The sequence below is a fragment of the Mustela lutreola genome, chromosome 5, assembly GCF_030435805.1.
Source record: "Mustela lutreola isolate mMusLut2 chromosome 5, mMusLut2.pri, whole genome shotgun sequence".
NCBI classification, from domain to species: domain Eukaryota; kingdom Metazoa; phylum Chordata; class Mammalia; order Carnivora; family Mustelidae; genus Mustela; species Mustela lutreola.
In genome coordinates, this window is record NC_081294.1 from 167,002,712 (window position 1) to 167,146,890 (window position 144,179).

At 46.6% G+C, this 144,179-nt stretch overlaps 3 protein-coding genes, 1 long non-coding RNA gene and 1 pseudogene across 7 annotated transcripts; 3 read left to right on the forward strand and 2 right to left on the reverse strand.

Annotated features, from left to right (window-relative positions):
- Nucleotides 1-17,985: 17,985 nt before the first annotated feature.
- Nucleotides 17,986-20,968, reverse strand: LOC131832732 (uncharacterized). Its single transcript, XR_009354148.1, has 2 exons — nt 20,453-20,968; nt 17,986-18,174 (listed from the first exon to the last, which is right to left on the reverse strand). It is a non-coding gene; the product is annotated as an uncharacterized LOC131832732 (long non-coding RNA).
- Nucleotides 20,969-22,844: 1,876 nt separating this feature from the next.
- SNAP47 (synaptosome associated protein 47) lies at nt 22,845-67,525 on the reverse strand. Of its 3 annotated transcripts, none has more exons than XM_059176121.1 (5): nt 67,255-67,518; nt 60,864-61,393; nt 41,901-42,391; nt 35,475-35,599; nt 22,845-24,171 (listed from the first exon to the last, which is right to left on the reverse strand). In XM_059176121.1, exons 2-5 carry the CDS (start codon nt 61,346-61,348, stop codon nt 24,025-24,027), a joined length of 1,248 nt encoding a protein of 415 aa, XP_059032104.1. In that variant the 5' UTR covers nt 61,349-61,393; nt 67,255-67,518; the 3' UTR covers nt 22,845-24,024. The 3 variants fall into 3 exon arrangements, with proteins under 3 accessions (XP_059032104.1, XP_059032103.1, XP_059032105.1); XM_059176120.1 differs by having other exon boundaries at nt 67,125-67,517; XM_059176122.1 differs by lacking the exon at nt 35,475-35,599 and having other exon boundaries at nt 23,968-24,171; nt 67,125-67,525.
- A 29-nt stretch (nt 67,526-67,554) lies between these two features.
- Nucleotides 67,555-71,969, forward strand: JMJD4 (jumonji domain containing 4). 2 transcript variants are annotated; one of them, XM_059176117.1, is made up of 6 exons: nt 67,555-67,904; nt 68,032-68,197; nt 69,945-70,070; nt 70,320-70,587; nt 71,063-71,209; nt 71,593-71,969. In XM_059176117.1, the coding sequence occupies exons 1-6, from the start codon at nt 67,640-67,642 to the stop codon at nt 71,893-71,895; spliced, it is 1,275 nt and encodes a 424-aa protein (XP_059032100.1). In that variant the 5' UTR covers nt 67,555-67,639; the 3' UTR covers nt 71,896-71,969. The 2 variants fall into 2 exon arrangements, with proteins under 2 accessions (XP_059032100.1, XP_059032101.1); XM_059176118.1 differs by having other exon boundaries at nt 70,356-70,587.
- A 50,469-nt stretch (nt 71,970-122,438) lies between these two features.
- Nucleotides 122,439-123,368, forward strand: LOC131831287 (vomeronasal type-1 receptor 1-like). Its single transcript, XM_059173431.1, has one exon. The coding sequence runs from the start codon at nt 122,439-122,441 to the stop codon at nt 123,366-123,368; it is 930 nt and encodes a 309-aa protein (XP_059029414.1).
- A 3,144-nt stretch (nt 123,369-126,512) lies between these two features.
- LOC131831288 (histo-blood group ABO system transferase-like) lies at nt 126,513-129,989 on the forward strand (annotated as a pseudogene).
- The last annotated feature ends 14,190 nt before the right edge of the window (nt 129,990-144,179 follow it).

A 144,179-nucleotide genomic window follows, 5' to 3' on the forward strand; every position in this document is an offset into this window, starting at 1 on the left:
TTTATTTGACAGAGAGAGATGACAAGCAGGCAGAGAGGCAGGCAGAGAGAGAGGAGGAAGCAGGCTCCCCGCTGAGCAGAGAGCCTGATTTGGGGCTCGATCCCAGGACCCTGGGATCATAACCTGAGCCGAAGACAGTGGCTTAACCCACTGAGCCACCCAGGCGTCCCAATATATATATATATTTTTATAGAAATATATAACCATCTAACAACAGAGTCCCAAAATTAATGTTGCTAGAACTGACAGAACTGAAGGGAGAACCAGACAAGCAATAACGAACCGGATACTTTAATAGCCCACTTTCAACAGTGGATTAAAGTGCCTAAGCTGAACCTCAGCCATGTTTAACAAGCCAGAAACAACACCGTAAGCCAACTGGACCGGACAGGTCTGTACGACACTTCACCCAACAACTGCAGAATACACATCCTCTCCAGAACTCATGGAATATTCTCCAGAATAGAGCATATGCTAGGTCAAAAAATAAACCTTATGAATTTAAAGGACTGAAATCATACAAATTGTGTCCTCTAGCCAAAATGAGATGAAACTGAAATAGGTAATAGAATAAAATCTGGAGATTCTCAAATATGAGGAGTTTAAGTAACACACTCCTCAGTAGCCAGTGGGTCAAAGAAAATATCATAAGATAAGTTAGAAAATACTTTGAGATGAATTAAAATGAAAGCCCAGTATCACAGTCTGTCAAAGCGTACGGGATGTAGCTCAAACAGCTCTTAGAAGTCAGTAGAGCTTTAAATGCCCACATGAAAAACGAGACAGTTCTCAAACCAATACCTAACCTTCCACCTTAAGCAGCAGGAACAAGCGGAAACAGACCCACAGCAAACAAAAGTAAGGGGATAATAAAGTGGAGAGCGAATCAATGAAGTAAGAAATAGAGAAAAATCGACAAAACTGAAGTTCTTTGACAAGATCAACAAAACTGACAATCTTTAGCTAGACTGATAATGGAAAAAAAGAAAGACTCACATAATAAAATCAGTAATAATTTATGTAAAATTTTTGTGAGGGAATGCTATTGACAACTGCTTGCCAGCTATTGAGAAATTGAGATGAAATGGACAGATTTGTAGAAAGGCACAAACTATCTAAAGTGACCCTAGTAGAAACAGAATGTCTGAATAGATCCATTACAAGAGATTGAATTAGTAATTTTAAGATATTCCAGAAAGAAAAACCCAGGACCAGATGATTTTTGGGGGTGAATTCTACCAAACATTTAAAGAAGTAATACTCATTCAAAACTCTTCCAAGAGTTTTCCTTATAGAAAATAAGGGAGTGCTTTCAATTCATTCCTTAAGGCTAGTAGTTCCTAGAACAGACAAAGACACCCCAGAACAGAGACCTACTGACCACTATCTCTTATGATACAGAAACAAAAGTCCTCAATAACATGCTATCACCTGAATCCAGCGACAGAATAAAAGCATTTGACACCAGGAACAAGTGGTATTTGTTGGATTAAGACGAAAGATCAATGTAATAAACTGTATTAAATAGACTAAGGACAAATTCCACATGATCATCTCAATAGGTGCAGAAAAAGCATCTGAAAAAGTCAACACCCTTTTACAATAAAATACTCACAGACTGGTAATGGGAGGGATTTCCTTGACCTGACGAGGAGAATATACAAAACCCCCATAGCTAGCATCATACTTAAGGATGGAAAACAGTGTTTTTTTTTTGTAAGATGAGGAATAAGACAAGGATATCTGGCTGCACCAGTTCTATTCTACTCAGCATTCTGCTGGAGGCTCCAGCCAGAGAAATTAGAGGAGAATAGAAATAAAAGGCATCCAGATTGGAAAGTAAGCGGTCAGATAATCTCCACTTGCAGATGACATGATCTTGTGTATAGAAAGCCCTCAGGAATTCCACGAAAAATGGTTAGAATTTCTAATTGTTGTAAGATACAACAACAATATGTAGAATCAATCAATTTCTGTATACTAGCAATTTGAAAATGCAATTAAGAAAACAATTCCATTTACAATAATACCAAAAAGGATAAGACATTGAGGGATAAATTAAACAGAAGATGTGGAAGCTTTGTACACTGAAAACTACAAAGACTTGTGGAAAAAAAATTAAAGAATTTCTAGAAAATAGAAACATGTTCAATGTACATCGGTCAAAGGTTTAAAATGTTTAGGATAGCAAGTTGATCTATAGAGTCAGTGAGGTCCCTGTGGAAATGCCAGGTGCCCTCCTTTGCAGAAATCAAGAAACTGATCCTAAAATTCACATGGAAATTCAAGGAATCCAGAACTGCTAAACCATTCTTGAGAAAAAACAAGCGAGACTTGTATTCCAGATTTCAAAGCTACTAAGTTACACCATGACAGTGTGGTGTTGGCATAAGGATATACACAGAGATCAATGGAAAACAAACTCAGTTATCTGTGGTCAAGACAGTTTAATGGGAGCAGAATAATTTCTTCAATAAATGGTGCTGGGATACTGAATATCCACCTGCAAAAGGTTAATTGGACCCCTACCTCACACCATGCTTAAAAACTAATTCATGGATCATAGGGGTGCCTGGCAGGCTCAGTTGGTAGAGTGAGTGACTCTTGATCTTGAGGTCATGAATTTGAGCCCCATATTGAATGTACAGATTATTTAAATAAATAAACTTTAAAAAAAGGACCATAAACCTAAATGTAAGGGCTAAAACTATAAAACTCTTAGAAGAAAACATAAGGGTAAATCTTCATGATTTGAGATGAGGCAATGTTTTCTTAGATTTGGTATAAATCCCATTTCATCATGGTATATAATCTTTTTCACATTTCTATTTATTATATGTTCCTTGTGCAAACTGGAGCAGCCACTTTGGAGAACAGTGTGGAGATTCCTCAAAAAGTTAAAAATAGAGCTATCCTATGACCCAGCAATTGAACTACTAGGTATTTACCCCAAAAATACAGATGTCGTGAAAATAAGGGCCCTCTGTACCCCAATGTTCATAGCAGCAATGGCCACAGTTGCCAAACTGTGGAAAGAACCAAGACGCCCTTCAAAGGACGCATGGATAAAGAAGATATGGTCCATATGTACTATGGAATACTATGCAGTCATCAAAAGAAATGAAATCTTGCCATTTGGAATGACATGGATGGAACTAGAGCGAAATAATTCATTCAAAGAAAGATAATTATCATATGAGGAATTTAAGAAACAAAACAGGTGAGCATACAGGAGGGGGAGCAAAGAGAACAGGGCAAGAAACCCTACAGACTTATCGATTGAGAAGAAGACAGGGGCTATTGGAGGGAAGCGGGTGGGTGATGGATATTAAGGGGGCAGTCGCTATAGTGAATATTACATGTTGTGCGGAAGTGATGAATCACTGGATTCTACCCATGCATGCTAACTAACTAGAATTTAAATAAAATTTTGAAAAAGAAAAAAATGTTCCTTGTGTCACGATTTTGATTGATTTCCAAAGTTCTGAAAGAGTGAGTTTGGACAGCTTTTGAAGCTGTTGACTGGGAGAGTGAACTTTCAGGGCAATGTGATACTAAAGGGGTGGGTGATGGAGGGGTTCCACGCCGTTTCGGGACCCGCTGCCCAGAGCCACACACATGGGTTTATAAAGGTGAGAGCTTGCCAAGGACCAAGGGGACATGGGACTTTCCTTGATTAGTAGTTTGCAGCTTCTTGCACATTCATAATCCTTTTATCCTGAGCCCGGCCCCCTCCCCAGCCTACTCCCGGACCTGACTCTGACATGCTCCAGGCAACATGAGCGCCATCTCAGCTCGAGTCCCAGCCTCACCATCCCCCTCCTCACCGCACTTTCTGAAGGGGTCTCTTGTCTGTGCTATCCACACCTGGGCTATGCCACCCCTGAGGGGCTCTGGGCAGACCTTTCAGCCCCGGGCCACTCTGGGTCTCCCTCCTACACCCCAGCCTTACCTCTGAGTTCCCATCCTGGTCTGCCCTAGGATGCCCCCATAGAGGGTCCCTGCCTTGCTCCTGGCATAGCCCGCACAGCACGACCAGCCTGGGGATGGAGTGGGCAGGTGGCTTGCCACTGACCCACAAAGGGAAAAGTCCAACCATGGTGCCCCATCGGAACCACAGCATGTCACCTAGAAAGCTTCCAGAAAGGTGACTGCAAGTAGCCTTTGTCTGCAACTGCTGCAGAATAGGGAACAATCTCCTGATAGGACTTGGGAACACTCCTCCACCTGACATGCAGCCCCTCCACTCTATCACCAGCCCCTAACAGAGAGCCTCCCTCCTGGCCGTCCACAGACTCCACGTAGTCCAGGCACAGAGCTGGAGGATCTCAAAGAGCAGCACACCCTGAGCACAGGCTCTGGGGTCGGAAGCCAGGTTCAAATCTCAGAACCTAGGGGTCTGGAAGAATCACAGCCCTTGAATTCAAAGGGAAACTTTAGCTCCTACCATAAGGAAGGAAGGCAGTGCAGCTGTCCGAGGCCCCCTGCTGTGCAAGGGTCTGTCATTAGTGACTGGGGGGTGACCACTCCCCATCGGCCATCAGGACAGGGTCCTGCTGTCAAACTTGACCACATTAATGAAGACCTATGACGGCAATGCGACAGCCTTCTCCTGTGTCTGATTTACAGAAGAAAACTTTGCACCCAGAGGGCCTGGGCCCATGTAATCAGCAAGGCACTATGGCAGAGAAAGAGGAGTCAGGAGTCTCTAGGCCTGGGAAGACAAGGACATCCAGGGCAGACTGGGGAACAGGGAGATCTAGGACAGAATTCAGGGACAAGAACATCTAGGACATGTCTGTGGACGGGAGATCTCAGACAGGCCAGGAGACTGGCATGTCTAGGGTATGTCTGGGGACAGAGAGAGCCAGGACATGTCTGTGGCAGGGAGATCTACGACAAGCCTGAGGACAGGGATATCTAGGACATTCTGGGGACACGGAAATCTAGGACAGATCATGGGGACAGGGACGTCTAGGACAGGCTGGGGGGGACAATGACATCTAGGACAGAGTGGGAGTCAGGGACATCCAGAATAGATCTCAGGGACAGGGAGATCTAGGATATGTCTGGGGACAGGGAGGTCCAAGATATGTGTGGGAACAAAGAGATCTAGGACAGACCAGGGGGCAGAGAGACCTAGGACAGATCTCAGGGACAGAGACAACCAGGACATGTCTGTGGGGAGGGAGAGCAAGGACAGGCCAGGGGAATGGAGATCTAGGACCGGGTTGAGGACAGAGACATCCAGGACATGTTTGGGGACAGGGACATCCAGGTCAGGCCTCAGTGGCAGCAAGGGCTGATGTTTGGTTGGAACTGACAGAGCAGCAGGAGAGCTTGGCACCCAGCACCCTCCGCCCTGTCATCCTTCCCATCCCTGTCCCTGTCTGAGGTCCCAGCCATGGTTTGCCTCCCACTGTGTGAATGTGGAGGCTGGCCTGAGCAGCACAGCCCTCGCGTACAAGGGCTTCCCTTTCATGGGCCAGATGGCCAAGCTGGGAAGGGCCTGGAGAGGCAGGAAAATGCCTGAGGCCGCGCGTCCACACAGCTGTGACTGTGCCTTGACTGCCAACCCTTCTTCCGTCCTAGCAAAGGGCCAAGATGGTGCCACCAGGGGGTCCAGACGTGACCTCCGCCCCTTCTCAGAGTACGCTCTCTGATCCCCAAACCACATGTGACCCCAAAACAACAGCCCCCATGGCCCAGTGATGATCTTGATAAATTCCAGAGCCACAGCATTCACCTGGGGCATGAGAGATGAACAGGCTGTGGGGGCAGTGTACACCCGCAGAGACCGCAGAGGAGCCCGTCCCGTCCCCCAGAGGCACAACTGTGTGCCAGGAGTCATTCTGTGCACTCACAAATGTGGCTCAGAAGTTCCTGCGCTCCGCACAGTGATGCCGTCCAAAGATGCCTGGAGGAAGCCTATGCCTGCAGGATAACCTCCCGTCCCACAGCCCAGGCACGTTGCGAGGGACTGACTGGGAGCATCACTGTGTTCCCTGTTAGCTCTCCTCCTACTGCCACCTGCTGTCACGATCTTTAGTTTGGCTTTCTTGCAGTTCAGTCTCAGAGCCAGTTTCTATAGACTGAGAACATGACACACTGAGCAAATCCTGTGTGTGTGTGCTTGTCTGCATGTTTCCACGTGTATGTGTGTTTCTGCATGGGTCTGTGTGCCTCTGCATACACACACACACACACATATACACACACACGAAGAACTTAACTGCATAATTCCTTCAGAGCCAGTGAGATGGAGAAGTCCTAGGGTGGCCTTCTCACTGGTCTGAGTGGGTTGGCGTGTGTCCCGGGAGGCCGTGGGACGGAGGGTATGCTTCCACGATGTGGCTGCAGAGGAGACGGGGAACACGACCTTGTTCAGGCTCAGCTCCATGGGAAAGGGGTTTGTGTGGAAACATTACATACATTACAAATGCACCTGACCCCACAGGAAGACACGACACTGACCGGCCACCCCCATGGAGACTGGTAGCCCAGGCCATGCCATGGCTCTTGGTATGTGAACTTCTGGACTCACATTCTGTCTGCAACTCACCATTTTGCCTGAAAACAAGCTCTGTTTCCTTATGTGGATGAAAAAGTAACTTGAGGGGCACCTGGTGAAGTCAGGCAGCTGACGTCCATCCACGCTGGACCTCGGCTTGGGTCTTAATCTCAGGGTCATGACTTCAAGCTGCAGGCTGGGCTCCTGGTTGGGTGTGTAGCCTACTTAGAAAGACGTAACTAGAAAAGAAAACTACTTTCTGACATGAATCCCCGTTCCCCTGTCTTGTGAATATGTTGGCTAATGTAGTTTTGGGAGTGCCAGCCCAAGTGGACAGCAGACATCCGCTCTGGAGGAGAGGCCGGACCTTGGGCCCAGGGAGAATGTGTCTGCACCATGGCTCTTCAGTTACTCCGAGCAGAGATCAAAGTTGAACCATAGACCCATCCATCAATCCAACATGCGGAGCAGTCCCTAAGAGATCTGGATTTCACATGTGTCTACTCGGCCTGGGGAAGAAGGGGCCACCTCGTGGCCCAGTCTTGGCTCCGTTTCCCTGGAAGTTCACACAGCTCATTCAGCATCTGGGCCCTTCAGCTCTCCAGGCCACATCACGTCCCATCATAACCGAACTCACCTGCCAGCCCCAGAGAATGGGTACCTCCTCTCTCCTCAGAGGATGGGGGGCAGCGGCTGCTTTCTTCCCAGGAGAAACCCTCAGGGGTCCCATAGGGGTCTGGGCCCTTGGGCCCGTCAGGGGTCAGGCACCGTGTCAGCCCTGGTGTCCCCAGCCCGTCCCACCCGTCACACGCATCACATGGGGCCGTGTACCGCTGGGGGCTGAGCCTTGCAGGGCGCTGGTGAGTACATGGTCCTCGTCCCGTGGGGTCTAGCGCAAGATGCTCCCCCAAGGGAGGGTGTGGCCGAGCTTGAGACTCGCCAGTGGGGGTCTGACCACTCACAAGGCCCACACATTGCTCCTTTAGGGCTCTGTGCAGACCCCACTTCCACTACAGGTCCTTGACTGTGGGCTGGGGGCCGGCTAGGGCCAGGTTGCTGGCCTCCCACAGGCACTGACTGCCTGGCCTGCGGCTTGCACTGCTGGGCAGCCTGTGGAGTCACGGGCGTGCTCTACGTGGAGGGGGTGCAGCTGACTTGCTGCATGGGGAGTGCTCAGAGGGCAGTCTCCAGTGCCAGCCAGGGGTGCAAGGACTGCTCCCCTGTGTGGGGAGAGCCCACAGACACCTGCACCGCGTACCACAGTTGGTTCAGGGCAGTGCGAGCGAGGATGACCCAGCTCAGGTTCTGCTCAGCTCCAGCCTGAACTGCCAGTAGCCAACAGCTGAGAGGATTGTCCGCTGCACAGTTTGGGCACACCACCCAGACGTGCCACACGCACATGCAATGCGCTGTATATAGGACGCCACATACCTGAGCCCTGAAACACACACCCGTGCCCACCCGCACTGGGAAATCCCTGCACACATGTACATGCGTGCTAATGCACACACTCATACACACATGCACATACGCACTCATATACACATACTCAAGGCCTCACACACACCTATGCACACACGCACACACACCCAAACCTGCACACACCCATAAAAACACAGTCACACAGACCCAAGTCCATGTACACACAACCATAGACATTCATGCACACACCAAGCCCATACAGCATGCACCCATTCACACAAACACCATGCACATACACCACTTGTCCTGTGATGTGTCTCCACCCAGGACTGGGAACACTGCCAGCAATGGCCCTGAGGGAGCCTGGTGAGCTGTGGGGAAGAGCACTCCCCCACACTGGTTCCTCCATTCCGGAGCCATGCCAGACTTCCCTTTCCTACCATGCTTCTGTTCCCACTGCACCCACAGACAGCTCCAGGCCTGTGTCCCTGACGGAGCCCAGCTCTGGAGTTGAGGGGAAGAGCCCAGACCTGGTCAGTGGACAGAGATCCCAGCAGTGGAGGTCAGGATCTGAGAAGGCCATGGGTCTGGTTAGAAGGTAGAACCCTACATGAGGGGCTTGGAGCGTGTAGTGGTCAGCTGATGCTCACCTGGGCTGCAGGGAGGTTGAGTGTAGACATGCTTGTCTGAAAGGCTCTCCAGTGTGGATGGGCACCTCGGAATCACTCTGTGTGTTTCCTGATCACCCTTCAGGGCTTGGAGGCTGGAAGATGAGGGTCCTTTGCTCCCCAACCCTGATGCTTCCAGCAAATCTCCCTCATAAAGGGAAACAGTTCAACACCCGTCCCCTTCCTGCCTTCCACACACGCTGGGTTCCAGCGGCTGGGGGATGTCACCGGAGATCTGCACAACCCAGTCCATCCCCAGTGTGTCGCTTCCTGGATGCCCTGTGTCCACTACGGTCCACCCGCTACTCAGCCCACAGCACTCTGTGCCTTCCCACTATGGCCGTCAGCTCACTCCTGTACCCTCCCGGGACTCTGGAGGGCAGGGTCTAGACGTGACACATGTTGAGGTGCGTGGCCCACAAAGGAGGGAGCCAGTCACTTTCTCAAGCTCAGAGCCGGTCCTGACCCCTGCAGCCCACATGCATAGCAGAACTGCATTAGCTCTGGGGCCCCAACTGCTGCTCGTCTTTATCAGACTCCGAACATAAGGAAAGAATCAAGCTGGAAAGGAGGTATCATTTCCAAATCTAAGTGGAGGGTTTTGTTTTGGAAACTTCTCCTTTGAAAACCCCAGCAAGCCAGTGCTGACAGGCATACTTTCCTCTGAACTGGAGAGTGCTTTATTTATTCAGGCCGTGCGTGCTCTGGGATGGCGTCTGGAGATAGACATCTGCTTCTGGTGAGAGCCTGCGATTCCGTCGTGCCCGGCACACAGCTAAGTCAGCCCTGCCAAAGCAAGAGACTGGTGGGGGGCGGGCACCCAGGGTGGAGCCCTCCTCCAGGGACGGCTGTCTGCCCTCACTGGCCTCTACTTTATAGGATGGGACCTGAACATGGCCACCCCATTCTCCCTGGGGCCCCACTCCAGGCTGTGAGTCTCTGTGTCCTGCTTCTGCCCTATGAGACCCAAGTGGGGAGCTGGGGCCTCCATCCAAAGTCACTCCTCTCAGGGGCACAGGCCTTGGGAGCTGGACATCAGGCAGCCACCGCCCTAAGTAACTGCCAGGCATGCCCTTGTGGGTACAGATGGTGCCCATCAGACCTCAGGAGGCCCCTCTGGAAGGGTAGGCGAGCCTGGCTGCACGTGGGCTTTGCTGATGCACTCAGACCCTGATCGGCACTTCGTGTCATCTATGGGCCTGCCTGGAGCTCACCCTGGACACTGATGTCATTTTGCTGCCTCCATCCTGTCCTTGCCCAGGTAGCGGGCAGCCCAGAGGTTGGGCTGCTCAGGACTGGGACCTCGCCAGACACCACAACCAGCATTAGCAGGAGCCTGCTGGTCTCACCCAGGCATCTGCAGGGCTGAGGGACCCTGTGGAGCACAGCAAGCTCCAGAAATACCCAGACCCCTGGGCCTCCATCTCTCCCTGCCTCTCCCCTCCCCATGCACGCCTGTGCCCACAGACAGTGGGCAAACTGACATGCGCAGTTACTGACCGAGCTCATTCCCATGCATACTGGAGGGGGCTCCAGAGCCCACAGTGACCTGCTGTCCCTGCTGGAGGGGGCGTCCAGGGTCCACAGTGACCTTCTGTCCCTGCTGGAGTGGGGTCCAGGGCCCATAGTGACCTGCTATCCCTACTGGAGGGGCGTCTAGAGCCCACAGTGACCTGCTGTCCATGCTGGAGGGGGGTCCAGTGCCCACAGTGACCTGCTGTCCATATTGGAGGGGGGTCCACGGCCCACAGTGACCTGCTGTCTGTGCTGGACGGGAGGTCCACGGTCCACAGTGACTAGCTGTCTGTGCTGGAGGGGGGTCCTGGGCCCACAGTGACCTGCTGTCTGTGCTGGAGGGGGGTCCAGGGCCCACAGTGACCTCCTTTCTGGGCTGGAGGGGGATCCTGGGCTCACGTTGACCTGCTGTCTATTCTGGCTTCTGCTGTAAACACATGACCATGGTAGAAAGCATTCCATTGAAAACATGTCAGACATTTGAACACGTGGGCACATTTCTGTGCATGGGGCTTGTGTCCACCAGCCTCCAGCTTCAGCTCCTGGCTGCCCCTCCCTGGCTGCTGCCAGTTCTGGTCTGGCTGTCAGCCTGCGCTCAGCTGCCCGGGACACAGGAGGGTGTCTTGGGGAGTCCTCTCGCCTGCCAGGCTGTTGCCCTCGAGACGGGCTTCCTCACGCTCCTTCTGTGTCCACGTGGGGAGAGGCAGGGCCCTCTCCAGGGCGGCAGCTCTGCAGGGCTCCTGGAACAGGATAGTGACCTGAGAGGTTGTAGTGGTCCAGGCTGGGGCTCTGAAGGGCAGGGACATGAGATCTTCAGGAGCTCACAGCTTTGTTGTGGAAATGGAGGTTCAGTGGTGGGAAGTGAATTCCTGCAGGCGGCAAGGAAGGGTCCCTGAGGGCGAAGGTGTGTACTCCCTGAGGTATGCGGGCAGTGGGAGCCAGACCACAGATCTGCTGAAAACGGAGGGGCAGACCCCTAGTGCCCCCAGCATCCCTGTTCTGCTGAGCACACAGCCCCTCCTGCTAACTCCGCAGTCCTGAGGGTGCTGGGATGGGTTCTGCAGACATAGCCGGGTGGGCCTGCCCTCATCACCTGAGGTCCTTTCCAGCTGGTGGTCGCGGGAGGGAGTCTGACATTCCCAGCATAGAAAGGGTTGGCTGTGAGCTGAGAAATGTGGGTAACCCACCTCAGGAACTTGGAGCAGAAAGCGGGACGTCGATAAGGAGCCAGATTCTGCCAACAACCTGGGTGTGACCCCAGGAGCCCCGGGAAGCAGTCTGGCTGCAGCCCTGTCTGATTCTGGCATCCAGGGCCATGAGAAAACACATCTGTCTCGCTTCAAGGCACCCACTTTGTGCTGCTTTGTTCTGCAGCCCCAGGAAACTAGCACAGACCCTTCCCGTTGTGGGGCCCCACACTGTGCACACGGCGAGTGGCTGGAGAATTCTGATACACACGGGAGAAAAAGCCCAGGCTGCCTGGAGCAGTTGGCTGTCCAAGAGTGCCAGCAGGTGCCAGGTGAGGTGGAGGGCGCTTGCCACGGTGGCAGAGACCTCCCTCTCCCACCTGGGGAAATCCCTGTGCTGGGGGAGGAGGGGACAGCCTGGCTTGGAGCCCCATGGAAACCAACGGAGGAGGACTCGCAGAGCCGCTCCTGATGGGGTGGGAAGGTCTCTGCCTGTCCACGCTGCAGACTTTCGTGGTTGGGAGCGACCCTGCGGGGGCTCTCGGCCACCCAGGCTTCTCTGCAGAACCCAGAGCAGAGGCCAAGCAGCCTGTGAGGGCATGGAGAACGCCGTGTTGGTGCAGGTACTACCCACTTAGATGGGAGAGACCAGGGGAGACAGGGTAGTGGGTGTCCAGACCGGCTGTGGACAGGCCCGTCCTGGCAGGAAGACCGAGCAGAGAGCAGGGCCCTGAGTCCTAGGACTTGAACCCTATCAGAGCTCGCCCTGTGGATTTCGGGGTTTCCTTTCCTCCCCTGCTCATAGACTCTACTCCTGAGAGCACTTTTAGGTTCGCAGCAGAACTGAGTGGAAGGACAGAGTTCCCACAGATGTTCTGAGCCCATAAATCATAGCTTCTCTCGCTGTCAGAATCCCACGGCAGAGGCGTGTGTTTCCTCTGACAGAAGAGCCCCTGCTGACACATGGTGGTCCCCCTGGGTCCACGGTGTAAGCAGGCCGCAGTCCCGGTGTCCAGCGCTCAATGTGTTTGGGTCCCCTGGGTTCACGGTGTAAGCAGGTCGTGGTCTTGGTGCCCAGAGCTCCATGGGGTCAGGCAAATCCATGCATGCTCCAGCAGCATCGCCCCGAGCCCCACTGGGCTCCCCCGCGTCCCCCAGCACCCACCGAGGGGTGTGTCTCCCATCTCCACAATCTCGCCTTCTCCAGAACGCTGCCTGCACTGGGGATCATAGGGCAAGTGGCCTGGTCGGACGGGTTTCTTTCCCCCAGGGGCACACAACTCTGCTTCTGCTGTGTCTTCTAGTGGTGGGGAGTTCATTTCTTTGCAGCGCTGGTGGTGGGGTGGTCTGGATGGACCACAGTTAGTTGACCCCTTCTGTCCTCTGGATAACTGTCCTTCCTCAGCTACGCCTTCTGTGAAAAGTCTCTCACGGCCTTGACGGTGTTTCCTGGAGCAGAAGACATATGTGTGATGAAGGCCCGTCCTCCCTTACATCCGCTGCAGCTGTGCCCCAGGGCCAGGTGTAAAAGGCCTTGTTGCACCCGAGGCTGTCTGGGTCCCCCCGTGGTGTCTCCTAGTTTTAGCTCCACATGGCTTACATTTGGGCCCAGACCTATTTTTGAGTTAATTTAAGTGAAGGACAGAAGGTCTCTGTCTAGACGTTTTCTTTCTTTGGCCTATGGATGGGCAGCACGAGTTGGTGTGGAGACTGCCTTGGCTTTTGGCTTTTTGCCCACGACCTGCTGGCTGTCTGTTGGGGGTGTCCACCTGGTCTGCCTCTTGTCCCAGGGAGCCCCTTGTGTCCTCCTTCACTGCTTCTAGACCGTCTTGATGGTGGTGCCTTCACAGTGAGTCTCCAACAGTCTCTGGCAGCTCTTCACACCCTGCAGGAGTTGCCTACTCTGAGTCTTTTGATCCTGAAAACACACCTTGTCCTCAACTTGTCGACAACCTCAGAATAAGCTGCTGGGATTTTAACTGGGATTGCACTAAATCTATACATCATGTTCGGAAAGGCTAACATCTTGACAGGATTGGATCTTCTCATCTGCAAACAGTTTCCTCCCCTTTCCAATCCATGTATTTCCCCCATCTTGTTGTGTTACCTAGGGCTTCCAGGATGACGCTTAAAAGAAATGGCAAAAGAGAGCACTTTGCCCACCTCATGATCCGAGTGGGAGATTTTCTGGTTTCTCATCATTAAATATGATGGTAGCTGTAGATGCTTTATACATGTTCTTTATGAGGTTGAGAAACTTTCCTTCTGTTCTTATTGTTCTGGAAGCTGGTTTTTCTTTTCTTTTCTTTTCTTTTTTTTTCTTTTTTTTTACCACGAATGGGAGTTGGAACTTGTCATGTGCTTTCTCTACATCTATTAATACAATCATATAGATTCTCTTTAGTCTGTTGATGTGACGGATTCTATTAATTGATATTTGGATGGTGACCCAGCCTTGCACACCACTTGGTCATGGCATGCAATTATTTTATGCATTGTTGGATTTGATGTGCTAATGTTTTGTTGAGGATTTTTGCATCTATGGTCACAAGACTTATTTTCTGTAGTTCCCTTGTAATGTCTTTGTCAGATTTATATTAGGGTAATGCTGGCCTCATAGAATGTGTTAGGAAGTACTCTCTCTGCTTCTATCATCTGCAAGAGACTGCAGGTAATTACTGTAACTTCTTTTTTATATGTTTGGTAGAATTCACCAGTAAACCCATCTGGGTCTGGTGCTTTCTGTCTGGAATGACTATGAAATCACTGATTCACTTTCTCCAATAGATACATGTCTATTCAAATTGTCTATCTTTTGTAATGTGAGTTTTGGCAGATTTTGTTCTTCAAGGACTTGGTCCATTTCACCTAGATTATCAAATTTGTGGGCAAACTGTTCATAATATTCCTTTATTATCATTTTAATGTCCATGAGATCTGCTCAGCTGTAGGTAAGGTGATTTTCCCCCTTTGGCTTGTTTCAAGAGTTTTTGTCTTTGGTTTTTTAAAGTTTAATTATGATATGCCTGGGTTTAGGGTTTTTCATTCTTGGTTTGCTTTTGCACTGATCTTATTTGTTGTGCTCTAAGATTCCTGAATCCAGTTTGGTGTCTGTAGTTAATGAGGGGGGACATTCTCAGTTGTCACTGCTTCCGTTCTGCTCTTCTTTCTTGCTTCTCCTGGTCTTCCCCACAAATGTATGCTTCACCTTTTGTAGCTGTCTCACAGACCTTGGAGAATCTGGGTTCCTTGTTTTCTGGTCTTGTTTTTCTTTGCTTTCATCTTGGAAATTTCTGTTGACACAGCCCCAAGCTCACAGAATCTTTCTTCAGCTGTGTCCACCATCCCAATGAGCCCGTCAAAAGCATTTCTCTTTTCTGTCATGGTGTTCCTAATCTCTAGCATTTCTATTCCTCTGCAAACTGTTCTTGGGTGCTGCCTACTGTATCCACTAGGGTCCTAAGCTGTTTTCAATTCCTGGTCTGATAATTTGAGCACAACCAGCTCGCCTGGCTCTGGTGCTGCTCTGCCTCTTCAAGCCATGTTGTGTCTTTTAGTGTGCCTTGTGATTTTCTCTTGATAGCAACACATGATGTACCAGGTGAAAGGAATCTCTGTGAATAGGCCTTTACTGATATGGTGAGGGATGAGAAGGGGTCAGTCTTCAGTTAGCTGGACCCGTCACTGGGATCTTCACCTGTGCTCGGTTTCATGCACATCTGCTGGTGGGGCAGATGGCTCAGCAAGCTGCAGGTTATTTCCCTTCCAGATCCCTTCCATGTTGGGAAGACAGGTGGGTGCTCTGGAGTATTTCACATTTTTCTGCCAGAGAGGGGGCAGGAAAATAAGGGGACACTTTCTCTAATCTTTCCTGGGAGAACCTGGTGGCTCCCCACCCCCGGAGTCTTAACTCTCTCTTGTCCACACAGAGCCTCCAGCAACCTGTTAGAGAGTTACGCACAAGGGGGGTGTCTGCTCCAGTAGTTGTAATTCTCTGGGTTCAGCTGTCTTCAGATTTGGGGGCAACCATTTACCCCATGACCTCACTTCTCAGAGGGACCAAAAGAGCGCTGCATTCTCACTTCATTCAGCTTTTGTCTGGCTAGATTTTGGGATGGGGTGGAGACTTCCCAGCTCCCAGTGTGGGTGACCAGAGCAGGAACTATGGTGATGTTTCTAACTTCCATGTTTTTCTCTTGGAGTAGGGACAGTCTGCTGCTCTTATCCTATGCCTGTCCCACCAAGTAGTCTGGAAGCAGGTGATTTGCTTTCTGGCTTCAGAAACCAGAGATGGAGAGGAATGTTGCCCCAGGGTGGCCACACTGAGTCTCCCCCTCCAGCACCAGACTGAAGGGATTCAGATAATGAAGGAGCCAGTGAAATTTAGATGAGACTAGACAAAGTTGTGTAAAGAGTTGAGACTTTTGAAGACATTGGGATGGAGTGAATATATTTTGTATGTGGCATGTGAGTTCAGAGCAATAGAGGGCAGAGTGTAATGGGCTGACTTGTTGCCCTCAAAAAGATATGTCCCAAGTCCTGGTTCCAGGACCCTGTAAATGCGACCTCACGCGGAAGAAAGGTCTCTGCAGGTGCACTTATGTCAAGGAGCTGGAGGTCCTATTGGGTTATTTTGTGGGCACGGGATCCATGACAAGCATCCTCCAGACAGACACAGAGAGGAGAAGGCAGTAACGCCAATGTGGGGGAGATGGAGAGAGTCTCAGGGCGCCAGCAGGTACAGAGGCGGGGAGGGGGTCTCCTCTGGGGCCCCTGAGGGTAGTGACGCTCTGACCACACCTTGGTTGCAGAGCCTAAATTGTTGTTCCAAGCACCCAAGTTCCTTATGGAAGCCCCAGTAACATCACATACCCAAAATTTTTTTCCAGGCTAGGTGATAGGAAGACCCCACCCAGGCTGGCAGTTCTGTGCATGGTGAGGGTTGTGTTCCTACGCTGGCTGTGTGACAAGGGAGCGTGTTCATGGTAGCAGGTCTTGGACTGTGGGCACCCTAGGGTCAGGGTGTGAATTATTTTGCCAAATGTAGAGGTCAGAGAGAGCTTGGACGAGATGCAGCGATTTCCTTTCTCATGACCTGAACACTTCTGAGGGCACACAAAGCACGTGAGGCTGCAGGTTTGGGCACCTCCTAATTTCCTGATTTGGGCTGGTCTGGAAGGATCACGGCATGGTTGCTATACATGGTGTCTTGCTCTGTTCCCCCAGCAATTTCTCCAAGCCCCTCAGTGACACCCTTTGCCTGGGCCATGTCCTGTGTGGATAGGCCAGTTACAAAGAAAGCTGGTTTAGCAGGCAGCCACTGATTCCAGAAGGAAATCAATTTCCTGTGGGATGGGGCATACGAGGGTGGGTTTGGATCTACACGCTGAGCAGCCCTGGTGCCCCATCCTGTGACCTGAGCCCCTCCCCTTCCTTTCCCTCCACACTGTCCTCCCTTCAGGGTCGCTCCTGCTGGCCAGTTGGGATTTCACGTGCAGAGTGGACGGTATCTGCCATAGGCTTCAGGGCTACTCTCGGGCCTCTCCATGAGCTCTCAGAGCAAGACCACACACAGGGGCAGACATGTCTGATTCGCGACTGAAGCATTCACTCAGCACTTAGTGTGGTGCCAGGGCCTAACCCTCTTGACCAACCCCAGCAGTGCCTCTCAGAGCCATTGCCACATTTGGAACCAGTGTCGCATCCACTGGGAAACACAGCCTGTGGTTCCAATGGCGACACCTGAGATTACATCATGAGGCTCTATGTTCCCTGCTTTTCCTTGTTAACCTGAAAAGTGTTTTTGTTATGTTGGTCACCATACAATACTTACGTAGTTTTTGATGCAGTGTTCTGTGAGTTGTTGTTTGCGTATTACACCCAGTGTTCCATGCAATATGTGTCCACCTTAGTACCCACCACCAGGCTCACCCATCCCCCACTACCCTCCCCTCCAAAACCCTCAGCTTGTTTCTCAGAGTCACAGTCTCTTATGGTTTGTCTCCCCCTCCAATTTCCTCCAATTCACTTTTCCTCTTCAACTCCCAAGGTCCTCCGTGTTATTCCTTATGCTCCTCAAACAAGCAAAACCATATGATAATTGACTCTGCTTGACTTATTTCACTCAGCATAATCTCTTCCTATCCCATCCACATTGATACAAAAGTTGAGTATTCATCCTTTCTGAAGGAGGCATAATACTTCATTGTATATATGGACTGTATCTTTTTTATCCATTCGTCCGTTGAAGGGCATCTTGGTTCTTTCTGCAGTTTTTCGCTACATCTGTATCTTTGGGGTAAACACCCAATGGTGCAATTGCAGGGTCATAGGGGAGCTCTATTTTTAATTTCTTAAGGGATCTCCACACTGTTTTCCAAAGAGGCTGCACCAACTTGCATTCCCACCAACAGTGTAAGAGGGTTCCCCTTTTCTCCACATCCTCTCCAATATTTGTTGTTTCCTGTCTTGTTGATGTTGGCTAACTGGTATAAGCTGGTATCTTAATGTGGTTTTGATTTATAAAGAACTCCTCAAACTCAACACCAAAGGAGCAGATAATCATATCAAAAAATGGGTAGAAGACATGAACAGACACTTCTCCAAAGAAGACATACAAATGGCTATCAGACACATGGAAAAATGTTCATCATTAGCCATCAAGGAAACTCAACTGAACTAGTTATTTTATCAGCAAGAATGGGTTTATTCCAGGATAAGACAGAATTGCAATTCCTGACACTAACGATTTCTCATCGGCTGGACCGAAGGGTGGTCGATTTCTGGTAGAACATGCAGTGCATACCTTTTCCTTCCGGGCCTGTAACTGATGACTTTCTGGTTGAGCGTGCTTCTCTCGGGATCTGTGATTCTGAAATGACAGCAATTCGTGCACCCCTTCTGGCCTCCCTGGCTAGCATTCGAGTCAACTTTAGGGACTCTTCCCTTCATTTTCACTTTCTTGCCTTACAGTTGCTGCCCCCACCCTCCCCAGGGCATCTGGGCACCTCTACGCAAGGATCAGCCTCACCAACTTCTGTGCCAGTGTGTGGCTAGGCCACTGTATGTGGGTGGGGCAGCCTCAAGGGCAGTAGTGTTGGCTCTGTGAGCACTTCCCGGGAGGCCTGTGAGGCCCTGACCCTCCTCCACCTACACCTGGGTTTCTGCGCCCTGCAACCAGAGGGACACAAGCCCTTTGCTCCTTCTTGGGAAGATGCACTTTTCCTAACCTCCCATGTCTGCTCCAAGCAGGTCAATTGGGGAAAGCAAGCCATCTGTCCTTGGCTCAACTTCTCTTCTTAGGGTGAGAGAAAAAGGCAGAGGTGGGGACAGGAGATGGTGAGCAACATCTCAAGGACCCTGCGGAGTCTGGTGGGAGAATGAGCCAGAGGGTTGGTGTGGAGCCACTGCCCTGGGATGGCAGGTGTGCCTGACAAGGCACCAACTGTGCTTGGAGGACATGCTTGCCCACACCTGCTGGAGCCCTGGGCGTGCAGGCCTGGCTGATGGAGTCCAGTCTGCATGCTGGTCCTGCCCACCACTCCCTGCCCCCGCAGCCTAGGGCTGCTTACCGGGCAGCATGGCCCCCCACCATGGACACGGAGCACAGCCCGTGTGGCTCTCCTGGGCTGGGAGGAGCTCCTGGGATCTGCAAAGCGATACCCTCCCTCTGCTCCTGCCTGCCTGCTTGTGCTGAGGAAACCAGGGGCCAGGACTGAGCCGCCCTTCTGGGAAGCAGGACCACCCTTGCCTCCAGCCCTGTGGCTTTTCACTTTCAAAATGAATCAGGGAAAATTACCTCCTGGACAGGCTCACTGCTGTTCCAAGTTTCCAGATGGGTGCCAGAAGTTTGAAATATTATGTGAATGTGGAAATCAGTTGCAAATGTGAAAACTGACTACAATTTGCATCTTTCAAGTTTTACTCAAACCTGTAGCTAATAATTAAACTGGCAGCAGGTGAGAATGGAGGGGGCTCCTTGCAGGTGAGGCTGGTGGTCTCACGCCAGGATTGAGCCCCAACCAACAGAGCTGCCTCCGAGAGGGAGTTTTATCAGACCCCAAACCCAAGCAAGAGCCCCCACCCTGACTGCCTGCACATAGTCAAGTTTTGGTGTGTGTGTGGTGTCTGAAAATCTCAAGGATGTTTGTTTTTTTTCTCTCCTAAAATTTCTGTGTGTGCGGATTTGGGGGCCTGTAGAGAAAACCACTGTAGAAACCAGCACCAGTCATTTCTCCCCTCACCCTCCTCCCCTCTCCCAGCTCTGCCTTTTAAGGGGATAGGACTATTGTCATCGCTACAGCCTCTGAAGCTCGGGGCAGCTGAGCACGGACCAGGAACGTGTGGGGATGTCTCGGCCCAGGCCACACTCGAGTTTGGGGCTGAAGAGGGCCATGTGTCATCCTCCAGGACAAGGCCAAGTGCAGCCTCATAAGGAACACACACCCCTGTGCAGGTGGTGGGCCTGCCATGCATCCTACAGCTTGCGTGCTGGGATGAGCTTAAAATTCAAGTAGTTCAAAGGTAACATCCGGAAAAGAAACATTTCACAACACATGGAATTAATGCCACTCAGATGTCATGGGCAGCTTTATCTGAACACAGCAAGCCCATCTGCTTACAGGTCCAGGCTGCTGTCTTGTAAACAGCCACCTCAGGTGCTGCAATAGGCATCCCACGGCTCAAAAGGTGAAGGAGTTACTTTGGGCCTTTTATAGAAGATATGTGCCCATCCCTGCCCCAAAGCACTGAGTAACTCAGGACTGTTTGCTCTTGAGAACCAGCAGTCTGTCAGCACAAGGCTGGAATAGCAGCTGCAAAGAGTCTTGCTTCTAGCCCAGTTATGCCGAGCAAAACCCAACTTAAAGCATGTTGTGTTTCAGGGTGTGCACACACCTCACAGGGTGACAACGGACCAACACAATCCCACTCATCAGTTGAAAGGCAAACAAATTTTGATGCAGGAACAAAGCACCTGGGGACCTCAACCCCACACCAGGACTGAGTGCCAATGTCAGAGTTCAAGTGCACAACAGGAAAGTAAAACAGGAAGGAGGAGATGCCAGAGGCCCCATTCCAAAGAGCCGGCTGTTGCTGACTATGGTCAGACCAGGATGGTCCTCCTCACACTCCCCAGAGAATCTACTCACCTGACCCAGAGAACTCGGCTCCAGCCAACACAGCAATTCCCAGGCTACCTGAAGATCATAGGAGAGACCCTAAGCCAGACTACTCACCTGCTTCCCCTAGTCCAGCTTCCAGGAGCTATGTTGTGGCCACTCCCAGTTATGTTCTCGACAAGACTCCAAAACATGGAGGCAGAGGCAGGCAACCCAAACCAGGGTATAGTAGGAGGAGATGGAGTGAGTGCACATAAAGAGAAGAGTGATAGGGATAAAGTTAAAGCATCTGAAGAGGGGAGCACTGAAGAGTGCAGTTAGAGCACTCTGGGTGGGAGCAGTAGAGGTGCAGTTAGAGCAGTAGAGGTGCAGTTAGAGCACTCTGGGTGGGAGCAGTAGAGGTGCAGTTAGTGCACTCTGGGTGGGAGCAGTAGAGGTGCAGTTAGTGCACTCTGGGTGGGAGCAGTAGAGGTGCAGTTAGAGCACTCTGGGTGGGAGCAGCAGAGGTGCAGTTAGAGCACTCTGGGTGGGAGCAGCAGAGGTGCAGTTAGAGCACTCTGGGTGGGAGCAGTAGAGGTGCAGTTAGAGCACTCTGGGTGGGAGCAGTAGAGGTGCAGTTAGAGCACTCTGGGTGGGAGCAGTAGAGGTGCAGTTAGAGCACTCTGGGTGGGAGCAGTAGAGGTGCAGTTAGAGCACTCTGGGTGGGAGCAGTAGAGGTGCAGTTAGAGCACTCTGGGTGGGAGCAGTAGAGGTGGAGTTAGAGCACTTGGGGTGGGAGCAATGGGGTGGAGTTAGAGCACTTGGGGTAGGAGCAGTGGGGCGTAGGGTTATAGTACTTGGGGTGAGCAGTTGGGGTGGAGAGTTAGAGCACTTGGGGCGGGAGCAGTGGGGCGTGCGGTTACAGTACTTGGGGTGAAGAGAAGTGGGGATAGAGTACTCAGGGTAAGAAGCAGTTGTGGGAACAGTGGGAGGTGGGGGGTACACCTGGGCTTGGAGTTGGGCTTGAAGTTACTGCCTGGTTTCAAAGTGTTTTGTACTTTTGTGTCTACCATGGAGACGAGCAGTCAGTGCCATAGGTAGGGTTCGGTGCTGAGGCTCCAGGCAAATCGGGTTTGGCTATGGATTTTTTGCCACTGGAAGGGTCTAAGGTGAACACATTGGGGTCAAATCAAGGTTAGTAAATACTATGAGAAGATCCTGATGGACCTTTCTTTTCAACACTCTAATTCCGCAGAGAAACAGAGTGTAGTTTCTATCACTGAGGTGTTTGTGGGAGAGAACAGCCCAGACAACAGCCCTCTAATAATGGTACGATGCCTCAGTCCCACAGATCTTCTCGCCTGGTGTCTAGGGTTGTAAGCATCCCAACAGCAGCAGACTTGCTCTGGGCAGACTCCTGTCACTGGCCAAAGTGTGTGCAGTCCCTGGGCCCCACAGGTGCTGAGCAGTGCCTGTCTTCAGGACAGGTGGACGCTGGCTGGCCTCCCAGCAGCACCCTCTAGCAATTCAGGACAGTGTCACTGATGAGCAGGTTTGTTTCCCCTCGGCTCAGGGCTCTCTCCACAGACGGATATGGAGAGAGAGAGCAGTCCTCATCCTCACTGTGCTGGGAAAGCTTGGGAGCAACCCCTCGCACCAGTGCTAGAGAGGACAGGAGCACTTCTCATTGGGAAGGTTGTGGAGTACAGAGCAAATACAGCAGCTGGAGATGAGGAATAGAATTCAGGACACAGAAAGAGGGAAGAACTGGAAGGACCCTGGGAAGGCTATTCTCTGCGACTGCTCCTTCCTGTGTCTTCATGAACAGGTCAGCCTCCAGAAGGCAAAGTGCTCCTAGATGACTCCACCAAACCTTGGAATGCGACCTTAGTGGAAACTGCCACACAACACAAAGGTGGGCCCAATGAGAGAAGGGATGGGGGATTTCAGAGTGCGCAGTGGCAAAGGCCAGGATGGGAGGAGATGCAGCCATGGGCCCAGGCTCCCTGGTCCCGTCCCCCCCGAGCTGGGAGAGGCAGGAGGGAGCCCCTGGAGCCTTCAGAGGGAACAGGGCCCTGTGACACCCTGCTGGCAGACTCCTGGTCTCCAGACCCAGGAGAGGACACAGCCTGCTGTCCTAAGGCCCCTCATTTGTGGTCACTCATTAGCAGCGCCAGAAAACCAGCTGGGACTCAGAATGCCAGGACAGGGCCTGTGGAGGAGAACCAGAGAAAAAGGCGCCTCAAAGGGTCAGCCTGACAAGGCTCAAGGGCAGCTGTGGGTGCACTGCCCTCAGGGACCCTACTCCAACGGCAGTCTGGAGGAGGCCTGTTCTGCCAGGACAGGGGAAGGGGTCACCTTCTTCTCCACTCTGCCCTGTCTTGTCCTTCTCCGAGGGGTCCTCCCAATAAGACACTCAAAGCCAAGCAAAAAGCAGCAGAAATGCACGTCTTCAAAATATATTCTAAAACTATGATTGCTCTTTTGTTTCTGGATAGAAATGGGGCATTTTAAGAAAAAAAATCAACAGTTTTTAAAATAGGTACAATATGTATTATCTTCACACTTGGCTATAGGTAAGCAGTGAAAAGAATATCCCAGTGTTCGCAGGACAACTTTGAGACATACTGGACTTCAGGTAAAAAGTCACAGTCTGACCAACAAGAAACCAGCCTCTCTGTCAGAGAAAACCAGAACCTGCGACTAGGGAGGGGCACATGCAGAGGAGCCTCAGATGGGAGGCGGGCTTGGGCCTAAACATGGTCCTGGAGAAGAAGTTCTGTGAACACAGAAGGCAGGGTCCAGGTGGGCGGACTCAGAAATCAGCACATTTCTTTCACAGATTTACACTGCCCTTTTACAGCTATCAAGAATAGAAAGAGAAGACAATTCAGCCAGTGGGGATGCTGGCCATGCAAAGCAGTCAATGAGTACTCTGTGCAGCCGGCCTTGCAGGGAAGGGCTGTCCTGCTGCTGTGACCCTCTGAAGCGCTCAGGTATGAGTGGGGAGCCTGGGCCTGCCTAGAGCCGGGCAGAAGGAGCTGTGCCCTGCAGGGAGGGGTCAGAAGGAGCTGCGGCCTGCAGGGAGCAGGGGAGAAGGGAGCCGGAGACTGCAGGAGGCAGAGGAGAAGGCAGCTGAGGTCTGTGGGCACGGGGGCAGAAGGGAGCTAGGGCCTGCAGGTTGCTGAGGGGGGGCGTGGGAAAAGGATCTGGGGCCCAGGGAAGCAGGGGAGTAAGGAGCTGGGGCCTGTGGGAGGCAGCGGGGAAAAGGAACTGGGGCCCTCAAGAAGCAGGGACTTGCAGGAGGCAGGGGAGAAGGGAGCTGGGGCCTAAGGTTGCAGGGGAAGAAGGAACTGGGGCGACCATGGTGGGTGTGGGGCTAGAGGGTGGCCTGCTGGATCCGCAGGCAGAACTCCCCTCTCCGGGGCCTCCTCCTTCCTGCATGTGCCGTGCTCTGGGTCACATCACACAAGCCCCCCACCCTGAGGCAAGCCTGTGCCTTCTGGGGCACAGCCTCTGACTACTAACGGGCCCCTGGGGTGACTCCCGTGTGCACGTGCTGAGAACAAAGTACTCAGGGCAGTGACTGTCATCAAAACCAGTCACTTCTTCGCTCCCCTGTGCTAGGTCAGTTTTTTGGCACGTCGGGTGTGCTTGTCGATGGTTAAGGTGGTCCGGTCAACGGCCGCAGTGATGCCGTCCAGGGCCTCATCCTGCCTCTCCAGCTCTGTCTCCGTGTCCAGGGCGAGACTCTTCAGCTTCCTCAGGATCTGTAAGAGTAGCGCACAGAGCAGGAGGGGCTGTCATTTCTTAAACTCTCAAAAACAGACATTATCTCTTTCCATCACTTTTACAGTACTTTGGAAATTGTGAGTTGGGGGGATGACAAACACTCTGTCCTCCTCTCCTGGGTTTGGGTCTCAGCTCTGCAGCTCACCAGCACTGACCCCCAGGGTGGCACCAACCCCCAGGGAGCTCTGGCCCCCAGAACACACTGAACCCCAGAGAGCTCTGACCCAGGATGGCACTGACCCCCAGGGAGCTCCGACCCAGGATGGCACTGACCCCCAGGGAGCTCTGACCCAGGATGGCACTGACTCACAGGGGGCACTGACCCCCCGAGAGCTCTGGCCTCCAGGATGCAGTGAGCCCCAGGGAGCTCTGACCCCTCGGGAACTCTGGCCCCCAGGATGCACTGAACCCCAGGGAGCTCTGACCCAGGATGGCACCAACCCCCAGGAAGCTCTGGCCCCCAGGACGCAGTGAGCTCCAGGGAGCTCTGACCAAGGATGGCACTGACCCCCAGGACACACTGAGCTCCAGGGAGTTCTGACCCAAGATGGCACCAACGCCCAGGGAGCTCTGACCCCTAGGGAACTCTGACCCCTAGGACACAGTGAGTCCCAGGGAGCTCTTACCCAGGATGGCACTGACCCCCAGGGAGCTCTGGCCCCCAGGACACACCAAGCCCCAGGGCAGCAGAGCTCAAAGAAAGGTGAGGAATCAGCCCTCTGGCCCTGCTCCAGGCCACAGCCCCCCTGCCTCCTGACAAAGTCCCTGGGGCACTGCTTGTTCTTCCAGTCACAGAGCAGTAGGGAGGGCTGGCCCAGAGCACGAGCATGACCCAGTCCTGGGCTTCATTACCTGTCTACACCCATGTCCGGACTGCAGAATGGGATTTAAAAGGAGAAGCCAGCCCTGTTTCTTGTTGATCTGTAGAAAACACCTCACTACACCTCCACATGGCTTGAGGGGAGGAAGCAGCTACCAAACACAGCCCTGGGGGCACTGTAAGAAGAGCGGCTAACCCTGGAAAAGCAGGCCCCTCAGCCTTCTGGGGACTCACGTCATGCTGCAGGCGTCTCAGGCACTGTTGGAACGGCCGCTTTCCTGCAAGCCCATCGAGACTACTTGCACTGTGAAATGTGGTGAGCCTGTGCTGAAAAATTTAATACCCTCAAGCTGACAACAAAAAGGAATGATTTTAAGAGGAATCATAATGACCACCTACTTGCAGTTAAGAGTTACTACCTCTTGGAAGGAGAGTTTCAGGCCCCTGGCTGCGTTAGGATGAAGGACCTACAGACTGTGGGTCCTCTCAGGAGTCCTGGGTACCATTTACCAACTCCCAAGGGATCTAGCGGGTACAGCTGCGTTCCAAGTCCGCTGCCCCATGGGGATGGGAGTCAGCAGTGAGGGCCCCAAACCTAATGCAGCCAGCAGCACGCCACACACGGATGTCATGGTCATGGCTCGGCCGGTGGCACTGCAGACTAGGAGCGGCCCAGGCCTAGGAGAGCATGTGGCACCCTGAGGGCAGGGGGATGGCGTGGCCACAGTGCCCGTGCGCTTCCATGAGGCAGCCTTGTGCCACCCACCACCACGTGGACCAGATCAGAGGCAGGGAGGTGGTCAGAGGCTAGTAAGATCAAGCCCTTCCTCAGGAGCGGGGAGGCTGGAATGAGCTCACAAATGCGAACAAGCTGTGAAAACTATGAAGTGGGGCGTGAGAAGCCCCCGCCAAGTCCTGGAAGGCTCCGCTGCACCCGTGCCATGGAGGGTCTGAGGCTGTGTGCAGTCAGGTGTTTGGACACAGGCAGGCTATACCGCACCTCTGTGTGCACACATGGCCTCATCCCTGGGAGCCCCGTTCAGGCGCAGGGACATCTCCCCGACCCAGGCAGCAGGCTCAGACGCCAGGCTCTGTGCCCTCTGGGAGCCGCTGAGTCACTGGAAAACCTGGACGTGGCTCTGGAAAGTACATTGTGGGGTCAGCCGGCTCCGAGGGATGGGCTGCATGACCTCATGTAGGAGGTCTTTTCCACCGCGTTCCTATGACCTCATGTGGCTGAGTCCCAAACGCACAGTAAACAGTCAGCTCAGCACCGTGGGAGGCAGGTCCTCAGTGCTGCTCTGCTCAAAGATCCCTCTCCATCCGCCTGCAGGTCCCCATGCACCGGGCACATGCACACCACAGCCCCGGGGAGGCTGGCCATGGACACAAACTCACACCCGGCTTAAAACCCACGAACGGCCTCTGCCCTGTGTGGGTGCCTCAGGCCGCATGTGCTGTGGACAACCTCTGTGTCCTCGTCAACCACAATGATGGTCCTTCGGGCTCAGTAGGCTCTGTGAGCTGTCAGCACTGTCCTGCTCCAGGACTCACGCTGCAATAAGGTCAGGACACAGGACTAGAGAAGAAAAGGAAACATCCTGAACCCGCTCAGATGAGCAGTGGCACAGGGGCGTGACCCTGTCCACGCAGCTCTGTCTCCTGCTTCCTTGTCCCCACCTGTCCTGAATGAGGGTGAGGGCCGCGGGGCTCTATGAACCCTCAAACGGACTGTTTCACACACTGGGCTGAGAGGGCATGCCCAAGACCCCACGCTCTGTCTGCAGCTGGCCCACAGCACGGCCCAGATGCAAAGAGCCGACACTTGCGTGTCCCCACGTGATGACACAGACGTCATAGCACCGGCACTGACAGGAATAGCACACGTCCCTTAACAAGGCAAACTGACCTTCCCAGGGATCAGCAGCCGTTCAGACAGCCCCGGGAAGGGGGCTCGAGAGCCTGGTTTGCTCCTGGAGCTGAGAGCAGCTATGGCAAAGGTCCCACGTAACCAGGTGGTGGGTATTAGAGAGGGCACGGATTGCATGGAGCACTGGGTGTGGTGCAAAAACAATGAATACTGGTTACAATGAAAAGAAATTAAAAAAAAAAAAAAAAAAAAAAGGTCCCACATAAGGAGAGCAACACCTGTGACTTTAGATTCTCCAACGCTCACATTCTTAACGGTAAAAAAGAAGCATTTCTCAAAATGCTTTAAGTATTTCTTTAAGTAATCTCTACATCCTCACACGGGGCTCGAACTTGTGACCCCAAGATTAGTCGGCTCCAATGGAGCCAGTTGGTGTCCTGCAAAAATGAGAAACACCGCTGGTGTGACCCAATCAGATAAAAAGTCATCGTCTCCACACGAAAATAACACAAATAATGCATGAGATTGGTCCTTTGCTACTTGATGAATGGTGTGCTCTCTGCACATGTCCATAGGGCTCCCTGGCTGAGGGCCCTGCTCTGGGATGGCCCCACTATCCCCCGCCCAGAGGAGAACCACCATGGCCCACAGGTGACCCACTCACGCACAGACACGCAGCAGTAACAGGTACTGCATGCACTCCCTTTGTGAGCAAGACCAATCAACTCTAACCCTTCATGGAGTCTGGGGCATCCACACAGGGCTCGTCCCCGCCGATTGGTCCAACTGCAGTGCTGTCTCACCGGGACCCCCCCTCCCCCTTCAACGGTCCAACTGCGATGCCATCTCATTGGGACCCCCAACCCTGTCAATTGGTCTGACCACAATGCCGTCTCTTGGGACCCCTTCCCCGTCCAATGGTCTGACCGCGATGACATCTCATTGGGACCCCCGACACTGTCGATCAGTCCAACCGCAACGCTGTCTCACTGGGATACCCCCTCCCTGTTCAATGGTCCAACCATGACGCCGTCTCATTGGGACCACCCCCCCCAGCAGCTGTGAATGCCTCACACTGCACCTGAAATGACCTCACAGTGCAAAACCCCAAGGGACCTACATGGCTCGTGAGTCTGCAGAGAGGACTGAGGAAGCTTCCAGCTAGGGTCCCTCTGAAGCACTGACTGGTCCAGCGCTTTTCCCTTTAAGGAAGAACATGGGTGGAAAGAATGGGGAACGCCAAGTCTGGCCAGACCGTCACGCAGCTGTGACTTCTGCGGCCCAGAATGACAAGCTGTCCAGTCATCAGTGTGTCAGGCTGCCAGACTCTGAAGTATCAGCTGGCAGGAGGCTGTGCGCTTTCTTCCTGGAGCCCCTGCCTCGCTAGAAGTGGGCCTGCAACTGGCCCTGTCTGTGGATGCATCTACCCCCACACAGCACATGCACAGAGCTGAGGGGGAAGCAGCGCAGACTCTGTCCTGGAGCAGCATCAGGAGAGAAACTGCAGAAATGCTCAGCGATCTGGAGCCTGAGGGCCGCAGACGTTCCACCAGGTCTGCGCACGGATGGGGTGCGTCCGAGACCAGAGGCGGTGGGGACATGTGCATCTAGAGAGCCTGGGCTGGAAGCGGGACAAGGTCCCCGGGACAGAGCACACACTCCTGTGGTTTCTGCTGCCCTGGCCACACATGGTGTGATGGCTTCTACCTGCCAACAGCAGACACAGCAGACGCAGAGACGTCTCCGTTGTGTGCATACAGACGGGGGAACGGCTCCTCCATCCAAGGAGGTACGCTCACTGAGGCAGATGTGCTCAACCACACGTGTGCCCCTCGGGGAGGCCGTCCCAGTGTGGGCTTCGGGGAGCCCGAGGTCCTGGAGGGCTCTGCCTTGGGTGTCCACCACGTACCTGCAGCAGGGGAGGGCACACAGCATGTTCTCACGACCCTGTAGTGTGCTTGTGGCCTCACCCAGGGTCTGAAGGAAGACGTTCTGTTCTACTTTGCGATGAGACTCCAGGATTCAGAGCACTCCTATGTTCACAAGAAGCACCTACAGTGAGTTTAGCATGAGCTAGACTGTCTGCCCTCATTTTGTTTTGCAGCTGACTCACTGGAAAACTGTGAATTTTCTTGCAGTGAGAAATTAGCAACCATTTAAGAACAGAGCTGGGATAAATCAAGCTGTCTGCACGTCCAAACAGTTCTACCAGTTGGGGCCATTAAGTGCTACAGAGAAGGCAGAGAGGGAAAAAGTGGCTTCCAGCACAGTCAGAATTCTGGAGACTGTACAGAACATTCTAGGCTACGATATGTCACATTCAGCACTCATAGACCACCCCCACGTCCCACCCGTCCCTTCGGCTGCATTCCTGCAGGCCACAAGGGCCATCTGTGGACAACAGCACAGGCTTCCTTCCAGGGAGGCCCCTGCTGCGGCCCCTCCTCCACAACCCTCCGAGCAGCTGTAGGGGAAAGCTGACGCTCCAGGTCCCCATAGCACTGCATTCCCAAAGCCAGACTCTGAGCATGCAGTTCTCAGGGATCTGTCGGCCCTCACTGCAGCTCCCAGTGGCCTCCCAAGGTCCAGACACAGCCAGCATATGGTGAACACCTCCCAGGGCTAGAGGGGGACACTGGGGACTGGCCTGCTCGTTACCAGGTCACGATGGGTCCAAATAGGATTCATCCCAGAATGTAAGAAAATAGATGAAAGTCCTAAAAACCACACATCGCACTGAAAGAAATTAAAGAAGACCGAAACAGTGAGGGGGTCCTGTGTTCCTGGATGAACAAGATGCCCAGACGCCTCCAAGTGACCTACAAAGTCAACGCAATCCACATTAGGTTTCCAGCAGCCTCTTTACCCGCCCCAGAAATGGAAAAAAGGATCCGCAAATCCATTCAGAACTGCGGGGAGCCATAACAATCCTTTTCTTTATTCGTGTGAGAGTTGAAGCAGGGAGAGCTGCAGAGGGCAAGGGAGAAGCAGCTTCCCTGCAGGGCGGGGGGCCCAATACGGACTCTATCCCAGGACCCCAGGATTGTGACCTGAGCCAAGGCAGGCGTCTGCTTCACTGACTGAGCCCCCCAGGTGCCCCGGAGGAATCCTGAAAGAGAAAAAGGAAGCTGGAAGACTCAATTCCCTCACCCATTGCCGGCGGGAATGTGAAACGCTGTGGCCGTTATGGAGAGCAGCCTTGCTGCTCATGAAGTCCACGTGGAATTATCCCAGAATGGAGCAATTCCACACTGTGCATGCTATGTGCCCCCGAGGAGCAGAGACATGACCCACAGATGCCATGTGTCATGTTTGCATGACCGCTGCAGACAGCGAGCCATCCTGCAGTATGCACTACTCCACTGTGAAAGGAAAGACAGATCAGCTTGAAAACACAGCGGGAAGTGAGGACAGCCAGGCATGGACGGTCATGTGTGAGAGAGAGAAGACCATCTGGGGCGGGGCACAGCACAGCGCTCGTATGCCATCGCTGGGTGGAAAGGCAGTAGTCACCACCCTAAAATCAGCATTCTAGAAGACAGCCAGGCGCTCGACAGTAAGACTCCCGCACAGCAGAGGTGAGCACTTCAGGAAGATGGGAAGGCGTCCGCTCCCTGGCCCTCAGAGGCCCTTGCGCTCCTCCCGCTCTGAAGATGCTTGCTGAGTCATGACAATCTCTGGAACCCTAAGGCCCCTTATCTGGCACTCCCACCCTGTTCGTCTTTCTGGGACAGTAGAGGGGACAGGATGTGGTCCGTGCCTTCACGTGGTCCAGCTTTGTCCCAGCTCAGTCAGTGAGGGCAAGGGCCCACCAGCCCAGACAGCACACAGGCCTGCCCTGGAGTGGGGGCCACAGCTGACAGAACGTGAGCCCTGAAGCAGTCCAGCCCAGGGGAGGGGTGCACAGGAAACCAAAGGGGGCCGGGGCGGGGTGGATGGGGGGGCGTGACAGCAGGCTCAAAGCTACCAGGGACCACGGTAAGGGCACAGCAGATGGGAAACCCACGACGTTGTCCTGTGAGTCAGTTTGCGTCACTGTGGACGTTTCTGCAGAAGGCAGAGACTGGCCCAGGGAGGCACGCGGCCCCCCCAGGATGTTGGGGTTGACAGGGCAGGGCTTATCCTGTGACACATGTCCTCTCGCTGAAATGTCAACTGTCACAGATGTCATAAACTACAAGGCTGCTCCTGGGTCATCCCCATGACCCAGGCTCTTCTCATGGTTTAATAGATGACACAGGACAGGACGAACACTTGTGAGTAACACCTGGACTGGTATTAAAGCCACAAATACAAACACTGACAACCTCCTCCCCTTTTTACTGTGCCCCGAGAGTAATGAAAGGAACGAACCACCTGGAAAACAGCTCACAGGACCTGTCTCCCCTGCCTGGCACAAAGGTGAGGATCGGTGGGTTTGTGGACACGAGTGGCTCTTCGCATAGCCCACTCCAGCAAGGCACCTGCATGCCCTCCCAGGGCTGGAAGGCATCAGCCCTAGCCTGCACTCTGACCCACTTACCCGCACAGCCAACCCCTCTTCCAGGGACATGTCAATCTGGAATGCCTGTCCTGCCATCGCTACAGATGGGAAGCACGGTGGCAGGCTCCATGGCTGGCGTGATACCCCGGGACTCTGCGCGGGTAGCCATCCAAAAATCCGAGCTCTGTCGTCCCTCCAGACGTTAACATGCCCAGACCATGGAAAGTGCGACACAGACAAGACATTAATTTTGGGGCGAAGAACAATGTGTTAAGCCCGATGCTCTTGGGTCAAGGCGGTATGGGAGAAAGGCTGAGAAAGGATACACGGGCACTAGGACAGGCTTGAATACTGGGTATAGACAAGGGAGAGCAGAGCTGACGTGAAAGGAATTCTACTCCTCCTACACGGGAATGAGACACTAGTTCTGCAGAATCCCAGCACACAGCCTGCACCAGCAGGAGAAGGCACAGGCAGAAGGGATGCTGGTCCTTGAGCTGCTCCTGTGCTCCCTCCCGCCATGAGCCCTACCCTGTGTCATCTGTGAACCAACCCTCAGTCTCCCTGCTGGATCCTGGGCTCTGTGGTTCCTGCTTATGGAGAATCACACGTGGATGGCAGAATGCCTGCACTGCCTAACCACAGGTAAGTCCAAAACCACGACCTGAACCCTGGGGCCCCGCGCTGCACCCCCGCCATGGGGGCTGCGACCCAATGCCCAGGGTCCCTGTGTCACCCCACCACAGAGGCTGCAACCCGAAGCCCCGGGTCCCCGTGCCACACCCCCACCATAGGGACAGCGACCTGACGCCCCGAATCCCTGTGAAGGACAGGAGCGCCTACTGTCCCCTGTCCTGTGCCGTGCTCAGTTTCTTCAGGTCTGGGGTGCGGAAAGGCAGAGGCGGGACCGGACAGAGCAGTGAGGGGAGAAAGTCTGGAAGAGAAGCTGGGGACACTGGGATGCCCTGAGGCAATAGGAGCGACATAACCAGGGGACAGACACAGATTTCGTAACAAAGCAGCAGCAACAGCTCTAGGGCAGGACAGGCCAGCACATCAGACCAGAGAGGGTTCAGGGCGCTCTGCCAAACCCATCCCAGCACATCCACTTCCTTTCCGGCCGCCGACACCGCACACCCTCCCCATGGCTGGTAGACGCTGCAATGACGGCTGTCCGGGGCTCTGTGTGGTGGGAGCTGGCACAGGCAGGGAGCACACTGGCCCCGGGGAAACCACAGCCGTTCGTGTCTCTCAGCATCCTGCTGCAGGGCAAGTCACCAGGACCCACTTCCACGTAAGGACGGTAATGGCATCCACCACAGAAACCACAGCTTGAACATGGGGGGCGCGGTTCTTGCATTTCTGTTTTCCCCAGAAATTTACCTCATTCCTACTTATGCTAGAGCTTCAAGTGCACAGCTAAGAACTCTTCTCTAAATAGGAAACATGTGTTTTACCTCCAGAAGACAGTCTCTGGGCGAGCCGGACAGTCCTGCAGGAGGAGGACGGGCAGCGGCCGATGTGAATCCCTGCTCTCCCGTGGCAGCCCTCCCCGACCCCACGACTCAGGGGTCACCACTTCCCCAGCCTGTGTTCAGTGTCCTGACTTGCGGCCTCTGCTGCGCCCAGTACAGACACCAGAAGGCTCAGGGCTGAGCCCACGGTCCCTCTCTCGTGGACATAGCAGCTTGTATTTTCATCACGACCGCTGCCGTCTCAGCTTCTAGGGCAGAGACGGCCGGTTTGACACAAGGGCCCTCTCAAACTGCACAGCCATCACCAGAATTTACAGAGAGAATCCTGACATCTCCCACACAAAGCCATGGGATGCCTTTGCACAAGGGTGGGCAAAGGGTCCTCAATCCCACCAACCTGAGGCATGTTGGCTCGCATCCACCCTCAGGAGAAGGGGAGCATTTCCTGCAGAGGATGAGGGTTTCTCAAGCCCCGAAGACATGTTCTGGGGTTAGTAAGCTGCAGAAGCTGCAGGCTGCAGCGAGAAAGCAGCGTTTTTGTGGGTCGTCACTCAGAGTGACTAAGTTAGACCGGGGAAAGAGTGACAAATCGTGCATATTTAACATAGCCCATAGCAAAGATGAGTGCTTTTTTTCCAGAAAGGAAAGGGCCAAGCTTAAAGGAGGCGATGCTGATGCAGACAGGTCAGGAAGACTTCTTTAAAAACGTGGGAAGACACACAGTCCCCCTGTGCCCTGGTGGAAGTCTGCAGCACCATGATGACAGGGCCTCCTCACGTAGAGCCCGGATTTGCAGAACCCCTGAGCAAGGAACCAGGGGCAAACCAAAATCTCAACGGAGAAACAACATAGTTTTCCCTACAAATACACCGAGAAGCAAACGGCAAGGACAGAGGGAAGCCATACCCTAAGACAGTCTTCGCTGAGTGGCCGGCACAGGCCTCAAGTGGGCTGTGAGCCAATAAACATGCAGCACATGTCCCTGAACCAGACTGGTGTCTAATGACCTGAGGCAAGCACACCATGGCGTAGGGCTTTTTAAGAGTTCTACGTCCTAGGGGCGCCTGGGTAGCCTCTGCCTTCAGCTCAGGTCATGATCTCAGGGTCCTGGGATCAAGCCCCGCATAGGGCTCTCTGCTCAGTGGGGAGCCTGCTTCCTCCTCTCTCTGCCTGCCTCTCTGCCTACTTGAGATCTGTCTGTCGAATAAATAAAATCTTTAAAAAAAAAAGAGTTTCTACGTTCTAAAGATGTGCACGGAGGATGCGTGAGTGATGAGACACAATGTCTAGGCATCTACTTCAGAATTACTTGAAAAGGAAAAAGAAAAAGCACTGAATCATCCAGCCCTAGGTTGAAGAGAACCTAAAAGTAGTTCTATCAAACATTGTTTAAATTTCTACTTGCTGGACACAAAGTGGTAAGCAGCCTCAAGAATCCACTGGCAGGCCCTTGAGAGAGATCTGGGAGAGTGAGCATGCTCCGTTTTACGTGTACCTGTGGAGCCATGCCCACACAACGACAGGCCCGCAACACACACAGCACGCACATGGACACACGCACAGTACACACATGGATAGACACATGGACACACACAGCATGCATGCGGATACACACAGCATGCACATGGACACACACATAGCGCCCACATGGATAGACACATGCATAGCGCAGACACATGCTTAACACTCATGTGGATAGACACATCCACAGCGTGCACACAGACATGCAACACACACAGCATGCATACAGACAGACACACGCACAGTACACACATGGATAGACACATGCACAGCATGCTCACACACAGACAGACCCGCAACATGCATAGTATGCACATAGACTGACATACACACATGCACAGCATGCACGCAGACAGATACACACAGACACACACAGTTCACACATGGACAGACATATACAGCATGCACATGGAGAGACATACACAGACGCATGCATGGTACACACATGGATGCATGCACGGCATGCACATGGACAGACATACACACATACAGTACACACACAGACACAGACATAGCATGCACACACGGACAGACATGCAACATGCACAGCACGCACACAGACACATGCACAGCACACACGTAGACAATTACACAGTATACACACGGAGACATACGCACAGCATGCTCAAACACGGATACACATGCACAACATGCACACAGACATACCTGCACAATACGCACATGGATGCATGTACAGTATGCACACAAACACACACATGGACAGACACAGCATATATACAGAGCACACACATGTGCACACATGTACCTCTACCACACACGGGGACGGCACACACATACACACACACACACACACAGAAAGCCACCATGTGCCTGCATATCCCACACTCACAGCCCACATGTACATGGGCATATGCACACATTCTAAAGGGGGATGCAGCCATAGGCTGACTGCATGTGCATGCCAGGAAACACAGGAGCTTCTACTGGGCACCGTTCTTGCTCTATGTTCTCCAGCTCCAGAGAGGAGAACAAAGCGGGTGGGCACACGGCAGGCCCTGTTGATGAGGGGCCAGCATCACGCAGCGGGGAGCTGTGTGCAGGCAGGAAGGAGCCCCATGCAGGGGCATGGTGACCCTGTGAGTACACAGTACCTGTCTTAGCTCCTGGGCATCCCCCTCGGAAACCAATGGCTCACTCATCTGCGGTGGAAGCAGCTGGGCCTCCTGGCTCGCCAAGCAGGGCTCGCGGTGCACAGCACGGTCCATCAGCCCAGATGCTGAAATGGAAAACCAAACGGCAATGACATCGTCCAGAGGTGTGAACCACGTGAGAACTTTCAGACCTTCCCATGGGAGGCCATCAGGGCTCTCTGGACAGACGCAGTGTTTCCAGCTCACCCACGGTCTGGCAGGGCTTAGCTCTGCTATGCTGAGCTGGGGTAGGGGCTGCCTCCATGCCCTCGGACCCCTGTCCAAGCTGCCTCCACACCCTGCGGGCACAGACTATAGTCTGGGTTTGGCTCCATAACTGCTCTTGCAGGAAAGGGCCTTCATCGGCGTGCAGACATTTCTCTTCTCTGGGGGAAGGGCTATAGGTAGGAGCCTGGAGAAACGCACACAGAACACCCTGCTGGAAACTGTGGCATCATCTTGTCCCCCACATGGTGCTGAGGCTCTCTGAGTGCAGGAAAGGGCCAGTGGGATGGGCCAAGCCACACTGGCTGTGTGGCTGCATGGATGTGGGGCTGCATCAGAGCCCTGCACATGGCCAGGCCCCACTCAGGGGCCTGCACCTGGCCAGGCTCCCCAAGGGGTGGAAGGGCAGCCTGGAGATGCGGTGATAACCAAGAAGATCTCGGAGACTGCCGTGGCGTGCAACCCGTCCTTTGTTTGAAGCGCTGACTCGAACCCCAACCCTGGCACCACAGGGCCCAGAGAAGGGCCTGCGCCTCCCCCCAGGACACAGCACAGCCACATTCATGGACAGCGATGTCGGGAGGCAGATGGCTATCCAGAGGCCAGACCAGCTCCTCTGAGCACTTCTCTGCTCCTGAGCAACGGGAGGCCCAGAGGGCCCACAGGACCCTGGCAGCAGGGAGCAGAGCTGCGTGATGAACACACCATCAGGAGGGGAAGGACCAGGCCTGAAGAGTAGGAGCCAGACTGGCCATCCCCAGCACACACAGAAATATCCCCGCTCTGCTCATTTCTCAAAGTAATCCCTGAAGACAGCCTAGCTGAGCAAAGAAAGCATGGCCTCGACCAGGAGAGACACAGGCTGGAGCGAGAAGACACAGGGTTCTCAGGGTTCTGGAGCAGAAGAGGGACTAGGCCCGATGCAGAAAGCTTGGGGACTGGAGCATGAGCAAGAGCTGTGCAGAGGCAGGACTACGGGTTCCGGCCTGCCTCTGCTGGAGGAAGCTGTGTGTAGAAACCCCCCTGCTCTGTGTGCGCCCTGGGAGAGCCTACAGAGACCCACCACACCGCAGGTGTATTCAGGAAGCCAGAAAAAACCCTTACTGTACACCATGCAATGGATGTCTGCTTGTCTACGTCCTTCTGTAAGAAAAATAAAAGCTGATCGCAACCCAGCAAACTGATCTCACAACCTGTGTTCTAAACCTCAAAGCTCTGTCCGAGTCCCGCTCCCTAACGGCTTTTAATTAGCAAGGAACTTTCTGCAGCATGCAAATCAGCACTGTTCAGCCTCATGGGATCTAAATGTCACTACCTAAAACGTTACATAATGACAAGCACTTTTCTGAAACCGTCAGAGTGAGCTGGAAGACATGATGGCAGAAATAGCAAACGCAGACGTGAACTACCAGCTATTATTAGCCTCAAGAAAAGGCCAACCCATGCCCACGATGTTAACCAGTCCTTGGTGCTAATGTGATGACAAACGCTGGTTCCACCTCCCTACTAGGCCTTGGCTCTCCCCTTCCCAGCTTTCTACTCCCCAGGCTCCTGGACTCCTGCTCCAGCCAGCCTGGCAGCCCCATCCTTGGAGGCTCACACACCATCCCCGGTCCCCATCCCTAGCTCCCCATCCACGGCCTGCTAGTGCCCTGTCCCCGGCACCCTGTCCCAAGCAAGCCCCCTGGTCCTCTGTCCCTGGCACCCTGTTCGTGGTCCACTGGCCCTCTGTCTCTGGCACCCTGTCCCCAGTCCACTGGTTCTCTGTCCCTGGCCCACTGCCACTCCGTCCCTGGCCCCCAGGGCCCTGCCCGCCCTGCTCCTCATCTGCACACATCACATACACAGTCAGCCCCTAGCACAAGTGTGACTGTGTCTCTATGAGTGACAACCTTCCCTCATCTGTCCTGCCATCATTCCACTTGCGCAACTTTGATATTAACGTGCTTGGTACCGCACTGCTTTTCTGAGACCAAGGCCCACATCTGACTCACATGTGGGCCTGGCCCTGGGTCCCTTTAGCACTGCTGTGCTTTCCATTCCAAGACCCAGAGCTATCTTCCGGAGGGACATGCTAATATTTCTTTGAATATTTAATGGAATAGGTTTTACTTAAGCAGAAAGCCCAAACAGAGAATTTTTCTTCCTGGAATACACTGAGTCACAGTATCTTTCATGGCCAGCAGGATGACACCTGGCACGGAGCTTGGCACCCCTGGTACTCTGTATTGAGACCTGAGTCACCGACTCAGTTCAACGCTGTGAGCTATCTTCTGAAAACATTGATTAAGATGGTTTCTGTCTCTAGAGCCACTAATGATCACAGTCAAACACAATCAGCACAAAGTGTTCAAGCTGCAAGGGGACTTACGCATGATCTCATTTCCTGGGAACAACAGCTGGGCTAGCAGGGGCATCTGCAGATGCCAGTGTCCTTTATGGACAGGTCTGCATCTGAGCAAGAACTCCCCAGCCCACCCTCACCCAAAAGCCTGTCTGTTCACGGGCCCATCTTCCCCCTTGTCCCTGGGACCCAAAAGCCCCATCCATGACACAGGGAAGGAAATGCCTACCTTACCCAGGGATGGACCCAGAAGATTAGAGAACTGGGGTGGGAAGCCCTTCCACAAAATCCCAAGTGCCCAAGCCCTCAACACTGCAGGAAGGTAACAGAGAGGGCAAGCCTACTCAGCAGAGTGAAAGTAAAGCCCTCGGCAAATGTATCTTGGACCCAAGCAAGAGTCCTCGGAAAATCAAGTGGGTGAGAACCGACAGCCCCCAAAGGTCCACAGGGGCCAGGAGTGGTCTGTGAGAGGTCAGCGTGGTGTCTGTGTCCTAGTGACCACACAGTTGCGGGGGGGTCTGTCAGTGGTCAGCATGGGGGTCTATGTCCTAGTGACCACACAGGGAGGGTCTGTGGTCAGCATGGTGTCTGTGTCCTAGTGACCACACAGGTGGAAGGGGGGGTCTGCCTGTGGTCAGCATGATGTCCGTGTCCTAGTGACCACACGGGTGGGAGGGGGAGGTCTGCCTGAGGTCAGCGTGATGTCCGTGTCCTAGTGACCACATGGGTGGGGGGGCCTGTCTGTGGTCAGCGTGGTGTCTGTGTCCTGGGATTGGAACTCTACCACTTGAAGCCCAAGTCTTAAATGACAGTGTCCCCAACGTGTATTACTGTGACATAGATGTGAGTGCTCCTGATGCCAGGGGCTGTTCTGGGTACTGAAGAGGTGGTCATCAGGAGACCAGCTGGGTCCAGTCCAGAGAGTACATGTCCCAGCGTGAAAGTGTGGCAGACCACCAGAGGGCGAGTGTTGCCTCTTAAATGAGGTGGTCAGAGAAGGTTTCTCTCCAAGGCGGCAGTTGGCAAACAACAAAGACAAAAATAAGTACCAAAAAGACCATAAAATGCTACGCACGGGCCATGCTGTGAAGTCTTCTTCCTAAAATCTGTCATGCCAGGACCCTGAGACAACATGAAACACAGACTGAGAGACAGTCTATAAAACTTCAGCACAACTCCTGCAAACTGCTGAGACCCTCAAAACAAGGAGAGCTCAGGGAGCTGCCACAGGTCACATGAGTCCAGACGAGGGTCCTGGGACAGCAAGCACGGGGGGATCTGGAGAGATCGTGGACAGACTTGCTAGCTGTGCCAGAGAGGAAGGCAGCTGCAGGGGACCATCCTCCCAGCTTGTCCCCAAGCCTGAAAAGACCCTACTTTAAAGGTGCTATATACACACAAACAGCCATTTTCCACTGCTTTTCCCCAGGGTGGATGCAGTCCACCAGTGTCATTCCCAGCCCCCGAAGCCCAGGAGACCCTGGCGCCTGACCCTGGCCGATCCACCTCCACCACGCAGGACTGGAGGTCTCTGGAAAGTTCTCTAGATACTGACTCAAGGCAAACCCGGGTCCCGTGGCAACACTGCCACCTGCTGGCCATGCATTCTACCCAACCGGCTTCTGGAGGAGAGGCATCTGTTTCTGAGAAGTCAAGTCATGGTTTCCACCTCCACGGCCTGTTTTCCAGCGTGGGAGAGGGAAAACACCGGTGCTGGCAAAGAGCAGTAGGGGAGACAGAGAGGGCCTGCCCAGACCTCCCGCGGAGCCCTTGGCAAGCGGGACACTGTCCCACGTGTTGGACTCCTCCCTGCTTCCCCTCCTCCCCCACAAGCACCCCCATACTCTGGAGGCAGGGTGCCTCACCGAGGGAAGATAGCACCTCTCGGTCCACGTAAACAAGACACACTGTGGGAACTCCCCCTGCTCCCGCCCCCGAGGCTCAAGTGAGCACCAGGGTGAACACCCATCTGTCATCACAATGTGGTCCCGTTCCCTCTGCACACATACCGTGGTCTGTGACAGTGATGGGTGAGGCCACATATTCCCAGTCCAGGTCCTGCTGGGAAGGTGTCTGAGGATGTGGTGAGGGCCCAGCACTGGCTGACCTTTCATGAGGGAGGCTGTCTGTGCTCTCCCCGAGGAGGAAGACGTGCAGCCCGTGTGCCCTTCCCAACGGCAGGCTCTGGGGAACCTGCACTCACCTGGCTTCCTGCCGGGGGACCACAGTCCTGGCATGTACCTTCCACCCTCCCTCCCTGTCTGCACCTGGACACGCAGGGTCAGAGCGGGCCCAGCCAGCCTCTTCTCCCCTGTATGGTATGTGCTTCCCCTGCCAACTGTCTCGTGACACTCTGTGCCGTGTCCTCTCTCTGGAACCACCCACGAATGTGCTAGAGCTCTGAGAGAACAGGATGGTGAGTGCCTGGCCCAGGGAGTTCCCCATAAGCACTGGCAGAATGAATGGCTGGAGGCGCTACCAGCCCTGGGGCTCCTCATGACCCAGGCCCCTCCCAGAGAAACAGGAGGGTAAGGGCAGACAATGTCCTGCCTGAGGCCTCTCTCAGGCTCACTGCAACTGCCCACCCTTCTCAGCCCCTTTATGGGCTGCCCAGTGCTGCCTTGAGAAAAGGGCCAGAGAAAAATCTGGAAATGCCACGAAATTATATTAGTACACTAACACTTTTGATACTTTGGTGCTTATGGGACCACATCTATTTTCAGGTACATTTCTCTTGAAACACGAAGTCATGTAGAATAACATAAAAATATGTATGTGTTAGGGAACCAGGTTACACATTAGCACTGAAAAACAATCACTTCAGAGCAAAAAGAACCTAGAACAGTCATAAACATACTCCTCCTGTAACAGGCATCCAGCAATCAGAGTTAATAAGGAAGGACTACTGGCCTCTTAGCAGGATCACGGTAACACAGACACAAGGTCACCTGGGACAGTAGCAGAAAATAGGGTATTCTGTGACTCTGTGATTTCTCAGGCTGGGCACAAAACAAGCTGACGGGGAATTTACCCAGGTAAGGATTTCTGTCATGGAGAATGACAATCTGGCAGAGGGACAGGTAGCTTCCGAAGCTAACGGGACGCACAGCTACAGCATGGCAGGGACTCCTACAGAGCCAGGAAACCAAGCAACAGCAGAGCAGAAAACAAACACAGACAAGGCAATCCACAGAGAAAACTCATGATGCCCGAAAACAAGTAAGCAGCATCAGACTCTCCATGTCACCGTCAATCATATGAGAACACACATGAACGAGATGCCACCTGACAGCATCCAGATGGCAAACCCGGGATGTCAGACGACCCTGGGCTGGGACCCTGAACCCAGGACCCCTGCTGCAACTGCCCAGCTCCATGCTCCCCACAGAGAGACTTGGAGGGACAGGAGAAGACCTGCAGACCCAAAGAAACTATGCCGCAGTTTTCAGAGACTGATTTGCAAACAAGTCCCTGGAAGGTGGGCCGGGATGACTCTGATGCTGCGCTCAGGGGTGGAGGGACTGGACGCCCACCAGGGTGGGCAGGTCGGTGCCAGCAAGTCCCATGGTGAAAGGAGGAAAGCCTCATGTGGAGCCTTCCTCTGTTCTGAAAGGGCCACCAAACCCTGCCAACCTCAGGCACAACCTATCCAGCCCTCAGGTGTGAGACACACCAGAGCTTTGGGACTAGGGAGAAAGATCTGCAGGGTCTTCATTTACAAACAATGGACAGTCAGTGGTGCACTGCAGGCATGCGCTGTGTCCAACCTCGACCTTGGAGACTAGTGCACAGGCCGAGCCGGGCCGGAACTCACTCACCCGCCTGCCAGACGGTGCAGCCCTTCTCTGCTAGGGAAGACATTCTGGCACTTTTGGGCATCAAGGCGCCTTCTAACAACTCCATCTTCTGGCTGAACTGCACCTCCAAAATGGGGAGAGCCTCTGGCATCCTGGCGGATATTAGGCGATAAGCTATGTCTGGCTTCCCAATGAACCGCTGGCGAATGCTAATTTCATAAGGCGTGTGAACCTTAATGTCATCTATATCTTCTCTTTCAAATCTGTGCATGAGCAAAGAGCTTGAGTCATGGATTTCCAACCCCGACACAAGGAGGGTGAGACTTCCTGCTTTAACATGACACCCAGTCCCCTGGGAGACAACAGCAGGAATTCGGACCACCACCCCTTCTTTTCCAAGAGCTTTGGGACCAGCCGTTGCGGTGCCTTTCTTGGGCTTCGATTCTGCCGGCATCTTCCAAAGCTTGGAGCTAAAGGGCCACCAAGAAGGGGACTCCAGCTCTGTCAGCAACCTAAAAGCCCAAACAAAACATAGAAACACAGTGAACTGAGTGTTAATGTTTTCTTGAGAACCACTGTAGCCTTTATAAAGCAGTTAGCCTTTTTATAGTGTTCTTTTCCACAAGCAACCCACGAAGCAGAAGAGCAGGAAGCACTCTGCCTGTTTCAGAAAAGAAAACTGAGGCTAAGAGCAGCGTCTCTTAGGGTTACAGACACAAGCCCATAAGCAGTAAACACAACGGGAACACACGTCTTCTGACTAGAATGCTGCCCTTTTCACATCGGACTCTGGGAAATTCTGACTGAAAATAATCTGCAGTAACCTGTTTTGTTCGATGTGGTAACAAGCACATGGGTCTACAGGCACCCGGGTGTGACTGACATAAGGGGGGACTGAATTTTCAACCAAAGTACCTGTGGCTAGTGGCTACCGCACTGATGGACCACTGTGAAATATCCACGAATACCAAGAGATCTACCTCGTAGCAAGAAAATGGAAGCAGAAAAGAAAGAGCAAAGGAACACAGATCAAATGGCATAAGCAGAAAATAAAATTCAAGAGGGTGAGGTTAGACTCCACCATATTAGTAATTATGGTACATATAAATAGATGAAATCCTCTAATTTAAAGGCAGATTGTCAGCCTGGATCAAAGAAAAAACCAACAACATACAGCGGCATCTTTTTCACATTAGAAACTGTGAAACATAAGGACACAGAAACATCAAAAACACTGGGGACGGGGGCGGGCGGGGGGAGATACATTGTGCCAAAAGAAAGCTCTCAGACAGAGCGTGTTACCAGGGAAAAAGACAGACAACACACAATAAGAAAGTCAATTTGACAAAAAAACTTAGTGCTAGACATGTATATCTAACAAAACTCCTAAATGCACTGATCAAAAATTAACAAAATTATAAGGAGAAATAGACAATCACAGTTGTAGACTTTAACAAATTTTCTCCATAATTAATATAGCAAGAAGACAAAAATGACTAGTAAGAACATAAACACTATTCAATTCACTCAGCCTGGTGTTTACTGAACATTATCCAACCACTGAATGCACTCTCTTTTAAAGTACTTTCAGAAAAAAGAAAAAATTATTTAATTTCAATAAATTCCAAGGTCTGAAACTCTACAGAGCATACTGTCCCCAAAGAAATGAAATCTGAAATTAATGACAAAAGACTAATACAAATTCCTCAAATATCTGGAGATTAAGCATAATTCTAAATAAAGGGAATTGGAAAAGTGAATGAAACAAAATGGAATGAATGAAACAAAACCTTATGTAGGAAATGGCAGGATGCAAACAGTGCAGTCATGAGGAAAATTTGTAGCTCTTAATGCATGCATCTGAAAATGTCTTAGAAAGGGTTAAAATCAGTGATTTACGCTTCTGATCCAAAAAGTTATAAATTAAACCCAAAGTAGAACAGAAAAGCAGAAATCAATGAAATTGAAAACAGAAAAAAGAAAATATTAACAGAGCCCAAAGATGGTTTTTTGAAGTTATTTTTAAAAAGTAAACCCTTACAAGAAATGATCAAGAATAAAACAAAGAGGGACGCCTGGGTGGCTCAGTTGGTTAAGCCTCTGCGTTCGGCTCACGTTGTGATCTCAGGGTCCTGGGATTGAGCCCCGCATTAGGCTCCCTGCTCAGCAGGAAGTCTGTTTCTCTCTCTCCCTCTGCCCCTCCCCCTGCTTGTGCTCTCTTGGTCTCCATTAAATAAACAAATAAAATCTTAAAAAAAAAAAAAGAATAAAACAAAGAAACTGCATATTACCAATATCAGGAACAAAAAAGGCATTACCATAGATTCTTTAGCACCTGAAATAAGGGGATATCATATCCAACTTCACACCAAGAAATAGGACAACTTACATGAAACAGATAAAGTACTCCAAACACCCAACCTTCCAAAACTGCAGCAAGAAGTAGTTTACGACTATAAATACCCGGGCGCCTGAGTGGCCCAGTGGGTTAAGCCTCTGCCTTCCGCTCAGGTCATGATCTCAGGGTCCTGGGATCGAGCCCCACATCTGGCTTTCTGCTCAGCAGGGAGCCTGCTTCCTTCTCTCCTTCTGCCTGCCTCTCTGCCTACTTGTGATCTCTGTCTATCAAATAAATAAATAAACTCTTAAAAAAAAATAAATACCCATAACGAAGTGGCAGCAAGAGAAATTTGGAAAAAATCCCATTTACGAATATTCCAAAAATACCTTACAGATAATTTGAACCAAGGAAGTGAAAGACTTGTATTCTGAAAACAAAAACAAAAACTGAAGACACAAACAAATGGAAATACATACCATGCTCACGGATGGCAATAATTAATACTGCTAAAAAGTCCACATTACCCAAAGCAACAGACATTTTGATGCAATCCTTATCAAAATACCAGAACATTTTTTTCACAGAACTGAACAAATAATACTAAAATTTGTATGGAATGACGAAAGACCTCAACTAGCCAAAGTGATCTTCAGAAATAAGAACAAAGCTGGAGGTATCACAATCCTAGATTTCAGGACTTATGACCAAGTTGTAGTAATCGTAACAGCATGGTACTGGCACAAAAACGGACATGCAGATCAAAGGAACAGACCAGAGAGCCCGGAAATACACCCACACTTATGCGGTCAGTTAATCTGTGACAAAGGAGTCAAGAATAGACAACAGGACAGTCTCAACAAATTCAACAAATGGTGTGAAAACAGCCACATGCAAAAGAATGAAACAGGACCCCTTCTTATACCAGACACAAACATTACCTCCCAATGGATTAATGGATTAAACGGAGACTTGAATCCATAAAACTCCTAAAAGAAAACATATACAGTAAAATCACATTGACATCGGCCTTAGTACCATACTTACAGATATGTCTCCTGAGGCAATGGAAACAAAAGTGAAAACAAACTATTGCGACTACATCAAAATAAAAAGCTTCTGCACAGTGAAGGAAATCACTTACAAAACAAAAAAGTAGTCTTCTGAATAGAAAAAGATATTTGCAAATGATACATCTGAGAAGGGGTTAATATGCAAAAGATATATAACTCATAACCAAAACATACAAACAACCCAATTAAAAAATGGGCATAAGATCTGAATAGGCATTTTTTCAAAGACAACATCCATGTGGCCAAAAGACACACCAAAATATCTCAACATCACTCATCATAAGGAAATACAAATCAAAACCACATTAAGATATGGAATGGCTAAAATTAACAACACAGGAGAAAACAGGAGTTGGTGAGCATGCAGAGAAAGGGGAACCCTCATGCACTGTTGGTGGGAATGCAAATTGGTGCAACCACTCTGGAAAACGGTAAGGAGGTTCCTCAAAAATTAAAAATAGAATTACCATATGATCCAATAATTCCAGTACTGGGTATTTACCCAAAAATAAAAACACTAGTGATAAAGATATCTGTGTCTACTTCAGCATTATTTATAGTAGCCAAAATATGGAGGCAACCCAAGGGTCTCTCCACTGATGAATGGATAATGAAGAGGACACACACACACGCACACACACACACACCAGGGACTATTACTCAGCCACAAAAAAGAATGAAGTCTTGCCATTTGCAAGACTCCGTTGTGGATGGAGCTAGACGGTATTATGCAAAGTGAAATAAGACAGAGAAAGACTAACGCTACATGACTTCACTTACATGTAGAATCTAAACACCTAAGCAAAAGAATAATCAAAGAGCAGAAACAGACCCATAAATAGAGAAGGGATGGTTGCCAGAGGGCAGGGTTGGGGGAGAGGGTGGTACAGGCTTCCAGTATGGAGCAAATAAATCATGGAGGTAAAAGGTATAGCCTAAGGAATATGGTCAATGATACTGTAATACCAACACAGATGGTAGCTACGCTTGTGCTGGGCACAACATTCACCAGTCAAATCTAATACAACACCTGAAACTAATACAACATTGCGTGTCAATGATACTTAGTTAAAAAAAGGCAGGGCATGGACGTCCTCCCTCAGTGAGCTGTCCTGTAGTGTGCTTTCCCCTAATTGGAGCAGTGTCTGAAAACGTATGTGAGGAGTCACAGGTAACAAGGGAAACTGTACCGGCTCAGTAGAGGGGGCCAGTAACAAGACCCCACCCTAATTCTCCCAGCCAGGGTACAGGTGCAGGGAAGTGAAATCCCACCCCCAGCCAGCAGTGACAGGTGTCTGTAACTACTGTAAGGTACAAACTAGGGCCAAGTGGGGAATTGGGTCTCTTGCCCTCACATGGCAGTAAGAGGAATCAGTGTTTTTCTTTCTTTCTTTTTTCTGGAAGACAGAAGGCGAGAGGGGAAGGAGAGAGAGAATCTCAACCAACATGGGGCATGATCACACCACCCTGAGGTCACGGCCTGAGCTGAGATCAAGAGTTGGAAGTTGAACCCACAGAGCCACCCAGGTGCCCTAAGAGGAATCAGCTTCTTACTCCCAGGGCATCATCAGGGAAAACTAAACAAAGACCCAGAGTTGTCCAGGATACAATGAAGAATCACCCCGCCAAGAACCAGGAAATGTTCCTCTTAAATAAAAAATACAAGCAAATGCCAAAGCCAAGATGAAACTGATGGGATTACTAGACAGGGATTCTAAAGCACCATCAGAAAAGTATTTCCACAAGCAATTATGGACATGTTGGAAATAAATTAAACCACAGTCTTAGCAGAGAAACAGAAGACACAGTAAAGTATCTGAGAATTTTTGAACTTAGAAATACAATTACTGATACAAAAAATGGGTCGATGGGAGACTGCAGCTAGAGATGAAAGATAAAAGAATCCATGAGATTAAAGGTCAAAGAAGAGAACAGCAGAGAGAAAACACTAAAAACAACAATGAGAACAAACCCAAGGGTCCAAAACAAAAGACTGAACATTCAAATCACCAGCACTCCAGCAGAAGAGAAAGACTACAAGCTGGAAAAGTACTAAAACAAATATTGGGTGACTATTTCCCAAATTAGGCAGAAATACATAAGCCCGTAGGATCAAAATACACTAATCAGACCCACACAGCATACCAAAGAAATCACTATGACATTTTATGTTAAACAAACAAAGAAAAGATCTTGACAGTGGTGTGAGAGACCTCACCTACAGGAGAAAACTAAATCGAATGACAGCACACTTCTTGTCAGAAACCATGGAGCCAGAAGGAAGTGGCACAGTGGTTTTTAGTGCTCAAAGAAAAGAACTGTCAGTTCAAAAATCCACACTGAGTGAAACTTTTCTTCAGGAATAAAGAGGAAATTGAGTTACTCTCAGAGGAAGAAAACCCACAAAGAAACTGCTGCTAGCAGGTCTGCCCTGAAAGAATGCCTTGAAGAAGTTGTCGAATCAGAAAGGAACTGGAAAGGGTAGCTAGCAATTCTGGAACATCAGGAAGGAGGGTAGAGAAATAGAGTAAATATACAGGGAACTAAAATACACTCACTTTTTCTCTTGAGCTGGCTAAAATATGTAAAAGTGGTTCTCAAATAGGTACACCAAGTTAAGATAATCACCCTACGGGATTCCCACAAATCGTCTGTAAGTTAGAGACATAAAGACAGGTTAGGTTCCTACACAGCACTGGCCAGTTACACGTCAACGCCAGCACACTGTGCCCAACTGCACGTATACAACATAGTACCTAGAGTGACTGGCGAAGGGTCTGTGTGAGGCACACTGGGGACAGTGCACGGAAGTCACCATGGAGTTCTGAGATAATATTCAGGTAACCTGTAGGAGGTGGGTGGGGGGAAGGAAAAAAACAACAGAGGGAACAAGTAACACAAAAATAGAGCAGCAGATGTCAGTGTTTTCACACCACACTAATAATTATATCGCCAGGATGGCAAAACTGTTCCACGTTGAGTCCACTTTCTGTCAGACTCCTAGCTGGCTCCCGTGCAGAAGCTGGCCAGTGAACCCTAAAGTTCATAAGAAATGCAAGGGACCCGGAAGAGCCAGAATGGTTCTGAAAAAGAACAGAGCTGGTGGACCCCACCACCTGTGTGCAAACCCTACTACAAAGCTCTGGACATGAAGCTGGTGTGGTGCTGTCACAAGGTCAGACAGATGGATCAGTCTAGAAGCAAACCTTCATGCGGAGGGTCAGCTGGCCAAGAGCAAGGATGACAAGACAGCTCACCAGGGAAGCACTGAACTGAAATACTGCTGAGACCACTGGATATCCACATACAAAGAAAAGAAGTTCAGCCCATTTCTCATGCCGTGAACTCCAAGTAGATCACAGACCTTAACAGAAAAGCTAAAGTTTGGACCATGCAGTGAAGCAGACATGACACCAAAGGCAAATGATCAAAGAAAGTCAGATACACTGGACCTCGTAAAACTTTAAATCCTTTAGGCTGGCACCCAGGCAGGCTTGAGCCATAAGCAGGGGAGGCGGTCAGGCCCTGGGACTCTGGCATCCCGAGGAGGAGCTGAGGATGTGGCCAAAAACAGGGACCAGGTGCACGTCTGCCATGGTAATCTGTCACAGTCGAACCATGCTCCAGGGAGGGAAGTCTGCTTGGCAGTGTGTGAAGGAGGCAACTGCAAAGCTCTGAAATGCTCACTGCTTGAATGCAGAAGATCAGTGTTGCATGCCGTATCAAGAACATGAGTAAGAAAGGGACACTTGGTACTCTTATGCTGAAGCCAAAATAAAAACAACAAAGCATTTTCTCTGGTCACTTAAAACAGAGAAGCCAGAATAGGACACAGACACCTCGTCTGTCAGGATGGACCAGTTTTTCCCACAAGGAACACAGGAGATGGGGGAGGAATTCTGTTTTTTAACATGTACAAAGTAAATGATTCTCTTGCTCTAAGTTATTTTAGGAATAAAAAATGAACAGTTATGAGCTGGGAGCATCCTAACATGTTTTGAAAGCTGTTCTAAAGCAAAGTGGAGTACCTGGACGGCTCAGTCCACAGAGCATGTGACTCTTGATCTCGGAGTTATGACTTCAAACCCTACATTTGGCAGAGAGAATACTTTAAAAAAATCTGACGCACTAGAAGTGGACAGATTATTATTTTCAAACCTGACTCTTCAACCAAATGACACACTTTGTACATCTTTTGTGAATATCATGAAGGCCATTGATGGGACTTAAAATTGTTAACATGCAGTCTGAGGAGAAAATGTCTATTGGGAAAGTTGAGGATAAAACTTTCTTTCACTCAATCTGTCCTATTTAGTTCAAAAATAAATTGTGCTGGATTCCTTGGAGAAAAAAAATTAAAATTTTCTGCTTCAAAGAATATCTTCAAGAAAGTAAAATGGGGGCACCTGGGTGGCACAGTTGGTTAAGCATCCAATTCTTGATTTCAACTCTTGATCATGATCTCAGGGTCATGGGACTGAGCCCCTGGGGTTCATACCTCTGTGCTCAGTGGAGAATCTGCCTGAGATTCTGTCTTTCCTCCTTTGTCCCTCCTCACTACAGGTCTAAAATAAATAAAGAAATCTTAAAAAAAAATAAGATGATAATCCACAGAAAGCAAACAATATTCTCAAATCATATATCCAATAAAAGGACTTCTTACAGAATATATAAAAAACTCTTACGGGGCACCTGGGTGGCTCAGTGGGTTAAAGCCTCTGCCTTCGGCCTAGGTCATGATCCCAGAGTCCTGGGATCGAGCCCCACATCAGGCTCTCTGCTCAGTGGGGAGCCTGCTTCCTCCTCTCTCTGACTAGCTTCTCTGCCTACTTGTGATCTCTGTCTTTCAAATAAATAAATAAATAAAAATATTAAAAAAAAAAAAACCCAAAAAACTCTTACAAACTCCATAATAAAAACACAAGCACATAAAAGATGGTCAAAGACTGAAAACAAATCATACGCATGGAAAAAAGTGTATGAGAAGATACTTGTTATCGTGAGGAAAATGGAAGTCAAACCCCCCAGTGAGATGCTACCTCACACCCACTAGGAGGGTTACAACGGAAAAGACAGACGAGAAAAAGTGTTGTGAGGTTGTGGGGAAACCAGAGCCCTCACACATTACTGGTGGGGATGTAAACTAGTGCAACCACTTAGGAAAACTGGTCAGTTTCTTGAAATGCTGAGGAGACCCAGCAATTTCCCTCCCAAGGGAGATGAAAACAAACATCCACAGCAGCTCTACTCCTAACAGCAGCAAAGCCGAGACAGCAAATCACCTGTCCAAACTGGTCGACGGATAAATAAAATGTGATCCATCAGACAACAGAGTATTAGCCAGAAACACAGAGCAGCAGGATGCCTGGCTGGCTCAGTCAACAGAGCATGTGACTCTTAACTTCAGAGTTGTGAGTTCAAGCCCCATGCTGGGCACAGAGCCCACCAAAGACATGATCCTTATGCAAACTCTCTAGAAGAGACAAGGCTATGCACAAAGAGTAGATCAGTGGTGCCCTGGGCAGGATGAGGACAGAGTGACTGCTAAAGGGCTCGAGGCAACTTTTGGGAGTGACGGAGAGGTCCTAAAATTGGACTACAGTGAAGTCTGCACAACTCTGTAAATTTACTAAAAATCACTGACTCGTTCACATACAACAAGTAAGTTTTATGGTATATAAATGAGAAGACTGTTGTACAAAGTCTACAAAGACACCTCAGAATAAAACATTGTGTATCTAGGATGGGCGAAACCAGCAGCCACAATCCTACCCAACTTAGCACTAACATACACGAGGAAGACAGTGGAAAACATCCTCAAAGTGCTGGGCTACATCGGGCTCAACCATGAAGTCAAACAGTCACTCAAGAGTGCCACCCTCCAACATGTGACACCAAGGCCACACTGCTTACTCACACACAGCAGTGCAAATACAACCAAAGTAATCACAACTAGATTCCAGCCAACTCCTAATATCAAAACCAGGTTACCAACTTGTGTTCGTTTCATTTAGAGAGAGATATGGAATACCAGAAAGTAGGACATGTATACCCCAGAGTTTTAGCGTATATAAACAAATTTGTTATCTAGATGTCAATGGGGCCCTCTGGCTGCTTTGGGTTGTGACCGTGGGGAGGTCAGCAGAGAGGTCTCAACTACCACGGACTGAGGCAGCTTTCCAGCCATATAGATTCAAGGGGGCAAGACCTATTTCCTTCTCCCCTCACAGAAGGCAGGTGTCTAAGAACATCTTTGTCAGTCCACTAGCTGAATGGAGAGAGACAAAGGAAGAGAAACTTCAATGACCACACACAAGAGAGACATGGTTTGCAAGCACAGTTTGGAAAGGACACAAAAGTCCACCCCGACCCTCAATAAGCAAAGACCACTGATCCCCAAGGAGTAGGAAAATTAGGGTTCCAGATGGAAAAAGTCAGCTCAGGCTGCTGTAACAAGTAGCACACATCATGGCCTGACCAACAGCCTGATTTCTCAGTTATGGAGGCTGCGAAGTTCAAGATTGGAGGGCCAACAGACTCAGTTTTGGGAGAGAGATCTCTCCCTTGGCTTGGTGATGGCTGCCTTTTTGTGTCCTTACACAGCAGAGAGAGACTTCCAGCCCCTTCCTCTTATGCCACTGTGGGGGCTCCACTCTCGTGACCTTATCTAACCCTAATCACTTCCCAAAGGCACTGCCTCCTAACACCATCACACCGAGGGGTGACCTCAACATATTAATTTCAGGGACACAAATACTTAGTCCATAACAGACTTACCACAACATAATAGAATGTGTAGTTCTCAATAAAACAATTACAAAACATACAAAGAAAGAGGACATATGGCCCATTCATAAAGCCCATTCCCGTGTCTGAGGAACCTCTAATATTTTAATTAACTAGTTAAAGATGTTACACCAAAATCTTAAAATGTGTTCAACAAGCTAAAGGAACATAACAAATAACTGAAAGATCAGAAAAAAAATGTCTGAATAAAATAACAACATCAGTAAAAAGACAGAAATTATGAAAAGGAAGCAAATTCTAGAGCTGAAAAATAACAATAACTGAAATGAAATACTGACCAGAGAGATTAAATAGCATATTTGAGCAGGGAGAACAGAGAATCAGTGAACTTGAAGGTAACACCTTTGAAACTGCCCAGTCTGAGGAAAGAAAGAAAAAAGAAGGAAGAAAAATGAAGAGAGCTTAAAGGGACTGTGGGACTCCAGCAAACATCTACAAATGCATTGTAGAAATCCTAGATGGATGAAAGAGAGAGGACACAACACTCCTTTGAGGAAACAATGGTTGATGAAATCTGATGAAAGGTATGAATGTGCACATTCAAGCTCAACAGAGGCCCCAGCTCCTGCCCCCAGAAAGATAAACATAAAAAGATCAGGACCATGGCATGCTATAGTTAAAGTGTTGAAACCAGAGCACAAGCGGCCTGCCACATTCAAGAGGTTCACCATAAGAAGTGGTCAAGTATCCAAGCTCTTGGATCGGAAGAATAAACATTGTTAAAATGTCTATACTGCCTAGAGAAATCTATACTTTTAAAGCTATTCCGATCAAAATTCTACCGGTATTCTTCAAAGAGCTGGAGCAAACAGTCCAAAAATTTGTACGGAATCAGAAGAGACCCCAAATTGCTAAGGAAATATTGAAAAACAAAAATAAAACGGGGGGCATCACGTTACCTGATTTCAAGCTTTACTACAAAGCTGTGATCACCAAGACAGCATGGTACTGGCATAAAAACAGACACATAGACCAGTGGAACAGAGTAGAGAGCCCAGATATGGACTCTCAACTCTATGGTTAATTAATCTTCAACAAAACAGGAAAAAATATACAGTGGAAAAAAGACAGTCTCTTCAATAAATGGTGCTTGGAAAACTGGGCAGCTATATGTAGAAGAATGAAACTCGACCATTCTCTTACACCGTACACAAAGATAAACTCAAAATGGATAAAAGACCTCAGTGTCAGAATCCTAGAGGAGAACATAGGCAGTAGGCTCTTTGATATCAGCCATAGCAACTTCTTTCAAGATATGTCTCCAAAAGCAAAGGAAACAAAAGCGAAGATGAACTTTTGGGACTTCATCAGTATCAAAAGCTTCTGCACAGCAAAGGAAACAGTAAACAAAACAAAGAGGCAACCCACGGAATGGGAGAAGATTTTCACAAATGACAGTACAGACAAAAGGTTGATATCCAAGATCTATAAAGACCTCCTCAAACTCAACACACACAAAACAGACAAGCATATCAAAAAATGGGCAGAAGATATGAACAGATACTTCTCCAATGAAGACATACAAATAGCTATCAGACACATAAAAAAATATTCATCATCACTAGCCATCACGGAGATTCAAATTAAAACCACATTGAGATAACAGCTTACACCAGTTAGAATGGCAAAAATTAGCAAGACAGGAAACAACATGTGTTGGAGGGGATCTGGAGAAAGGGGAACCCTCTTCCACTGTTGGTGGGAATGCAGGTTGGGGCAGCCTCTTTGGAGAACAGTGTGGAGATTCCTCAAGAAATTAAAAAGAGAACTTCCCTATGACCCTGCTATTGCACTCCTCGGTATTTACCGCAAAGGTACAGATGTAGTGAAAAGAAGGGCCATCTGTACCCCAGTGTTTATAGCAGCAATGGCCACAGTCGCCACACTGTGGAAAGAACCAAGATGCCCTTCAACGGACGAATGGATAAGGAAGATGTGGTCCATATACACTATGGAGTATTATGCCTCCATCAGAAAGGATGAATACCCAACTTTTGTAGCAACATGGATGGGACTGGAAGAGATTATGCTGAGTGAAATAAGTCAAGCAGAGAGAGTCAATTATCATATGGTTTCACTTATTTGTGGAGCATAACAAATATCATGGAGGACATGGGGAGTTAGAAAGGAGAAGAGAGTTGGGGGAAATTGGAAGGGGAGGTGAACCATGAGAGACTATGGACTCTGAAAAACAATCGAAGGGTTTTAAAGGGGCAGGGGTGTGGGAGGTTGGGGTACCAGGTGGTGGGTATTATAGAGGGCAGGGATTGCATGAAGCACTGGGTGTGGTACGAAAACAATGAACACTGTTATGCTGAAAATTAAAAAAAAAAATTAAAAGAAAAAAAAAAGAAGTGGTTAAGTAACTGGTTGAACAGCCCACAGTGCAGATTCAGTGTTGGTCTCCAGACTGGGTATGCGGCAGTGGCCATGGCCAAGCTGGCCTCGGTGAGTTGGCATCCATGTTGCTGAGACCCATCATAGCTTCTGCCTCTGTCACCACAGCCACTTTACTCATGGGCCAACTGGGCAACCGCAGGAGACACTGGGGAAACAGGCTGACTGGGATCCGGAGAACAGGTCACCCTATCCTCTTAATTATCACAATCCTCCTCTGCTGAAGAGACACTGGTGAGTGTTCTCATGGAACGCATCTTTGCTTCCTGTCCCACTCACAGAAGTGGGACATCTAGCCACATTCTTCTACCCCAGACCTCCCTGTTATCAAGTTACCAATCGAATTTCTTCCCTTCCCCACGCATCCAGCCAAACCATTGGCCACAGTCCATCAGTATACAGCCGAGCCTCTGGCCATATGTCCTGCCAAGGAACCTGTTTAGTAGAGTACCACACGACGGTCACCTGTCAGGAACTCCAAACACTTCTGCCCATGTCATCTTGGTGTTGGAGTTACCACAGAACACAACATGGTCAGGCTTTGTTCAGCTTTGTTCACATACAGAAGAGAGAGTTGCAGTAGTGGACACTGGTCTCTCACCGCCAGCAGGTGCTCCTGGCAGCTGATGCAGGACAACTGGCTTACATACTTCCCTCTAATGCTGCAGTGCAAGGACCACTCCGCCCTAACAGAGTCTCAACTACAAGAGGCTGGGGGGGCCTGAAAGCCATTGACAGGCATGTTTCCGTAGAACAAAGAGCCCCGGTTGAGCTTGTAACAAGGAAAGCTATATCCCTACAAGGGAATGGGCCTGGCACAGGCTGTGTGTTCCCCCCCTAAAGCCCATTCTTAGGAGGCTGAGAGTGGGCTAACAGACTTTATGCACAAGACTGCCTTCTTGGCACAATGAATTTTCCAGGTACATGGCCTGAAGGGTTCCTGGGTGATGCCTACACATTGCACGAAACCATCTGTAACCCAGGTCCCACTATTCTCCTCCTCAGGCAACTGACCGTGGGGCTCTCCCCATGTAGGAAGTGTGCCCTGGTGCCCTAGGTGCAGGCGGGGAGAGAGAGGGGGTGTGGCAGGAGTGTGGTCCCTGTGACCTCACCTGTGCTTTCAGGGCCTGCTTCAAGCCTGATCTCCTGCACCCAATCGTTCTGTGGTGCATGCCACACTTCACAGCTCAGTGGGTCAGACAACACCTATATCAGATTGCGCGATAATCTGGTTGTCCACGCTCAGGCGTTCTGTTTCTACAAAGGCCCAGAAGCAGGCCAAGAACTGTTTCTTAAAAAAAAAGAAGTTATCCATAGAGGATGGCGGGGGTGCCTTGCTCCGAAACCCTATAGGCACGGACCGTGGCCCTGTGACTCCCTACAGAGGTGTGCCAGTGGCTCCCAAGAGCACCCCACAGATACCTGGCATGCCATGGCATCTACAGGACCGTGTGCCCCAGTAGCACCTGGACCTGCATGGAGCCTTACTGCTCTGGGCCCCACTCAAAACTAGCAACTTTCTATGTCACTTGGTAAGCTGGCCAGAGCATCACACCCAAATGAGGACTGTGTTGCCTCCAAAATGCCAAGGGGCTCACTAAGCGCTGTGTCTCCTTTCTGATTTTATTTTTCTGACAGAGCGAGACAGTACGTGCAAGCATGTACGTGAGTCAGGGAGTAGCAGAGGGGAGGGCAAGAGTCTCGAGCAGACTCCCATCTCGGTGTGGAGCAGGACATGGAGCTCAACCTCATGACCATGAGATGACCTGAACCAAAACCTGGGTACTTAGCAGACTGAGCCACCCAGGAACCCCAGCTGTGCCTTCTTTCTCATTGTAAGAAGAACTTCTCCTTCACCATAAAAGAGATACTTCAGGGAGCCCCACTCCACTAGAAATTTCCATGAGGAGGAAAGTCCCTAACTGCATGCAGAGTAGCTCCTGCTTCTTACTCACCTGACCCATGTGGGGCCCCCTAGGTAGTAGGCCAGCATGCTATCCTGGGATGGGAAAGACAGTTGGGGCCCTGTGATACACAGCAGGAACCAGGCCTGCAGAGCTGCAATCCCCAAGCGGGGATGGTGGCTGAAAGGTCTGCTGGTCCTCCCTGGCAGCACAGAAAGACAGCATTTGCCAGACGGACCATCGCACAGCAGGTTCCAGAGGCCGTGTTCATCCACGTAAGCACCTGAGCAGTGGCTGGAGTTAGAGTGCCATGTGTAAGCTAAAGACAGCCCCTCCTGGTTCTGCACATTGGGTGTGTGAGCCCAGGGCCAGTGATGCAGGGTTCCCCGTCCACGCACCCTTCCAGTCCTCGCTGGGGACATGGACCTCCAAAATCCCTCCAAGAAGGGTTTATTCTTCTAGGCCATCCAGAGGCTCCTGCTTGGCCTCAGCCAGCAGAAAAGCCCTCACCACACATGTCAGAGAAACCGTGTGGAATTCCGCCAGTGGCTCAATGATGTGTTCCAGAACTGGGAAAATAGCCCTGGGATAGGTCCAGGCCTACTAGGCCCACTGTGAGCCTGTGAGGTGGACCTGAGCCAAAACTCCACTGATCCTGTAACCCCCGGAAGCCCCTACTCTGGCCGGTCTGCTGGAATCAGCGTCCAAGGGTCCCGAAAAGTCTGAGGGCTTCCTGCTCCCCAATGCACAGCCACCCTGGTTTGATGCCACAATTTCTATGGGAGAAGGCTGGGAGAAAGAACAAAGGTGTAAGCCTCTAGCAGCAAACTGGGGTCCTTCCAGTTTCCCCCTCACTCAAGGGGTTTCAGACCTGCAAACTCAGTCTTCATGTCTGGGAGCTGATTCAGGGGCCAGCACCACTTTTTCCATTCAAACTACAGGCTTGCTCACTAGGCCTAGCCCGAGAAAGAACCGGGTTGACTGTCCGTCTACTTCTCCTCCAAGGGCACAGATGTCTGGGAGTCAGACCATTCTGATCATGGCTCTGGCTCTGCTGTCCATTATGGTGATCATCCAGCTTGTCTTCAGTGGACAAGGGCCAGCATCTGGCCGCACCACCCCAGGATCTAGTTATGCCCACTGCGGAGCCCTCTATGTGGAAAGAGACAGAATACCAGGGATCTCTGAAAACAGGTGTGAAGTTGGGCCTTGAAACCCAACAGACCGGAAGTTCCCTTAACAAGAGCGTGCTCGGATCATCAACGTCACCCACTGGTGCTGCTAGGCTCCACCTCTGTCTGGTCACCATGGAAGAGGGTGTGCTGAGCTGAAAGCAGGAAATGGGAGCAGATGCCTCACCCAAGCTGGGACACATACCCCTGCCCCCTCCTGCAAAAGGCTATCCAGAAAATCCCAAGAGATGAAGAAAACAGCAGCCCAGAAAACAAAACAGTCTATCCAAAAAGGAACACTTGAAGATTAAATAAATCTTAGAAATTAAAAAGATCACAAAAATGGAAGGGTAGAAAGAAGACAAAACTCAAAAAGTAGTAGAATAAACAAGGAGAGAATGTGAACGCTATCAAAGATCAAAACAGAATGGCCAATAGCTAGATGAGGAGAGTTCCAGAAGGAACACACTTTAAAAGGGAGAGGTAGAACATGTCTCATGCTCACCGAACACCTGAGCCAACGACCCCCACGAGCCAGGACGCCCCCACAAGCCAGGAGGCCCCTATGAGGAGGGCCCTTGGGCAGCTCTGTGGGAGCTCTCCGTAGAGCTGTGGCACGTATGGCCGGTGCACACCCCTCCAGCTCGGGCTTCCACAGGTCAGTGCTCCCTGCGTTTTTGCCATCCTGCTACTTTGCCCATTTGAAAACTCTTAAAGTGGTGCTCTGTTGTCCACGTCTACGTGCAGCTTGGTTTTGTTTTATAACCCGGCTTTGAAGTGGATCCAAGTCGGTTTGTGCAGCTCCACAGGAATCTGAGCACTGCGTCTGAGTCAGCAGTGATGTGGGAAACAAAGGCAGAAGGACAGGCAGGTGAAATGAACTGTCCTAACCTGCAGCCCGCTGGCAAACCCGAGGCAGGCAGGCTATCCCGCTCCTCCAGGAAGCTCCCTTGTTATAAGGAGAACCATCTTGGCTTGACAAAGCAAGGGCTCCGGTATCCTGTGTCTTCCTTAGCAGACAAAGACTCTTCTGAACCTCCCTTGTCTTTACTTCCCCCACCCCCAAAGTATGGAACCCTCTGCTCATCGTAACCCCTGGCAGCAGGTGGCAGCAGGGAGCAGCAGGCAGCAGCAGCTCTCTCTGCCCACAGGTCCGGTGCCCAAGCTTTGATGAAATGACCACCATGCACTGAAGGTGTCTCAAGAACTCTTCCTCAGCTGGCAGCTCTGACCGACCTCCATTCAAATACTGCAGAGTTGTGACTCATCACTGCATCCCCTTGAGGGCCGAATGACTACGGCTGCCTCGGCACGTGTGCCCCAGCACATACACAGGGCTTGGTCATGGGGTCTGTGCACCTTCAACTTTGCTAGGTCCTACGGGTGGCCAAGCCAAGTCCTGTCAGTGATGGTGACACGAGACTTCTCATCCCGACCCACACCCTGTCCAGCCGTCGGTGTTATCCCACACCTACACGTGTTGGTTTAATCTACCTTTCTCTACTTACTGGGGTGCCAGTACCTCTCTTTTGTGGGCTGGGCTCACCCGCTTAAAGACAAGGCTATGGGCCCTAGCCCTCCCTGTGCCTCTTCCCAGTGGCTTGGTAGAATACTGCCAGCAGCTTCTGATGCAGCCATGGAGCCAACATGGGGCCGTGGGCTGTGAGCCAGAGCACAGCCCGCGACTTGCCCGAGATGCCGACCTTCCTCTGCATCTCTGTGTGGGGAAGCAGCCCCAGGATCGGTGGATCTCTGCAACAGCAGCTGGCTCTCAGTCAACAGCCTCCAGCCATCTCTCTACTGAATTCTGCCCTGCGAGCTCTCTGCCTCGCTAGGTATACATCCCTGGGTGGGAATGTGAATGCGTGTTACAAGCATCTTCTCCTCTCCTCAGGTCCGTCTTTTCACTTTGCCTTTTGTTAAAAGAACATTTCTAAACTGGCAGATTGTTCTCGGAAAGGGTTAACCAACAGCAGTGTGTGACAATGCTGATTCACTACTCTCCAGCTAGTGCAGTCTTCTTCCCTAGATTCTCACTGTCTAATGCCCACGTAGCTCTCTAGCAGAGGGCTGGGGCTGGACTGACTCCAGAAGACTATCTGGCCAGCTCTGCAAGGCCATGTGGCCACCAAGGTCCAGCTCAGGCCAGGGTTCCAGAGTAGGTTCTCCGCATGAGGCCACAGGTGAGGGAAGATGGATGGCAGGTGGGGTGGGAAGCGTTCAGAGACTAGGCCTGGAAGTGACCTACATCACTCCTGCCCACCACTCAGTCCCATGATGTCCCTGGCCCCAAGATGGCACAAAAGGGTAGAAACTGCCCAGCTATGTTCCCAGGATGGAAACTCACAGAAATCTGAGGACCTCCCACCTTGGCCGCCACAGGCACCCCTCCTAAGGGTAAGATCGGGGGCCCTGTCCCCTGCAGTGCTAGCCCTTTACCAAGCAGGCATTCAGGACAGAATATCCCGAAAAGTGGGGTCACATGGGGCTGCGCAGCTCTGATGTGAGGCTTGGTGCCTATGCTCAGGGCCCATAGCGAGAGGTGGCCACCTGGTTGGACCTCTCAGGCAGCCTTCATAAGCACTAAGTGCCTCTCACACAGAACGCAGCTGGGCTATCTGGGACCCTCTGGGGTCTGTTTCTTCACAGTGGCACCAGGTGCCACTCAGCTTTTTGCCCTCGCTGTCCTGTATGTGCAGGGAGCACCTGCAGCCCCGGGACACAGGAGCACACGGGAGGCAGGCTGCTGAAGCATGCGGGACGCCTGCCTGTGTCTGACAAAGTCCTTCTGGAAGGAGATGTGGAATCCTGATGGTGCCATTCTTCCCACTAAACGTGTCTGCTCCAGCAAAGCTAGAGCAGAGTACAAAGGTACTTATGTTATGAGGTCGTGGGTTTGTTATCACGCTTTTCAAATGAACAGCTCATGATTTTTCAATGTCTCAGTTTTTACAAAAACATAGCAGGACTGGCATACATACTCACATAAACAACAGCCCTTTGGGGTCCCTGATGTTTGAAGGGGGGGGTCCCTGGTTTGGGAGTGGCTGTCGTGGCAGCAAAAGTGGCAGCTCCTGGAGCCAGAGCCTCAGCTCAAACCCTGTGGCTACAGGGCTGTGCAGAACAGCACACCTTGTGTGTGTGACCTGGCCTCTTGGCCAGTTTTCCCTATGGGATGAAATGAGCCATACCCCTTGTTCACATGAAACTGGAGCTTTGCACCAGGCCATTGCCCGCCCACTATAACCGTGCACGGCAGGGACGTAACCCCTATGTTCGAAGCACCCCAGTACCTGTCAGCCACATCTAGGTCAGAGTCCATCTTCTCCAGGCCCCTGGTGATGCTGTCTAGCTGCTCACCCTGATGGTGGAGGACACGGGCTGTCTCTTCCAGGCGCTTCTGGGAACAGGCCATCAGACCTGTCAGCTGCTTCCCCTTAGTTGCAGGCAGTGGCACTTCCGCCGGAGACAGCAACAACTCTCTCCAGAAATGCTCGATGATGCTGAAGACCACATTCCGGCTGGGCTGCAAGGAGCTGAACCAGTGCTTGACGTGGTCCTTCTCCAGAACAGTGATGGAACTAAAGACAAAGTGAGAAGCCTCCTTCTTGATCTCAATCACACTGGACAGGGGGAAGCTGACTAGGGCCTCCCCAGTTTTATCAGCTGCAAATCTCAGGGAGTGCGTTGTTAACGAAAGCTTTCCAGAAACCCATCGCTTCTCCGGTTCTAAGTAGTAGGAGCAAGGCCAGGAGTGCACGCAGATCTCTCTGCTCATCTGGCTCCCAGGCTGGTCTGTCTCACGGCCACGGCCACTCCGCCTCTGGAGGAGAGGGACAGGTTAGTGGAGGGGTGAGGGGAGCATGTGTCAGCACACCTAGACTGCAGACAATAGGACAGCTCAGGGTGCTGGGGACACTGGGGACCCACACCACCCCGGTACAGGCAGGATGGGTCCATGGCTTGATGTGACTGCCAGACCCTTCATAAGAACACCACTTCTGCTGTGACAACCCCACCAACACATACTCCTCACACGTTCCCACACTACGATCTCCTCTTGAAGTCTTCATCATAAGGAAACCATCCTACGGGCAGACCTTTCTCTTCCTGCATTGCCCACAAATTTCATCATGTTCTGTGTCATCATCGAGCTCCAGGTATACATCTGTCTGCACTTTTACCCAACCATAAGCAGCAAAGGTGCACTGTTCACATCTACAGTTTGCGTTTGCTGACAGAGTCTGCAGTCAGGCATGATGGATGTGAGACAACCCTTTCAGAGCACCGTGTGCGCCCTCTCACTGACCAGAGAGCACCCACAAAGCCGGGAAGAAGGACAACCTCTGCAAGGTCACACCACAAGTACGTGATGAGGACTTGGCCACATCTAGGCTTGGGAGTGCCTCGTGCACCTCCCTCGTGGCCTGAGGTCCAGTTGTCTGGGGCCTGTCTTCCACCCCCCTGCCTCCTGCTGCCACGAGCACACACGGTCATGGAATGGCCTCACTTGTAAACATGGGAGAACAAATCACTGTTGTCACCTCTTACGATACCAAGAAGCGTGGCCTTCACAGTGTGGCCAGGGCCTCAGGGAGTCTCTGAATCTTGGCCGTGGGCTCTAGGCCCCACAGTCCCTGTGGAGCAGTAGGCCCTATGGAGCCGACACTGACATGGTCCCTGGCTGCTGCAGCTCAGGGTCCACAGAAACCTGACTGGCTCCTTAATGGAGTGACACTGTACTAGGGCCCAGACTGCTCCGTGATGCCCCATCAGGCAACAAAAGATGGGCAAGATGAAAAAAGATCTTGCGTCGCAGGGAGCTTCCTAATTACACAGAACCAAGTGCCGGGGGAGTAAGCGATGCATCCAGCAGACAGCAAGCTCCCATGGGACCTCAGGAGGGCTCTGGGAGTGGCCAGTAAAGGCCCAATACCAAGTCACCTTCCAGAGAGCTCACACACGAGTCTTCCGAGCCTATGGTGTAGAAACACGGTGTGGCTGCCTCTCCTCTGGGATCTCATCTCTCGCTGGACAGAGGGAACCAGAGAGCAAATGTGTCCTGCTCAGACATCTGTCCCCAGCAAGAGGGACATCCACCTGACTCTGGAACAAACACAGACTACAGGGTGCGGCCCGCCTGGGGGCCTATCAGCCCAGACCCGCGAGGTCCCCACCAGCACCCTGGTGCCATGAGGCTGCTGCTGTCACACGGACTCATCGGGGTGGAAAGACCTCTATTCTTAGCACCAGGGGATACCAACTAAAGTTTTGGTGTTTCCCAGTCTAAGACCAAGGTCAGAGTCCAGGTGCTGGGGCCCCACCCCAGACCATGCTGGCTGTGCCGGTCAGCACCTGGAGCCGGTCTGGCCCTGGTCCTCCTGGCCGAAGGGACCCTCTTGCCACTCAGCCACCCGAGCCACACACCACCTCCCACCCACAAAGAGGGAAGGCCTATGTTGTTTAGCACTGTCCGTGTTGGCGAGCTTGCTGCGGTGTGGACACTGAGTTCCTCCCAACAAAAGCCTGTGTCCTGGGGACTCCTGAGCTCCAACTCCAGTGATGGGGTAGGGCACTGCAGGGTCTGCAGCACATTCCTTCCCCCTCTGGGCCTGTTTATCCTCCCCTAAAGTGACTGAAGACTGAGGAACAGCACCAACTCTGAAATCCGCCAGAATTCAAAGACCAAGGACAAAGAGACAGGAATGAACCATGAGCAGGAGGAACAGAGGACCTGTCACTATGTCCCCTGCTCCGTCCAAGCCACTCTTCAGACTGTGTACTGAATGTGAGGACTGTGTGTCCCCTGCTCTGCCCGAGCCACTCTTCAGACAGACTGTGCACCGTGTGTGAGGGCTGTGTGTCCCCTACTCTGCCCGAGCCACTCTTCAGACAGACTGTGCACCACATGTGAGGGCTGTGTGTCCCCTGCTCCACCTAAGCCACTCTTCAGACAGACTGTGCACCGCATGTGAGAGCTGCATGTCCCCTGCTCTGCCCGAGCCACTCTTCAGACAGACTGTGAACTGTGCGTGAGTGCTGTGGGGACAGCAGTCAGGCCTGGCGATTCCAGAAGAAGCACAGGGAGAAGCCATGGCCAGCGTGCTTTCTACCACAGGCTTACAGACGAGTAAACAAGATGAAAGGGATGGCCGGGGCAAGAACAACAATCCTATGCACTCGCTCTCCCTCAGCTGCAAGCTCACCTGCCACACCTACCCTGGGTGTTCTGCAGGTGCCCTGTTCCCCAGTGCTGATGGGGGGAAGCAGCGCCCCTGCTCTTATGCCCTCGATCCCATCCCATCCCAACAATACCCACCTCTCCATCCTTCCTTCCCACCCCTGGCCATCCCACTTCTCTGAATGCCAGAGAGTGAGTGCCTTAGGCTTTGTGAACCTATGGTCCCTGTGGCAAGAGCACAGCTCTGGCATCGTACAGTGGGAGCAGCCGAAGACGGCAGACACAGGACTGTGTCTGTCCTCACTCACCAGACAGGGCCCACGACGCTTGTCCTCCCTGTCCTAGACCCTCTCCCCAGTTAGCACACACTCCCTAAGCTCTCCGCCTTAGGGCAGATCAGGGGCCCCTCCCCATCTCCCCACAGCCCTCTCCAATCACCGTTCCTCCCAGAGAGGGTCCCACCACCAGGTACCTCCCCCTGTATGGGTTGCTCCACCCACGCCTCCAGGTGGCCAAATGTACTGCCCACCTCTGTCCAACACAGCATGCTTCCTCCCTGGTCTCTCACTCCCAGCCCCGAGGCCTCCAGCGGCCCCCTCCCCTCCTGCCCACGGCTACCTCCAAGGGCTCCCCTTCCCTGGTAACAGACCCTATGCTAACCACATGGCACCTGCCCGAGCTCCCAGGAGCCTACATGCTGACAGGCTCTGTCTACACGCCAGACAAGGCTAACATGAGGAGGAGGGTGCCATGGGCACAAGGCCAGCCCATCGTGGGCAGCAGGTAAACACATGGAAACAGCGACTGTATCCACCTCAACTGGTCTTCCTCCTCCCTCCTGCTGACCTGGGTGTCTGATCTATGCTATGTTCCTGGAGGCCTTGTCTCGTCCTCGCCTCTTCAACCTGGAGCCTACGTTACCCTGAGCTGAACCTGGGATGGAGCTGAATGAGGATGGGAAGACCCCAGGACAGCACTCATGGCGAGGCGTGAGCAGGCATGTGAATGGGGCACGGTCCTCCGTACGATGCACTGTTGGATGTGGACGTCGCTCAGTGCCGGTGCCTGGCCTGTGGCCTGGAGTGGGCCTCGGCACCAAGTAAACAACCTATATTTAGTCAGTTTCCAGAGGGACAGAACCAGTGACGTCTCACGCCCGTTCCAAGGCCTCCTGAACACAAGGCGGTCTGGAGGCAGAACAGTGGGAGCAGTGTCTCCCGGCGTCTGCGGCCACCTTTTCCATTACCTCTACCTCCTGCTCCCACTCTCAACCTGGGAGGTTCACATGAGCTGCTGGGGGGTCTCAGGGCCACAGCATGGCCTTCTCCCATGGTGTGCACCGTCCTTCTCACCCTCAGAAAGGAGAACGAGGACCTGTCTCTACTTCTGCTGCGTTCTCTCCCCTCCCGCTGTGGGCACATTGCATGGCTGGGCCCCGTCAGGGCTCAGAGCAGCGTCCTGCCCGCCCCCATGCTCTGACTCAGTAGGTCCGAGTGGGGCTCAAGAAAGGACGTCTCTCAGGGTTCCCAGAAGGTGCCGGGGGGCCTTTGGGGACACAGCTGGCGCTGCAGCCCAAGCTCCAGCACCAGAGGGCCACCGTGTGGACGAGAGGAAGCACAGCACAGAACACAAGGTCCCATGTCCCAGCCTGGCTCCTGGCTGGGCTGTGCCAACAATCCTGGGGAGCACGCGGACCTCTGGCCCAAAGCCTCCCCCTTTGTAGGAAACTTGGTTTCAAGACCTGAGCTTCAAGGAGTCAGAATCCCGGGATTCTTTCCAGTCAACACCTATCTCAATTTCGTATTTCTCCCGAGACACACACTTTCCTCACGCTTTGTCAATCTTCGGACAACAGCAAACACTGCTTCCCACACTTTTCCTGACTGCCCCCCATGATCCGCATTCACAACTGCAATCCAAAAATCACGGAGCAGTCAGTCGACTTGCAGCAAGATGTGGACAGTGCATGGTCACTTTCTTTAAAAAAGCCTAGAAACAGTAGACGCTTACACACATACTTGAGAGACCACGTGTGTGTGTTTATGTGTGTATGGGGGGGGGGAAGGAGGAGAGAGACTTCACACAGGAAGCAATGAAGGGGTGCCTGTAAAAACAGCTGCATTTCAGAATGTGCTGAGGAGTCCAGCGTGCACGGGACCAGGGGGCTCCTCCCCACAATGACCCCCTTGCATGTTCTCCCTGACTCCATGCACACTGGCCCCATGACGAACCCCACACATGCACCACAGCAGGCACAGCGAGGCCACTGGGCAGGCAGCTCAGCACACACGGGATCACACACTCCGTGCTGCCCCATCTGCCCGCCTCGCTGGTGTGCTCAGCTCCGCCCAGGACGCAGACGCTCCCAAACTCATCCCATTCCCAGCCCCCTCTCCTCTGCCTTTCCTGATCTGCGGTCCACCCTGCTATCCTTTGGGGTAAGCTTCAGGAAACGTGGCCAGGGTCCCCCTCCGGCTCCCACCAAAGCTCAGAGTCCCACCTGAGGAGAGCTCCCTCCTCTCCCCTGCAAAGGTAAACAGGGTGGCTTCTTCTTCATTCGACAGAGGGGCGGCACTCACCCCACCCACCCCACCCTGTCACTGAGCGTGTCCCCTCTTTCAGGAATGACGTACGACGGCACCCAGACTTCTGGAAGCATGGTCACCAAGTCAGAGCTGTAAATGCGCAGCTGCAGGGCTGAGTCAGGCCCCTCTCACCGCATGCAAGACTGCCCAGGTGCATCTGTCCCTCAGTCACCGGGATGAGCGGCTCTGGTGGTTCCTTCCCGCGCCTGACCAGTTGGGAGGCCGGGGAGGCTCTGCCCAGCCCTGTACCCTCCCGAGCCCGCTCCGCATTTGTGCCATCTGCAAGCTCCCGGAGCAAGGAGCCTGCGCTCTTCCTGTCCAGACTGGGGGCAGGCTGGCGCTCACACGTTTCCTCTAGCACGCTCAGACCCCGACCTGTCACCCCTCCCTACGCACTTCCGTCCTGATGTGCAGCCTCAAATCGTCACTTTGCATTCCCCACACAGGCATTCCCTTACCACCCACTGCAAGACTCCACCACCCCTTGGACCCCAATATCCCTCAGGCCCCCAGCATCTCCTCAGGGCCCCCACCGTCTCCCCTCTCGGCCTCCGGCATCTCCTCAGGATCCCCACTGCCTCCCTCCGGGCCCCCAGCATCCTCCTCAGGGCCTCCTCCGGGCCCCCAGCACCCCTTTCGGGCCCCCCGCCCCCCTCCGGGCCCCCACCGTCTCCCTACCGTCTCCCCTCTCAGCCCCCAGCATCCCCTCAGGGCCCCTATCGCCCCCCTCCGGGCCCCCATCCCCACTGTCCCCCTCCGGGCTCCCGCCGCTCCGCTCCGGCCCCCACCTTTGGCCCCGGCGTCCCTCGCTCAGAACGGGAGTTCTTATCGCGGCAGCAGCAGCTGGCGGGACTAAGCCGGAGAGGGCCGGAAGGACTGCGGCCCAGGCCCGACCGCGGACTGGGGGCGCGGCTTAACCTGTGTCACCGCGAAGGTGCGCAGACGGCGAGACTCGGCTCTGGAGCTGTGGGACGCCGGACGGAGCCCTAGCTCCAGAGGTGCTGTGGGCCGCTGCCGCGCCTGCGCAAAACGGGGGCCGTAGGCTGCTCTGCGCTTGCGCCCAGGGTCCGGCGCACTGAGGTTCGTCCTCGGGCAGGAACTGTGGCAGCGTTCTCTTGATTCCGCTCGCCCGCGCCGGGCCGACCTCAGTCTCCAAGAGCCTGTGCCGCGCGGTTTTCGCACCGGCTGGCACGGAGGCGTCTGCTCCGGAAGTAGTTGTAGCAAGTACTTCCGCGTCGCCTCCTGGTTTAAAGGGCCGGGCTGCGAGGGGCCTGAGGCGGGGCCGGGCCGGGCCTGGCCGGGGATGGACCGCGAGACGCTAGCGTTCGCCGAGAGCCACTTCCGACGCCTGCGGGGGCAGCCGGCTGGCGGGGCAGGCGCGTCCCCGGGCCGCGTGGACTTCATCGCGAGCCCCGCCTCCTTCTCGTACGCCGACTTCTTCAAGCGCTACCTCCTGCCCAACGTGCCGTGCGTCTTCTCGTGCGCCTTCACCGAGGGCTGGGGCTGCAGGCGGCGCTGGGTGACGCCGGGCGGGCGGCCGGACTTCCAGCACCTGCTACGGACCTACGGTGCAGGCGCGGGCCGGGGGCGCGGGGGGGCGCGGGGCGGCGCGGGGGGGCGCGGGGCGGCGCGGGGGGGCGCGGGGCGGCGCGGGGCGGCGCGGGGCTCGGGCGTCACCACCTGTCGGTGTCGCAGGGGACGCCGTGGTGCCGGTGGCCGACTGCGGGCGGCAGGAGTACAACGCGCACCCCAAGGAGCATATGCTGCTGCGCGACTACCTGCGCTACTGGACTGAGCACATCGAGAGCGGCTACTCGTCCCCGCGGGGCTGCCTGTACCTCAAGGACTGGCACCTGTGCAGGTGAGGGGCGCGGGGGGGGGCGTGCCCCACCCCCACCCAGGGTGGCTGGTCCTTCCCCTGCGTGCACCTCGGGCTCCGCCCCTCATGGGGCTGGCCACTCTCGTCGGGGGTTGGTGGGGAGCCCAGGTGGGCTGAGGCCGGTGCCTCCCTTGTGTCCTGGTGGTTGGAACCTCCCGTGCAAGCCTTACCCCTCTGGGGGCTGCCCTGGGCTCAGCCCTTATGGGCAGCTGTGCTGCCGGGTCTGGCTTACGCTGGCTCCCCCCACTCCCTCCGTCTGGCACCGTCTTGCTCCCCTGTTTCCGTTCAGCAAGGCTGGGCCTGGCCTGCACAGCGTCTTCCTCACTCACTAGCAGAGACCTGGGGTCCGGCCACAGCCTTCTTCCCTATGGGGAGCTACCACCGGTGCTCTGGGACATAGCTCACACTGGTGGGTGCCCCACCCCATCCACATCCATGCTCAGAGGGGCTGCTTGGGTTTTGTGCCCATTCTCCACCCAGCGGTGTGCTGGCACAAGCAGAGATCATCTTCCTCACCCCAGCAGCTGTCACAGATACAGTACCGGCTCAGTCAGTTCTGTATAAGCGAGTCAGCGATTGAATTCTGGTTTTCCTAACGTGAAAACCAAGGCTCCTTTGTGGTTCCCAAGACCCGTGCAAAGGTGCATCTCAACCCGTCGTGCCCTAGATGCTCCCTGCCTTGCTGCATCTTGTCTGGCAGGGAGAGCTGGCCAGGGGGTGGATCAGGGACACCTAGGCCCTGGTCGAGGCCCCCAGGGACTTCTGACCCAGGGGCACCTAGGACTCCTGGACCCAGTGCTCCTGCATGGTGGCTGTGGGCTTCAGTTAGGCAGTGAGTGAGTTCTGGGTATTACATGGGACATACTTGTTCTGGAGACTTGCCTGTTGCAGGGAGGTCAGTTTGGACTGAATATTACGTATTCTCTCTGGAAACTCTGGAATAAGCAGTATAGGGACGTCAGGAAAACAGAGGTGGCCCAAGGGCATGTGATACCTGAGCAAGGATTTCAGGGCTCCATGGGAGTCTGACGGTCGCAAAGGCATGGCGGCAGAGGGAACAAGAGGTTGGGTGCTCTTTGGGCTCTCCCTGATCGTGGCCTCCGACCGTAAGTGATGTGTAAGCTACTCTGGAAGCTTGCTCCATGTGTTGCTGGGAGAGGTGCACTCTGCCTGGGGCTGGGTTGGTGACTCCCCTTGGAGGGACCGTTGTTTTGGTGGTGGGGCAGGCTTTGGGATCAGGAGGAGTGGACGGCTGTGGGGTAGGGGAGAGGGACCTCAGCGGACATGGGCCACTGGTCGTGCATTCACTCTGCGGACTTAAGGTCACAGGTGGGGCGAGAGCATGGGTGAGGCCCAGGGGTCCTGGAGAGCAGCAGGATGCAGATGAGGTACTTAGAGCCCAGAGGTCCTGGACCTGGTCCAGGAGGGGGCTGGAACAATTGCGGGGCTGCCTGTGTGGGTCACCTAAGCAGCATCATGGCCCCCAATGCTGTTTCACCTGCTCATGATGGGGCTTCGTTCCCCGGACGGCGCTCAGGTGCGGTCACTTGGGGCTGTTGTCACGTGGTGGCTGGACGAGCGCAGGTGATCAGCCTTAGTGTGGACACTGGTTGCAGAAGGCGGCTCAGGGTCATTTGTGCCTGTCCAGACCTCTGGCTGTCTAACGGGGTTGTGGCACAGGTGCCAGGAGGGGGCCCTTCCCGCCAGAGGCTCATGGTATTCCCTGCAGGGACTCCTCAGTGGAGGACGTGTTCACCCTGCCTGTGTACTTCTCGTCTGACTGGCTCAATGAATACTGGGACGCCCTGGATGTGGATGACTACCGCTTTGTCTACATGGGGCCTGCTGGCTCCTGGTACGTGTGTCCTCTCCTGATCCCCTTTCTGCGCCTCGCCCTTGCCCCCCACACACTCTCCCCCCACCCTGTCTGCTCCGTCAGGGCCTCAGAGATGCCTGGGCCATGGGGAGGCTGCCCGGGTTCCCCAGTCTCCCTGCGCACTTTGCCCTGGGGCTCTCAGAGGGGGGAGGTGTGAGCTCGGGGGCCTGTCTTCCTGAAGAGCCAGACCAGCTGTGGTTCACCAGATGCCAACAGGAGGTTCCACAGGTCACCGTTCCATGCCGACATCTTCCGCTCCTTCAGCTGGTCTGCCAACATCTGTGGGAGGAAAAAGTGGCTCTTCTTCCCTCCGGGGCAGGAAGAAGCCCTGCGGGATCGCCACGGAGGCCTGCCCTATGATGTGACCTCGCCTGCACTCCTCGACAGCCACCTGTATCCCAGGCACGGGCACTGCAGCCCGGCCCTGGAGCTCACACAGGAGGCAGGCGAGATGGTCTTTGTGCCCAGTGGCTGGCACCACCAAGTCCACAACCTGGTAAGATGGGCACACCCCACAGTGTGTACACACCACACCACGTACACCTGCGACGTGGCCCAAACAGGTCGGGGGCCACCCTGGGGCCCTGGAGGACCCATCTCTCCATCCATCTGTCCCTCAGCCTGCCTGGCAGCACTACTCTCCCTTGACACGCTTTTAGATGCCTTCCACAGAGAGAGGGCCAGGGTACCCCTCCTGATCCCACAGTGGGCTGACTGCCTCCTGGGAGGGTCTGCACAGATTCCAGAGAAGGACACCACCCCCGTCCTTGTTCCCTGGGCCACAGTGGGTCCCTATACACCGGAGTTTCCCTGGCTCCCAGGGGAGCCCCGCTCCTGGTTAGCTGTGTACTCAGAAGACAGCTCCTATCTCCGCAGCCCTTCCCTGCTGAGGGGACTGCGGGGACCTCAGGACAGGGGCTGGGGACCGTCTGCAGTGGGCTCATGGGGACATCTCGCTCCACCCCATACAGGAGGACACCATCTCCATCAACCATAACTGGGTCAATGGCTGTAATCTGGCCAATATGTGGCACTTCTTGCAGCAAGAGCTCCGGGCCGTGCAGCAGGAGGTCAGCCAGTGGAAGGAAACTATGCCAGACTGGCACCATCATTGCCAGGTAGGCTAGCCAGGGTGGGAGGGAAGGAGTGGGGGGGGGCTCTGCAGGACCCTGGCAGGACCAGGGCTGGGACTGCCTCGGGGGCTGACCAGTGGAGCTCACTGTGAATAGGTCTGCAGTGGTGGAGGGCATGGGGCAGCCTGCATTCTCAGAGCAGGTTTTGGTCTATGAGGCCAGAGCTGTGGTCTTGGGGACATGGCAGCTGCTCTCCTGCCTGTGAAGATCAATCTGATCCTGAGGCGGGACGCTGGGGCTTCCAGGCTGCAAGACTCAGACCCATCTCCAACTGGCTCCCAGGAAGCTCTGGGCTCTGCCCATCATCCACAGACCCTTGTCTAGAGCTGTGGGCAAGCTGCGACTCATAGCTGATCTTCTCTGGCCAGGTCATCATGAGGTCCTGCACTGGAATCAACTTTGAAGAATTTTACCACTTTCTCAAGGTCATTGCTGAACGGAGGCTCCTCCTCCTGGCGGAAGGGACAGACTCTGGTGCCATGGAGGGCAGTGCAGGTTCTGGGCTGGGCCCCCATCAGGCTGCGTTTGATGTCAGCCGGATCACGGAGGTGCTGGCATCTGTGGTGGCCCACCCCGACTTCCAGAAAGTGGACACTGGCATGTTCTCCCTGCGGCCGGAGGAGCTCTTGCAGCAGCTGGAGGAGGTCGTGGCCAGCACTGAGTCTATCTAGTGCATGAGGCTTGGCCTGGAAGGCAGGCTGTCTGTCCCACAGTCCCTTCTGGAAATAAAGTTTTGTATACTGTGTGCCATGGGACCTGTCACCTCTCCGTGGAGCCTCGTGGCCTCAGGTGTTCCAGCTGTGGCTCCTGCTCTTAAGGGTGTGCTCTTTTCCTGGCTCTCTGTTGGCATCCTGGGACCCTGGTGCCTGTGCAGAGGGCTTGGGCCCCTTGTCTTCATGAGGCTCGGCTGGGCTGAGTGCTCTGGATCCAGTGAGGGGTGGGTATGGAGGTGCTGCGAAATGAGATCTGCGGCCAGGAGGCCGCAAGAATGCCTGGGGACCCATGCGTGGGGGCAGCATGTGGCTGGATTCCTGACAGCCTCAGCCTTCCCTCAGCAACGACCAGCATCCAAGCCCAAAGGCCTCCCATGGACAGCAGTGTGAGGCGGCTGGCTCATCTCGCAGGACCCCTCTGCAGTGGGACTGTGTCCCTGCTCTTCTACATCTTCCCCTGCAAGCCCCTCTGTGTAGGGGGGGCACTCTGGGCCCAGGGCCTCCGTGTCTGTCCCCCCAGGACACCCACTATTTACATGGAGCCTGCCTTCCCTCTACTGGCCTGTGTGTCCCCTGTACTCCCACCCAGAGTCTGCAGCTAAAGAAGTCTGTGTGGTTGGGGCGCCGGGCCAGGCCTCCTACCTTGCCCTTCGTGCAGGCCCCCAGCCATCACAGGAACATCATTCACAGGCACCTCAGGGTTGGCTGGCCCTGTAACTACCTCACTTGTGACAGCACTTCCTTTGTCCGTCAAGCTCTGGGTTCACCTCTGTGATTGCGCACCCAGCGACGGCCTGGACCTTGTTTCAGGTGTCCAGGGCCCCCTGTCATCCCTCCCTCACCCTTCCCGTGTGCTCGATGTCTGAGTCTATGACTTTGCTCAGAACCCCTGCACAGATCTGCACCATTCAGTGCCGCTCAACAGTGACAGTAGTAGTAGTAGGAAGTAGGTTCCACTTCCAGAGAAGTGGAACCCACAGGATGGAGCAAGAGATGGTGGGGGAAGGAGGGGGGAGAGGAGCAGGGCAGGCCAGGGACCCAGGGAAGGGGGACTTTGTGGTCTTGGGTCCAAAATCTGCAAACTCAGTCTGGAGGCAGAATTGCTTCCTTGGGAAACTTCTGTCCTTGCCTTCAGGCCTTCCCCTGATTGGATGAGGCCCACCCTGATTGTTTATCAAGGTTGTTTATCAAGGTCTGTGCAGTTCAGAGTTAATCCATCTGAGGGGTACTTTTAGAGCAGCATGGAGACTGGCACTGTCACTGGGCCTGGGCCTGAGCCGTGCTGGGCAAGTGGTTGACATCTGCAGCCATTGGGGAGGAGGGGGCTCACTCAGCATTGTTCCCGTCATTCACCTGGCTCTTGCCTCTGCAGTGGGACATGTTGGCAGTAGGAGACTGGGTGCACTGGAGACTCCCTGGCTTGCCTGGTGCAGCCCTTCAGCTCCTTGTCCCGGGGAAGGACCTGGAAGGGCACTCCAGCCAGCTCAGGGCACATGTGTCTCCCAGCCGGATTGGAACATTTCCGGTATTTCATGGGTGAGGTAGTGTGCGTGCTGCCCATGGATCATCCTTTCTGGTAGCTCCCCTCTGCTCGGGTTCTCATGGGAAAAGTTTGCACCCCTCATGACTTAACCAGGACACAGTCATCAGGCATCACCCAGTCAGGAGTGACCATAGTGGGTGCCATTCCCACTGTGAACTCTTGTGCAAGGCATTGTGGGGATGCTGGAACTCCTTGTGTACAGGGAGCAGGAATGCTTATGGAACAAGGTGACTCGGTGTCTAAATTCTGCATCACAAATCTTTACCGTGGGTAAGAAACCAGCAGCAAAAGGAGTTCTGAGGTCCCAGACAGAACCCCTGGAGGATTTAAGTCTAGGTAAAGCAAAAAAACAGATGCAGTGAAAAGAAGGGGCACCAGCACCCCAATGTTCATAGCAGCAATGCCCAGTTACCAAACTGTGGAAGGAGCCGAGATGCCCTTCAATGGACGAATGTATAAAGAAGATGTGGTCCATATACACTATGGAAGATGACTCAGCCTTCAGAAAGGATGAATACCCACCATTTACATGGACATGGATGGACATGGAGGGGATTATGCTGAGTGAAATAAGTCAATCAGAGAAAGTCAACTATCATATGGTTTCATTTACTTGTGGAACATAAGGAATAACATGGAGGACATTAGGAGAAAGAAGGGAAAAATAAATGGGGGTGGTAATCGGAGGAGGAGACAAACCATGGGATACTGTGGACTCTGGGAAACAAACTGAGGGTTACAGAGGGGAGGGGGTGGGGGGGGTGGGGATAGCCCAGTGATGGGTATTAAGGAGGGCACATGCTAAGATGAACACTGAGTGTTATACACAACTACTGAATCATTGAACAATACATCAAAAACTAATGATGACGGTACAGTGGCTAACTGAACATAATAATAATAAAAAAGTAAATCTAGGTAAAGGGTTGGCCGTGAGGCCTTTGGGGACAGTTACGGAGGCCATTTCCTGCCTGCCTTTAGTCCACTCACCAATCATCTTCCTTTGGCTTCATCCTTTCCACATTGCACATTCTCAACTGTTTCATTTTTGTTTTGTTTTTGCTTTTGTACGATTTTCCCCACTCAGGGCTGATAAAGTCCTGGGTTTTGTTCTTGAAAATTATAATTTCCCAATCGGTGGTCAGAAGAAATCTTAGCAAGAGAGGCAGAGTGTGTTCCCTCTTCCCCCAAATTGTCCTGAGAATGGGAATGGACCTGGCAAGTGCTATTATTAAAGGCTCCCAAATTTTAGTGGTCGCTATGCCTGTGAAAGTACCTTCAACCTCTAAAAGCCAGGATTCTGAGGGGCTGTCTCTGCTTGTGTCCAGGGTCCCCAGACTGAAGTGTCCTCCGAGCAAAGGGCATCTGGATGTGTCTCAGTGAATGGGGAGTGAGTCTGTGTTTCATTTAAACACAGGAAATGAAATAACGCAATCCCAACTGCCAGCTGTGGTAGAAAGAGGATTTTAAAACAGTAGTCAAGTGTAGCTTTTGCTATTTATGACCAATAATGTCCAAATCGGTAAACTTTTTTTCCTGTTGTACAAAAATTCAATTGCTCTTTTAGCTCTTCTGAAACTGTCCCTTCCCACTGACCACAACTCCTGTGGTCTCAAAACCGCTGGTGCCTGGCATTGGCAGGGGCACGAGAGAGTATCAGTGGGACACAGCTGCCCCTCCTTGCTTGGAAAAGAGCAAGGTGTGTGAAGAGGGTCTCTCCTCTCCTGGGCGAGGAGCGGGGAATGGGGGGGGGACTCTCGCTCACCTTTGGCCTTGATGATAGAATCTGAGATTCCACCCACCCTGAGGAAGTCTAGAGCAGTGGGAAACAGAGCCTGGACCCTCAGGATGGGCAGATGCAGACACGAGGAGACAATGGTAGTCATCAGACCCCCCATGTAAGGGAGTGCTCTGTTGTGCCTATGGGCACAAGTGGCAGGGGACCATAGCTGTGCAGGGGTGAGGGGAATTCCTGGCTGCGGGCAGGGCTCTGTGCCCATTGGCTGTGCTCTTCGGCTGGGGTCAGCTAGTCCTCGGGCTCTCAGAAAGCAAACGGTGCCTAAGGCAGCAGGTGCTCCACAGTGTTCCAGGCTGAGCTATCAATCATAGCCACAGGGGAGGTTCAGCATCTGTGGTGACCTGGTAGAGAAAGTCAGCAGAAATTGCTTTTTAAAAAAATTGGAGTGGGAGACGAAGCATGAGAGACTGTGACTCTTGAGAAACAAACAGGGTTTTGGAGGGGAGGGGTGGGGGGTTAGGTGAGCCTGGTGGGGGTTATTATGGAGGGCACAGATTGATAGAGCACTAGGTGTGGTGCATAAACAATGAATCTTGGAACACTGAAAAGAAATAAAATAAAATGAAAAAAAAATGAAAAAAAATTGTAAGAACAGCTAGATTGACTAAGAGAAATGTAGACAGGACTCAGATAAAAGGGTTTATTATAAGAGATTATGAACAACTGAACATCAAATTGGATAATCTAGATGAAATACACAAATTCCTAGAATCAGAGAAAGTATAAAACCTTTTACTGGTGAATCCTACTAAACATTTAAAGAAAAATTACCTCCAATTCTCATCCCCCAAATAAGAGACCAAGATGTTTGCCCACCGGTAGACAGCAACTCTCCAGACCCTACTTTGGCTGCTTCTATGTGGCGATCTTCTAGGCAGAAGAGGGAAAGGGACCATCTCTGTCAGTCTCCTTCTTCATAATAAGGACTGTCCCCTCCTTGGGGGAAGGACTGCTCCTCCAAGTATGGGCTATAGGGGTTTGTATGGGTACTGCTATGGGCTCTTCTGCCTGGGTGTCCTCTGAATCTGCTTCCTGTCTGCCTTCCCCCAGCACCTTCTCCCCAGTCCTGGCTGCCTGGCTGGACTAGTTCCTGGAGGGTTTCTGCTAGTGGGCCAAGCAGACCTGAACATGCTAGTTTGGACCTGCCGCTCTGCCCAGATGCTCTTGCCTAGCTGGACCCCATGGAGGCAGAGCCAGAGGGCCAGGAGACCTAGCCAGATGACAGTGAGGGGGATGGCCAAGTAAGACAGGAGCAAAGAGTGACCTCAGCCCATGACTCTGGTGAACTGCAGTCTGGGGACACATCTTAGGATATGCTTCTGGGGTTGGTCTGGGTTTCTCCTCAAGGCAATGGGGGTGTTTTCTGTTTTGGGGAAGTCACATGGTAAGGTGATCATATGGGTTAAACAGTCTTCTGCCTGCAGCTCAAGTCAGCTTTAAGGCCAGTTCTAGAGCTAACGACAGCTGTGTCGTCAGCACAACCTCCAGCACCAGCTCCAGAACCAGGTGTAGACCCAGAGCTGCCTCTGGGTTCCATTCCAGAGCCACTTAAAGAGTTAAAACCAGCTCTGCAACCAGCTCCAGCTTCAGTACCAGAACCAGTTCCAGAATGAGAGTAAGCTCCAGCTCCAGCACCAACTGCAGAACTAGCTCCAGCTACAGCTCCAGAACCAGTTCTGTGCTAGCACAGCATCAGTCTAGCACCAGCTTCAGAGCTGAGTCCCATCCCAGAGCTATCCAGCTCCAGAGCTAGCATGAGCACAAGCTACCAGAATAGAGAAAGCTCCACTGCCATCTCTACCATAGCTCCAGAGCTAGCTCCAGCTTCAGCACAAATATTAAAGTGAAATTCAGTTCTAACATCAGCTCCAAGTGTCCCGACAGCTCTATTGCCAGCTTCAAAATTAAAAAGCGTCAAAGCCAGATCCAGAGCCTGGCACTATATGCAGTGCCAGACAGAGAGATGGAGTCAACTGCCGCACCAGCTCTTGCCTCAGCTCTCAAGTTAGAGCAGCACTGGCACCAGCTCCAGGCTAGCTCTGGAGCGAGGGTCATCACCATCTTTGAAGCCACAAAAGATGCCAACTCCTACATCAGGTCTGGCACTGACAGAGACACAGAGACAGAGACTGCAACGCCACCAGCTCCTGTGCTGGCTCCAGAAAGGGCTCTTAGTCTAGAACTAGTTCCAGAGCTAGAAACAGTGCCAGATTCTGAGTAAGAGCTAACTCCACCACAAGCCTAGAACTAGTTCCCACCAGACACCAGAATAACCATCCCTTCCCTGTTGCTCCCTTGGGGCCCTTGGTGGATAACATTCACACTGCAGCTCAAGTGGGATGCTGGGGAATAAAATTCACCTGTGGGTGTGAGCAGGCGTGGCTCCCCAGTGCCCTATGGGCAGAGGAGTGGGTGGTAGGTTCCAGGGCTAGGAGAAGGACTGTGAGCCTCCCCCGTGTCCCTGGGTGCCCAGTTCACTCCAAAGCCATCTTATCAGGCCTGGACAATGATGATGGCCCCACTGCCAAGTGAAGACCCAAAGCTCTAATGAGGGTGGTCGTCTTTCAAGACTCTGGCTGGATTTGGAGTCTAATGCTCGGCCACATTCTGAACCACTCCAGCTCCTTGATCTCCTGAGTCCCTAAGCCACTTTACTAGAAGGACCACCACGGGTCTTCAACACAGTAGGACATCCCTGGAGGAGTCCAACAGACACTTTCTGATCATGCGGAATGCTTCAGGTGACCTGTTTCACACACCCAACTTGTAGAGGAGGAAATAGACCTTCTCTCCTGTAGTCCATCCACATGAGGGTTGGGCACAGGCCTTATCCTCTCCAGGATGCTTCACCAATGGCCCTGACCCAGGCAGGCCCCATGGTGTGTCAGCCTGGCATTTTTCCCCTCCTTTCCCTCTGGGCCTGGGCATCCTGCTACTAGGCTTGCAGAGCTGTCTTCAACCTGTCTCCTCCACCCTTGCCACCTCCAGCATCTGCTCCTCCTCAGGTCCCCACCCATGATCCCCACCTGGAAGTCTCTGCGTGTGAGGGCTGGGGGTGGGAGGATGCCCAGAGGAACAGAGATTACAGCGGAGATCCATCATATTCCTGGGAGATTTCATTCTCAAAACATAGCCTGTGGGAAGAGTTGAGTGATCATAGTAGGTTGAAATATAGAACCAGTGGTCTTGTGTTCAGAGACAAGGGTGAAGTGTGCTGACCCAGACCAGGCAATACGGAGTGGGCTTCTGGGCTGGAGTAGAGCTGCAGTTTCTGAGGGTCTGTGTTCAGGTTGGAGTGTGGGTTTAGTGCTGAGGGTTCAGAGTTGGAGCAGAATTGCGAGATCATATATTAAATCTATATTTAGCTTTTGGACGAACTGCTGGACTCTTTCACAGCAACTGAGATGTTTTACATTCTCATTAGTGATATTCTAGGGTTCCAGTTTCTTCACATTCACCAACTCATGTCCATTGTTTTTATAATAGCGCTTCTGATGGATGTGAGGAGACATAGGCTGTGGTCTTGATTGGCAATCCCTTGAAGGGCTGTCCACTGCGACCCAGCCATCTTGCCACCTATCACCCTACTCTATTCACCTGTCCCATCTGCTCTTGGTCACTGTTCCCCTCAGGATCTCTGATGTCTCCTTTTCCAGAATGTCCTATAGAGGGAAGCGCAAGCATATAATCCACTCAGCTTGGTTGCTTTCATGTAATCATATGCATTAAGATCCATCTGTGTTCTTGCATGGACATGAGAGATCATTCCTTCATACTGCTGACTAGTATTCCAGTCATGGGTGCTTACATGTACCTCACGAGGCTATTAATTCACCTTTTGGAGGATACCCTGACTTTATTTTTTTAATTTTTATTTATTTTTAAAATTTCTCTTCAGTGTTCCAGACTTCATTGTTTATACACCACACCCAGTGCTCCATGCAATACTTGCCCTCCATAATACCTACCACCAAGTTCACCCAACCTCCTACCTCCCACCCATCCAAAACCCTCAGTTTGTTTTTCAGAATCCACAGTCTTGCATGGTTCATCTCCCCTTCCAATTTCCCCCAACTCCCTTCTCCTCTCCATCTCCCCATGTCCTGCATGTTGTTTGTTATGCTCCACAAATAAGTGAAACCATATGATAATTGACTTTCTCTGCTTGACTTATTTCACTCAGCATAATCTCTTCCAGTCCTGTCCATGTTGATACAAAGTTGAGTATTCATCCTTTCTGATGGAGGCATAATACTCCATAGTGTATATGGACCACATATTCCTTATCCATTCATCCATTGAAGGGCATCTGGTTTTTTTCCACAGTTTGGCAACCGTGGCCATTGCTGCTATAAACATTGGGGTACAGATGGCCCTTCTTTTCACAACATCTGTATCTTTGGGGTAAATACCCAGTAGTGCAATTGCAGGGTCATAGGGAAGCTCTATTTTAATTTCTTGAGGAATCTCCACACTGTTCTCCAAAGTGTGCACCAACCTGCACTCCCACCAACAGTACAAGAGGGATCCCCTTTCTCCACATCCCCTCCAACACTTGTTGTTTCCCGTCTTGCTAATTTTTGGCCATTCTAAGTGGTGTAAGGTGGTATCTCAATGTGGTTTTAATTTGAATCTCCCTGAGGGCTAATGATGATGAACATTTTTTCATGTGTCTGATTTGTATGTCTTCATTGGAGAACTGTCTGTTCAAGTCTTCTGTCCATTTTTTGACACGAGTATCTGTTTTGTGTGTGTTGAGTTTGAGAAGTTCTTTATAGATCCTGGATATCAACCTTTTGTCTGTACTGTCATTTGTGAATATCTTCTCCCATTCCATGGGTTGCCTCTTTGTTTTGTTGACTGTTTCCTTTGCTGTGCAGAAGCTTTTGATCTTGATGAAGTCCCAAAAGATCATTTCGCTTTTGTTTCCTTTGCCTTTGGAGAAATATCTTGAAAGAAGTTGCTGTGGCTTATGTTGAAGAGGTTACTGGCTATGTTCTCCTCTAGGATTCTGATGGATTGCTGTCTCATGTTGAGGTCTTTTGTGGATAATATTTTTAATGTACTGTTGGATCCTAGCAGCTAGGATATTGTTGAGAATCTTAGCATCCATATTCATCAGGGATATTGGTCTGAAGTTCTCTTATTTGGTGGGGCCTTTGTCTGGTTTGGGGACTCAGGGTAATGCTGGCTTCATAGAAAGAGTCTGGAAGTTTTCCTTCTGCTTCAATTTTTTGAAACAGCTTCAGGAGAATAGGTGATATTTCTTCTTTGAAAGTTTGGTAGAATTACCCAGGGATCCATCAGGTCCTAAGCTCTTGTTTTTTGGGAGGTTTCTGATCACTGCTTCAATCTTGTTACTAGATATTGGTCTATTCAGGTTGTCAATTTCTTCCTGATTCACTCTTGGAAGTTTATAGTTTTCCAGGAAAGCATCCATTTTATCTAGGTTGCTTAACTTATTGACATATAACTGTTGATAATAATTTCTGATGATTGTTTCTATTTTCCTGGTGTTAACTGTGATCTCTCCCTTTTCATTCATAATTTTATTAATTTGGGTCCTCTCTCTTTCCTTTTGGATTAGTTTGGCCAGTGGTTTATTGATCTTATTGACTCTTTCAAAAAGCCAACTTCTAGTTTCATTGATGTGCTCTACTGTATCTTTAGGTTCTATCTGATTGATCTCTGCTCCAATCTTGATTATTTCCCTTCTTGTGTGTGGAGTTGGCTTAATTTTTAGTTGTTTCTCCCATTCTTTAAGGTGTAAAGACAGCTGGTGTATTCTGGATTTTTTCAATTTTTTTGAGGGAGGCTTGGATGGCTATGTATTTCCCCCTTAGGACCGCCTTTGCTGAATCCCATCGGTTTTGGACTGAAGTGTCTTCATTCTCATAGGTTTCCATGAATTGTTTAAGTTCTCTTTAATCTCCTGGTTGATCCAAGCATTCTTAAGCAAGGTGGTCTTTAGTTTCCAGGTGTTTGAATTCCTTCCAAATTTTTCTTGTGGTTCAGCTCCAGTTTCAAATTCTGATCTGAGAATGTGCAGGGAATAATCTCAGTCTTTTGGTATCGGTTGAATCCTGATTTGTGATGCAGTATGTGGTCTATTCTGGAGAAGGTTCCATGTGCACTTGAGAAGAACCAGTATTCTGTTGTTTTAGGGTGGAATGTTCTATGTATATCTATATCCATCTGGTCCAATGTGTCATTCAATGCTCTTGTTTCTTTACTGATTTTCTGCTTGGATGATCTGTCTATTACTGAGAGAGGTATGTTAAGATCCCCTACTCTTAATGTATTCATATCAATATGACTCTTTATCTTGATTAACAGTTTTTTAATGTAATTGGCTGCTCCCATATTGGGGGCATAATTTACAATTGTTAGATCTTCTTGGTGGGTAGATCCTTTAAGAATGATGTAGTGTAAAAAACAGAGGGGAGACAAGCTGGCGGGGAAGTAGGAGGAGGCGCCCTTTCAACCTGTACCCTAAAGTGAGCTGATTACCTTCCAAAGAACTCCGATCACCCACAAAATCAGCCTGAGATAAGAATTATACACATCTGGATCTCTACAGGGGCAGAAAACACCAGTGTGCAGGTAAAGCAGAGTGGGAACGTCGGACTGATATCAGAAGATAAAGAAAAGGGGGAGGGAGTCACCAGTGGTGACCGATTGGAAAGCCATACCCCTAATATGAGAGTGCCCTGTGTCTGGGGACCAGTATTAACTTGGTGACTGGTTGAAAGCACTTAAAAAGAGCAAAGGATCCCGGGGGGAGGGGACAGAAATTGTGGGAATCTGAGAGGCTAGGGACAGGGACTTAATTCCCTGGACCCAGGACAGCCTCCCCTGGCGCTGAGCCAGAGACAGCACAGTGGAGAAACCAGGTCTATGTCCCTGAGCCGCCAGTGTGCCTGAGAACACATGGGGTCTGCCTCCCATGAGGGGCTGGGAGCCTTGCCAGAGGGCAGAACACTGAGCCATGTTACAGAGCCTGAGATGTGCGCACCCCTCACCCTCCCCTGGGAGAGGTGTGTGAAGGCCCAGCCCAGCGCTCTTAGGCCCCTCCCCCAGAAAACCAACCAGGAAAGAAAAAAAAAAAAAAAGACGACAAGAGAACAACCGCCACTACTTAATAGGACAACTTTTATTTTTAATTCGTTCCCACTATTCTGGCTCATTTTTTTATATAGATAATTTTTTAACCTATTTACCATCACAGTGAGATGTCCAGTACATCAAATTCCACAATAACTTTCTAACATGAACTTTTTGATACATACACCTGTGTTTTTCTTTTGCATTTCTATTTCTTAAATTTTTTTTTTAAATTTTAGTATAGTTCTGTCTAGTTATTCCTTTTTTATTTTTATTTTCTAATATTCATATAGAGTTAAAATTCTCTTTCCCCAATCAATGCCACCGCTATAGGTAAACCAATTCCTAATTCCCCCTTTTTTAAAATTAAATTTATTTATTTTCAGAAAAACAGTATTCATTATTTTTTCACCACACCCAGTGCTCCATGCAATCCGTGCCCTGTATAATACCCACCTCCTGGTGCCCCATCCTCCCAAACCCCCACCACTTCAAACCCATCAGATTGTTTTTCAGAGTCCATAGTCTCTCATGATTCACCTCCCCTTCCAAGTTACCCCAACTCCCTTCTCCTCTCTAACACCCCTTGTCCTCCATGCTATTTGTTATGCTCCACAAATAAGTGAAACCATATGATAATTGACTCTCTCTGCTTGGCTTATTTCACTCAGCATAATCTCTTCCAGTCCCGTCCATGTTGCTACAAAAGTTGGGTATTCATCCTTTCGGATAGAGTCATAATACTCCATTGTGTATATGGACCACATCTTACTTATCCATTCATCCGTAGAAGGGCATCTTGGTTCTTTCCATAGTTTGGCGACCATGGCCATTGCTGCTATAAACATTGGGGTACAGATGGACCTTCTTTTCACTACATCTGTATCTTTGGGGTAAACACCCAGGAGTGCAATGGCAGGGTCATATGTCAGTTCTATTTTTAATTTCTTGAGGAATCTCCACACTGTTCTCCAAAGAGGCTGCACCAACTTGCATTCCCACCAACAGTGTAAGAGGGTTCCCCTTTCTCCACATCCTCTCCAACGCATGTTGTTTCCTGTTTTTGTTAATTTTGGCCATTCTAACTGGTGTAAGGTGATATCTCAATATGGTTTTAATATGAATCTCCCTGAGGGCTAATAATGATGAACATTTTTTCATGTGTCTAATAGCCATTTGTATGTCTTGATTGGAGAAGTGTCTGTTCATATCTTCTGCCCATTTTTTGATATGTTTGCCTGTTTCATGTGTGTTGAGTTTGAGGAGTTCATTATAGATCCTGGATATCAACCTTTTGTCTGTACTGTCATTTGCAAATATCTTCTCCCATTCCGTGGGTTGCCTCTTTGTTTTTTTGACTGTTTCCCTTGCTGTGCAGAAGCTTTTGATTTTGATGAAGTCCCAAAAGTTTATTTTTGCTTTTGTTTCCTTTGCCTTTGGAGGCATATCTTGAAAGAAGTTGCTGTGGCTGATATTGAAGAGATTACTGCGTATGTTCTCCTCTAGGATTCTGATGGATTCCTGTCTCACGTTGAGGTTTTTATCCATTTTGAGTTTATCTTTGTGTACGGTGTAAGGGAATGGTCAAGTTTCATTCTTCTACATATAGCTGTCCAGTTTTACCGGCACCATTTATTGAAGAGACTGTCTTTTTTCCACTGTATATTTTTTCCTGTTTTGTCGAAAATTATTAGACGATAGAGTTGAGGGTCCATATATGGACTCTCTACTCTGTTCCACTGGTCTATGTGTCTGTTTTTATGCCAGCACCATGCTGTCTTGGTGATTATGGCTTTGTAGTAAAGACTGAAATCAGGTAACGTGATGCCCCCAGTTTTATTTTTGTTTTTCAACATTTCCTTAGCGATTCGGGGTCTCTTCTGATTCCATACAAATTTTAGGATTATTTGCTCCAGCTCTTTGAAGAATACTGGTAGAATTTTGATCGGAATGGCATTAAAAGTATACATTGCTCTAGACAGTATAGACATTTTAACAATGTTTATTCTTCTGATCCAAGAGCATGGAATGGTCTTCCTTCTTTTTGTGTCTTTTTCAATTTCTTTCATGAGTGTTCTGTAGTTCCTCAAGTAGAGATCCCTTACACCTTTGGTTAGGTTTATTCCCAGGTATCTTATGTTCTTGGTGCTATAGTAAATGGAATCGATTCTCTAATTTCCCTTTCTGTATTTTCATTGTTAGTGTATAAGAAAGCCACTGATTTCTGCACATTGACTTTGTATCCTGCCACATTGCTGAATTGCTGTATGAGTTCTAGTAGTTTGGGGGTGGAGTCTTTTGGGTTTTCCATCTAAAGAATCATGTTATCTGCAAAGAGAGAGAGTTTGACTTCTTCATTGCCAATTTGGATACCCTTTATTTCTCTTTGTTGTCTGATTGCTGTTGCTAGGAATTATAATACTATGTTGAACAAGAGTGGTGAAAGTGGGCATCCTTGTCGTGTTCCTGATCTCAACGGGAAGGCTGCAAGCTTTTTCCCATTGAGGATGATATTTGCTGTGGGTCTTTCATAGACAGATTTGATGAGGTTCAGGAATGTTCCCTCTATCCCTATACTTTGAAGCGTTTTAATCAGGAACGGATGCTGGATTTTGTCAAATGCTTTTTCTGCATTGATTAAGAGGACCGTGTGGTTCTTTTTTCTCATATTAATTTGCTGTATCACATTGATTGATTTGCGAATGTTGAACATCCTTGTAGCCCAGGGATGAATCCCACCTGATCATGGTGGATAATCTTTTTAATGTACTCTTGGATCCTGTTGGCTAGGATCTTGTTGAGAATCTTAGCGTCTGTATTCATCAGTGATATTGGTCTGAAATTCTCCTTTTTGGTAGGGTCTTTGCCTGGTTTGGGGATCAAGGTAATGCTGGCTTCATAGGAAGAGTCTGGAAGTTTTCCTTCTGCTTCAATTTTTTGAAACAGCTTTAGGAGAACAGATATTATTTCTTCTTTGAAAGTTTGGTAGAATTCCCCAGGGAATCTGTCAGGTACTGGGCTCTTGTTTTTTGGGAGGTTTTTGATCACTGCTTCAATCTCGTTATTAGATATCGGTCTATTCAGGTTGTCGTTTTCTTCCTGGTTCAATTTTGGGAGTTTATAGTTAACCAGGAATGCATCCATATCATCTAGGTTTCTTAGCTATTGGCATATAACTGTTGATAACTTCTGATGATTGTTTCTACTTCCTTGGTGTTAGTTGTGATCTCTCCCTTTTCATTCATAATTTTATGAATTTGAGCTTTCTCTCTTTTCCTTTGGATTAGTGTGGCCAATGGTTTATCGATCTTATTGATTCTTTCAAAAAACCAGCTTCTAATTTCGTTGATACATTCTACTGTATCTCTAGTTTCTACCTCATTGATCTCAGCTCTAATCTTGATTATTTCCCTTCTTATGTGTGGAGTTGGTTTGATTTGTTGTTGATTCTCCAGTTCTTTAAGGTGTAGAGACAGCTGGTATATTCTGGATTTTTCAATTTTTTTTGAGGGAGGCTTGGATGGCTATGTATTTCCCGCTTAGGACCGCCTTTGCTGTATCCCATAGGTTTTGGACCGAAGTGTCTTCATTCTCATTGGTTTCCATGAATTGTTTCAGTTCTTCTTTGATCTCCTGGTTGATCCAAGCATTCTTAAGCAAGGTGGTCTTTAGCTTCCAGGTGTTTGAGTTCCTTCTGAACTTTTCCTTGTGATTGAGCTCCAGTTTCAAAGCATTGTGATCTGAGAATATGCAGGGAATAATCTCAGTCTTTTGGTATCAGTTGAGTCCTGATTTGTGACCCAGTATGTGGTCTATTCTGGAGAAGGTTCCGTGTGCACTTGAGAAGAATAAGTATTCTGTTGTTTTAGGGTAGAATGTTCTGTATATATCTATGAGGTCTATCTGGTCCAATGTGTCATTCAATGCTCTTTTTTCTTTATTGGTTTTCTTCGATGATCTCTCTATTCCTGAGAGAGGCGTGTTAAGGTCTCCTACTATTAGTGTATTCATATCAATCTGACTCTTTATCTTGATTAACATTTTTCTTAGTAATTGGCTGCTCCCATATTGGGGGCATAGGTATTTATTTATTTATTTATTAAAAAATTCATTTTTAATTTATTTTTGGCATAACAGTATTCATTATTTTTTCACCACAGCCAGTGCTGCATGCAAACTCTGCCCTCTATAATACCCACCACCTGGTACCCCAACTCCCACCCACCCACCAATTCAAACCTCTCATATTGTTTTTTAGAGTCCATAGTCTCTCATGGTTTACCTCCCCTTCCAATTTCCCCCAACTCCCTTCTTCTTTCTAACTCCCCATTTCATCCATGCTATTTGTTTGGGGGCATAGATATTTATAATTGTTAGATCATCTTGGTGAATAGTCCCTTTAAGAATGATATAGTGTCCTTCTGTATCTCTGACTACAGTCTTAATTTAAAACCTAATTTGTCTGATATGAGAATCACTACCCCGGCCTTCTTTTGAGGCTTATTGGCATGAAAGATGCTTCTCCATCCCTTCACTTTCAGTCTGGGTGTATCTTTAGATTCAAAATGGGTCTCTTGTAGACAACATATGGATGGGTTCTGTCATTTTATCCAATCTCCAACCCTCTGCTGTTTTATGGGAGTATTTAGGCCTTTCACATTGAGAGTGATTATTGATAAATACCTTTTTATTGACATCGTGTTACCTTTGAAGTCTTTCTTTCTGTTGATTATCTCTATATTTTTGTTCATTGCTATTTTTAGGATTTTTCCTCTTTTACAGAACCCCCCTTAATATTTACTGCAGTGTTGGCTTGGTGGTTGCACAGTCTTTTAAGCCTTGCCGGTCTTGGAAACTTTTTATCTCTCCATCCATTTTGAATGTCAGTCTTGCTGGATAAAGTATTCTTGAATGCATGTCCTTCTCATTCAGTGCCCGGAAAATATCTTGCCAGCCCTTCTGGCTTGCCAGGTCTCTGTGGACAGGTCTGACATTATTCTGATGGGCTTTCCTCTGTAAGTAAGGAGTCCCTTTGTCCTAGCAGCTTTCAAGAGATTATATTTACAATTATGATTTCTCAATTTGACTATCAGGTGCCTTGATGTTTTTCTAGAATCCAAAATCTTGGGTGGAGACCGTTCGGCCTCTAATACATGAACGCTGGGTCCATTCGCGAGATTGGGAAAATTTTCATGAAGAACTTGTTCCACTATATTTTCTAGTCTTCTTTCTTTCTCCTCCCCTTCAAGGATTCCAATAATTCTGACGTTGGAACGTTTCATGGCATCATTTATTTCCCTGATTCTGTTTTCATGGTTTCTAAGCTGTTTGTTCCAGGCTTCCTCCTGATCCTTTCTCTCTATCTGTTTGTCCTCCAGATCACTAATTCTATCTTCTGTCTCAGTTACCCTAGCTTTGAGAGAATTTATATTAAATTGGAACTCATTGAGAGCATTGTCTACCTCCTCCCTGGTAGCTTTAAGCTCTGCCCTAACATTGTGAACATCATCTCTCATCACTTTCAGCTCGGCCCTAATCAATTCCATTTGGTCATCCATGGCTTTATTCAACCTAGCTATTGCTTGGATAATTGCTAGCCTGAATTCTCTTTCTGACATATTGTCTATGTTGATACCCCTTAGCTCTGTTTCAGAAGGCCCATCCTCTGTATTTTCTTCTGTTAGGCATTCCTCCTCCTAGTCATTTTGGTGAGAGTTGGCTGAATGGATGTAGCTGGATGTATCGACCGTGGTGTAGTCAAGGTGTACCCTGGAATGCTTCTAAGCAATCAGGATTCCCCACCCAAATGAGAGAAAAAAGAAAAAAAAATAAAAAAAGAAAGAGAGAGAGACAGGAAAGAAAGGGAAGATGAAGGAGAAGGTTCAGCTGCTCAAATGGGCCTCAAGGTAAGATTTATGCAGTATACAACCAAAAATGGAAAATCAAAAAGACTGATAAAAGTATATGACTAGAGAAAAAAAAATATATATAAGCAATAAAGAAAGAATCTCCTAAAAAAGAACCCCGAGTCTCAGATTTATATACTATCATGACAAACACAAAAACACAGAAACACTGGTGGAAGAAAAAGATGGTAGAGTGGTTATAAATTCTCAGTTATAAATTCTCACTCCCAAAATTGAACCATGAAAAAATTGACAACCTGAATAGGCCAATATCTAGTAACGAGATTGAAGCAGTGATCAAAAACCTCCCAAAAAACAAGAGCCCAGGACCTGACAGATTCCCTGGGGAATTCTACCAAACTTTCAAAGAAGAAATAATATCTGTTCTCCTAAAGCTGTTTCAAAAAATTGAAGCAGAAGGAAAACTTCCAGACTCTTCCTATGAAGCCAGCATTACCTTGATCCCCAAACCAGGCAAAGACCCTACCAAAAAGGAGAATTTCAGACCAATATCACTGATGAATACAGACGCTAAGATTCTCAACAAGATCCTAGCCAACAGGATCCAAGAGTACATTAAAAAGATTATCCACCATGATCAGGTGGGATTCATCCCTGGGCTACAAGGATGTTCAACATTCGCAAATCAATCAATGTGATACAGCAAATTAATATGAGAAAAAAGAACCACACGGTCCTCTTAATCAATGCAGAAAAAGCATTTGACAAAATCCAGCATCCGTTCCTGATTAAAACGCTTCAAAGTATAGGGATAGAGGGAACATTCCTGAACCTCATCAAATCTGTCTATGAAAGACCCACAGCAAATATCATCCTCAATGGGAAAAAGCTTGCAGCCTTCCCGTTGAGATCAGGAACACGACAAGGATGCCCACTTTCACCACTCTTGTTCAACATAGTATTATAATTCCTAGCAACAGCAATCAGACAACAAAGAGAAATAAAGGGTATCCAAATTGGCAATGAAGAAGTCAAACTCTCTCTCTTTGCAGATAACATGATTCTTTAGATGGAAAACCCAAAAGACTCCACCCCCAAACTACTAGAACTCATACAGCAATTCAGCAATGTGGCAGGATACAAAGTCAATGTGCAGAAATCAGTGGCTTTCTTATACACTAACAATGAAAATACAGAAAGGGAAATTAGAGAATCGATTCCATTTACTATAGCACCAAGAACATAAGATACCTGGGAATAAACCTAACCAAAGGTGTAAGGGATCTCTACTTGAGGAACTACAGAACACTCATGAAAGAAATTGAAAAAGACACAAAAAGAAGGAAGACCATTCCATGCTCTTGGATCAGAAGAATAAACATTGTTAAAATGTCTATACTGTCTAGAGCAATGTATACTTTTAATGCCATTCCGATCAAAATTCTACCAGTATTCTTCAAAGAGCTGGAGCAAATAATCCTAAAATTTGTATGGAATCAGAAGAGACCCCGAATCGCTAAGGAAATGTTGAAAAACAAAAATAAAACTGGGGGCATCACGTTACCTGATTTCAGTCTTTACTACAAAGCCATAATCACCAAGACAGCATGGTGCTGGCATAAAAACAGACACATAGACCAGTGGAACAGAGTAGAGAGTCCATATATGGACCCTCAACTCTATCGTCTAATAATTTTCGACAAAACAGGAAAAAATATACAGTGGAAAAAAGACAGTTTCTTCAATACACGATGCTGGGAAAACAGGACAGCTATATGTAGAAGAATAAAAACTCAACCATTCTCTTACACTATACACAAAGATAAACTCAAAATCGATAAACGACCTCAGCGTGATATAGGAATCCATCAGAATCCTAGAGGAGAACATACGCAGTAATCTCTTCGATATCAGCCACAGCAACTTCTTTCAAGATGGACGGGCCTGGAAGAGATTATGCTGAGTGAAATAAGTCAAGCAGAGAGAGTCAATTATCATATGGTTTCACTTATTTATGGAGTATACAAATAGCATGGAGGGCATGGGTAGTTATAGAGGAGAAGGGACTTGAGGGAAATTGGAAGGGGAGTTGAACCACGAGAGACTATGGCCTCTGAAAAACAATCTGAGGATTTTGAAGGGGTGGAGGTGGGAGGTTTGGGGTACCAGGTGGTGGGTATTAGAGAGGGCATGAATTGCAAGGAGCATTGGGTGTGGTCCAAAAATAATGAATACTGTTATGCTGAAGAAAAATAAATTAATTAAAAAAAGGAGCTTCCCTATGACTCTGAAATTGCACTACTGGGTATTTACCCCAAAGATACTGATGTAGTGAAAAGAAGAGCCATCTGTACCCCAGTGTTTATAGCAGCCACATCCACAGTCGCCAAACTGTGGAAAGTACCAAGATGCCCTTCAACGAACGAATGGATCAGGAAGATATGGTCCATATACTCTATGGAGTATTATGCCTCCATCAGAAAGGGTGGATACCCAACTTTTGTAGCAACATGGACGGGATGGAAGAAATTATTCTGAGTGAAATTAGTCAAGCAGAGAGAGTCAATTATCATATGGTCTCACTTATTTGTGGAGCATAACAAGTAGCATGGAGGACAAGGGGAGATGGAGAGGAGAAGGGAGTTGTGCTAAATTGGAAGGGGAGGTGAACCATAAGAGACTATGGACTCTGTAAAGCCATCTGAGGGGTGGGGTGTGGGAGGTCGGGGGAACCAGGTGGTGGGTATTGGAGAGGGAACGGATTGCCTGGAGCACTGGGTGTGTTGCAAAATCAATGAATACTGTTACACTGAAAAAAAAAATAAAAATGAGAATGCCATAGAAATGCCAGAAAAACAAAAAACATACAAACAAACAAACAAACAAACAGAATACCCCTCCCCCCACAAAAACCCGAAACCAAAACCAAAACCAAACAAAAAAAGAATCATGTGGTGTCCTTCTGTGTCTCTGACTACAGTCTTTAGCTTTAAATCTAATTTATCTGATATGAGATTTGCTACCCCAGCCTACTTTTGAGGCCCATTGGCATGAAAGATGCTCCTCCATCCCTTTGCTTTCAATCTGGCTGTATCCTTATGTTCAAAATGGGTCTCTTGTAGACAACATATAGATGGGTCCTGCCAGTTTATCCAATGTGCAACCCTGTAATGTTTTAGGGGTTCATTTATTCCATTCATGTTGAGAGTGATTATTGAGAAAGATGTTTTTCTTGACATCGTGTTACCTGTGAAGTCTTTGTTTTTATAGATTGTCTCCATAAGTTTCTGTTTAATGATATCCTTGGATTTTTTCTGTTTTATAGAACCGTTCTCATATTTCTTGTAGGGCCAGCTGGGTGGTCACATACTTCTTTAAACCTTGCTGGTCTTGGAAGCTCTTTATCTCTCCGTCCATTTTGAATATCAGTCTTGCTGGATAAATATTCTTGGGTGCATGTTCTTTTCATTTAGTTCCCTGAATACATCGTTTTTTTTAAAATTTTTAAATTTATTTCCAGCATAACAATATCATTATTTTTTCACCACACCCAGTGCTCCATGAAATCCGTGCCCTCTATAATACCCACCACCTGGTACCCCGACTTCCCACCCCCCTGCCCTGAATACATCTTGCCAGCTCTTTATGGTTTGCCAGTTTTCTGTGAACAGGTCTGACGTTATTTTGATGGGCTTTCCTCTGTATGTAAGGAATCTCTTCCCCCTAGCTGCTTTCAGGGCTCCTGTCTAAAATTATGATTCATCTTTTTCACCATCAGATGTCTTGAGGTCTTTCTAGATTCTATGATCCTGGGGGAGCCCTTTCTGCCTCTAGGACACAAACACTGTTTACATTCGCCAGACTGGGAAAATATTCATGGAGATTTGTTTAACTATATCCTCTAGTCTTCTTCCTTTCACCTTCCCCTCAGGGATTCCAATAATTCTGACTTTGGAACATTTCATGGCATCATTTATTTCCCTAATTCTGTTTTCATGGCTTCTAAGCTGTTTGTTCCAGGCTTTCTACTGATCCTTTTTCTCTATCAGTTTGTCCTCTAGATAAGTAGTTCTATCTTCTGCCTCAGTTACTCTAGCTGTTAGAAAATTTAGATTAGAATGGAACTCATTGAGAGTATTGTTAACATCATGCCTGGTGGCTTTAACTTCTGCCCTAATGAATTCCAATTTGTCATTAAAGGTGTTCTCCAACCTAGCCATTGCCTGGATAATTATTAGCCTAAATTCCCTTTCAGACCCACTGTTTATGTCCATATACAATATCTCTAATTGAGAGGGCACAGTCTCTGAATTTTTTCTCTGTTGGGCATCCCTCCTCCTAGTCATTTTGGTGAGAGATGGCTGAAGGATATGTAGCTGAATGTATCGACCGTGGTGCAGGCAAGGTTCACTCTGGAATACTTCTGAGCAATTGGGAATCCCCACCAAAAATTAAGAGAAAAGAAGAGAGAGAGAGAGAGAGAGAAGAATTAAAAAAAAAAAAGAAAAAAGAAAAGAGAAGACCCAGCCCTAATGAGTCCCAAAGGTAATATTTATAAAGTTTACAAACAAAAACAGACAAACAAAAAGACCAACAAAAGTAAATGACAAGAAAAAAAAGAACACAGCCAAAATGAACCCCAAGTATAAGATTTAGATACTGCCAGAACAAAAACAAATACACAGAAACACTGAGAGAAGAAAAAATGGGAGGGTGGTTATAAATTCTCAGTGTGGGTGAGGAAGTTTATTTTTTATTCTTCCTGGATGTATCTTGATATCTTTCTTAAAGAACTCAACTTTCCTGAGATAAAGAGACATTAAAACTGGTTTATAATAGGGGTCATCAGAATCCTAGAGGAGATATAATAGGGGTAACATTGATTGGGGAAAGGAGATTAACTTGAAGCTTATCTCTATATGAATATTTAAAAAAATAAAAAAATAACAGAAAAGCAAAGAAAAACACAGGTATATGTATCAAAAGAGTTCAAGTTAAAAGGTTATTATGGAATTTGTTGTACTGAATATCTCATTGTGATGGTAAATAGGTTAAAAATTATTAAAAAAATTGAAAAGAACAAGAATAGTGGGAACGAATTAAAAATAAGTTGTATCTATGAAGTAGTGGTGGTTGTCCTCTTGTTGGTTTTGTTTTGTTTTGCGGCTGGCTTTCTGGGGAAGGGGCCTCCAGCTTGGTTTTTCAGGTAGTCTTGCTAGAGTTGAATCCTCCTGCCCCTATCAAGGGCCTGGGCTCTGAGGAAACCAGTTTTTTAGGCTTTTGTTCTCTGGAGGTTTTTGTTTGTTTGTTTGTTTTGTTTTTTCTTCCCTTGGCATCTTTTGGCAGTTCTTTGGAGGTTTAGAGGAAAGCAATCTGCACCCAGACCTCAGTCTCAGAGAGAAGCCTCAGTCTGTTCCCCTCTGGGTGCTCCAGGGCACATAAATTCTGCCAGCAGTGCATGTCCCTGTTTACGATCTCAGGGGTCGCAGGAGCTCTTGCTTGTGTCCCAGTGTTACCAAAACCATGAGAAGTCCAGAGATCTGGTTTCCAGCAGCTGCCTCTGCCGCAGCTTTCTGGGCAGGTCCTGACCACCAGAGAGGTCCCAACCAGAGATAGCACACTGGAATTTTCATTCTGGCCTGGGATATGAGTGTTCAGACTCTAGCGGTCCTAGAGTGCACTGGCTAGCACCTGCACGGACCTATTTCAGGGGAGGGTGTGGAGTGCAATTCAGACCCCAGTCACGCATTGCACATGCAGAGTGCAAAAGGCTATGGTTCTAGAGAGTGCCGGCTGGCATCCACAACAGAATCTCTCATGGGTGCCGCCACCCAGACGCTCTCATGCACATTGGTGGCTCAGGGACTGAGGTCTGGCTTCTTCACTGCCCTCTCTCTGGCTCAGCACAGTGGTGGCTGTCCTGGGTATGTGGGCTAAGCCCTGTCCCTAAGTGCCTGATTCCACCAAATTCCCCTTAAGATATTTTCCTCTTTTTGAGTGCTTTCAACCTGAATCACAGGGCACTCTAGTATTAGGGTATTGCTTTCCAATGGGTTACTTCTCGTGGCTCCCTCCCCACTTTTGTTTATCTTCTGATATCACTCCACTTTACCTGTCCACTGGCATCTTCTGCCCCTGTAGAGATACAGAAGTGTATAATTCTATTCTCAGGCTGATTTCATGGGTGATAAAGTTCTTTGGCAGATGGTCAGCTCACTTTAGGGGACCGGTTGAAACAGCACCTCCTACTTCTCCACCATCTTGTCACCCCCGGGTACCATGACTTTTTAAAGGTGTTTGGCCATCATGAAGAAAGAGATGTACATAATTGCCTCGTGGCTTTTTCTTGGATAAGAATTTTCAAAGCAGTTGTCCAAATACCCAGAAATGCAATTGTTGGCTTTCATGATGAGAGCGTGTTTAGTTTTGGAAAACACTGCCATATTTTCCAAAGTGGCTGTACCATTATGCATTCCACCTGCAAAGAAGGAAAGGTCCTGCTGGTATTTTTTTCCTGATGATCTTAGCTATTTTAGTAGGCATGTAGTGTTATGCCACTGCCATTTTTATTTGCTTTTCCCTCCTGATGAATTATGTTGAGCATTATTTTGTATACTTATTTATTTTATTTTATTTGTTATTATTATTTTTATTAACATATAATGTATTATTTGCCCCAGGGGTACAGTCTGTGACTCATCAGGCTTACACACTTAACAGCACTCATCATAGCACATACCCTCCGCAATGTCCATAACACAACACACCCTCTCCATGCTCACCCTCCTCAGCAAACCTCAGTTTGTTTTCTGAAATTAAGAGTCTCTTATGGTTTCTTTCCCTCCTGATCTCATCTTGTTTCATTTTTTTCCTTTACTACCCTCCAAACACACCACTCTGCCTCATAAATTCCTCATATCAGGGAGATCATATGATAATTGTCTTTCTCTGATGGACTTATTTCACTCAGCATAATACCTCTGGTTCCATACACATCATTGCAAATGGCAATATTTCATTTCTTTTGAAGGATCCATACTATTTCAATGTATATACTACATCTTCTTTATCCATTCATCTGTTGAGGGACACTTAGGCTCTTTCCATAGTTTGGCTATTGTGGATGTTGCTGCTATAAACATTTGGGTGCACGTGCTCCTTCGGATCACTACATTTGTATCTTTAGGTTAAATACCCATTGGTGCAATTTCTGTGTCATAGGGTAGCTCTATTTTCAACTTTTTGAGGAACCTCTATGCTGTTTTCCAGAGTGGCTGCACCAGCTTGCATTCCCGCCAACAGTGTAGGAGGGTTCCCCTTTCTCTGCATCCTCTCCAACATCTGTTACTTCCTGACCTGTTAACTTTAGCCATTCTGACTGGTGTGAGGTGGTATCTCATTGTGGTTTTGATTTGTATTTCCCTGATGTCGAGTGATGTGGAGCACTTTTTCATATGTCTGTTGGCCATCTGGATGTCTTCTCTGCAGAAATGTCTGTTCATGTCCTCTGCCCATTTCTTGATTGGATTATTTGTTCTCTGGGTGTTGACTTTGATAAGTTCTTTATAGATTTTGGATACTAGCCCCTTATCTGATATGTCGTTTGCAAATATCTTCTCCCATTCTGTCAGTTGTCTTCTGGTTTTGTTGACTGTTTCCTTTGTTGTTCAGAAGATTTTGATCTTGATGAAATCCCAAGAGTTCATTTTTGCCCTTGCTTGCCTTGTCTTTGCCAGTGTTTCTAGGAAGAAGTCGCTGCAGCTGAGGTCAAAGAGGTTGCTGCCAGTGTTCTCCTTAAGGATTTTGATGGAATCCTTTCTTTCATTGAGGTCTTTCATCCATTCTGAATCTATTTTTGTGTGTGGTGTAAGGAAATGGTCTAGTTTCATTCTTCTACATGTGGTTGTCCAATTTTCCCAACACCATTTGTTGAAGAGACTGTCTTTTTTACATTGGACATGCTTTCTTGCTTTGTCAAAGATTAGTTGACCATAAAGTTGAGGGTCTATTTCTAGGCTCTCTTTTCTGTTCCATTAATCTATTTCTGTTTTTGTGCCTGTACTATACTGTCTTGATGATTACAGGTTTGTAACAGAGCTTGAAGTCTGAAATTCTGATGCCACCAACTTTGGCTTTCTTTTTCAACAATCCTCTGGCTATTCGAGATCTTTTCTGGTTCCATATAAATTTTAAGATTATTTGTTACATTCATTGAAAAAATTGATGGGATTTTGATAGTGATTGCATTAAATCTTTAGATTGTTTTAGGTAGAATAAACATTTTCACGATATTTGTTCTTCCAATCCATGAGCATGGAACATTTTCCCATTGCTTTGTGTCTTCCTCAATTTCTTTCATGGGTACTTTATAGATTTCTGAGTACAGATGCTTTGCCTCTTTCGTTAGGTTTATTCCTAGGTATCTCATCATTTTGGGTTCAATTGTAAATGTGATTGACTCCCTAATTTCTCTTTCTTCTGTCTTGTTGTTGGTGTAAAGAAATGCAACTGACTTCTGTGCATTGATTTCACATGCTGACACTTTCCTGAATTCCTGTACAAGTTCTAGCAGATTTGGAGTGGAGACTTTTGGGTTTTCCACATAAAGTGTCAGATCATCTGCAAAGAATGATAGTTTGACGTCTTTGACTATTTGGATACCTTTAATTCTTTATGTTGTCTGATTTCTGAGGCTAGGACTTCTAGTACTATGTTGAATAGCAGTGGTGATAATAGACATCCCTGCTGTGCTCCTGACCTTAGCAGAAAAGCTCTCAGTTTTTCTCCATTGAGAATGATATACGCTGTGGGTTTTTCATAGATGGCTTTGATGATATTGAGATATGTACCCTCTATCCCTACACTTTGAAGAGTTTTGATCAAGAAAGAATGCTGTACTTTGTCAAATGCTTTTCAGCATCTATTGACAGTATCATATGGATCTTATTATTTTAAAAAAATTATGTATTTATTTTTCCATAAGATTTTATTTATTTATTTGACAGAGAGAAAGATGACAAGTAGGCAGAGAGGCAGGGAGATGGAGAGGGGGGAATTAGGCTCCCTGATGATCAGAGAACCTGATGTAGAAATCCATTCCAGGACCCTGAGATCATGACCCGAGTTGAAAGCAGAGGTTTAACCCAATGAACCACCCAGGTGATCCATATGGTTCTTATTCTTTCTTTTATTAATGCATTGTATCACATTGATTGATTTGCAGATGTTGAATCAACCTTGCAACCCAGGAATAAATCCAACTTGGTCATGGTGAATAATCCTTTTAATGTACTGCTGGATCCTATTGGCTAGTATTTTGGTGAGAATTTTTGCATCTGTGTTCATCAAGGATATTGGTCTGTAATTCTTTTTGGCGTGGTCTTTGTCTGGTTTTCGGATCAAGGTAATGCTGACCTCATACAATGAGTTTGGAAGTTTTCCTTCCATTTCTATTTTTTTCTATTAGTTTCAGGAGAATCAGTATTAATCTTTTTTAAGTGTTTGGTAGAATTCCCCTGGGAAGCCATCTGGCCCTGGGCTCTTGTTCATTGGGAGATTTTTGATGACTGTTTCAATCTCCCGTTATGGATCTGTTCAGGTTTTTTATTTCTTCCTGGTTCAGTTGTGGTAGTTTATATGTCTCTAGGATTGAGTCCATTTCTTCCAGCTTGTCAAATTTGCTGGTGTATAGTTGCTCATAATATGTTCTTATAATTGTTTGTATTTCTTTGGTGTTGGTTGTGATCTCTCTTCTTTCATTCATGATTTTATTTACTTGGGTCCTTTCTCTTTTCTTTTTCTTTTTTTTTTGATAAGTCTGGCCAGGGGTTTATCAATCTTATTAATTATTTCAAAGAAGCAGCTCCTAGTTTCATTGGTATGTTCTACTGTTCTTTTGGTTTCCATTTCATTGATTTCTGCTCTGATCTTTATGATTTATGTTCTTCTGCTTTAGGCTTTCTTTGCTGTTCTTTCTCCAGCTCCTTTAGGTATAGGGTTAGGCTGTGTACTTGTGACCTTTCTTGTTTCTTGATAAAGGCTTGTTTCACTATATACTTTCCTCTCAGGACTGCCTTTGCTGTGTCCCACAAATTTTGAACAGTTGTGCTTTCATTATCATTTGTTTCCATGATTTTTTTTTTTAGTTCCTCTTTAATTTCCTGGTTGACCCATTCATTCTTTAGTAGAATGCTCTTTAGTCTCTATGTATTTGAATTCTTTCCACATTTCCTCTTGTGATTGACTTCTAGATTCAGAGCATTGTGGTCTGAAAATATGCAGGGAATGATCCCAATCTTTGGATACCGGTTGAGTCCTGATTTAGGACCGAGGATGTGATCTATTCTGGAGAATGTTCCATGTGTACTAGAGAAGAATGTGTATTCTGTTGCTTTGGGATGAAATGTTCTGAATATATCTGTGATGTCCATCTGGTCCAGTGTGTCGTTTAAGGCCTTTATTTCCTTGCTGATCTTTTGCTTGGATGATCTGTCCATTTCAGTGAGGGGAGTGTTAAAGTCCCCTACTATTATTGTATTATTCTGGATGTGTTTCTTTGATTTTGTTATTAATTGGTTTATATAGTTGGCTGCTCCCACGTTGGGGGCATAGATATTTAAAATTGTTAGATCTTCTTGTTGGACAGACCCTTTGAGTATGATATAGTGTCCTTCCTCATCTCTTATTATAGTCTTTGGCTTAAAATCCAATTGATATGATATAAGGATTGCCACTCCTGCTTTCTTCTCATGTCCATTAGCATGGTAAATTCTTTTCCACCCCCTCACTTTAAATCTGGAGGTGTCTTCGGGCTTAAAATGAGTTTCGTGGAGGCAACATATAGATGGGTTTTGTTTTTTTATCCATTCTGATACCCTGTGTCTTTTGATTGGGGCCTTTAGCCCATTAACATTCAGGGTAACTATTGAGAGATATGAATTTAGTGCCATTGTATTGCCTGTAAGGTGAACGTTACTGTATATTGTCTCTGTTCCTTTATGATCTACCACTTGTAGGCTCTCTCTTTGCTTAGAGGACCCCTTTCAATATTTCCTGTAGAGCTGGTTTGGTGTTTGCAAATTCTTTCAGTTTTTGTTTGTCCTGGAAGCTTTTAATCTCTCCTTCTATTTTCAATGATAGCCTAGCTGGATATAGTATTCTTGGCTGCATGTTTTTCTCTCGTTTAGTGCTCTGAAAGTATCATGCCAGCTTTTTCTGGCCTGCCAGGTCTCTGTTGGTAAGTCAGCTGCCAATCTAATATTTTTACCATTGTATGTTACAGATTTCTTTTCCCGAGCTGCTTTCAGGATTTTCTCTTTGTCACTGAGACTTGTAAATTTTACTATTAGGTGATGCGGTGTGGGCCTATTCTTATTGATTTTGAGGGGTGTTCTCTGAACCTCCTGAATTTTGATGCTCGTTCCCTTTGTCATATTGGAAAATTCTCCCCAATAATTCTCTCCAGTATACCTTCTGCTCCCCTCTCTCTTTCTTCTTCTTCTGGAATCCCAATTATTCTAATGTTGTTTCGTCTTATGGTGTCACTTATCTCTCGAATTCTCCCCTCATGGTCCAGTAGCTGTTTGTCCCTCTTTTGCTCAGCTTCTTTATTCTCTGTCATTTGGTCTTCTATATCACTAATTCTTTCTCCTGCCTCATTTATCCTAGCAGTGAGAGCCTCCATTTTTGATTGCACCTCATCAATAGCTTTTTTGATTTCAACTTGGTTAGATTTTAGTTTTTTATTTCTCCAGAAAGGGCTTTTATATCTCCCAAGAGGGTTCTCTCATATCTTCCATGCCTTTTTCTAGCCCGGCTAGAACCTTGAGAATTGTCATTCTGAACTCTAGATCTGACATATTACCAATTTTGTACTGATTAGGTCCCTAGCCTTTGGTACTGCCTCTTGTTTTATTTTTTGTGGTGAATTTTTCCGCCTTGTCATTTTGTCCAGATAAGAGTATATGAAGGAGCAAGTAAAATACTAAAAGGGTGGCAACAACCCCAGGAAAATATGCTTTAACCAAATCAGAAGAGATCCCCAAACGTGAGGGGGAATAAGGGGATAAAAAGAGGTTCAAAAAGAAAGAAAGAAAAAAAAAACAGAAAAAAAAGAAAAGAAAAGAATTAAAAAGAAAACGAATAAAGAAAAATATCAAAAAGAAAAAAATATATATTAGATAAACTAGTTAAAAAACGTTAAAAAAGAAAAGGGTAAAAGTTTAAAAAAATTTAGCAGAAGAAGAGAAAAAAAATGAAAAAGAAAAAATTAAATTAACTGCAAGACTAAAAAAATCACAGGGAGAAAGCCATGATTTCCGTGCTTTGCTTTCTCCTCCTATGGAATTCTTCTGCTCTCCTTGTTATTGAAACCGCACTCCTTGGTAGGTGAACTTGGTCTTGGCTGGATTTATTGTTGATCTTCTGGGGGAGGGGCCTGTTGTAGTGATTCTCAAGTGTCTTTGCCCCAAGGGGAATTGCAATGCCCTTACCAGGGGCTGAGTAATCTGCTCGGGTTTGCTTTCAGGAGTTTTGTTCCCTGAGTCCTTTCCGTAGAGTTCCGGAGGACGGGAATACAAATGGTGGCCTCCTGGTCTCTGCCTGGAGGAGCCGAGAGCCTGGGGCCCCACTCCTCAGTGCGCCCTCAGAGAACAGCGCCCAGTAACTCCCGTCTGACTGACCTCCGGCTGCGCTCCGAGCTCACCGAGCCTAAGACTGGTTCAAGGTAACCTCGAGCTGTGATCTTACTGTCAGCTCTGTCTCTGTAGCCGGCTTTCCCGTTCCAATACCCACAAGCTCTGTGACACTCAGACACCCCCGATCCTTCTGTGACCCTGCGGGACCTGAGGCCACGCTGACCCCGGGTGGTCGCCCCGGTTTAGCCTCTGGAGAGATGTCCCTCAGTGGAACAGACTTTTAAAAGTCCTGATTTTGTGCTCCATTGCTCCCCCACTTGCCGGGAGCCAGCCCCTCCCCCCGGGGTCTATCTTCCCGTCCCTTTGGATTCACTTCTCCGCCAGTCCTACCTTTCAGAAAGTGGTTGTATTTCTGTTTCCAGAATTGCTGTTCTTCTTGTCTTCGATCTGCCAATGGATTTTCAGGTGTTTGCAATCTTTAGATAAGCTATCTAGCTGATCTCCTGCTAGCTGAAGTAGTCTCAGCCTGCTACTTCTCTGCCATCTTGACTCCTCCCAAGAGCTTCCATTTTTTATTGCAACTCATTAATAGCTTTTTTGATTTCAAATTGGTCCGATTTTCATTCTTTTATTTCTCTAGAAAGGGATTTTATTTCTCCAGAAAGGGGTTCTCTAATATCTTCATGCCTTTTTCCTAGCCCAGCTAGCACCTTTCAAATCATCATTCTGAACTCTAGTTCTGACATATTACCAATGTCTGTATTGATTAGGTCTCTAGCCATCAGTACTGTCTCTTGCTTTTTTTTTTTTTTTTGTGGTGAGTTTTTCTCTAGTTTTATCCAGATGAGAATATATTAAAGAGAGAATAAAATACTAAAAGGGTTGTAAAGACCCCAGAAAAATGTGTGCTAACCAAATCACTAGAGATCCAAAACTAGGGGGAGAAGAATGGGGGAAAGAATTAATAAAAATCATATATATATATATATATATATATATATATATATATAATCTCCCCACTTGATTTTGGGTGTCTTTTGGTCTTTTTGAAGAAACTACCTCCAAAAATTTTAAAGAAAGAAAAAGCTATATATATATATACAAATAAGGGTAAACATATGAAGGGATGGAATGTGACTGTAAACATGAAAATTAAAAAAAAATTCTAAAAAAGGAATTGATAAGTTGGTTGGAAATAGAAAAAAAAGGAGGAGGGAATGAGCTCAGGCTGGAGACTAGAACAAAGCTGTGTGCTTGATTAGCATATGTTTTGATCTATTAGAAAAAATTGATTCCCAAAATTTTTTTGGAACAGAAAACTATATGTATACAAAAAATAAGGTGAAATACAATGAAGGGATAAAATATGACTATAAATATGAAGGTTTAAAAATATTTTTTAAAAGGTATTGTTAAGATGAACTACTTAAAAAATGTTAAAAGAAGAAAGAGGAAAAGTTAAAAAAAATAGAATAAGAAAAAAACAAAAAAATTTAACTTTGAAAGACTGAAGAATCATGGGAAAAAAGCCATGAATTCTGTGCTGCTTCCCCCCTAGCTCTGGAGTTCTATAGTTCTCATTGATCAGTGAAGTTGGTCTTGGCTGGATGTTGTTGCTGATCTTCTGGGAAGGGGTCCTGTTGCTATGATTCTCAAATGTCTTTGCCTGAAGAAGAATTGCACCACCCTTGCCAGGGGCCAGGCTAAGTAATCTGCCCAGGTTCACTCTTGGTGTTTTTGTTCCCTGAATGTTTCCAAGGAGCTCTGGAGGACGGGGATGGAAATGACAGCCTCCCAATCTGAGACCTGGAGGATCTGAGATTTGGGGGTCCCACTCCTCGGTGTGTCCTCAGAGACAAGCAATCACTCTTCCTCCAGACACACTCTGAGCTCACCAAGCCTGTGACCCAGTTTTTATGCCTCTGGGGCACAGCCCTGTTTGCAGTCTCCAAACTCAGTAGATTCCTTTTGAGCTGCTCCTCTCAGAGCAGGAAGGTGGGGTCCCTGCATGAAGAGCAGTGGCCCAACTGTGCCTTGGATTACAGTTTAAGGTAACCCCAATCTGAAAGCTCACTCCTTGGCTCTGTCTCTGTAGTTGGCTTCCCTGCTGTGATACCAGGAAGCTCTGCCACACTCAGACACCCCCAATCTTTCTGTGACTCCATGGGACCCGAGACCACACTGCCCCTTGAGGGTTCCACCCCCACTTAGCCTCTGGAGTGATGTACCTCAGTGGAGCAGAAATCAAAAAGTTCTGATTTTGTGCTCTGCTGCTCCACAGCTTGCTGGGAGCAAGCCCCTCCTCCTTCATTCTATGTACCCATGGCTTAAGATTCACTTCTCTGTATGTCCTACCTTCTGGAAAGTGGTAGATTTTCTCTTGCTAGAATTGCTGCTCTTCTTCTTTTCTATCTCCTGTTGAGTTTGTAGTTGTTTGGAATGTTTTGATAACTAGCTGAACTCCTGCGAACTGATGTCATTTCAGTCAGCTAACTCCTCCGCTATCTTGCCTCTCACTCCTTGTATGCTTATTTGTAATCTGTATATCTTGTTTGGTTAGGCATGTTTGCAGAGCTTTACCAATTTTTAATTGGATTGTTTGTTTTGTTTTCTTTTGGAATTTCTTTGTATCTATATTTTTTCTAGGGTCTCTTTCATAAGGGGACCCTTGTGGGTCATTGAACAATGTGGGGTTAGGGCTGCCACCCCCTCCCTGCCCAAGTGGATAACTCATTTATCATTTTACCACTAAAAGGTTCAAAGCCTGCAGTTGTCCAGAAGCATTGTTGATTACATGAACAGTTGATTAACATATATTTTGCCTTTATGTATTTTATATACTCTTGCCTTTCAATAAAGGAAGCTAGAGAAAATAACATTTTATTGAAGATATCATAAAGAAGAGAAAATGTGCTTACAGTGCTGTACTGAATTTATTTTTATGAATCCATGTATAAGTGGACCTGGGCATTTCAAAATCTTGTTCGAGGGTCCACTATCATCCCAGTTACAAGGACACCATCTTAAGGACCTATTCACCTGGAGACCCGTTGCTCTGGCACCATCACAGTGGGTATTTAGATTGAATATATGCACTTTCAGGAAACACAGATGTTCATATCATAGCACTGGTATTAGAATAATTTCAGTTGAAACTGGCATTAATGAAAAAATAGTATGATCTATTGTTAATGTTATTTTTCTCTGCTATATTTTAATCCTTTTAAAATTTCATGTCACATTGCTTGCCACACTGCCATGCCATGGTATGTTTCTTTTTTTAAGGTTTTCTTTATTTATTTGCTAGGGAGAGAGAGAGCACAAGCAGGGGGAGCAGCACCAGAGGGAAAGGCAAACTCCCCACTGAGCAGGGAGTCCAACATAGGACTAGATCCCAGGACCTGATATCACAACCTGATTGAAAATCAGACACTTAACTGACTGAGCCACTCACGCTTCTCACCACTGTATGTTTCTTCTGGTTAAGACAGAGATGAGTCTCCTCATAATTTCAGTACTTATGCATTCAATGAATTGTGATTGGCCTTGGATGAAAATTCTCTTTAGAATATACCGACATCAGAACATTTATAATCCATCTAGAGCACTGAATCATTATTGCCTATAAATAGTAATTGGACACAAATGAAAAATTGCACACTTACCATTCAAAAAGAAACTATGTACATTGTTTGAAAATTGACAAGATGTAGAAGCAAATACACCCATGCACAGAATGCTGGTCAGGCATCTTGAGAAATGTGCCACAGTGACAGCACTCCTGCCTCACCTTCCCCCACATGCTGTGCTCTGCAGGACCACACAGCCCTGGGATCACTGCAGTCATACCAAGTTGAGGCCCCTGACCCAGGGACCAGCCACCCTTGGAACCAGAAGGTGGGGCTATGGATATGGACACAGGGTTTGGGTTCAGGTCAGCTCAGTCCTAGGTTTGGGTTTGGGTTGTAGGGTTCAGGTTTGGGATCCAGGCTTGGATTTGGGTTAGGGTTATGGTTCAGATTAGGGTTAGGGTTCATGTATGGGTCAGGTTGAGGTTCATGTTTGTGTTCTGGATAAGGATTGGGTGCAGGTTCAGGTCAGGTTTGGTATCAGGTTACGGTTCAGGTTAGAGTTAGGATTTGGATTCATGTATGGGTTCTGGCTGTGGTTTGAGTTAAGATTTGGGGTTTGAGGATTGGTTTCTGTTTCAGGGTTAGGATAAGGTTTAGTTTAGGAATAAGGTTAGGGTTTGAGTTAGGGTTCCAGGTCAAGTTCAGGTTCTGGTAAAGCTCATGTTATGGTTGACATCCTGGTAAAGTTTCAGATGAGTATTTGGTTTAGGAATTTGAGTTCAGTTTTTATTTTCCTGTTCATTTCTTTTTTCCCCCTATTTTTAAAAATCATGTAATGCTAGTCAACATACAGTACATCATTAGTTTTTGATTTAGTGTTCCATGATTCATTGTTTGCATATAACACCCAGTGCTCCATGAGATATGTGCCCTCCTTATTATCCCTCACGGAACTAACCCATTCCATCACCCCTCCCCTCTAAAACCCTCAGATTGTTTCCCAGAGTCCATAGTCTCCCATGATTAATCTCCCTCTCCAATTCCACCCCTTCATTTTTCCCTTCCTTCTCTTAGTGTCCTCCATGTTATTCCTTACGTTCCACAAGTAAGTGAAAATCGTATGATAATTGACTTTCTCTGCCTGACTTCTTTCAGTCAACATAATCTCCTTTAGTTCCATCCACATCGATGCAAATGATGGGTATTCATCCTTTTTGATAGCTGAGCAATATTCCATTACATACAGGACCACATCTTCTTTATCCATTCATCTTCTGAGGGGCATCTTGACTCCTTCTATGCTTTGGCTATTGTGGACATTGCTGCTATGAACATTGGGGTGGTGTTCTCTCTCTTATTTATTAATTTTTTTGGCCATTCTGACTGGTGTGAGGTGTATCTTGATGTGGTTTTTATTTGTATTTCCCTAGTGGCAACTGATGTGGAACATTTTTCATGTGTCTGTTGGCCATTTGTATGTCTTCATCGAAGACATATCTTCATGTTTTCTGCCCATTTTTTGACTGGATTATTTATTTTTTTGGGTGTTGAGTTCGAGAAGTTCTCCATAGATCTTGGATATCAGCCATTTGTAGTGTCATTAGAAAATATATTCTCCTATTCTTCTCTTTGTTTTGTTGACTGTTTCCTTTGTTGTGCAGAAGATTTTTATCTTGATGAAGTCCCAAAAGTTCATTTTAGCTTTTGTTTCCTTTGCCTCTGGAGACATATCTTGCAAAAAGTTGCTGTGTTCATGGTTGAAGATGTTTCCCCTGTGTTCTACTCTAGGATTTGGATGGATTCCTGTCTCACATTTAAGCCTTTTGTCAATTTTGAGTTTATCTTTATGTATGGTGTAAGAGAAAGATCGAGTTTCATCCTTCCGCATGAGGTTGTCCTTCTTTCCCAGAACTATTTTTTGAAGAGACTGCCATTTTCTTTTGAAACATTTTTGCATGCTTTGTTGAAGATTAGTTGGCCATAGAGTTGAGTGTCCATTTCTGGGTTCTCTATTCTCTCCCATTGATCTATGTGTCTGTTTTTGTGCCAGTCCCTCAGATTAAAATGATTGTTTTTCCATTTGACAACATGTTCCATTTAACTAAAGTTTTATATATAGAACAAAATCAATGTAAGAAGAATCTGAACTGAGAAATGGTTGGGGAAGAAATCTTTAGAAATAAATATACAGAACAAAGAAAAAGGAAAAAAGAATCTTGAAACTGGGGCACCTATGTGGCTTGGTCAGTTAATCATCTGCCTTTGGCTCAGGTCATGTTCCTGGGGTTCTGGGATCGAGCCCCACATTAGGCTCCCTGCTCTGCAGGGAGCCAGAGGAGTCTGTTTCTCCCTCTCCCTCTGCCTGTCCCTCCCCCCAACTTGAGATCACTCTCTCTCCTTGCCAAACAAATAAATAAATCACAAGATCTTAAAAAAAGAATCCTGAAAAAGTACAAACAGGAGAATAAATAAAAATTAACTAATTTGGAAATTATATAAATAAAGTTGAGGGAAATGAAGATATTAAGGGTGAGCCTGGTGGTGGGTATTATGGAGGGGACGCATTGCATGGAGCATTGGGTGTGGTGCATAAACACTGAAAAAAATAAAAAATAAAGTAAAATAAAGATAAAAGATAAAGATAAAAAAGATAAATAAAAATGAAGATAAAAGAAAATAGCTTAATAAGTATAAAAGTGAAAGAGAGCCATTGAAAAGATGTAGCTGATTCAGATGTGAAACAGAAAAGTGTATCAAAAATAAAAAGATGAGGTAAGTGAATGGGCTCACCTTCAGTGTGGAAGCCAAGTCTCCAGCACCGGGTATCACACGGTCAAGATGGCGGAGAAGTAGCAGGCTGAGACTACTTCAGCTAGCCAGAGATCAGCTAGATAGCTTATCTAAAGATTGCAAACACCTGAAAATCCATCGGCAGATCGAAGAGAAGAAGAACAGCAATTCTGGAAACAGAAATACAACCACTTTCTGAAAGGTAGGACCGGCGGAGAAGTGAATCCAAAGCGAAGGGAAGATAGACCCCGGGGGGAGGGGCCGGCTCCCGGCAAGCAGCGGAGCAACGGCGCACAAAATCAGGATTTTTATAAGTCTGTTCCGCTGAGGGACATCGCTCCAGAGGCTACCCAGGGCGAAGCTCACGTGGGGTCAGAGTGGCCTCAGGTCCCGCAGGGTCACAGAAGGATCGGGGGTGTCTGAGTGTCGCAGAGCTTGTGGGTATTGGAACGGGAAAGCCGGCTACAGAGACAAAACTGACACTAAGCTCACAGCTCGGTGTTACCTTGAACCGGTCGCAGGCTCAGTGAGCTTGGAGCGTGGCCAGAGGTTGGGCAGATGGGAGTGACTGAGCGCTGTTCTCTGAGGGCACACTGGGGAGTGGGGCCCTGGGCTCTCGGCTCCTCCGGGCCGGAGACCAGGAGGCCGCCATTTGTATTCCCGTCCTCCGGAACTCTATGGAAAACGCTCAGGGAACAAAAGCTCCTGAAAGCAAACCCAAGCGGATTACTCACCCGGCCCCTGCTAAGGGCGGTGCAATTCCTCCTGGGGCAAAGACATTTGAGAATCACTACAACAGGCCCCTCCCCCAGAAGATCAACAAGAAATACAGCGGAGACCAAGTTCACCTACCAAGGAGTGCGGTTTCAATACCAAGGAGAGCAGCAGAATTCCAGAGGAGGAGAAAGCAAAGCACGGAAATCATGGCTTTTTCCCTGTGAATTTTTTTTAGTCTTGCAGTTAATTTAATTTTTTTCTTTTTCATTTTTTGTTTTTCTTTCTCGCCTTCTGGTAAATTTTTTTTTTAACTTTTACCTTTTTCTTTTTTAACGTATTTTAACTAGTTTATTGAATATATATATTTTTTCTTTTTTATATTTTTCTTATTTGTTTTCTTTTTTTAAAATTCTTTTCTTCTCTTTTTTTTTCTGTTTTCTTATTTTTTTCTTTCTTCCTTTTTGAACCTCTTTTTATCCTCTTTCTCCCCACTCACGATTTGGGATCTCTACTAATTTGGTTAAAGCATATTTTCCTGGGGTTGTTGCCACCCTTTTAGTATTTTACTTGCTCCTTCATATACTCTTATCTGGACAAAATGACAAGACGGAAAAATTCACCACAAAAAAAAGAACAAGAGGCAGTACCGAAGGCTAGGGACGTAATCAATACAGACATTGGTAATATGTCAGATCTAGAGTTCAGAATGACAATTCTCAAGGTTCTAGCCGGGCTAGAAAAAGGCATGGAAGATATGAGAGAAACCCTCTCGAGAGATATAAAAGCCCTTTCTGGAGAAATAAAAAACGAAAATCTAACCAAGTTGAAATCAAAAAAGCTATTAATGAGGTGCAATAAAAAATGGAGGCTCTCACTGCTAGGATAAATGAGGCAGAAGAAAGAATTATTGATATAGAAGACCAAATGACAGAGAATAAAGAAGCTGAGCAAAAGAGGGACAAACAGCTACTGGATCATGAGGGGAGAATTCGAGAGATAAGTGACACCATAAGACGAAACAACATTAGAATAATTGGGATTCCAGAAGAAGAAGAAAGAGAGAGGGGAGCAGAAGGTATACTGGAGAGAATTATTGGGGAGAATTTTCCAATATGGCAAAGGGAACGAGCATCAAAATTCAGGAGGTTCAGAGAACACCCCTCAAAATCAATAAGAATAGGCCCACACCGCATCACCTAATAGTAAAATTTACAAGTCTCAGTGACAAAGAGAAAATCCTGAAAACAGCCCGGGAAAAGAAGTCTGTAACATACAATGGTAAAAATATTAGATTGGCAGCTGACTTACCAACAGAGACCTGGCAGGCCAGAAAGAGCTGGCATGATATTTTCAGAGCACTAAATGAGAGAAAAACATGCAGCCAAGAATACTATATCCAGCTAGGCTATCATTGAAAATAGAAGGAGAGATTAAAAGCTTCCAGGACAAACAAAAACTGAAAGAATTTGCAAACACCAAACCAGCTCTACAGGAAATATTGAAAGGGGTCCTCTAAGCAAAGAGAGAGCCTACAAGTGGTAGATCATAAAGGAACAGAGACAATATACAGTAACGTTCACCTTACAGGCAATACAATGGCACTAAATTCATATCTCTCAATAGTTACCCTGAATGTTAATGGGCTAAAGGCCCCAATCAAAAGACACAGGGTATCAGAATGGATAAAAAAACAAAACCCATCTATATGTTGCCTCCACGAAACTCATTTTAAGCCCGAAGACACCTCCAGATTTAAAGTGAGGGGGTGGAAAAGAATTTACCATGCTAATGGACATGAGAAGAAAGCAGGAGTGGCAATCCTTATATCATATCAATTGGATTTTAAGCCAAAGACTATAATAAGAGATGAGGAAGGATACTATATCATACTCAAAGGGTCTGTCCAACAAGAAGATCTAACAATTTTAAATATCTATGCCCCCAACGTGGGAGCAGCCAACTATATAAACCAATTAATAACAAAATCAAAGAAACACATCCAGAATAATACAATAATAGTAGGGGACTTTAACACTCCCCTCACTGAAATGGACAGATCATCCAAGCAAAAGATCAGCAAGGAAATAAAGGCCTTAAAGGACACACTGGACCAGATGGACATCACAGATATATTCAGAACATTTCATCCCAAAACAACAGAATACACATTCTTCTTTAGTGCACATGGAACATTCTCCAGAATAGATCACATCCTTGGTCCTAAATCAGGACTCAACTGGTATCAAAAGATTGGGATCATTCCCTGCATATTTTCAGACCACAATGCTCTAAAGCTAGAACTCAACCACAAAAGGAAGTTTGGAAAGAACCCAAATACATGGAGACTAAACAGCATCCTTCTAAAGAATGAATGGGTCAACCGGGAAATTAAATAAGAATTGAAAAAAATTATGGAAACAAATGATAATGAAAATACAACGGTTCAAAATCTGTAGGACACAACAAAGGTAGTCCTGAGAGGAAAATATATAGCGGTACAAGCCTTTCTCAAGAAACAAGAAAGGTCTCAAGTACACAACCTAACCCTACACGTAAAGGAGCTGGAGAAAGAACAAGAAAGAAACCCCAAACCCAGCAGGAGAAGAGAAATCATAAAGATCAGAGCAGAAATCAATGAAATAGAAACCAAAAAAACAATAGAGCAAATCAACAAAACTAGGAGCTGGTTCTTTGAAAGAATTAATAAAATTGATAAACCCCTGGCCCGACTTATCAAAAAGAAAAGAGAAAGGACCCAAATAAATAAAATCATGAATGAAAGAGGAGAGATCACAACTAACACCAAAGAAATACAAACTATTATAAGAAAATACTATGAGCAACTCTATGCCAATAAATTTGACAATCTGGAAGAAATGGATGCATTCCTAGAAACATATAAACTACCACAACTGAACCAGGAAGAAATAGAAAGCCTGAACAGACCCATAACCAGTAAGGAGATTGAAACAGTCATTAAAAATCTCCAAACAAACAAAAGCCCAGGGCCAGACGGCTTCCCGGGGGAAATACAAATCAAAACCACAATGAGATATCACCTCACACCAGTCAGAATGGCTAAAATCAACAAGTCAGGAAATGACAGATGCTGGCGAGGATGTGGAGAAAGGGGAACCCTCCTACATTGTTGGTGGGAATGCAACCTGGTGCAGCCACTCTGGAAAACAGCATGGAGGTTCCTCAAAATGTTGAAAATAGAACTGCCCTATGACCCAGCAATTGCACTATTGGGTATTTACCCTAAAGATACAAACGTAGTGATCTAAAGGGGCACGTGCACCCGAATGTTTATAGCAGCAATGTCCACAATAGCCAAACTATGGAAAGAACCTAGATGTCCATCAACAGATGAATGGATCAAGAAGATATGGTATATATACACAATGGAATACTATGCAGCCATCAAAAGAAATGAAATCTGGCCATTTGCGACAACATGGATGGAACTAGAGCGTATCATGCTTAGCAAAATAAGTCAAGCAGAGAAAAACAACTATCATATGATCTCCCTGATATGAGGAAGTGGTGATGCAACATGGGGGCTTAAGTGGGTAGGAGAAGAATAAATGAAACAAGATGGGATTGGGAGGGAGACAAACCATAAGTGACTCTTAATCTCACAAAACAAACTGAGGGTTGCTGGGGGGAGGGGGTTTGGGAGTAGGGGGTGGGATTATGGACATTGGGGAGGGTATGTGCTTTGGTGAGTACTGTGAAGTGTGTAAACCTGGTGATTCACAGACCTGTACCCCTGGGGATAAAAATATATGTTTATAAAAAAAAAAGAAGGGAATCTTTCTGCCCTTCAACAGATGAATGGATAAGGAAAATGTGGTCCATATACACTATGGAGTATTATGCCTCCATCAGAAAGGATGAATATCCAACTTTTGTAGCAACATGGATGGGACTGGAAAAGATTATGCTAAGTGAAATAAGTCAAGCAGAGAGAGTCAATTATCATATGGTTTCACTTACTTGTGGAGCATAACAAATATCATGGAGGGCATGGGGAGTTGGAGAGGAGAAGGGAGTTGGGGGAAATTGGAAGGGGAGGTGAACCATGAGAGACTATGGACTCTGAAAAACAATCTGAGGGGAATGAAGTGGTGGGGGGGTGGGAGGTTGGGGTACCAGGTGGTGGGTATTATAGAGGGCACAGATTGCATGGAGCCCTGGGTGTGGTGCAAAAATAATGAATACTGTTATGCTGAAAATAAATAAATTTAATTAAAAAAATAAAAAGATGAGAAAAAAGATGATTTTTAAAGTTTTATATTATTTTATTATGTTTTATTGTTGTTTTTTTAATTTAAACTTTATTTTATATTTTCAGTATTCCAGATCTCATTGTTTATGCACCACACCCAGTGCTTCATGCAATATGTGCTCTCCTTAGTACCCACTACCAAGCCTAATGTTCATAGCAGCAATGGCCACAGTTGCCAAACTGTGGAAAGAGCCAAGATGTCCTTCAACAGATGAATGGGTAAAGAAGTTATGGTCCATATATACAATGGAGTATTATGCCTCCATCAGAAAGGATGAATACCCAACCTTTGTATCAACATGGATGGGACTGGAGATTATGCTGAGTGAAATAAGTCAAGCAGAGAGAGTCAATTATATGGTTTCACTTACTTGTGGAGAATAAGGAATAACACGGAGGACATTGGGAGTTGGAGAGAGGTGAGTTGGGGGAAATTTGAGGGGGAGATGAACCATGAGACTGTGGACTCTGAGAAACAAACTGAGGGGTTTGGAGGGGAGGGGGCTGGGGGCTTGGGTGATCCTGGTGGTGGGTGTTAAGGAGGGCACCTAGTGCATGGAGAACTGGGTGTGATGCATAAACAATGACTATGGGAACACAGAAAAAGTAAAAAAAAAAATTTTAATGTATATTTTTCCTGTAGTTAAGGTCACGTAAGTTATATCACGGACCTCGTGTTGAGAATTTGGTCACTGAATGAGACAAAGAAATATGCTTGTTTTACATGAAAGTTTTAGAAACTTGAAACTCAAGTCTGAAGAGTCACCATCCCAGTCTCAGGGATGCTGCACTGTGACCAATGTAACACTGAGGATTGGCGTAATTCCGGTCACTGAGAGAACTAAACTTCTGGTTAGTGTACCATCATTGTTCTGGAACCCTGAGGAATAATTTACCACTTGGTTCAACTTGGGAGCAATCTGTTACATCAGAAGGTAATTGTGCCCTATAGCTGACGATCTTAATGGCCCTAAGAGGAGACGCTCCTCACCAAGGAGTAGAGTTTGGGCTCCTGTGTACATGCCAGGCTGAGTCTTTGTACACAAGGCCATTTCCACTTTGGATAACAAAGTAGTTAGTGCCCAGGGGGAGATGAAGTCACTCAGTCCCTTCCCCATAACCCTGACATCCTGCTATTGTGTTTCAGCACAGCCTGTGAGAGTCGTCCTCCTGCACTGGGTCCACAGGCACTGGCTTTGGTAAAGATGTTGCTGCTGCAACCAGGGCTCAGGGCTGCAAAGGAGATAGTAAACCCTTTCCAGAATTCTACCACTCACTTTATTCTCTTTTTCCAAGTCTAAACATGATCTTCTGTCTCTTAAAATTCCCCCTCTGTTTCAGATTTCTTCTTTATATTAATTTATTTTATGGTACAATAAGTATTTTGGTTTTACTATACCAACTTTTAAAATTTGTTTATCTTTTTCTATTCTATTAATTAATTGCATATTAACTAAATTCTCATTTCTATTTTTTAAAATTTTATTTCATTTTTTTCACTGTTCCAAGATTCATTGTTTATGCACCATACCCAGTGCTCCATGCAATACAAAATTTCTCCTTTGGCTTTTTTGATCTTATCCATCTTTCTTCTTTAATTGCATTTATTTAAAAAACATACTGTCTATGTTTAATTGAGATAACTTTATGAGTTTATTGCCTTATATAAACTTGATGACAGGTTGAAATATACCATGTATTAATTACATCACCTATTCTTTGCCTTCTTTCTTGTCATCCCTTCCTGTTCCTTCACACTTTGGAGCTTGTCTGACTTATTACTCATTCTATTTCTGTTCTTTGCTTTCTTTCTTTCTTTTTTTAATGTATTTTTTTTATTATGTTCAGTTAACCAGTGTAGAGTACATGATAAGATTTTGCTGTAGTGTTCAATGATTCATTAGTTCCATATAACACCAAGTGCTCATCCCAAGATGTGCCCTCCTTAATACCCATCACCTGGTCTCCACATCACCCCACTCTCTCCCTTCTGTGTCCCTCAGTTTGTTTCCCAGTGTTCACAGTCATTCACGGTTTGTCTCCCTCTCTGATTTTTTCCCATCCAATATTCCCTCCCTTCCCCTGAGGTCCTCTGCTCTATTCCTTATGTTCACACATAATTGAAGCAATATGATAATTTTCTCTCTCTGCTTGACTTAGTTCACTCAGCATAATCCCCTCCAGCTCTATGCATGTCAATGTAAATAGTGGCTATTGCTTTCTTTCATTGGTTACACTTTCTTTTCAGCTTTATGCACTTGTTTTGGTGGTTGTTGTTTTGTTTTTAAAGTTTTCTGTATTTATTTGAGAGAGAGAGACAGACAGAACATGGGGTGAGGCAGGGACAGTGGGGATGGAAACAGAGTCTTGAGCAGACTCCATATTGAGCATGGAGCCAGGTAGGGCTAACTCTCTCTACCCATGAGATGATGACCTCAGCCAAAACCAAGAGTTGGATGCTTAACCAACTGTGTCAGCCAGGCAGCCCATATGCACTTGTTTTTAGGGCTTTGCTTTAATACTTTTCAGTCTTTTATTTCTTTTAAGTATGCATATAATCATGCCCCCCCACAAGTTAGTACTTATATGTAATTTTTCTCTTTCTTCCATTTATCTACTTCTATAACCCCATCACTCTTTCCCTTTCTGCTAATAATTACAGTATTTCTGCTGTTGCCAAGATCTTCACTACCATACCCTATTTTTAGAGGTATATTTGTTGTTCTTTTGCATTTCCTCCCCTTTTCCTTTGTTTCTTTTATACTTAATACTCTACCTTTTAGCTTGAATACAGTGTGCATCTTCAAAGACATTCTACTAGCTGTAATTTGCTGTTATGTTTGTGGCAAGTAGCTCCTCCTCCCTGGGGCTTGTTAGCACACTCACTTTATATTCTTCATTTTAAAGTGGTAAAATCTTTTAATATTTTTATTTATATTTATGCTTTTTAAAAATTTAAGAAAAACGTATCTGGTCTAATCTCTTGAAGATATTCTCTGTATAAATTCTAAAATATTTAATGGATTTGTTTTTACAGCTAAGTTGTCAATGCATAAGAAAATGATATTTTATAGGACATTATATCAGAAATATCTCAGGTCATACTTAGAAAAGAGCTAACACGATTGTTGTAAAAGCCCCTTCTTTTCCCACTTCTCTTCTTTACTGCATCATGTATGAGGACTAGAAAAATGTGTTGATTGACTGCTGGGAACTCTAATTTGTTTACTAGATGGCTCCTAGCACCAAACCCATCATATCTTAATGATGTAGCTTCATACTCATTTACCTTGATTATTCATGGAATAATTATGTAAATACTTTTCTTCTTTTAAAGTTGCTTTGACTATTTTTGACCTTGTGCATATCACATACATTGAACAGTTGGTAAACTCATTTTGAGAATCATATCTGGATTCTATACTATTTATATATCATTTTGGAAATGTGGACATCATTTACATATTATGTCTTTGAGTCTTTGAACATGAAAAGTTACATGCATTTTCTCTTACTGCTTTCACATGTCTCTTGTTTTTATTTATAGTTACTTGATATTTTTATACTGTTTATGTAGTTTCTCAACCTTAAAGTTTGTTTTATAGAAATAGAGTTTGTTTCTGATATAGAATTGCAAATGATTATTATATTGTGATATTTTTACCCGTTTACCTTGTAAAACTCTCTTCTTTTTACATTTTAAACTCTAGAGTCTTAGGGAGTTTATAAATAGAAAATAATATCATTTAATGAGAAAATTGTGGGTATTTTTTCCTTTCCAAAATATGAACTAGTCATTTTTTTTTTTTTTTTTGCCTTAGGTTGTAGATCAGCTCCTCTGGTACAAAAATAATGAAAAGAGTTAACGTATTTTCCCACTCACAGAGAGTCTGCAGTATTTTGTCATTTTGCAGGGTGATTAGGGCATAATTAGGCCCAGATTATAATTAATTTCCTGGGTTAAGAATGTGCCATTTTATTCTTAGTTTTCTATCATTTATTTTAATTTTAAAACTATTTTGAGTTTTATTAGGGATTTTGTTTGTTAGTTTGTTTATATTTTCTCTGTTAAAGTATCCTTTTATTTTTTTTATTATGTTATCTTAGTTACCATACAGTACATCGTTAGTTTTTGATGCAGTGTTCCATGATTCATTGTTTATCTATAAGACCCAGTGCTCCATGCAATATGTGCCCTCTTTAATACCCATCACCATGCTCACCCATTCCCCCAACCCCTACCTCCAAACTCCTCAGATTGTTTCCAGGAGCCCATAGTCTCTCATGGTGCATCTCCCCTTCTGATTCTCCCTCTTCATTTTTCCCTTTCCTTCTCTTGATCTTCTCTGGGCTATTCATCACCACAAGTAAGTGAAACTGTATGATGATTGACTTTCTCTACTTGATTCTTTAGCTCCCCATAATTTCCTCCAGTCCCATCCATGTTGATGTAAAAGTGGGGTATTCATCACTTCTGATGGTTGAGTAATATTCCATTGTATATATGGACCACATCTTCTTTATCCATTCATCTGCTGAAGAGAATCTTGGCTCTTCCCACAGTTTAGCTATTGTGGACACTGCTGCTATGAATATTGGGGTGCATGTGACCCTTCTTTTCACTACATCTGTATCTTTGCAGCAAAGACCCAGTAGTGCAATTTCTGGGTCATAGGTTAGCTCTTTTTTTTTTTATTATTAAGTTCTTAGCCAACATATTTTACACCATTAATTTTTTTAGGAGATTTGATTTATTTTTGATTTGACAGAGAGAGAGAGAGAGAGAGAGAGAGAGATCACAAGTAGGCAGAGGGGCAGGCAGAGGGAGGGAGAAGTAGGCTCCGAGGTGAGCAAAGAGCCCAATGCGGGGCTCAATCCCAGGACCCTGATATCATGACCTGACCTTAAGGCAGAGGCTTAATCTGCTAAGCCACCCAGGCACCCCACACCAATAATTTCTGATATAGTCTTTCATGATTCATTAGTTGCATATAACACCCAGTACTCATCAAGGAATTTTGATGCAAGTGTTGAGAAGATCGTACTTTAACTTTGAATATAGTTAATTTTATTAACTAATTTTTCCTAGGAATAGGGCAAATTTGTTTTCTTGGGGAAACCTAACTCATTCATAGAAACTATCATTTTGTATATTGTTGGATTAATTAATTGATTTTGCTCAGGATTACATCTTCATAAATGGTTTTGTTATGTTACATATTTTCATTTCTTGGTTTTATTTAAAAATTATACTAGTGTAATAAAATGAGTTGTGGAATGCCCACAATGTAAGTGTGGAATTACTCCTATATTGACCATTGAATAGAGTTCACCATGATATTCCCTGGGTTTACAGTTTACTTGTGGAAGGGTTTTGGTGACTGTGCTGTAGGGGCCACTTCTTAGACTCCAACTTAGGACACTGGTTCTTTAGGGGAAACATTTCTTCTACCTGAAAAACATTATTTAGAATTTCCTTTTGTAGTGACTGTGTGTGTGCATGCGTGTGTATCTGTGTAGTGTGGTGTGTTTGCATGTGTGCATATGTGTCTGAAAATATCTTCAGTCTACCTTTACTCCTAAGTAACATTTACATTGGTAATTAGTTTCTAGGAGTTATTTTTTTTTTGTCACACTAAATATATAGTTCTGTTCTCTGTGATTTCCACTAGAAGTGTTGAAACATTCTCAAGAATGATAATTTGAGCTACGTTCTATTTTTTTCTTCATGTTTTTACTGCGATAAAATACACATAACATAAAATGAACTCTTGACCATTTTAAGGTCTATAATTTAGTGGCATTACGTACATTCATAATATCAGGTGACCATCACCACTATCTAGTTTTGGAACATTTTCATTATTCCAGATGAAAACCTCATGTCATGTGGGCAGTTATTTCTCATTCCATCTCTGCCATGGCTCTGGAAACTGCTACTCTCCTCTTCATCACTGTGGATTTACCTATTCTGGATATTTATATTATATAAATTTATACTTAGTATAAATAGAATCATACAATACGGACGCCTTATGTCTGGCCTCTTTTGCTCAGCATAATGTTTGCAAAGCTCGCAGTGTGTATCAGCACTTCGTTCCTTTTTATAGCTGAATAATAGTCTAGCATATGAATGTACTAAATTTTGCTTATCCATTCTTCTGTTTTTGGGCAAGTAGGTTGTTTCCATCTTGGAGCTATTGAAACTGGATATGCTATGAATGTTATGAATGTTTGTGTCCACATTTTTGCTTGAACACTTATTTCCCCTCAAGTATATGCCTAAGAGTAAATTGCTATTATTTAATTGATATATAATTGCTATTATATAATTATATATAATTAATATATAATTGCTATTATATGATTAATATATAATATATAATTATTATTAATAATAATATGTTTAACATATGGAGGAGCCACTAAATATTTTCCATGAGGGCTGACTACTTTACATTTCCACCAGCAATGTGTGAGAGATCCAACTTCTTACATACTTGTCGTTATTTTCTTTCTTTCTGATTATGATACTTGTAGTGAGTGTGGAGTAGTATCTAATTGTGGTTTTGATTTCTTTGCCTTTCCCTAATGAATAGTGGTATTGAACACATTTTCATGTTTTTCTTGGCCATTAGAATATCTTTGGGGAAGTTTCTGTTCAAGATTTTTGACCACATTTTGGTTGAGTTGCTTGCCTTTTTTGTGGTTGGGTTTAACAGTTTTTTTCCCTTTTTTAATGTATTGCATATAGCAGACCCTTATCAGAGACATTATTTGCTAATAACTTTTTCTCAATCTTTGGGAAATCTCTTTATTTGCCTGATAGTGTCTTATGATGTACCAAAATTTTTGATTTTGTGAATTCTAATTTAATTATTTTTCCTTTTGCTACTTTATGCTTTTGTTGTCCTATTTAAGATAACATTGCTGATTTCAAGAACATGAAGATTTGCCCTATGGTTCTTTAGTTATTTGATCTATTTTGGGTTAATTTTTGTGTATGATGTAAAATAAGGGTCCACATCACTAATTTGCATGCAGATATTAAGTTGTCCAACACTGGACACTGTCTCCCCCCAATTGATTGTCTTGGGACCCTTGCCAAAAATCAGTTGACTGTTGATACAGAGTTTGTTTCTGGACTCTGTATTCCACTCCATTACATTCATCTATATGTCTATCTTTATGCCAGTACACACTGCTTTGATTTTAGCTTTGTTGAAAGTTTTGAATTCAGGAAATGTGAATCTTCAGCCTTGTTCTTTTAAAAATTGGTTTAGCAGTTTGAGGGTCTTCAAAATTCCATAAAAGTTTTAGGCTCAGTTTTTCCATTTCTGCAAGAATGACCATTGAGATCTTGGTTGGGGCTAAATCGAACCTGGTGATTATGCCATTGTAACAAGGAGTATTGCCATTGTAACAAGATTAAGTCTGCCACAAATTGAGGCTTTTAGATGGGAGGGGTGTGGGGGGATGGTTAGCTGGGTGATGGGTACTAAGGAGGGCATATATTGCATGGAGCACTGGGTGTTATATGTAAACAATGAATCTTGGAACACAACATCAAAAACTAATGATGTATTTTATGTTGACTAACATAACACATTAAAAATATTAAGTCTTCTAATCCATGGACATAGGATGTGTTTATATTCATTTGTATTTTCTTTAACTTCTTACTGTTATGTTTCTTAGTTTTTAGTGTATAAATATTATACCTCCTTGGTTAAATTTATTCCTAAGTATTATGATCTTTCAAATGCTGTTTTAAATTTTGCTGTCCTAAAAATACTTAGATTGTTCAGTGCTAGTGTACAGAAATACAGCTGAATTTTGTGTGTTTATCTTGTATCCTGAAAATTTGCCAAATTCACATACTTTTTTCTTCTTCTTCATTATGATGATGATGATGATGATGATGTTATGTTAGTCCTCATAGAGTACATATTAGTTTTAGATGTAGTGTTCCATGATTCATTGTTTGCATATAACACCCATTGCTCTATGTAATACATCCCCTCCTTAATACCCATCATCGGGCCAACACCCCTCCCCTCTAAAACCCTCAATTTTTTTTCAGAGTCCACAGACTCTCATGGTTCATCTTCTCCTCCAATTTCCCACCTTTCATTTTCCTTTTCCTTTGCTAATGTCCTTCATACTATTCCTTATGTTACACAAGTAAGTGAAACCATATGATAATTGACATTCTATGCTTGACTTTCTTCACTCAGCATTATCTCCTCAAGTCCCATGCATGCTGATGCAAAAGTGGGGTATTCGTCCTTCTGATGATGAGTAATATTCCATTGTGTATAAAGGCCACACCTTCTTTATCCATTCGTCTGTTGAAAGGAATCTTGCCTCTTTCCACCTTTTGGCTATTGTGGATATTGCTGCTATGAACACTGAGGTGCATATGTCCCTTCTTTTCACTACATTTGTATCTTTGGGATAAATACCCAGTAGTGCAATTGCCTGGTCATAGAGTAGCTGTATTTTTAAATTTTTGAGGAACCTCCATGCTGTTTTCCAAAGTGGCTGCACCAACTTGCATTCCCACCAACAGTGTAAGAGGGTTCCCCTTTCTCCACATCCTCTCCAACACTTATTGTTCCCTGTTCTGCTAATTTTTGCCATTCTCACAGGTGTAAGGTGATATCTCAGTGTGGTTTTGATTTGAATTTCCCTGATGGCTAATGATGAAGAATACTTTTTCATATATCTGTTAGCCATTTGTATGACTTCTTTGGAGAAGTGTCTGTTCATGTCTTCTGTTCATTTTTTGACTAGATTATTTGTTTTTTTGGGTGTTGAGTTTGAGAAGTTTTTTATAGATCTTGGATATCAGCCCTTTGTCTGTAATGTCATTTGTGAATATCTTCTGCCATTCTATGGGTTGCCTTTTTGTTTTGTTGACTGTTTCTTTTGCTGCTTTTGCTGTGCAGAAGCTCTTTATCATGATGATGTCTCAGAAGTTCTTCTTTTTACTCTTTCTTTTTTTAAAAAAACTTATTTCTTTTCAGTGTTCCAGAATTCATTGTTTATGCACCACACCCAGAAGTTCTTTTTGCTTTTGTTTCCTTTGCCTCTAGGGATGTGTCTTGAAAGAAGTTGCTGAGGCTGATGTTGAAGAGGTTACTGCCTATGTTCTCCTCTAGGGTTTTGATGGATTCCTCTCTTGCACTGAGGTCTTTCATCCATTTAGAGTTTATCTTTGTGTATGTTGTAAGAAAATGGCCAAGTTTTATTCTTTTGCATGTGACTGTCCAGTTTTCCCAGCACCACTTATTGAAGAATATGTCTTTTTTCCATTGAATATTTTTTCCTGCTTTGTCAAAGATGAGCTGACCATAAAGTTGAGGGTCAGATCTGGGTTCTCTATTCTGTTCCATTGATCTATGTGTCCTTTTTTTCTGTCAATACAATGCTGTCTTGATGATCACAGCTTTGTAATATACCTTGAAGCCAGGCAATGTGATGTTCTCAGTTTTATTTTTTATTTTTCAACACGCGCCTAGCGATTTGGGGTTATTTTCTGGTTCCACAGAAATCAGTTGCATTTCTACACACTAATAATGTAACTGAAGAAATAGAGATTAAGGAATCAAATCCATTTACAATGGTACCAAAACCCATAAGATATCTAGGAATAAACCTAAACAAAGGGGTAAAGGACCTATAGTCTAGAATCCACATAGAATCCACTTATCAAAGAAATTGAGAAAGGTACAAGGAGATGGAAAAATAATCCATGTTCATGAATTGGAAGAATAAACATTGTTAAAATGTCTATGGTTCTCAGAGAAATCTACAATTTCAGTGCCATTTCTATCAAAATACCATTGGTCTTTTTCTTATAGCTGGAACAAACAATCCTAAAATTTGTATGGAACCCCTGGCTTCATTTTAAACAAAGTTTACTTTTATTAATTTTTCACAGAACATGTGATATTCTTCATAGACACTGCATTCTCTTCCTTAACAGTTCTGTTCTTTAAGAATCTCGATGATCCATTGGTCTAGTATAGCTGTATATTTGCTGATTCTGCAGGAAAACTCCCTGAAACTTGATAACTTACTCTTCAGTCTCAATCACCTTTAATATTTACATTCATAATCAAATTATTTGTCTATAGGATGTACTGAACTTGGTTCGAAGATCTAAGCAAGACTGAGAGATGATTTCCAGTGACATAATTTTTGGGATCTTCTTTATCTTTCAAACTTGTATTGGTTTCATGGGGAATTCTTTGTTATTTACATTATATATGTACATCTTCTTAATTCTTCCTCATAAGAAGAAGCCTTTAGATATGATTCTGGCCCATTTAACTTTGGCTAATGCCCTGACACTCATATTCAGAGGGATTCCAATTATAATGTCATCCTTTGGAATTAGGCTGGAGATGGGCAATGCTGGATGCAAAATAGTGCTTTATATTCAGAGAGTTACCCGGAGTATTTCTCTGTGCACCACCGCTCTTCAGAGTATGTTTCAGGCAGTGACTATCACTCCAAGTAATCATAAATGGGCCTGGCTCAAGCACAGAATCTTTATATTCATTCAACCTTCCTTACTTTTCTTCTGGATGATCAACATGGCCATCTATTCTGTGGTCATTTTACAAACTGAGGCCAACACGAATGCTACTGTTGATGGACTTGGGTATTATAGTCCTTATTGCAAATACAATGCATATGGTCTCCATATAGCACCAGTATTTCTAAGTACAATATTCATTAGAGATTCTTTTTTTCTCTCTCTGATGACATGTAATAGTATCTACATGGTGAATATCCTTTACAGACACCACAAAACAGCTCAGAATGTTCGCAATACCATCCAGTCTTCATCACCCTCTCCTGAAAACAAAGCTACCTATGTTATTCTCATACTGGTGAGCTGCTTTGTTTTCTTTTACTGGACCAACACCTTTCTTACTATTTATGCATTTTATACAAGTAAGAAAAAGCAGCAACTGGAGAAATTTAGCAACTTTTTTTCATCATCTTACCCAACCATCTGTTCTTTATTTCTAGTTAAAAATGAAAATAGAATTTATACCAGAAATTTCATGCAAGCAAGAATCAGAATTTCCTCTTCTTGAAGAAAGTTAATTGATCATAGGAACACTCCTTAGCATTCTGCTACATCACAGTACTCATTTGTATGAATGCAGAGGAGTAGGCTTATCAGTGACATGAGTTATATTTATGGACCCCATTGAACTGAGTTACCAATCCAAAGAAATAATTTATTGTGAATTTATGAAACATTATAGACATTAACCATAAGGTTCACATTATGAAGCCATGTTTATAACTTTTAAAATTTTTAAAAAGCAACAACACATAAGTAATGTAGAAAGTTTTTAATATAAGAAACACTACTTATCATACAATTACAGAAATCAATACCCCCTTCCCCCAAGGATAATGGTTACTTTTTGGTGTAAGGTAATGCTAACCCTGAGCAAGGAGATGAAATATGTGTGTTTATTAAATTGTGATCTGTACTTTGGTATGTCATAAATATGTCTGAGAGTCAGTATAAAGGAAATATAAAAGTTTTGAGAGACAGAGGTACAACTTAGTTCCTTGGGAAAGATTGGTATAAAAGATTGGTCTAAAAAGATTGGTCTAAAAAGAGAAGGTGAATCCCAGTCTCCTTGAACTGTGAACTGAATGAACTGTGGACAACTAAGAAGTTTATACCTACATATTAATTATTAGACATGGTGATAATGTAGGAAGTTGTTTATTTGCACAGCAATGTAACTGGCACTCAAACAAACTTTCTTGTAAATCCAAAAGAAGAGATATGTCATATTTAGTTTTCAAAATAAACAGAATTATTAATATTTGCATGTAAACTCAGAAATGTGTTCAAATTTGCAATAATTTACCTAGTTTAGATAAAGAAAGAACACCAGAAAATAAACAAGATTCCCCAAACATCTAGAAGATTATTGTCCTGAGAACTGTTGAACATACAGGTGACAGGTTTGGATTGAAGTGTGAAAGAAGGAGGCATAATGGTCCACACCCAAGAACTAGGTATCTCCCACAGGCAGAGAAAATCGGATAGCTTGTCACAATTACACATTAATATCAAGTGCTACATGTTCAACCTATGGCATAGGGTAGTGCAGAACAGATGGGTCTGTTATATGCTTAGGAAATAAGATGCTGATTTGGGTTTGGGCTTAGAGTCAGGGTCTGGGGTTGGCATTTGGGGTCAGGGTCAGGATTAAGTTTAGACATAACTGGCCCTCTTCCCCTCCTCCATCTCCCTGGGCTTCCAGGGTGGACAGGACTTGCCCAGTGTCACACATGAGTCCAGGATTGAGATGAATCCTTGGTTCTCTGTCTGTCAGTCCTGGGCTCTAATAGAAGAGTGAAACATCTCCCTGGTCAGTGAGTGGTTCAAATTCAACCCAACCCCTGTCAAGGGTTGTGAATGCCATCAGAGGTCATGGATTCTTCTTTTCATTCTCCCACCTAGGAAGAGTTCTGCTGGCCCCATTCTGCCAGGGCAGCTCCAGGTGCCAGCACAGCCCTGATCTGTGAGGGCACTCAGTACACATGTGTGGACCGGGTACAGGAACCCCGCAGTCCCCACGTTCACCCTTTTTGTAGACTGGTGGGGCCTTCCTTGCACCCTTCCCTTGGATGCACCCATTTGCTTATGGATTCATCTATTGAAGGACTTCCTGATAGAGCTCCTGTGTACCATCGCACGCTAGTTTTTGTGAGGAAAGTTTCTCAAAGCACTTGTCTAAATACTAGAATTGTGATTATTGGATACTCAAGTGACATTTATTTATCATTGATAAAAACTGCCAAATTGTTTTCCAAAGTGGCCGTATGTGTATCTCCAGCATGAAGGAGCATTCCTGTCATTCCCCACTGCCAGGAACCAGTATCCTCATCTTCTGGACTGCAGCATTTACCGTCGGTGTGCTGCAACATTGCACTGTTGTTTACATTGAGTACTTCCTAATGATAGAGGAGGGAGAGTGTATTTGCATGCTTATCTTTTATCTGTACATCTTCTTTGTCCAGGTGGCTTTGCAGATATTTACCCAGTGTTAATTAGGTCATTTGTGCTCTTGCTGTTGAGTCCTGAGAGTTTTTTGTGTGTACTTTGAATACAGATCGTTTATCAGATGTGTGTTTGGCAAATATTTCTCACAGTTTGTGGGTTGTGTTTTGGTTCTCTGAGCAAGGTCTTTCACAGAGTATTAGTTTTAACTGTATAAATTTCACACTATCACTTTTTTCTTTCTTGGACAGATATTTGGTGTTGTGTGTTAACACGAATCACCAAATCCAAGGTCGTGTAAATTTCCTTTCACGTTTTCTTTCTGATATTTTGAAAGTTGTATATTTTAAATTTGTGTACAATTTTGAGTGAATTTTGTTGGAAGTTGTAAAGGTTTTGTCTAGATTTCATTTATTCATTTCATTTAGTTTTTCCTTGAGTATTTCTGGAGACGCCAGGATATTGTACTCTATTTCAGTTACAAATTTCCAAGGTTTATTGGGTTCAGCTGGACGAGGAAGGGGCTAGGTGCATCCTTGCAACTAAGTGCACCGCCCGCTGCACTGCCTCCTGCACTGCCTGCGCCGCCCGCAGGGGGCGTTCTGGCGGAGCAACTGACCACCCCCTTCCCTCCCTGGGCTTGCTTACTCAAGAGGCCTTGGGTACCTAGAGTAACGGGGAGCCACCCTGGGTTTGCACGCTTCTGGAGGACCTGGGGCCTTGTGGGCACTACAGGAGCCCCAACCTCACCTGGAACCACTGTGGAGAACGTGCGGGCCGCCTCCACGCTGCGAATCTAGGCCCTCTCACGATTGCTAAGGAGTCTTTGACTGGATGTGGGTTCACCACCATGATATAGGAGCCCCGCCTCCTTAGGACACGCTGTGGATGCTTTGGGAGGATTGGGGCTGCCTTCACGCTGCAGGAGCCTGGACCTCGTTGAGAACTCCTGTAGAGAATATGGGTCCTCATCCACAATAATAGGAATGTGGATCCAAGTCCATGCTGACAGGACCTGCTGTGGAGGATGTGGGACTGTGCCCACACTGACAGGACCTGCTGTGGAGGACATGGGGCCAAGTCCATGCTGACAGAAACTGCTGTGGAGGATGTAGGTCTGTGTCCACACTGACAGAACCTGCTGTGGAGGATTTGGGTCTGTGTTCATTATGACAGAACCCACTGTGGAGGATGAGGGGCTGCCTACATGCCAACAGGAGCCCAGCCTCCTCAGGACCAGGTGCGGGAGGAGAAGGTGAGGAGAAGCCATCCGAGTAGGGACTGATGAGGGCATGCACACTTGCAGGGCCCTGTGGAGGAAGGGCATGCTGTGTGGATGGTGGGGCTTCTGTGGCTTTGTGTGTGGTGATGTGGCCTTCTGTGGGGCTGTGCGCAGGACTGTGGTGTACCCCCTTTCTGGGCTCAGATGTTACTGGTCCCATGACTGTGTTTGTGCGCCCACAGATTCAGTTCCTGGGCTCCTCACTCTGCAGTCAGGGAGCGGCCACCCACCTCCATGCTCATGCTTCCCCCGCCTTGGCCCAGTGGGTCTTTACCACATCCACATCCCCTGCAGGGTTGATCCAGAGTCTGGGAGTTTGGGAGTGGCATCTTCCCATGAGTCTCTTGCTAACATGTGGCCTCCTGCGAGGGTGAGTGGCCTGTCCATGGTGGGTGACCTGGATCCGGGAGGCCTCTGCCTCCATCCTGAAGTCTGATGTCCTCTCTGCTTCTGTGATGTGGTGCCGACATGGATGTTTGGAAGACTCGTTTCTTCTGCGATGATTTCAAAGTACAGTTCACTTGTTATAGCAACAGAAATATGCTTTATCTCCACACTCAGACTCCCCATATGTCATTTCTTTACCACGTTTGACACTTCACATGGGCTACTTTGGTGTGTTTGACCTCAGACAGAGACACTGTCTTGCAGAACCACCACGTAACCCCAGGTGAGGAAATAATGATGGTTTCCACATCTAAAGCCAGACCACAGACCCACTTCAGCTGTTGCCACCTGCCCCACTGTCTGAGATGTCTTTCTCCATTATGATCTGGTTTTCATTTTCTGGAACTGCTCCTGAGACTTTCCCCTGTTTTCACAACCTTGATGGATTTTTAAAAAAAGATTTTATTTATTTATTTGATAGGCAGAGATTACAAGTAGTCAGAGAGGGAGGCAGGGAGAGAGGAGGAAGCAGGCTCCCTGCTGAGCAGAGAGCCCGATGAGGGGCTCAGTCTCAGGACCCTGAGACCATGAACCAAGCCGAAGGCAGAGGCTTTAACCCACTGAGCCATCCAGGTGCCCCAACACTGATGGATTTAAGGAGCACAGAAGGCTCCAGTCTGAGTGGTATTTCCATATGGCTTTTGTCACTAGGGCTGTTTTCAGTGTCCATCCATGTTGTGACATGCACCAGTTCTTCATTTTTTTCACTGTGACTAAACATCATATTGACCACTTCAGACATTTCCAGTACACAGTTCTCTGGCCTAAGCTGAGTTCCCGTGACTGTACATCATTCTCCAGAACTTTTTCATTCTCCCCAAGGGAGACTGTATGCATGAAACAGCAACTACCTATTGCTCTTTCCCCTCAGCCCCTGCAGCCACATCCAACTTTGTGTCTCCAGATACCTCATCCAAGTGGAATTATACAGTATCTGTCCTAATGTGAAAACCAGCATCCTGTCCTTGTTCCTGATTTCAGAGTAGAGCTGGCAATTTTCATATTTGAGCATGGTGTTTGATATAGATTTATTGAAAAAAAATTACCCCCTTTTCCCTCTTTCATGAGTGTTTATATCAGCAACAGACATCAAATTTTGGTTAGAATATTTTCTGCATTAATTAATATGACCACATGTTTTTACTTAAAAATTCATGGTGGGGGATAACATTGCTTGGTTTCATTTTATTGAACAATCTTTGAGATGTTTGTGAAGAGAAACTTACTTATAGGGATATATATATATATATATATATATATATATATATATATATATAAAATTTATTTATTTGACAGACAGAGATCACAAGTAGGCAGAGAGGCAGGCGGGGGAGAGGGGAGGCAGGCTTGCTGCTGAACAGAGAGCCCAATGCGTGGCTCAATCCCAGGATCCTGGAATCATGACCTGAGCCGAAGGCACAGGCTTTAACCCACTGAGCCACCCAGGAGCCCCAGGGCACAATATATTTAAGAGCTCTTGGTTTTGCAATTTTTCTGATCAGCCTCCTTACACGTATTTTAAGAAAGGTATAGGAATGTATTTTGCTGACTTTGTGTGGATTTCATTGGGGTTGGTATTAGTGGTTAGGATGGTGGTTAGGGTTATGGTTGGGTTAGGATTAGGGTCTCTCTGTCCTCTCCTTCACAGAGCCCATTCTCCTCTGGTAACCAGAGTGATCTTTTTGGAACATAACCTTTGGGCCTCTCTGTGGTCTGTTCCCCTCCTGTGCTTTGTCTCCAGCCTCACCTCTCCCACTGGGGCCCTCCCTTCTATGGGCACCTAGTGGTGTGGTTTCCCACATGTGCCTTGGGCCTGACTCCAAGCCTTCACATTCTCTCTGCCCTCTGTCAGGAGCACTCATCTCTCCCCTGTGTCTTGTCTGGCTTGTTTTCCCATTGGCTGGGCCTCGCTTTGTCCCTTATGGCCTGACCATTCCTTGTGTGTGTGTGTGTGTGTGTGTGTGTGTGCTTGCCATCTACTTAAATGTAGGGTTCCATGGGTTTCCAAATTTCTAAGCCTTAGGGTCTTCTTTGTAAGATGGGGTGCTGATGGCCCCATCTATGGGAGCAGGAGGCAGGGAGGCCCCATGGGCAAGCTCACTCAGGACAGGATGGGAGAGTGGCTGTTGCTTAAAGCAGCCCAGGGATTGCCCCCTTGAATAAGGTGCACATGTGCATGGCCCCCAGATCTGGGGTCCTGCTGCCAGCCTCTGGAAGTGACCCTCCTCACACCTTGTCCCCTGTCCCTGTAGCTATGTGGTCTTCCTGGAGCTGTTCTTGACAATGGCCGAGAAGCCCTTCATAGTGGGACACATCTTCACCGACAAGCTTTCTCTGAGGTCTGTGTGCCCCTCCGGGAGGGCTAGGGGGTGGTTGACCTCATGGTGGACACGGGGTCACCTACTACATCTTCACTGACCAGCTGGTTGCCATGCTCATGTGCCCCTCTGGGAGGGCTGGAGGCTGGTGGTCCTCGAGGTCTGCAGTGCCCCACACTGGCAGGATGTGTCCATGCAGCACATGTCAATGGTCAGCTGCTTCTGTGAGCAGCACTTACTCTGCGAGGTGGATGACTTGGTGGGCAGATGTAGACCTGAAGTTCTGTGACAACATTGGTGTGGAGATCCTGTCCCACCTCTTTGGCACCCTGTACCCCAGTTTCTACCAAGATCATGCAAGGACTTCAGCTATGAGTGCCAGCTTCAGTGCCAGGCCCACATCCCCAGGGATCAGGGCAACATTTACTACATGGGGGGCTTTTTTGGGGTATCAGCAGTGCAGGTTCACTGACTGACCTTGGTCTGTGTTCATGCAATGGGGGTTGACCTGGCCAATGGGATGGAGGCTGTGTGGTGTGAGGAGAGCCACCTGAACATTTATTTGCTGGACCACAAATTCACCAAGATGTTATCCCTGGATGACCAGTGGGACCCATGGATGCTGGGCTGTCCCTAGAGGACCTGTGGGAACCAGAGGTGCTGAGATACTCCCGCACCCCCATCCCCCATCATGAAGAAGCTGAAATTCATGGCCATGCCCAAGAATCACCAGGACACCAGGAATGTGTGAGGGCTCTCCATCAGGGGGTGCTTTCAGTGGAGCCCTCAGAGAAATTTCCTTCTTCTTTCCTTTCGAGGGAGACTGTGAAGTCCAGACATCCAGAGCCCCCATTGACACCTGCACATGGGAGGCCTGCTTGGGGACACAAGCTCCTCTCTTTGTGGTTACTACATTTTGATAACTTCTGGGTCATTTGCAGCTATGACAGATTCCATTTTTATGTCAGATGTTTTTCTGTATCAATGTGGAGCAACTGTGTTTAAAAAGAACAACTGAATTTTCAGACCACAATGCTCTGAAGCTAGAACTCAATCACAAGAGGAAATTTGGAAAGAACCCAAATACATGGAGACTAAACAACATCCTTCTAAAGAATGAATGGGTCAACCAGGAAACTAAATAAGAATTGAAAAAATTCATGGAAACAAATGATAATGAAAACACAATGGTTCAAAATCTGTGGGACACAGCAAAGCAGTCCTGAGAGGAAAATATATAGTGGTACAAGCCTTTCTCAAGAAACAAGAAAGGTCTCAGGTACATAACCTAACCCTACACCTAAAGGAACTGGAGAAAGAACAAGAAAGAAACCCTAAACCTAGCAGGAGAAGAGAAATCATAAAGATCACAGCAGAAATCAATGAAATAGAAACCAAAAGAACAGCAGAACATACCAACGAAACTAGGAGCTGGTTCTTTGAAATAATTAATAAGATTGATAAACCCCTGGTCAGACTTATCAAAAAGAAAATAGAAAGGACCCAAATAAATAAAATCATGAAAGAAAGAGGAGAGATCACAACCAACACCAAAGACATACAGACAATTATAAGAACATACTATGAGCAACTCTATGCCAGAAAATTTGACAATCTGGAAGAAATGGGTGCATTCTTAGAGACATATAAACTACCACAACTGGACCAGGAAGAAATAGAAAGCCCAAACAGACCCATAACCAGTAAGGAGATTGAAACAGTCATCAAAAATCTCCAAACAAACAAAAGCACTGGGTCAGACGTCTTCCTAGGGGAACTCTACCAAATATTTAAAGAAGAACTAATTCCTATTCTCCTGAAACTGTTCCAAAAAATAGAAATGGAAGGAAAACTTCCAAACTCATTTTAGGAGGCCAGCATCACCTTGATCCCCAAACCAGACAAGGATCCCATCAAAAAAGAGAACTACAGAGCAATATCCTTGATGAACACAGATGCGAAAATTCTCACCAAAATACTAGCCAATAGGATTCAACAGCACATTAAAAAGATTATTCACCACGACCAAGTGGGATTTATTCCAGGGCTGCAATGTTGGGTCAACATACACAAATCAATCAATGTGATACAACACATTAATAAAAGAAAGAACAAGAACCATATGATACTCTCAATAGATGCTGAAAAAGCATTTGACAAAGTACAGCATCCCTTCCTGATCAAAAGTCTTCAAAGCGTAGGGATAGAGGGCACATACCTCAATATTATCAAAACCATCTATGAAAAACCCACCACAAATATCATTCTCAATGGAGAAAAACTGAAAGCTTTTCTGCTTAAGGTCAGGAACACAGCAGGGACGTCCATTATCACCACTGCTGTTCCACATAATAGTAGAAGTCCTAGCCTCAGCAATCAGACAACAAAAGGAAATTAAAGGCATCCAAGTTGGCAAAAAAGAAGTCAAACTATCACTCTTCACAGATGATATGATACTGTATGTGGAAACCCAAAAGACTCCACTCCAAAACTGCTAGAACTTGTACAGGAATTCAGTAAAGAGTCAGGATATAAAATTAATGCACAGAAATCAGTTGCGTTTCTTTACATCAACAAGACAGAAGAAAGAGAAATTAAGGAGTCAATCCCATTTACAGTTGCGCCCCAAACCATAAGATACCTAGGAATAAACCTACTGAAAGAGGCTAAGAATCTATACTCAGAAAACTATAAAGTATTCATGAAAGAAATTGAGGAAGACACAAATAAATGGAAAAAGAAATATATTATATGATAAATATAAATGAATAGAAGATTCACTTTTTTGCATAGAGTGACATAAGAGTGTCTATTTATGAAATATTAAATGAATGGGAAGTTATACCATGGAAAAAGATAATGGAAGCACATAAAACTGAAAAAAAAATTACTATATATGTAATCTCCAAAAACTGTTAAGAAAATTATGTACAGCTCATTGAAAAAACAGCAAGAGACTTGAATACCTACTTACAAAAGAGAATATTAAAATGGTAAATGAACATATCAAATAATGCTCAAATTCATTAATAATAAAGGAAATGCAATGAAAAAAAAATGTTCCATGCTCCTGGATTGGAAGAACAAATATTTTGAAAATGTCTATGCTATCTAAAGCAATCTACACATTTAATGCAATTCCTATCAAAATACCATCCATTTTTAAAAAAGAAATGGAACAAATAATCCTAAAATTTATATGGAACCAGAAAAGACCTCAAATAGCCAAAGGAATATTGAAAAAGAAAGCCAAAGTTGGTGGCATCACAATTCTGGACTTCAAGCTCTATTACAAAGCTGTCATCATCAAGACAGCATGGTACTGGCAAAAAAAGACACATAGATCAATGGAACAGAATAGAGAGCCCAGAAATAGACCCTCAACTCTATGGTCAACTAATCTTTGACAAAGCAAGAAAGAATGTCCAATGGAAAAAAGACAGCCTCTTGAATAAATGACGTTGGGAAAATTGGACAGCCACATGCAGAAAAATGAAATTGGACCATTTCCTTACACCACACATGAAAATAGACTCAAAATGAATGAAGGACCTCAATATGAGGAAGGAATCCATCAAAATCCTTGAGGAGAACACAGGCAGCAACCTCTTCAACCTCAGCCACAGCAACTTCTTCCTAGGAACATCGCCAAAGACAAGGGAAGCAAGGGCGAAGATGAATTATTGGGATTTCATCAAGATCAAAAGCTTCTGCACATCAAAGGAAACAGTTAACAAAATCAAAAGACAACTGACAGAATGGGATAAGACATTTACAAATGACATATCAGATAAGGGGCTAGTGTCCAAAATCTATAAAGAACTTAGCATACTCAACACCCAAAGAACAAATAATCCAATGAAGAAATGGGCAGAAGACATGAACAGACATTTATGCAAAGAAGACATCCAGATGGCCAATGGACACATGAAAGAATGCTCCACATCACTTGTCAACAGGGAAATACAAATCAAAGTCACAATGAGATACCACCTCATACCAGTCAGAATGGCTAAAATTAATAAGTCAAGGCGTGCCTGGGTGGCTCAGTGGGTTAAGCCACTGCCTTCGGCTCAGGTCATGATCTCAGGGTCCTGGGATCGAGGCCCGCATCGGGCTCTCTGCTCAGCAGGGAGCCTGCTTCCTCCTCTCTCTCTGCCTGCGTCTCTGCCTGCTTGTGATCTCTGTCAGATAAATAAATAAAATCTTTAAAAAAAAATTAACAAGTCAGGAAATGACAGATGTTGCGAGGATGCGGAGAAAGGGGAACCCTCCTACACTGTTGGTGGGAATGCAAGTTGGTGCAACCACTCTGGAAAACAGCATGGAGGTTCCTCAAAATGTTGAAAATAGAACTGCCCTATGACCCAGCAATTGCACTACTGGGTATTTACCCTAAAGATACAAATGTAGTGATCCAAAGGGGCACGTGCACCCGAATGTTTATAGCAACAATGTTTACAATAGCCAAATTATGGAAATAGCCTAGATATCCATCAACAGATGAATGGATAAAGAAGATGTGGTATATATACGCAATGGAATATTATGCATCCATCAAAAGAAATGAAATCTTGCCATTTGCGATGATGTGGATGGAACCAGAGCGTATCATGCTTAGCAAAATAAGTCAATCGGAGAAAGACAACTATCATATGATCTCCCTGATATGAGGAAGTGGAGATGCAACATGGGGCGTTAAGGGGGTAGGAGAAGAATAAATGAAACAAGATGGGATTGGGAGGGAGACAAACCATAAGTGACTCTTAATCTCAGAAAACAAACTGAGGGTTGCTGGGGGAGGGGGTTTGGGAGAGAGGGGTGGGGTTATGGACATTGTGGAGGGTATGTGCTTTGGTGAGTACTGTGAAGTGTGTAAACCTGGTGATTCACAGACCTGTACCCCTGGGGATAAAAATACATTATATGTTTATTAAAATTAAAAAAATTTTAAAAAAGATAAAAATAGACAAAATAAGGTAAAGCAGGAAATGACAAGGATGGTGAGGATGCCAAGAAACTGGAACGCTTGTGCACTTTGGTGGGGATACAGAATGCCATAGCATCTGTGGAAAATTTGATGGCGATTCTCAAAAGTACACAGAGAATTGTTGTATGATCCAGCAATTCTGCTTCTCGCTATACACCCCAAATAAGTGGAAGAAGGGACTTTAACAGATAGTTGTACATCTGTTTTCACAGTAACATTATTCACAATAGCTAAAACATAGGGCAACCCAAATGTCCATTGATAGATAAATGGATAAAACAAGCATGACACATATAGGAAATAGGATATTATTCAGCCTTAAAAAGAAGGAAATTCTTGGGGCCATTCGAGTGGCTCATTTGGATGAACATCCCACTCTATTTTAGCTCAAGTTATGATCTCAGGGCTGTGGCAAGGAGTCCTGTGTCAGGCTCCATGCTCAGCTGGGAGTCTGCTTGAGATTCCCTCTCTCCCTATCCCTCTACCCCTCCCCTCCCTTGCCAGGGCTCATCCAATCCCTCTTTCTCTCAAATAAATAAATCTTTAATAGAAAAGAGGAAAGAAGTACTGGGGAAATTTATGAAAAATGTAAATGACCCTCATACTTCATATCCACTTCAAAAAAACTCTGAAATAATATTCATTATTTTTATCAGTGGCAATTCTTTTTCTTTCCAAAAGAAGCAACTGTTTTCAATGACAAGTGGTTATTGAAACAAGTGATGATTCCACTTTCTTTCCCCATCTTCAGAGTTTAGAGGCAGGTAAATGAATGCACTCTTTTTAGCTTAGAAATTGTATTAAGGATTTCTGAAGTATATATTCTAAGGAGCAAAAAATTTTTTTTCCTCGTGCAGTACAATATTCCCTTTATTTGTATTTGAAAATAGTCAAGTCTTTTCTTTTGCAATACTGTTTCTGATTGATCCACAGGCATCAGGAGTAAAATATTTGTTCTTTCTACCCCTTTACAGTTAGTTTTTCTTTAATTACAGGAAACTCTCATTATAAATATGCTCCGTGTTATAGCGCAGCATGGGCTTTTTGTTACTTAGCTTGGCAGGCAAGTTTAATTTAGTTTTTAGAGCTCCTACATTCAAGAACATTCCAACTTCTCCTATGTCCCTTTAGAGATTGGGTAAATGGTCGAACTGCAAAGGATCACTCTTTTTTTAAAAAATTTATTTATTTTCAGCATAACAGTATCATTATTTTTTTCACCACGCCAAGTGCTCCATGCAATCTTTATTCAATGATAGAGTAGCTTCCCATGAGCACAGGTAATATGAAGCAACTAATTTAAGGTATTTAAAGTGGTGCTCATTTTTGCTATTGCAAAATATATGGTATCTTGAGACGAATGTGTACTTAATCACAACCACAAGAATGTTATGTCATTATTATCCCTTTAGACTTTAGGAAGCCATTACTGTGTGCTAGATCATTTATGATGTTGTGATGCAAATGGCTGACAGATATGGTTATTGCTCCCCAGAAACCTACCATTTCTCAGAGGCAGTCTATGGATTGACCTTGGTTAACTTTACAGAGTTTTGTGGTTGGAATGGTTCAAGATCAGTTTTGCCCCCAACCAATACTGCCAGAAAATGCATTCTTTAGAATGTATCTCCACCTCTTGTAGTGTGAGGACTGTACCACACAACATAGCATCTGCAGTAACATGACATTAGGATTCCATTGTTGTCAAGAACCTAATTTTACTATTTCAAGAGTCTTTTGTCCAAGTAAATAACTGGGTTGTTTGTTACAGAAATTTCTCAAAAAGATCAATCAAGTCTTCAACTAAAAATATCATACAGAACTTCCCAGTCCCAAGACTCCTTAAGCCTTTGCTTCAAAATGCTGCCATTTCTACCCCTCTCAAACTATGACACAAAAATCCTTATCTGGCCCTACTCAATTCCTGGCTTTGAAAAACCAGCCTTGAACCCAGACTTTAAAATTCCAATAAACTAGAACTTGCCCTTCCCTCAAGTCTGTGGTATTCACAGCAGCCAAAACATGAGACAGTGATGACTCAAAGTCAAACATCTATCAATGGAGAAATGGAGAAACAAAGTGTGGTATATCCATACAATGAAATACTATTCAGGTATAAAAAATCAGAGTACTGATATGTGATGTAGTGTGCAGAAACCTCAAAAAGATTACACTCAGTGAAAGAAGCCAGACACAACAGGTTTGTGTGGTTGTGTGGTTCCATTTATATGAACTATCCACATTGGGTGAATCTATAGATAAAGAAGGCAGGCAAGTGGTTGCCATGGATTTGGGGGCATGGTAGGGGAACAGGTAGCAACTGCTTAAACATTAAGGGATTTCCTATGGAGGTGATGCACATATTTTGGAACTAGATAAAGGTGATGGTTGCACGTATTGCAAATTTATGAAATTCTACATAACCGCACACTTGAAAATGGTTGACTTTATGTTATATGAACTTCATCTCAAGTAATACAATTTTTTAAATATATGGAGTTATGTTCTTTCTTAGCTTTATAAGGAATAAGCTATCTTGTATTATTAACAGGTTGTTTTACTGATATTTGGGGAGCCAGCATTTTACTGGTGTAATTAAAACCAGAGCCTTGTTTGTGTTTTGAAAATATATCACAGTCCCTTTGGTTGGGACCGTCAATGACTTTCAAAGATGGAATTCAGTTTCCCTTGAGTTTATTCCCCTGTGAGTAAATGGTCCCCCTTTTGCCAGGATGTTTTATCTTTTATGTCTCATCTTCTTACACTTCAGTGATCTTTCAGATGTTTTTCATTTCAAGGCACTCTAACTTGTAAATTCCAACCCTGTTTGGTTTCTCTGGCATAGTTCATTATGATGTCTCAATCCTTAAAACATCTGTTATATATAATATATCTATATCTATATCTATATCTATATCTATATATCTCCAATTTTGATTTGTTTTGCTTGCTTGGAACCTTTGAAAAAACTATAATTTTTAAATTTAAGTCTAATTTCTTATGTTGAAAGCACAGAGACTCTTTCAAGACATCTCAGGCCAGGAGATCTCTTACAAGGACCCTCCATTTAGTTGAATGGGAACAGGGCTCAAATGGCAACTGCCGGGCCTGGCTAGGTTCTGCTTCTCTGAATGCAAATGTGAGAGGTGTGCATAGTCCCCATTCCTGTCTTACTTGTCCATGTTTTTTTTCTTTGTTGTTGCTGTTGTTTGTTTGTTTGATATGCTTCTCCTGACTCTTATTCCATTTTTCCCTGATGAATTCTCAATTTAATAAAAATATAACATAGCCAGAAAGGAGTTATCAGCATGAGGGTGGGCTTGATTGTTTTGTTGTCCATTATTTTCCAACCCTGCAGAGTATACTCTGATTTAAACATGTTCTAAGCCACTGATAATTCATATAAGTGTGTGTCTGCTTTGTTCAAAGACAACTGTTTCATCCTAAAGCCCCAGATCACTAGATTTATCTTAAATAATTACTGGGCTTTGATCACCCTGGAATTGGTGGTGTCACGTGGTATGTAGCTGTCCTTTCCCAGGGCACTTCCCTTATCAAGATACATGTCTGTTGATTTGCAGGAAACTCGCTGTTTTTTGTTCCTGACAAATTCCAGTGATTAAAATGTAGTACTTGCTCTTGTTCCCCTGATAAAGGTGACAGCTGCGGGGTTTCCAGTGCTGGTGGATGGCGCCCATGCAGATTGCTTTTTAATGAAAGCAATATATTATCTTACCTAGAGGCCCCAAAGCCTTACATTGTTAATGTATTCTGGCTTGGCACCACATTTTTCTACAAATTAGTTGTATTAAACACACTTCTTACTATTTATCCAGCCTTTAAAGAGTTTCTCTAGTGGGAGGATTTTTGCTCCCTTTCTTCACCTCCACTATTGTTATGCCCAGTGACAACCCCACCCATATTTTTGAAGTGGAGTTTGGAATAAAACATTCCCAGGAGGGAAAAAAATATGACTACCACCATACTCAAGAACTTCATAATCCTTCTTCACACTTAGCCATAAAAATAAAAGAGAAGGTGGAATTCATTAGAGAACCAGACTTGCAGTTGAGTGTCCTAAAAATGTGCAATAATTCTGAAATCAAAGCCCACTAAATAAACCAAAAGGAAGAAGTCCATTTAAAATTGAGATTGTTGCCTAGGATGTAATCAATTCAATGCGAATAAAAACAGAATAAAAAAATAACATTGAGACTGTAGACATTCAACGACATTCAAAGGTTGATATCATTGGAACCCTCCTATCTGTACAGAGGAAAAGCAAAAGAAAATCCTGGAATATCTGAAAAGACAAATAATCCCCAAACATGCAACTCTTTGTTATCTCCAGATCTCACAGGGGTGTATATAACAGTGTCAGGTCTACTGTGAGTGGTCACAATTCTACGGGAGGTGAATGGAATCTATTGTCCTTTGGATGAGGACTCCACAATGAGCTGCAAACTCCACACTGAGGCTTTGGAAACAGTTACAACACCCAGTCCTTGTAATGACCCATGAGCTGAAACTGGCAACAAACAACTTTTTTGCTGAACGTGTCCTCTCTGACCTAAACACAATATTAAACTTTTTACAGAACTATAAATCAAATCCATTAAAAAGAAACCAATGAACCAGTCTGAACTAAATCCAAACCTACATATTTTCTAAAACAACTGAACTGTAGCAAAACTAAACATCAAAATATTCTCTAGCCTGAATCGATATTTCATTTGTTTTGAGTCTCAGAACCATATTTTCTATTTCAAGACAGAATTATTGTTAACCATAAACCAGTACTTTCAAGAGGAAATACAGAAGAGAAGTTAAGGCCATACTTAGCACTGAGACTGAATAAGAAAAGTCTGTAGTAAGATGTGTGAAAAACCTCCATTTCATGAATTATTGAGTTAAACAGGCAATCATTTAAGGAGAAGCCCAGAAAAAAAAAATTGCTGAGAAGCCAATGCAATAATCAAATTTGTGAACAATAGAGAGGATACGGAAGAATCAATACAGATCCCTTTTAGGAGGTGATCAATTCAATGGGGAGTGAACTGATTCTATAACGTGGTAGAAGAATCTAGCAAGAAGAAATTACTATTAAGTGCTGCTGACATCAACTTATATTTTAGATTCCAGGGAATTATTTTCATTCTTGTTAGAATTTTCCTTATTTATTGGCTACTTTTGTTGATTACAAATTTAAGAGAAATAAATAGTGAATGGGAAATAGTTTTAGAATAACCTTTGGTCTGTATAAATAAAAGACTACAAAATTCAAAAGTCAAGTATTTGAACTTTTAAGGTATTCTAGGCAAGTAAAAATATGGATGATTTTCAGAACAAATCTTTGTTTCAGAAAAGATTTCCAACATCCAAACTTTTGTAAATTGTCCTTTTGTGGTATGCAAACATGAATGTCTCTAGAAATAAACAGAATGTACTTTCACATTATATTTAACTAGGTTTTGACATATACATACATAATTATGCACACAGAAATTTATCTAGAAAAGTCTATTTTCTATCTATGGAATATCATCAGGAAAATGAACACAGGACAGAGAGACTGTGGATCCATGATTTTTCCTGAAAGGAAAGCAGAGTCCCCAATAAAAGTACTAACATATTCAAACTATCTACCATTTAGGGCTGCAGTAAAAAGCTGGAAGACTGACATTTGCTCAAAATACTTATAATATATTAAGATGATTCTCTGGAATCACAAGAGAAACAATCTTATTAGAGAAATTTTTGGAAATTTCTCTTCAAGAAATCATTATGAATATGAAAGTTACTCACAAGGATTATCTACAATCACTATGCCATTGAAACATTAACTAATCACCAAAACCATTTCTTTATTTTTCAAGGCACACGGCTAATGCACATTTCCCAGCCTCCCCTGTGGTCAGTGATGACCATCTGATTAAGCCCTAGCCAATGAAATGTGAACATAAATGATATGTGATGTGTGTCACTTCTAGTCTCATTGGTAATTGTTTATGCTCTTTCCCTTTCCATGTCAACCTTGAAAGCCACATGTTAAAGATGGTGGATCCCTAATATGGGATCATTATGCTTCATCCCTGAATCACGATTTGAAAGTGATCAGAAACACTGGTTTGGACTGCATGTGAACAATAAATAAACAATCAATAAATAAGTGTGGGGTGGAGAAGTAGCAAGCTGAGACTGCTTCAGCTAGCCGGAGATCAGCTAGATAGCTTATCTAAAGATTGCAAACACCTGAAAATCCATCGGCAGATCGAAGAGAAGAAGAACAGCAATTCTGGAAACAGAAAAACAACCACTTTCTGAAAGGTAGGACCGGCGGAGAAGTGAATCCAAAGCGACGGGAAGATAGACCCCGGGGGGAGGGGCCGGCTCCCGGCAAGCGGCGGAGCAACCGCGCACAAAATCAGGACTTTTAAAAGTCTGTTCCGCGGAGGGACATCGCTCCAGAGGCTAAACCGGAGCGAAGCCCACGCGGGGTCAGCGTGGCCTCAGGTCCCGCAGGGTCACAGAAGGATCGGGGGTGTCTGAGTGTCGCAGAGCTTGCGGGTATTGGAACGGGAAAGCCGGCTACAGAGACAGAGCCGACAGTAAGCTCGCAGCTCCGTGTTACCTTGAACCGGTCGCAGGCTCGGTGAGCTCGGAGCGCGGCCGGAGGTCAGGCAGACGGGAGTAACTGGGCGCTGTTCTCTGAGGGCGCACTGAGGAGTGGGGCCCTGGGCTCTCGGCTCCTCCGGGCCGGAGACCAGGAGGCCGCCATTTGTATTCCCGTCCTCTGGAACTCTACGGAAAGCGCTCAGGGAACAAAAGCTCCTGAAAGCAAACCCGAGCGGATTACTCACCCCGGCCCCGGGTAAGGGCGGTGTAATTCCGCCTGGGGCAAAGACACTTGAAAATCACTACAACAGGCCCCTCCCCCAGAAGATCAACAAGAAATCCAGCCGAGACCAAGCTCACCTACCAAGGAGTGCGGTTTCAATACCAAGGAGAGCAGCAGAATTCCAGAGGAGGAGAAAGCCAAGCACGGAACTCATGGCTTTTTTCCTGTGATTTTTTTTAGTCTTGCAGTTAATTTAATTTTTTCTTTTTCATTTTTTTTTTTTTTTCTCGCCTTCGGGTAAAATTTTTTTTTTTTTTAACTGTTACCTTTTTCTTTTTTAACGATTTTTTACTAGTTTATCTAATATATATATATATTTTTTTACATTTTTCTTAGGTGTTTTCTTTTTTAAAAAAAAATTCTTTTTTTTTTTTTTTTTTTTTTTTTCTTTTTTCTTTCTTCCTTTTTGAACCTCTTTTTATCCCCTTTCTCCCCACTCACGATTTTGGATCTCTTCTAATTTGGCTAAAGCATATTTTCCTGGGGTTGTTGCCACCCTTTTAGTATTTTACTTGCCCCTTCATTTACTCTTATCTGGACAAAATGACAAGACGTAAAAATTCACCACAAAAAAAAGAACAAGAGGCAGTACCGAAGGCTAGGGACCTAATCAATACAGACATCGGTAATATGTCAGATCTAGAGTTCAGAATGACAATTCTCAAGGTTCTAGCCGGGCTCGAAAAAGGCATGGAAGATATTAGAGAAACCCTCTCGAGAGATATAAAAGCCCTTTCTGGAGAAATAAAAGAACTAAAATCTAACCAAGTTGAAATCAAAAAAGCTATTAATGAGGTGCAATCAAAAATAGAGGCTCTCACTGCTAGGATAAATGAGGCAGAAGAAAGAATTAGTGATATAGAAGACCAAATGACAGAGAATAAAGAAGCTGATCAAAAGAGGGACAAACAGCTACTGGACCACGAGGGGAGAATTCGAGAAATAAGTGACACCATAAGACGAAACAACATTAGAATAATTGGGATTCCAGAAGAAGAAGAAAGTGAGAGGGGAGCAGAAGGTATACTGGAGAGAATTATTGGGGAGAATTTCCCCAATATGGCAAAGGGAACAAGCATCAAAATTCAGGAGGTTCAGAGAATGCCCCTCAAAATAAATAAGAATAGGCCCACACCCCGTCACATAATAGTAAAATTTACAAGTCTCAATGACAAAGAGAAAATCCTGAAAGCAGCCCGGGAAAAGAAGTCTGTAACATACAATGGTAAAAATATTAGATTGGCAGCTGACTTATCCACAGAGACCTGGCAGGCCAGAAAGAGCTGGCATGATATTTTCAGAGCACTAAACGAGAAAAACATGCAGCCAAGAATACTATATCCAGCTAGGCTATCATTGAAAATAGAAGGAGAGATTAAAAGCTTCCAGGACAAACAACAACTGAAAGAATTTGCAAATACCAAACCAGCTCTACAGGAAATATTGAAAGGGGTCCTCTAAGCAAAGAGAGAGCCTACAAGTGGTAGATCAGAAAGGAACAGAGACCATATACAGTAACAGTCACCTTACAGGCAATACAATGGCACTAAATTCATATCTCTCAATAGTTACCCTGAATGTGAATGGGCTAAATGCCCCTGTCAAAAGACACAGGGTATCAGAATGGATAAAAAAACAAAACCCATCTATATGTTGCCTCCAAGAAACACATTTTAAGCCCGAAGACACCTCCAGATTTAAAGTGAGGGGGTGGAAAAGAATTTACCATGCTAATGGACATCAGAAGAAAGCAGGAGTGGCAATCCTTATATCAGATCAATTAGATTTTAAGCCAAAGACTGTAATAAGAGATGAGGAAGGACACTATATCATACTCAAAGGGTCTGTCCAACAAGAAGATTTAACAATTTTAAATATCTATGCCCCCAACGTGGGAGCAGCCAACTATATAAACCAATTAATAACAAAATCAAAGAAACACATAAACAACAATACAATAATAGTAGGGGACTTTAATATTCCCCTCACTGAAATGGACAGGTCATCCAAGCAAAAGATCAGCAAGGAAATAAAGGCCTTAAATGACACACTGGACCAGATGGACATCACAGATATATTCAGAATATTTCATCCCAAAGCAACAGAATACACATTCTTCTCTAGTGCACATGGTACATTCTCCAGAATAGATCACATCCTCGGTCCTAAATCAGGACTCAACCGGTATCAAAAGATTGGGATCATTCCCTGCATATTTTCAGACCACAATGCTCTAAAGCTAGAACTCAACCACAAAAGGAAGTTTGGAAAGAACCCAAATACATGGAGACTAAACAGTATCCTTCTAAAGAATGAATGGGTCAACCGGGAAATTAAAGAAGAACTGAAAAAAATCATGGAAACAAATGATAATGAAAATACAACGGTTCAAAATCTGTGGGACACAACAAAGGCAGTCCTGAGAGGAAAATATATAGCGGTACAAGCCTTTCTCAAGAAACAAGAAAGGTCTCAGGTACACAACCTAACCCTACACCTAAAGGAGCTGGAGAAGGAACAAGAAAGAAACCCTAAGCCCAGCAGGAGAAGAGAAATCATAAAGATCAGAGCAGAAATCAATGAAATAGAAACCAAAAAAACAATAGAACAAATCAACGAAACTAGGAGCTGGTTCTTTGAAAGAATTAATAAAATTGATAAACCCCTGGCCCGACTTATCAAAAAGAAAAGAGAAAGGACCCAAATAAATAAAATCATGAATGAAAGAGGAGAGATCACAACTAACACCAAGGAAATACAAACTATTATAAGAACATACTATGAGCAACTCTACGGCAATAAATTTGACAATCTGGAAGAAATGGATGCATTCCTAGAAACATATAAACTACCACAACTGAACCATGAAGAAATAGAAAGCCTGAACAGACCCCTAACCAGTAAGGAGATTGAAACAGTCATTAAAAATCTCCAAACAA

Excerpts from the sequence above, each read along its gene's own strand:
- JMJD4 (XM_059176117.1), top strand. The coding sequence starts at position 67,640 with ATGGACCGCGAGACGCTAGCGTTCGCCGAGAGCCACTTCCGACGCCTG. Across the intron at positions 68,198-69,944 it reads AAGGACTGGCACCTGTGCAG|GGACTCCTCAGTGGAGGACG; the intron begins GTGAGGGGCGCG and ends TATTCCCTGCAG. Across the intron at positions 70,588-71,062 it reads ACCACCAAGTCCACAACCTG|GAGGACACCATCTCCATCAA; the intron begins GTAAGATGGGCA and ends CACCCCATACAG.
- LOC131831287 (XM_059173431.1), top strand. The coding sequence starts at position 122,439 with ATGATTTCCAGTGACATAATTTTTGGGATCTTCTTTATCTTTCAAACT.
- SNAP47 (XM_059176121.1), bottom strand. The coding sequence starts at position 61,348 with ATGAGCAGAGAGATCTGCGTGCACTCCTGGCCTTGCTCCTACTACTTA. Across the intron at positions 42,392-60,863 it reads GACCTAGATGTGGCTGACAG|GTTGCTGACAGAGCTGGAGT; the intron begins GTACTGGGGTGC and ends TTGGGCTTTTAG. Across the intron at positions 24,172-35,474 it reads ATGCCCAGGAGCTAAGACAG|ATCCTGAGGAAGCTGAAGAG; the intron begins GTACTGTGTACT and ends CTACTCTTACAG.